Raw genomic sequence first — 136,295 nt, forward strand, 5'->3', positions numbered from 1 at the left:
GCAAGTATTAACATTTCGGTGGCCCAGTGCTATTTAACACCACGTACCCCTTAAACATCACAGTCCCATTCATTAGACAATGAAGTTTGACAGCTTTGCCAGACTAGTTGAGCCATGGAAACGAGCTGTAATTATCAAAGTGATCTATCTTGCTGTTAACGATAAAAAATTAACTTGTTGGTACAAACTCTGAATAAATAGCTGGCTGGAAGCAAGTAAGTAGCTGCGAATAAGTAGCCGACCGAATAAGGAGCAGCGAATAAGTAGCTAACTTCAATCTAGTCTATGTACAACATCTACATGTTTTCAACTGTGGCAAAACAATGCACTTAGGCAGCAACGCCAATGACTGCCCCCTATGCTGTCATACATAACGGTTTACAACTGAAAGAATAATTAGGAGGCTGACCAGAAAATTCAGCTAGCATCAGTCCATTACAAAACGCGAACACTCCGGCAAAACAACAACTTCATGTGCAAGCGGCCAGTTGTCAGGTGACAGCACGAAGAATGCCCGCGAGGGCTGCGCAGAGGATTTTGGGATGCTGTTTTGACAGGAGGCTTCAGTGAGCAAGCAGGCGAAAACATTTGTAGATAAAAACAGCGCAGCAATGGCCGTGAGTCAAGTATCGCAGAAATGGAGAAATCCCAATAACCAACTGCGCCTTCTGTTCCTTTTCTCACTGCTGCTAGTGGCGTTAGGATCACTGAATGCAACAGGGAATGAGCTGTTGGTACCAGAGCCGAGCTCGGACCCGGGAGTGATGTCAGCGGCACGTTTCGTGGAGAAACGCTACAACGTGCGTTCCAATGGCTTATATGTGAGGCGAATCAGCAGGATCGTGTCCGCCACCAAGCAGGTACTTCGCGATGGGCCCTAAAGTGATCAGGTCTGGATATGTATCATACTGGGGCACATACAGTATTCTGTTTTTCGGAACTACGTAAACATAACACGGACTGATACTCTTACACGTTAAGTGGTATTTTAAAGCAGTATCACTTAGATCGTGTTGCCTTTGGAGCTAATTTATTGATGCATCTCTTGAAAATATCGACGCATCTTGCAAAACTGTTAGTAAAAGCTATTATTTTTGGGCCAGTGATTATTTTTATTACATTTCCAGTTCGGTGTATCCAGCCAATTAAAGACACACTGCTTAGTACTGAATGTTACAGATTACACTGAATTGGTTTCTTACTTTCTGTTTTTGTCAATGAGACACATCTGGTGTTACTGTTTAAACGGATCACTGGATCACCCGTCATGCGGGCACAACATTCGAACTGGCGACTGCCAGTTAACGTCTTGTAGATGTGTGCTTATAGACTGGCGTCCCGTCCAGGGTTGATCTATGCTGTGCTGCTAGTTTAGCTCAGTCTCGCTTCACATCTACCAACGATCCATCATTAGTTTAGGCTGATTAACAAATTAATGAATATGTTATCAATAATATAATAGGTAGCAGGTATAAAATAATTAGCTGAAAGTTCAGTATCTTTTAATCTTGACATTATTTAGGGCACATGGGTAAATAGAAATTCACAAATTGGGCATAGGGCTCCTTCTCATCAATGCTTTTCCAAATAAAAGCGCTTTAGTATAAAGGAGTTGAGGATTTTTAGTAGTGTTTATTAAAATGTATTAGTGAACATTTACTAATCCGTTAATCATTCAGTAATAAATGTTTTATGTGTGGCAAGTGATTCTAAATTGGCCAAAAGAAAGTGTGTTCTGTAAAAGAGAAAGCCAATTAAGAAAGTGGATGGATGAAAATTGATTACATTTTTAAAGAAAGACAGTTCAGCAGCAACTTGTTGTTGTTACTCCTTGTATATATCAGGAAAGCTCAAGGTGTTAGTGAGTATTTCACCTAGTTCAGGGATTTAAGACACATTGGACAAGGCCATATGTGCTAAATGGCTTCAGGAATAATTTTCACTAAAGTCTTACAGAGTGACCTAGAGGAAGATATTAAAAGGTACCTTTACTCAACATGTGAAGTATTGCTTAAAGTGTTTCATATTTCATACAGTCAAAAAATATATTGTTTAACTAAATTTCACTTATTGTCATACAGGTGGTAAAAAACTGTGGGTCCCAAGTGAGCAGCAGAACAAATTGAATAAACACTTTGTACTTTCTTGTTTCAAAGAGGTTGATCCTTTAAGGTGAAGTAGGATATTACACCATTTTCTTTAGCTAATGCTACACTGGTGTCTTTAAATTGCCTATAGTTTGTTTTAAAACCTTAGGTGTGAAGTGATACCATGCTGAGTGTCCACTTATTCTGTGCAAAACTTGTTCCAACGAGGCAATTTATATGTGCTCTGTTGCACTTATATGGCCTTTCTCCAAGAGCCAAGGCCTTCTCCCACAATCAGAAAAGATCTTGTGGCTAGGAATTTCTAAACTAAGGTTGTGTGACCATGCCGGTGTTTAGGTTTTCAGTCCAGGTTATTTCCTTCTTAATGCCCATAGCTGTCAAGATAGATTTCATCACCCCCAAACTCTGAAATGAAAGGAGTAAGTTTGAATATTAATGTGTAGGTTTATGCTCCATTTGCAGAATGTCTTATTGTAAATACTGCCATTTGTTGGTGAATCTGTCCTTAGGCTTTTTACATATTTAAATGCAATCATGCTATGTCAAATGTAAGCTTATAGTCAATTTCAATCATTTCAGAATAATGCAGGCAAAAAGGAATGTTAGGTGCAGATTGTCTTCTTGCAGTTGTTGTGCTGCTCATACATGAAATAAAGGTGCACTAATCAAAGAATCAGAACATCTGTTGAGTCCAATTAAACACAACTTTGAAAACCTTTCTGTTGTATCATATATTGCCATGCTTGTTCTGATTGTTCTAGAGTTCTAGTGCTAGTCCTAAAAGGTATGCAGTATTGCAGAGTAGGTAAGACATTGGAATGTAAGAATATATTTGTAGAAATGGGTGTTCAGTCTAGGCTGGATTCAGAGTAATTAGGCTTCCAAACCAGCATATTAATATTTTATGCTTTGCATTCATTCATCCATTGACCATACTATTTTATGAACTTGCTTATCTAGTGCAGTGTTACAGGGAGTGGTTCCTTTTATGGCAGTTATGGACATATGGCAAAAGCATAAGTTGAATGAGACACTAATCTGTTTTTGGACATACAGAACAGCACACCCTCACTTGCGTGCATCAGGTCTATTTGGATTCATCAAACAACCTACCAGGATATTCCCATACTGTGGTTGAAAAGAGTACAATGAGTTCCTCTTGCATGTTTTCCAATTTATTATTATTAGCATTTTTATTTTTGTCAGATTTTACTTCATTTTCTGTCTTTAATTCAAAGTTGACAAGTATTATGTAAATCCTTAGAAAACCTCATCTGCAAATATTTTACCAGTTTGGAACATTTTTTGCTGCAGAATTAGTTAACAGACAAGTAATTTTCGATATACTGCACCTTCCCTGGGTATTGCCACAATTAAATAAGAATGTAATTTTTTTGTGGATACACAATCAGCCATTCTAATTTGAGGTGAACAGATGGGTTACAGAAAAAAAACACACAATATCACCTTTTGAATTTGGTTGTTTTTCATTTTCCTCCCACCCTATTTCAGGTGAGTGTAACTCTTGGAGACACTGATTTTCATCTGTTCATTATTAGTCAATGATTTATATCCTAACATAAAACAGATTACTGTTTGGACATTTTCTGAACTATATTGTGTTTGGAAGAAACCATGTATTTGAAATTAGGTACAGACTAATGTATTGGTCTGTATGAAAGAGTTTAGATTCAGTTAAATTGTATATAGTGTATGTAAATATATTCATATACACTCACTGGACACGTTATTAGGTACACCTGTTCAACTGCTTGTTAACAAAAATATCTAATCAGCTAATCACATGGCATCAACTCAATGCTTTTAGGCATGTAGACATTGTCAAGACGACCTGCTGAAGTTCAAACTGAGCATCAGAATGGGGAAGAAAGGTGATTTAAGTTACTTTGAACATGGCATTGTTGTTGGTGCCGTACGGGCTGGTCTGAGTATTTCAGAAACTGGTGATCTACTGGGATTCTCACGCATAACCATCTCTAGAGTTTACAGAGGATGGTCTGAAAAAGGGAAAATATATAGTAAACATTCATTCTCTGGGCGAAAATGCCAGAGGTCAGAGCAGAATGGCCAGACTGCTTTGAGCTGATAGAAAGGCAACAGTAACTCAAATAACCACTCGTTACAACCGAGGTATACAAAAGAGCATCTCTGAACACATAACATGTCAAACCTTGAAGCAGATGTAATACAGCAGCAGGAGACCACACCGGGTGCCACTCGTGTCAGCTAAGAACAAGCAACTGAGGCTATAATTCACACAAGCTCACCAAAACTGGACATTAGAAGATTGACAAAACGTTGCCTGGTATGATGAGTCTTGATTTCTTCTTTGACATTCGGATGGTAGGGTCAGAATTTGGCATCAACAACATGAAAGCATGGATCTATTTTGTCTCGTATCAATGGTTCAGCCTATTGCCTGGTGTGATGAGTCTCGATTTCTCCTGTGACATTCAAATGGTAGGGTCAGAATTTGGCGTCAACAACATGAAAGCATGGATCTATTCTGTCTCATATCAATGGTTCAGGCTGGTGGTTGAAGTGTAATTGTGTGGGGGATATCTTCTTGGCACACTTTGGACCCCTCAGTACCAGTTGACCACTGTTTAAATGCCACAGCCTACGTAAGTATTGTTGTTGACCATGTCTATCCATTTATGACAGCAGTGTACATATCTTCTATTGGCTACTTCCAGCAGGATAACACACCATGTCACAAAGTTCAAATAATCTCAAACTGGTTTCTTGAACATGACAATGAATTCACTATACTCAAATGGCCTTCACAGTCACAAGAAGCTATCCAATAGAACACCTATGTGATGTGATGGAACGGGAGATTTACACCATGGATGTGCAGCTGACAAATCTGCAGCAACTGCATGATGCTGTCATGTCAATATGGACCAAAATCCCTGAGAAATGTTTCCAGCACCTTGTTGAATCTATGCCACAAAGAATTATGACATTCCAAAGGCAAAAGGGAATCCATCCCCTACCTGCAAAGTGTACCTAATAAAGTGGCCAGTGAGTGTATAATGTGGTTAAAAAATGTGTGAAAAGAGCACAATGATGATCACAAAAACACGTATGTACACAGAAATTTAAACCTAACCTTTTACTTTATAAAATTGGCTCTTCTTTTTTCTGAACATGAAGTATTAAATTAAGGAGAGAATGTCAGTGGAAAAATATCCATCCACCATTTTCATACCCAATTAATCCAACTCAGGATTGCAGGGGTTTTCAGTCTAGCCAGTATCAAAGCAGAAAGCAAGTCTGTCTTAGGGTGTCAACCCATTGCAAGCCTAAATTCAGCTAGGATGTCAGATGAAAATTGGAGTACCATTACTTTTGGTGACTCTTCAGATCTAGCTACTAGTCATTTTACTGTCAGGATGAGTAGCAGCATACAGGCTTAGAATGCTTACACAAGCTCAAAACTGTAATATAATGACTGTAAAGTGAATACATAAGCCCACATACATTTTTAAACATAAAAATCATTCCAATGTAAAGTTCAGTTAAAATGACCTAACCATATCTAATTATTGATGACTCCAAAGGATCATCTTCAGATACATACAGTAGATGAGAAAGTCTCAATTATAGCAACAAAATAGGATTAATTACTTAAAAGGCAAAATGCTGATGGTGATGCATAAGCATTAATCAGATATTCAGCCTGTACTGGAAGCACAATTGATCAGTGCGGTATTTTTAGACTGGCTTGAATTGTTTGGACTTGTTTTGTGCAGTACTTACGTTCTATGTAAGTGGAAGCTGACTTAATAGATTTTACACTTATAATAAAAAAATGTTTGTTTTATTTATTGCAGTTTTATTATTTCAGTATAGGTAACATGTTTACATGCATTAATGCAATTGTTTCTAGGTTGACTCCTGTGGGGAAAGGCATTTTTGTTTTTGTGAATGTTGAAGCATGTGTAACTTTGCTTTATAGGTTGTTGAAGGCCTGAAGTACACTCTTGTCCTGGAATTGAGTAATACGTTATGCAAAAAGTCAGATGCTTTAGACCTGGATTCTTGCAGCTTTCCCTCAGATACCAAAGATTTAAAGGTAAGCAAATATGAATGAAATAAAAAAGTAGTTTTAACATAGAACTAAAAGTTGAATTGTGCCATATTAAATTCATATTTTTTATTAGTTGTTTGCTTATAGAGGTGTTCAGTAATCAGATACTCACTATGTACAGTTTAAAGAAGAATTCAAACGTAAGCAACAAAGCTTGGCTATATACTTTAGCTGTAAGCCCAGTCAGCATTTTGGCGTCAAGCAGGTCTCATGATATGATCCTGTCTGCTTAGTCACAAGTTCCCTTGTCATGAGAATATGATTCTCCCAATCTTTAATAGAATGATTCTGAGTGTGTTGGAGCATATCAGCTTATTTATAGTTATTTTTGTTCAGAACATGTTTAGTATAGTGCACAAATTAGAGGAAGTTTGGGAAGTGTGGAGTAAAGATCACACCTGCTGGAATTGACCTCTGTGTTTTTTTTTAAATGTACATTTTTTATTCTTGCAGAAAGAAATCTGTCTTTTTGAGGTGTGGGACATTCCATGGGAAAATAAGGTCATGCTTCTTAAACAAAAGTGCCATCTTTCAGGTATTTACTATTACGAAAAAGAAAATATGAAGTAGAATCATGGGAACATACTAACAGAGTGGTTGTCATGCATAGATTGTAATATTTGGACCAGCTGAACAAATCTAAGGTCAATGGCATTTCCGCATAGGCCCTAATCTTGTACATAATTTGTAAAACAAATGTTTTCAAGTATCCAACTAATACCTAGCTGTCTGTCTATACTGTTTACAGTACTCCCTCCTCCATCGCGGGGGTTGCGTTCCAGAGCCACCCGCGAAATAGGAAAATCCGCAAAGTAGAAACCATATGTTTATATGGTTATTTTTATATTGTCATGCTTGGGTCACAGATTTGCGCAGAAACACAGGAGGTTGTAGAGAGACAGGAACGTTATTCAAACACTGCAAACAAACATTTGTCTCTTTTTCAAAAGTTTAAACTGTGCTCCATGACAAGACAGAGATGACAGTTCTGTCTCACAATTAAAAGAATGCAAACATATCTTCCTCTTCGAAGGAGTGCGTGTCAGGAGCACAGACTGTCAGAAAGACAGAGGAAAGCAAACAAATCAATAGGGCTATTTGGCTTTTAAGTATGCGAAGCACCGCCGGTACAAAGCTGTTGAAGGCGGCAGCTCACACCCCCTCAGTCAGGAGCAGGGAGAGAGAGAGAGAGAGAGCTAGAGAGAGACAGAGAAAAACAAACAGTCAAAAATCAATACATGCCCTTCGAGCTTTTAAGTATGCAAAGCACCGTGCAGCATGTCGCTTCAGGAAGCAGCTGCACAGAAGATAGCAACGTGAAGATAATCTTTCAGCATTTTTAGACGAGCGTCTGTATCGTCTAGGTGTGCGAACAGCCCCCCTGCTCATACCCCCTACGTCAGGATCAGAGAAAGTCAGCGCAAGAGAGAGAGAGAGAAAAGTAAGTTGGGTAGCTTCTCAGCCATCTGCCAATAGCGTCCCTTGTATGAAATCAACTGGGCAAACCAACTGAGGAAGCATGTACCAGAAATTAAAAGACCCATTGTCCTCAGAAATCTGCGAACCAGCAAAAAATCCGCGATATATATTTAAATATGCTTACATATAAAATCCGCGATAGAGTGAAGCCGCGAAAGGCGAAGCGTGATATAGCGAGGGATCACTGTATTCTTAATCCATCATCCTCATTATTCACACTAGTTACTGTTAACTGAGCAATAAAGACAGACCATAGGAGTTTTTAACTCAATCAGAACTCTTTGGGTCTTTCATGCTGGTATTTTAATTTGTTGCTGCTTGCTTGTGTTTTTTACCTTATGCATATATAGTCTGATTTCATGTTATGTCTAGTCCTTTTGACTGTTGTGTTTTTTCTGCTTATCACAGATATATGCCTGTAACTTGACAAAACACTCTTATCCTACACAACTGGCAGCTTTTTGCCTGCTTTGTTGTCTGGTTTATGTCAATACAGAGAAAAGCCAAGCAAAATGACACCTTTTATTGGCTAACTAAAAAGATTACAATATCCAAGCTTTCGAGGCAACTCAGGCCCCTTCTTCAGGCAAGATGTAATGAATATATTGATAATATATAATATGACAGAATATACTGTCAATACTGAGTAACTGAGTGCTCAACCGAAGATTGAAAGTGAGGATGTAAAGCTGAAGATATTTAAGAAATTAGACATTTCAGTTACAGTTATAATGTGAAAGCAATGGCTTTGGAGTATGTGCATTTAAAAGTTTACAAAGGGTTCCTTTTCCATCCATCCATCAATTTTCTCAACCTGTCTATCCAGGACAGGATCGCAGGGAAGTTGGAGCCTATCCTAACAAGCATAGGGTGCAAAGTAGGAGCAATCCCTGGACCGGGCACCAGTTGATTTCAGGGTGGAGTCAATTTTATTATACGTAATCTTTGTTTTATATAGATTTATAAACTAATATTGAAGGCCTGCATTGCACATTGCACAATCCTCTGGTGTCATTATCTTGAGACTTAAGAAAATTTTTTAATAACAACATAGGAACATAAGAAATTTGACAAATGAGAGGAGACCATTCTCTCCATCAGGCCCATTTATTTATCTAGTAGCTAAGCTGTCCCAATATCTCAGCAAGATTTTTTTACAAATTTTGTCAAGGTTTCTGCTTCAACTACATAACTCGGTAGTTTGTTCCAGAGTCTCAGAACCCTTTGCGTAAAGAAGTGGTTAGTTTTTTTTTTTGGAAAAAAGACCATGTTACCAATGGTTCTCTGGAATGCACAGGGGACCCTGAGGGAAGTTGGAGGCACTGTCCTTCAGACATCAGAGCAACTGTCCATCTCCTTGTATGAAAGAAAAATATTTACTGTTTTGAGTTGTAACTACTGAAATGAGAGTCTCTTGGTTATTTAGACTTAAATATTTCACCCCCACTGCGTGATGATGGATGCTGTGAGGGTTCTTACATTTCTTACAATAAAAGCAGGTTTTTCATATCATAGTTATGCTTCATAATATGATTGTGTTCAACCAGAAATTAGAAATCTCTTGTGTATTTCTCCCACACTTGACATGAACATCGTCTATATGGAATTTGTATTCCTGTGTCAATGCTGATTTACATGAAGTACTTTGGTTTCTTCCCATGTCCCAAAAACATATTTGTTTAGTTGATAGCTCTCCTATAGCTCAATATATTTGAATGTGGACTGTCTTTCAGTACTCCCTACACTGAGCATACTTCCCATCCACCAGGGATGCAGGAAAATTGTAAGGTTGATTTTTTTTTCATGGAGTTGGAATACTTTTACTTACTTTTATGGCTGGTTTAGATTTCTGGCTATGATACTTTGTAAAAGCCTCTTTGTCTGTAATTATAGCTTTGAGTGTTCTTGAGTAACTCTCAATAAGCTATGCACACCTGAATATGGGCAGTTTATCCCATTCTTCCTGGCAAAATGGCTAAGCTACCATTTAAGGTCTCCCCAGAGATGTTCTATGGGTTTAAGTCTGCACTTTGGCTGGGACACTCAAGGAGAGTTACAGCCTTGTTCAGAAGCCACTCCAGCATTGTCTTGGCTGTATGGTTCGGACCACTTTCATGCTGAAAGGTGAACCGTCACCCCAGTCTGAGGTCCTTTGCTCTCTAGCAGCTTTTCTTCAAGAACCTACCTGTTATTGGCTATATTCATCCTTCCATCAATTCTGAGAAGTCTCCCTGTCCATGCTGCTGAGAAGGACACCTGTAGCAAAACATTGCCAACAGCCATGCTTCACCATGGTAGAGAAGGTATTGGAAAGGTGATGGGCAGTGCCTGGTTTTTGCCAGACATATTACTTGGAACTGTGTTCAAAGATTTCAGTTTTTGTTTCATCAGAACAGAGAGTCGTTTTCCTCATGCTCTTAGACTCCTTTAAATGCTGTTTGTCAATCCCCGAGTGGGAGTTGCCCACTCTGTCATAAATGTTTGATGGATGGATGGAGTGCTGCGGAGATGGTTGTCCTTTCGACATGTTCTATTATCACAGCAAATGACTTCTGAAGCACTGCTAGAGTCATCATTGGGTTTTTGGTCACCTCCCTTGACCAAGGCTTCTATGGCCTGGTTAGTCAGTTTGGCCGGGCGACCAACTCTAAAACGAATGCTAATGGTTCCAAACTCCATTTCACAATTATTGAGACCATTGTGCTCCTGGGAACACTCAAAGCTTTATAAATGGCTTTATAGCCTTGCCTTGATCTGTGGCCCACCACAGTTGTATTGCAGGGTTCTACAGAGAGTTTCTTGGACTTGGTTTTTGCAGTGTGAATTTCTAAACTAAATCCAGTCAATTCAGTATGCCACATGTGTACTCCAGTCACGTTCTAGACACAATTCAAAGATAATTAAAGCAAACAAGATGTACCAGACCACAATTTGGATTGTGACAGCAAATGGTTTAAAAGTTTACAGAAATCAGAGATTTCAGTTTTTGATTTAAATTAAATTTACAAACCTTTCTGAAATATGTAAATGGCAGATTTATCCATTTAAAATTAAATCTACGACACAATGAAATGTGCAGAAAATGAAGGGGTCTAAATATTTTCTGAATCCATTGTATTTACAACAGAAGGATTACAGAAATACTAGATTTGCTTAGATCCAAAACAAAATACTGGATGAGATACCACACACAGAAATATGGAAAGAATAAGCTGTTCTTAGTTGATATAGACATTTCTGTTTTTCCAGAAAAGCTTGATACTAAAAGTTTTTTAATGGAGGTGGGTATTTTGTATTTGTCTGAGACTTTTGCCTGATGTCACAGTCACCAGACTGTTAGTAACCTCACTTTTGTCTCTAATGCACCACTTTGTGAGAAGAAGAGGGAGGGAGAAATAGAGAGGGAGTAGGCCATCATGTGATAAAAAACTCTTTTTTACTTAAAGTATATGTTTTGAATTCAAAGAAGGTGGTAAAAGCCACACCTTGACTTGATACTGAGCCTGTTACATAATAACAAATATGAAAAGCAATATACAACAATTATTTTATTGCTATTTGTCTGAAATTATAATTTATCATGTCACAGATATCCAAGCTTTCAATATGATATCCAATATTCTGTCGATTTTCTCAGCCTTTGATCCTGATTTCAGTGTATGCTAATGTTGTAGTGAACTCCATCTGTTATCTGGACCCTTGCTTCTTTGTGCTTGTCTATATGGATGATGTGGTCTTTTTGTCTTTCTCAGATTGCTTTGGATGATAGCTTTGCTGTGTGCTGCAGCTTATAAGGGTGTCACTGTACCTATGGCACTTAGTTAATATGTGTTAAAGCTGTCTTCCACATTAAAGAATAATCTCCTTGAAACAAGGAATTCACTTTACCCTCTTGTCATGCTGTGTCGCTAGCACAGAGCTATATCTTGAACATGGTTGGACATGTTCATCAATACCTATAGAAGCACACAGACAAATGCATGCACGTGATTTGTGCTGCTTAAACAGTTGTGGTATACTTTATGCAGATTTATTGCATTATTGTGCCCATCATTTCTTAGCAAAAAGTCACCTTCTTATCAACACCTGGACTTCAGAACAGGTTGTCTAACTGAAGCTGACCATGTTTGGGCCTGGCCAGTAATTTGATGGGAGACCATCTAGGACAGGGATTGCTAACTCCGGTCCTGGAGGACCACTGTGGCTGCAGATTTTCATTCTAACCTTTTTCTTAATGAGTGACCTGTTGCTAATTAACTTGTCTTGAACTAATTGTAACTGACTTACTCTTGAAGACTCAGATCCCTTAATTGTTTCTTTTTCCTTCATTAGCAGCAAACAATAAAGCGATACAAAATGAGCCAAAACAACTGGTGTCCATCATACAATATCTGAAAATAAAGAAAGATGAAGGAATGTTGATCTGCTCAGGTCCCCAGTGCTCTTAGAAAAAGAAAATCAACAATTTCGGAAATGTCTGCTAATGCACCATGAGAGCAGCAACAAGCCATGGAATTAAAGAACGAGTTTAATTGACGACAAGACTCGGCGCCTAATTAAGCAACTGGTTGGAGTGAAATTGGTTGGTGTTTGAGGTCCTGACTTAGTTGATCTTCTGTTGGTTCACTCACTTCACATTTTCACTCACTTCACATTTCATTTCTGTTTGGATGCCATTTAAGGAAAGAAACGAAGCAATTCGGGGGAACGAGGAAGAAATTCAGGGGAACTTATCTTGAAAAAGCAATTCAATTAAAATGAATTCACAAAAAAGTTAATTAGCAGCACAAACAGGGCACTAATTAAAAAATGGGTTAGAATGAAAACCTGCAGCCACAGTGATCCTACAGGACCAGACTTGGCAACCCCTGATCTAGGAAAAGCTTGGATTGCAGCTAGAAGAGCTGTTGTTTTGGCCATCTCTGTGGTGGTAAGAGTACTGGTGCATAAATGGCTGCTGTTACATCATCTAGTTGGATGATACACATTGGCGGTAGATGAAATGGTTCCCCACTGCCTATGTAAAGCACTTTGAGTAGATCAGAAAAGCAATATATAGATATAATTAATTATTTCATATCTAGTGTTCCATTACTAATCTAAACTGTATGTTTTTATTGTTGTCTTTATGGATCAGAAACTTTACTTTCCTATATGGCTTATCTAAACTATGTAAGATACTGCAGTTTAGTTGGTGCAATTACTTGAACACTTTTTTTCTGTCCGTAGCAACTGTACGTGGTAGGTTAAAAAATATCTTCTTTTTAAAAATCAATGCAGTGTATTAATAAAGATTAATTTCCTTTGATCCAGTGCATCATAAAATGTCCATAAAATGCATTTTGGTTTAAGGAAATGTTATGATGGCCATCTAAATTAGAAAAGTAAAAAAAAAAGTTTAATTTGAGAGCTATATACCATGACACTGATAAATTTGTAATATACAAGAATCTATTATGCCTTATTTTTTCTTTTAGTGTTGACAAAGAATTTTTTGTTCTTTTTTGTTTTTGTAGGGTTGCTTCATTTCCTTTTTAAGGCTGCCAATACTGAAAAAAGAGAAATATGCTGCTGTTTTAAATCTCTCCCAAAGGACTAATCAGATACACTTTATAGGCACAAGTTGTGCTTTTTTTAATAATAAGCTTAGTTTAGTGTTCCAGATCCCAGCAAAGCAACATTTCAGAATTGTTAGTTTGTGAGCATACTAAGGTTCTTATTATTTTTGTACTTTTACCTTTTAGATGTTTTAAAGGAGTCTAGCAAGAAAGAAGACAGATCAAAATCACCACCATCAGTAGAAGACATTTCTCAGGTATCAGCACCTTAGCAGCACCAAAATAGGCTTTGAATGTTTCCTTTTGGGTAGCACTGCTGCCGCATAGCTCTAGGAGTCTGGGTTCAGATTGCAGCCTTATCATTGTTTGTATGAAGTTTGCATAAGCTCTTTTTGTCTGCATGATTATTTCTCTGAGTGCTCTGTTTTTTCTCCTGCATACCAATGACATAGAGATCAGAATATTTGGCTTTCAAAACTGGTTCTGTATGAACTACTGTGGGAGTGTTCATGCATGTGCCTGACAACAGACTGGTGTTTATTACCTTTCACCTAATGCTGCTTGGAAAGGCCATAGCTCCCTGCAAGCCTGTATTGGATTAAATTCATTCAAACATGGATGAATAGAATTTTACCTGCTTAATCAGTCAATCATTTATCATGTTTAGACTGGGGCTGTTCAACTTTTTAGATTTGAAATGAAATAAATACTCACCTATCTTTATGTTCCTCAGTTATTTTTTCCTTTCAAATGTATTTGCATATTTAGGATAATGATGCTAAGAAAATATTCATTTTGTTGGAATATAGACTAGATAAGTGAGCCAAAGTCACATAGTGAGTCATGAGTGTTGTTTTCACTAAACATAATTGGAAAAGAAAATAGAGTATTGACTGTGAAGTCAATGCTATGTGTTGGGATTCTTAAAATGTTTTTTTCACAGACAATCTGTATTTTAAGTTGTGCTTATCGTATTGTTCAACATGTGAAAGCCATTTTAATGAACTTCAATTTTAAAAACAGTTTATTTAATGCAAATACAGCAATAGGTCTTGTCTAGCAAGCAACAAAGTAGCAGTATTCCATAAACCTTCTTGTCAATTTTAAATTTTCATTGAATGTCAGTTTACAGCTTTATTCTTTAGATTTGATTTTTAGGATTAGTAGTGGCCATGAGTTTCTTCCTTACCAGCATAATAATAATAGTTTAAATAATAGTTTAATTCCCATCTGAACATTTGCTGTTTGATAAAGTAAAAGGAGTTTTTTTGACCCATACTGGCTTGCTCAGTGTTGAGTTGGTTGTGGTTTCTATTTAAGGTACTGCTACTGCTCTCTCCATAAGTAGTGGGAAAAAGGCTTCCATTTAACAAATATCATGTAAAGCATTTTGTGTGTGTGTGTGATTGACAGGTCATATTTTCTTCATGTTGAATTTGAGATGTGTTTAATTTTTACATTCTGAAGGTCAGTGACACAATGTATCCAACTATTCATTTTCTAAACAAATTTTTTTACTAAGGGGTTGCACTGTGCCAGTGTCTATCCTAGGAGCATCAGGTTCTAGACAGGAAACAACCCTAGATGTGATAGCAGTTCAGCACAAGTCTAACTCATACTCCTAATCAAATCATACCAATTTAGAATTCCATTTAACTTATCAAATATATATATATGTGTGTCACATGACAAGAACCAGAATACCAAGAGAAAATCCATTTAAATAAAAGGAAAAAAGAAGATTTTAATATTTAATATTTTTAATATTTAAATACAGGGAGAATTTTTAGTCTTTGCACAAACAGTAACTGTCTCTCTGCAAAAACCCCTAACACGTTATTTTTTAAATAATTTCCCTGTTGTTAATTTAAGGATTCTAACCACATTGTTCTTGTAAAATTAGTATAGTATGAAGCAGTGCATTTATGCTGTATGTTGCTGTTTAGTATTTTATACTCTAAATCATATTCATTAAATCACTACCAAGAGGTCATGATCAGAGAGGAAAAGGGGGATGTAGGATAATTAGTATGTCAAAAGCTTCATTCTAACACTCTGTTGTCACACCTTGTTAGGTTTCTTGATGACCCTCACAAGCTTCTAACAATCATGAAAAAGGCACCTCCAGAGAACATAGAACATAGAGGTTCAAATTATCTTTACAACCTTGCCACTGTTAGCTTCAAGTTGTTATTACAGTGCACATCATGTTGTGGTTTGGTTGGAAGTACAAAATTAACCAAAATTAACACAGAGGCAACTAGATACTCCACTCCATTTACCGCATCTTGATATCTTGTACATGAAAATTAGCAACAAAAAAGGAGGCAAAATGTACTCTTCACAGAATCCCACTTTTAACTTTGCAGATACAAGGACTAAATGGCACACAGGAGTAATCGCTGAGTCTCATATACTTAAAGCATCTTACTCAAGATACCATGGGATAAATTGGCATAAGCCTTTTCTAAGTAGCAAAGGACATATAGACAGTATTGGCATGACCAATAAGATATTTCTTTCTTAATGAACTATCCCATGTTAAGGACCAGATTCACATTGCCCATCATTGTTAATTTTGGATCTGTTTCAGTTATCAGAGGAAGTCCCTGCTTCACTGTCAAAGTATAGATTTTTCTAGGTTGAGTAGAGTTATATTTTATTAATAGGAGCACACCTTCTTGTCCCAGTTTTTAAAACAGAGATCAACACAATATATTTTCAGTCTAGATTAGAGGCACAACATCTAGTGTTTTTGACATTTCTGGGTAGATCTCATCAATCTCAGCAACATTGGCACTAAGTGGCTTTGTAATTATATCACAGATCTCAGCTACAGAAATGGACTTAAAGGACTAAGGACAATTGGTACTGTCTCCATTACTGGGTTCTGAAGTTTCTAAAAGGTGTCCTTCCATATTTTGAGAATATACCCAATTAAGGTCAGAGCTTCTGACCCATTCAGAACCTCCTTAAGGCTATTCAAAACACATTATCTACCACAATGCAAAGCATGGGGTCATCTCCAGTGGCAGTGGGGTGATAAGCAGGAATGAGCTAGTTCCTGGTTTTCAAAACCAGGAATAATTAACACGAGCCAACATAGGTAAGGTGACTTATATTTTATCCTGGATCTGTGTCAACTCAGATTTAGTCTGTCATTTTTGGTAATTATTTTCACATTGTCACAAGAATGAGTCTTAGACATCATGAAGGTTTGGGGCAGCCACCCGTATATTGTTCAAAAGCTGCAAAATGAGGTTAAATTGAACAGAGATGTTTACAGATTCGAGTCCAAAACAGAACTGAAGTTATTGAGGCAAGATGGTGGCTTTAAAAGCCAGTCAAGGAAATTATGTCATCTGGGCAGAACCGGAAGTGATGGTGCTCGGACCGGTCGTGACATCATCAGCGGGGGTGGAACCGGAGGTGCCATCTTTGGGGACAGAAGTGACATCATCAGTGGTGCTGCTATCCTGCGGGATTTCCCGTGTATGGTCTGCAAGAGATTGAGAGAGACAGTTAGTGCACCCTGCAATCCCCTGGTCTGGCATGGAATTAAGTTTAAACATAGATGATTTTATTATTTTGTGATGATGTTTCACTCATATACAAAGTGAAATAGTTGGTATTTATTGTTATGAATCCCTTGTATACAGTTTTATTCACACAACTTGTATACGTTTTCCCTAAATATGGTGTCTGCATACAGTATATTGAATAAGAACATGAAAAGCATTACAAGAGCTTATAATAAACAAGAATAATATTTAACATTTAAGTGCTATTCCTGTACACATTTCTTTCTAGTTAATATGGAACCTTGTCATTATTATTATGACAAGCCTGCATCATTATAACTACAGTCATAGTCAGGGCTGAATATGCAAGAATTATTCAAAACACCTGTTGGATGCAAATTTCGTCTAGTCTTTCTCCTGTGGGTATTTTCATAAATGCTGTTAAGCAGGCTCAAAACATGGATTTATTCCTAAATTCACATCAGTTTACTTTTCTTGTTTGTCCATATGTTTAAAAAGCCCATGTTGCAAGTGCTTCCCTAACAAAATGAGAACTAAAGAGTAGAACTTTGCTGACACATCAGTGGTATTTCAGGACAAACTGAAAGCCACATCATAATCACCATTATCCAGTTCAAGTCCTTCCTAACAGACTCCTTCAGTTTTCTGAATGATGTGTATTATAAGTTGTCTGTTAAAGTGAAAAGTACATGCAGGGAAGGAGAAATAACTGCAGAAAGTGCAAGCAATTATGTGAATTTTGGAGGTAAATGATTATTGAATCTGGGTCTTGTGTAGGAAGATAGTGTTTTTCAAGATCAGGAGGAAAATGTGAACTGCCCCATTCAGACAGGCATTTACTCTACTGCATTACTAGATATTTGTGATGCAATGTGTTTTCTTGAATTTGATTTTTGTATGCTGTTTTAGATCACAGTCATTGCCATTTTATGTTTTTTCTCACATTTACCTAAATGTTCTGCTCAATTTTGGACTTACCATATTTTGTAATTTGGCCATAATACTGAAATGAGTATCCAATGTTCTAGTGAAATATTCAGGTAGACATTTTAAGAACAAGACACATATACACCAAGTTAAAAGAGCGAATGAATGAGACAAAAACTATTGTCAGGATGAAATATCAAATGTTGAGGATATCCTTATTTTTATGTTGCTGGTGCTATCACTTGCCCTCAAACTAGATCCTAAATATTAAAATGTTATTCAGGAACCTCATACAATTGTGGAGCAAATACTACAGCATGACACACATTTACTAAACCTCATGTGACAGTTAGTTAAAATTAACAGGATATGTCTGCAGCTTATTTTGTAATAAGTTTGATATGTTTAGCTTGCTATTACAGCACTACAGAACAATTCCTGTCCCTTTCTTAGCAAATCCACATTTAGCCCTAAAAATATGGTTATATACTGATGTGATTTTAAAAATGTTAGTAAATTTCTTATGACAGAGAACATACCAGTAATGAGCATTCAGAATCTTTTAAAAATGTATTCAGTGACAGTGTTGTTGATTCTTCATGATTAGGCTTCACTAATTTTAGGTTCTAAGACAGGCTAAACGGAGCTCCTTGGAGGAGCCTCCCTCTGAATATCCAGTGGCAACCATCACTTTGAATCAGTGCCTATCCTGGCAGCTCTAGTCTAATTCAATTCAATTCATTTGCATTCAGGAGCCCAGTGGAGTGTATAGTAATTACATATACAATTATAAGTATGGCTTATAAACTAGACTAAATGTAATCTTTAGGGATATCTCCTTTTCTAATGCCATTAAATACCTGATTAGATAACACTACACACTAAACAAATTGAGAAAATTGAACTACTTTTGTTGAAATCTTGCTGAAAATGATGCATCTTACTATTTACATAGGAATTACTCACTGTAATAAAATTGTAAAAATCATTCCAATATTATCTACTTCCCATCCTGCTAGAAATGTTCAACTTTTTGTGTACATTAGCATTAATATTTATGCCAGCTCTTCTTTTTTTTCAGAATAGCACATTTATATTGGCTCCGATGTTTAAGAACTTCATAACTCAATTCAACAAGAAATATGACAGCCAGCAAGGTAAAAGCTAATCACTTCTCATTTCTTAATCCTAATTAACTATAAGTAAACTATTCAGCACACTTTGTTTCTGTGCATTTTATTCATTTTGTTTTTATCGCCTTGCCATGAAGCTGTAAAGAGTAAAAATTTGAAATATGAAGATTACCTTCATAGGACAAAATGAGGGAAATCTGGGCAAGCAGGGATGTATACGAAAGGCTGAGATGACTACCAAATCAAAAAGGAAAAGTGAGCTTGTAGTGGAGGACAAAACAAGAGCAACAACCTCAAAAATAAATTACCTGAGAATATAACATTTTCACACTAGAAAAATGTATTTTATTTGGTGTCACAGGAACCAATTCTATAATAGCATCTCAACAAATCAGATTGATATTGGCGAGATTAAGCTAAGGTTCCTTCCTTGCTTTTTTTTTGGTTAAATCTTCACATTTGTTTTCTTTTGTGTTAAATATTGTTGTTTTTTATTAAAGTTTGTTAATTGTTTAACTTTAGTAAACTCTTTTGTTAGCTGGTTTAATATTGTCATGTTAATTTATATTAGAGGTAGAACTTTTCAGCTTCAGGTGGTGCAGTTAAGACATCTTTTGCCACAGACCCTGCAGTATTTGTTGCTCATGCAATAATGTTCTCTGGCTCCCTTAGTACTCTTTTTTTTTTTTGCAGCTTCATTTTTTACTATTTGGTCTATGTTCTTCAGACTTTGACTTTGGTTTATGGAATTTAGCATTTCATTAATTAACTAGTCATTTAGCCCGTTACAATAACGGGTGCTAGAACAGTAGTGCATAAACATTAGTAGGAACAGTCTGTATTAAATGGCAAGGGACTTTGACCTCATTCTTTTTGTTGGTCATATTTTTCTTTCTTTCAGCCTTTCTTTTGTTGATTTTTACTTGCTGAGCTGACCGTTCTTCATGGGCTGCCACCGTGTATTGTGTGTCTTTAATTTTGTGTGACAGTAATACTGTCTTGTACGTCCGCTGGCTTGTACGTCCATAATATACCTTTAATTTTCTCTGGCGGTAATACAGGCGTGCGCATCGGTAATATGCCTTTAATCTCCTCTGACAGTAATACTGGCTTGTATGTGGCTGTAATATGCGTCACTGTATTGTGTACCTTTAATTTCCTCTCGCAGTAATACTGGTTTGTATTTCCGTAAAAGCCTCTAACTTTCTCTGACAGTAGTATCGCGCATCGCACCGTGCCCCACGCATGCACACTTCACCAGAAGCCCCACGCATGCACACTTCACCAGAAGACACACACACACGGACACATGGACGCACAATGGGATTTTATTAAAGAGGATTCTTGAATTTTTTTTTTTTCTTTTAATCGGTCTGGTATTTTTCTTGTCATTTTGAATTTGCTTTTGTTTAGAAGTAGTAATGAGGCGACGATGTGGAGCTCACTTCATCATGAGTTTCCTTGGGGTCTAGGGAAGCATCTGCCAACTGTGCTGGACCAATTATTGTGGCCAGAAATATAATCTGAGCTGTGAGACAGCAGTGCTAACCACTGCACCACTGTTCCTCAAACAACAAAAGATAGTTTTTGCAGGCTTTTTTTTAAGCATGCTAGAACAAAAACTGGCTAGAGTACTAATTTAGTTGTGACATCACACATACTGTATGTGAAGCAGCTCAGCAGGCATGCATGAACGTTCTGTGCATTGCTGTTACAGCTCTGTCATGTCAAGGTGGCCTCACAAAGCATCATGGGGCACTGGCCAAAAATGTTTGCCTAAGCCATACGCACAGTGAGTTTCCAGAAAAATATTTGGGGAACAATCTCTCCGGTGAGCACAAAATATTCATTTCAAAGAACATTTCAAAGAACACTTTCACCAATCAACACAATTTGTAACCTTGTTATTTCTCTTATTAATGATTATTGTTTGCTTTGTATGTGTTGTTTTTTGTTGAATTCATTGTAATAATTTTTTTAATATTGAAAAAATGTTAAAGTTTTTGAGTAGGGAAATTGGTTTGGGTTATTGTGGTAATTACATCTCTGGGATTAGATCATAAAAGATATAGAAAATAAACCAAAATACTACTACTAGTAGTAATACAGAATTTTTTTTCTTAAAATTGCTATATTTTAGCTTATCTGTCTTAACAGCAAGGCAATTCTTCCTGCACTCTACTGTTTGGAAAAGTGAAAACTGAAGTATACACCATAAATCAATGTCGTATGAAGTCTTAGAGGTGAGCCTTGAATTATAGGCCTTTTACCCTAACTTAAAAAGTCAAATTGCGAATCATCAGTGTCAAGAAAACAGAGGCAAATAAAGACACATTTTTTTCTTCTTAGGAACTGCTAAACCTTTCTGCAAAAAAGAAGCTGGTCTACATGTTCTGGTGTGAGGCAACTCCTTTCTGCTGTAATAATGTCACCAGACGTTGAAAACACGCTTTCAGCTAGAATGCTTGTTGCAGAAATGCAAAGATGTCGCTTTGCCTAGTGGGTCAAAAGGGGACACTCCTCAGCATGCACATACCACCAGGTCAATAGATTTTGAGAAAAAGGAATAGGTGTAACTTCCCTATATCTCAGTGGTCGGCGAACCAGGGTAAATTACCCCAAATGGGGTAAAAACAAAAATCTCGGGGGTAACGGAGACTCATTTAACCTAAATAAAAATTATATACATTATAAAAAATTAAATGAAATGTGAAAACATAATTTTAGTAATTTAAACTTCTACACGACTGCTGAAACTAGCTTAGTACAGTCATCCCTCACAGCGCGGCACCAGCATACACGTATGCTACATTTGCGTATTCTGGCATCTGATTTTGTAACTGCATGAACAGCGTACGGGAGCATAGCGAGGTGTTCGAGTACTGATATGGTCACACGTGTTGCTGATATATGTACGCCATTCTAACCTAGTCGTTTTGCACACCTATGTAATATTTGTGGTTAAAATTTTGATGAGCAAGGTAACATAATGTTTTATTAACAAAAGTTAAACTATTAATAAATGAAAAGGCCTTCATTTAACCGACGTATGCTCAACAAATAACCACAGATGATTTTTACCTTTCAGATGGCTTCATATAGGAAGAGAGTATACCATGAAAAGTTCCTCAATTATGGGTTCACACAAATAGAAGACAAGGGAATAATGAAACCACAGTGTGTTGTATGTTTGAAAGTACTCACTGCAGAATCTTTCAAAAAGAGTCAGTTAAAGAAGCACTTGGATAATTTACATTCACATCTGTCTTCCAAGCTGTGTTGAATTTTGTCAAACAACATGCACTTAACACGCGCCTATTTCGTGAATAATGTGAAGATGGTGAGGCTGAATATACAGACCTACTCTACCACACAGAAGTAAGATGGCTTTCTCGTGGGAATGTTTTGAATTGAGTGTGGGCTTTGAAAACTGAACTTGAAATTTTCCTCACTGATCAAAAGCATATTCTTGTAGACAAGTTCACAAACACCTCGTGGGTTGCACATGTTGCATATTTAACAGATGTTTTTGAGCATGTGAATCCACTGAACAAAGAATTGCAAGGAAAAATACCAACATCATTTCAGCCAGTGAAAAGATATCAGCGTTTGGATCAAAGCTTCTATATTGGAGACAGAAAATACAAGGGAACAAGATAGCTGCATTTCCAAAATGAGCTTTGTTTTTGGAAGATTCTGAAAATATTACTTTTGATGACATCAAAGATACAGTTATAAGACATCTTACAAAACTCAGAAAGTGGTTCTCAAATTATTTTCCTGATTTTGATTTAAGTACTATGAGTTGGGTTGTTGATCCCTTTAAATGTGAAATAGCTGAAATAGGATTGGCAGAGGCAATTCTTGAACTTCCTGCGGTGGGTTGGCACCCTGCCCAGGATTGTTTCCTGCCTTGTGCCCTGTGTTGGCTGGGATTGGCTCCGGCAGACCCCCGTGACCCTGTATTCGGATTCAGCGGGTTGGCAAATGGAAATTCTTGAACTTCGATCCAATAATGAAGCGCATATTGAATTTGAGAAGAAAACCAGTCTGTCAACTTTTTGGATGACAACTGCTGCAAAAGCTTTCAATATCGCACATGAAGAGGCGGTCAAAAGGCTGTTGCCTTTCGCAACAACTTCTCTTTGCGAACAAGGGTTTTCCACATTAATGAATATTAAAACAAAGCAAAGAAGTCATCTGAATTGCGAAAACAATATTCAAATCGCGCATACCTTCAAAACTCCCAATTTTGATCTCATTGTTTCAGAAATGAAACAATATCATTTCTCAAAATGTGTGTGAATTGCATTTTTTTGTTCACTACCTTGTTTTGTTTATTTTGTTACTTATTAAATATTTTGTTTATTTTCACTTTAGCAGAGAGTTCATTTTTTGATAATTTATTTACATTATTTATTCTTTAATATTTCATATTGGTACAATAAAATATTTTAATTTTGAACAGAGTTTGCTTTTTTCCCTTTCAAATCCCAGGGGTAATGTTAGAGAAACCAAATAAATTTTGGGGTAACAGCTAAAAAGGTTTGCTGACCCCTGCTATAACTTATAATGTCTTCCTGGGCTCGGTGAGCTGCTGTTTTGGTTGAAACCAGGTCTGTTGGTATGTAGGCTGTCCCTAGAAGCTCCATCAATGAAGAGGACCCCTTTGCCATTTTAGGTGGTGTAGGGCTATCATCTGTGAGACCAGGGGAGGTTTCTTACTGCTGTTCTGAAGCAGTTTGCCGACACAGCCACATTCCTGTTGCAACTGAAAATATTCAGAATTAAACATAAACCTGCAAGCCTACTAGGAAAGTTTTTGGTTAGTATTAAGTTTAATATTGCCATCATAAAGAAAATACTATTTACCTATTGACGAAAAACAGAATGTTTTTTTGAGCTCACCTTCTCCAGCTTGCCAGTCTTGAGAAAGTGGAATCACAGTCATACTCAGCTAAGAAAGGGTGGGCCTTAAAGTGAGGATCTAATGCTAAGTAGAGCTTGTCCTTTATCGTCACATACCACAAAAAGAATGTACACATATAAAATACCTTAATTTACATTGGACATGCATATACACACATAAATTAATGGCCATATTCAAGTGAATTTATTGATGTCTTTATTTAATTTATGAAATGGATTTGTATTGTAACCAATAGTTACTTATGCCACTGTATTTTAGTCTCTATTTTAACAATATTACAGTAAGAACTAAACAGGGCAAGTTAAGTAAACTTAGCTCAACTTCAAGTTGTCATGCAGAGCAGATTTGATCTCTTTAATACTGGTGGACTTGTTGGGTTCAGTGCTGCTCATCTCCTCCAACAGCTGTAGAGGCCCAATGACAGACAACGTTGGGGAGCCCTCCTCTGATATGACCAATGTAGTTGTTTTCATGTGTCTCATTGCCTTTACAACAACATCTGCCATGGTTATATGCTTCTTGGTCAGGGTGTAATTATCCTTTTCTTGGTAGCTGCTACAAAAACCTGTCTAGCATGTCCAGCGTACTGTTCCATCACATCGCTAACTGAACACTAGCTCTTGTCTAGATACTGTAGGTTCCAAAACATTTGCTTCCTTTTAAGAACATGACTAGTGCCATGGTGAAGAAACCTTGCAACACGTCAGACTCACCCAAGCAATCATGGGACAGATGGAATTGGGACAGATGGAATTTTTGAGGGCAGCTTGTGAGGCAAAATTCAAGGTGTGTGCAAAACACCCGATGTGAAACATTTCCAACAAATCCACAATGTGTGTCATGTATGCTGTGTTATCTGTGATGATGGCTAGATCTATAAGTCCCACTCGTATAATGACTCAGTGAGAACAACAGCAAGATTACTTCTGGTGTGGCTAGTGTACATAGCACCAGTCTGCAAAGCATGCAAAATGATTTGCCTGGAATCAATTATGTAATGGCAAGGAACTGTCACATTTCAATCGGTTGCTCTGGATGTCCAACTACTGTATTGAAGGTTTAGGCCACTCTCTTAACTGACTTAAGTGAAGTGACAATGGTGCCTTTCACAGGTTCATAAAGCTTTGGGACAGCAATTTCACTGAAATATTTACATGTTGGTAACACTTAACATGGTTCTAACTCATGCAGTAGGTTTCTGAATCCGTCATTTTAAACAACATTATATGACCATATACCTTTACAGATTAAATTCAAGAAAGACTGTTATTTTTTGGGCATGCAGCAAATTTGATGGCAGCTTGCATGCGAATGCATTCTCCGGGTGAAACTGCATGTACTCAGTTTTTTCAGCAGATAGCAGTGCTGGGTGATGTTTCATCAAATGATTTCTGATATTTGTAGTGTTCCCGATGTATTATACCTCCACATTACATAGCTTATACACAGCTTAAGGTTTGTCCAACTCATCCCTGTCCTTAAGTTTTTTTTTAATCCAAAATGTTTCCTTATGTCAGCCTTTAGGGTCAGTGTATTATGTTGCTAGATTCGGCTATTTTGGTAGACTAGCATCAATGTAGATACATTTATTTCTGACAGATGAGTTTGGCAGTTTGAGTGTCACCTGCAGGTGCGGATTTTCTTTGCACTTTCGTGTTTGTACGTTTGCGTGAAGTTGTTGAATCGACCTCAGAATTTTGTGAGTCGATATCACATTGTTAAAGTAATACAATGTAATGCAGTGTAATACAGTATTAATTAGTTTGTGCAGTGTGACTTCATTTTATGTGTGCATATGTCTTTCATATGAACCTGATATTTTAAAGCACAGAAGGTTTTCCATTAAAAAGGCACTGTTGTTTTCAAAGAAGTGTAAGTAACAATAATAAAATAATGTATTCAACCTCAGCCTACTCTCTCTATTATTGCATTTCAGAATATGAGAAGAGATTCAAGATATTTGTAGCCAATCTGAAAACTGCACAAATAATCCAACAACTAGACCAAGGATCAGCAGAGTATGGTGTGACAAAGTTCAGTGATCTAACAGGTAAATAACAGGAAACAGAATGTGGTTCTGTACTGCCTACAATGCAGGCTAATTGGCTTTACATTGTAGCTAACACTGTATAAATAAATGTTGTGATGGTTTCACTAGATTCCGGTATAATGTACTTGTACATACTTTTGAGGGTGAAATGTATTTTTGAACAAAAAACAAATGTCTTATCTGTTGAATAGTTTGTTAACCCTTTACTGGTGAAATTTGAAAGTGCGTATTCACCTCTCTTGATATGATTAAACTAATGATTCATTCTTATTCATTCTGTTCTGCTTGATTTAAAATTGGCAGTAAGGAGAAAGATTCCAAGGACTAAGAAATAAGAAGAAAATAAGTCTTTAATCATTTCAAAAGTTAAAAACCAGAACATTAAACCAAGAACTGAAAATACATAACAAGAATATTTACCAGAAGTCATAGACAAAAATAACTTGCCGGGAATTTATAATCCTGAAATCCTATGAATCCAACACACCGCAGGAATTGTTTTGTATTACCTACAACCTTGGAAAACCTGGAAATGCACAACACTGAGGTTCATACTGTGACAGTGACAAAATTACTAATAATCCACACCCTGTTGTTGCATGATAGCAACTGAGGAGGTAACCACAAAAAATAGCTCACAAGATGGTGGCACCCATGGAAAAACAAAACGTCATTGTAGTACATTTTGAACATAATTTAGGAATAATGTAATAACTTATCATAGAAAGTTAACAGTTAATGTTAAAGTTTTTTGAATAGAAAACAAGTTTCATGTAATTAAATAGATAATAGTACAAGGGACATTCAAAAAGTTTCTGCACTTTTATATTTTCGTTGGAATTAAAAAGTTGGTACGACGCTGGGAAAATTGCATCGTGAACAAAGGTGACAGTGTAGAAAAGTGATGCAATTTGTTTTTGAAATTCTTAATAAATAGACTTAAAAAAAAAAAAGTGCAGAAACTTTTTGAACATCCCTCATATAATCTTTTCCCCCTGTAAGTTAACATGCAATATAACTTTCTCAGCTATTTCTGTACTAACAGAATGTTAATTAGTCAGTTAGGAACATAGTCTGTCTGATAGAACTGTGGACTGTTAGATTATCTTACAGATAGAGCAGTGGCATACAGTTTTCTGAATGTATGAATGTATATCCATAATAATGTATGCCCTAATCTATGTCTTACAAATATAGGATAGCAACTTAAAGAGGTGTAACAAGATATCTAAGTCTTAAGCAGAAACATCTTATACAAGAGCTATCCTTTCTGTAGTATCAAATTTTCTCTTTATTTTTTTGTAAACTCTTTTGCTTTCAATTTTACTAAAACATTTAAAATGAAGAATTATGGAATTATTTCCATACACGTCACATTTATTGTCTGAATCATTCTATAAAGTAAGCTGATGCTGCAGAATTTTGGAAACTTTGGATAAATCCAGCTACAAATAAAGTAAGTCCAAAAAGAAAACAAACATTTGTTGTTCAAAACTCACAAAAAAATGTATTAAGTCTGAAAAGAAATGTAAATGTTACAGACTCACAGACTCATATTACTTGCATGGAAACATAACACAAGACATAGATTTTTCCTATTCTCTTTTCCTGTTTGCAGTAACTTATCAAACAGGTTGGACTGCAGATCACTTTGGGCAATATTCTTAAAGGCATAGGATAATTTATTAATCACACTGCTCACTTACAGCACACAAAGACATTACCTTTAGGACTCTAGTACAGTGTCATAAAATCACATTTCCTGTTTCCTTGTGCATGGTCAGATTTTTCACATTTTGTGACAGAACATGTTTTACACTTAAATGTGTTTGAAAAATTTTAAGCTGATTTTTAGCTTGCCTGTTTAGAAAACCTGTAAAACAAACTGAATAATGGGATTTTTTTAATTGATTTGCAGAGGAAGAATTTCAGACATTGTATTTAAATCCACTGCTAAGCAAAATGCAAACCAGGGAGATGAAGAAGGCAGTGATTCCCCAAGATCCTCCTCCAACTGAGTGGGACTGGCGAAATTATGGTGCTGTTACCACAGTTAAGGACCAGGTATTTTTTGTTTATTTTATTTCCCTTCACAAGGAAAAGTGCAGTAGCTAACAGTAAATGTACAGCCATCATTCCTCAATCATTTTCCATTCACTTGCCTAGTTTCCTCAGTTGTTTATGACCTTAACTATATTGTTAAACCATGGTGTAAAAGACGTTTTTGACCCAGCAAATTCTGTGGTGTCTCATTTTTGATATTGTGCCATTTCCAGAGAGGGCACACAAATCAGTCCTGAAAGGAGTGTCTCAAGTGGCCTTCTGAAACATCATGTGTTTTAATCCATTTCATTTTTACTTTGAACTGTCATATTTTAACACTTTTGAAAACTACTTTCAGATTCTTCTTCTGGTAACGTGAACAGTATTAAAATGATTGATTTTATCAAAAATAGCCCAGTTTTAAGAAATAAATGTCACCCCAAGTTAAAGATGTAACTGAATGCTAATTTAAGTGTGTACATTTATAGAACTAGTATTATGTACAGTACAGATTTATTATAATCTTCTTAAATTTATGTTTTAGGGCATGTGTGGGTCTTGTTGGGCTTTCTCTGTGACGGGTAATATTGAGGGCCAGTGGTTTATACATAAAGGCAAACTGTTGTCTCTGTCGGAGCAGGGTAAGTCTTTTCCAGAGCTTATACAGTATATAATCAAGTAAGCAAAAAACATTGATGTGTATATGGTGTACATAATATTAAAAAACACATTATTATGAATGTACAGTTCTAATGTATTTCTGGATTTGTTTATTTTTACATATACTTATATTTTTTAATATCTTTTTCTGATCCTTTGTCAATCCGCTGCACAAAATAAATTAATGTTTTTCAGCTCTCTGAGTAACATTTATTTGAAATATACCCACTTTCTGTTTCTTCTCAGTTCCTTTGTGTAAGCATACTGTACATCACAATTTAGCCTAGTGTGTTACTATGCATGACAGAACACTGACAGCAGACTGAGGTTGATGCCTGGTCTTCCCATGAGGAGTCTTCACAGGTTTTTCTCCATATACTAAAAGTTTCCTTTCACATTTTAAAGAAGTATATTTTATAATAACTAGCAACTTAAAATTTTTCTAGTGTGTGTTAGTGTGGATTGTGTGCATGAGCGTGCTGTGCAGTAGAATGGTGACTAGTGCTGCTCAGGAAGACTTTGGTTCCCTGCAACCCTTAACTGGACAAACTGTACACAAAAGATAGATGGATGGGTAATCAATGTAGAAAATTGCATAAAGTTGCAAGCAGAGTGTATTAGCTATCAATTATTATTTATTACACTATTAATAAATGAAGACCAAAGACATTTATGTGTAGTTTTTTGCTACTTTTGTATACTGGTGGCAAAGAGAAATTAAGCAAAATGATAACTTTTATTTATTAACTGAACAGATTACAATATGCAAGCATTCGAGGCAGCTAAGGCCCTTTCTTCAGGTAAGATGGCCCTTAGCTGCCTCAAAAGCTTGTATATTGTAATCTGTTCAGTTAGCCAATTAAAGGTGTCATTTTGCTTGACTTCTCATTGCATCCATAATGGCTAACATGGTACAACACCCAACTACTACATGTATACTAGTAGGCAACACTGTTTAAATGCAATGGAATAAACTGTTAAAATGATACAGCTATTGTGCTTCACTGCTATTTGCTTATTTAGCGTGTTTTAATTCCAGAGCTGGTGGACTGTGATAAACTGGACTCTGCTTGTGGCGGAGGACTGCCTTCTAATGCTTATGAAGCCATAGAAAAACTAGGTAAAAGACAAATAATAGAAACATTTTATTTTATATTTGTTGATAAATATATAACAAATTACAGTGAAAGTGAAAGTAAATCAAAGTAAATGAAAATGTAAAATGTAAATGTAATTACACTTATGTGTCTATTGTGCATTAGCAGTTAATATAAAAGTTAACAAACTGAAAAAAATCAAAAAGCCTTTTATTCCTGAAAATTAGTTTATAGAAAATTTGTAATTTATTTAGTGTTTATTATTTTGTAGGAGGCTTGGAGGCAGAGACAGATTATAGCTACACTGGGCACAAGCAATCATGTGGATTCACAACAAATAAAGTGGTGGCTTATATTAACAGTTCTGTAGAAATCTCCAAAGATGAGAAGGGTGAGTGAGTACATAAATATAATGAGTTTCCTTAACTTACTTTTATCAGTTTTGTTATTACAAATCCCTCATGTGCACTTAAGAGATGGATGCCAAGAAGTGTTAGGTCGGTCTTATGGTTGTTCTATACGTATGAAAGCTGTATTTCCAAATTATTGCACCATAGCACTTTTAATAAAGAAAACATTCAGAAAACACAATAATTTTAAGGAAGATACCAGTCTAATAAAATATTGTTGGACATTAATACATACCGCTATACTGTCTCATGAACTGAAATTCTTTTTCATCTTCAATAAGCATTTTGGTCTATTTATATAAAGCATTTCAGTCCAAATACTGTGTCCCTAACACTATTATTGTCTGTCAGTTGGTGCATAAATTAGCTTTTTAAACTTTTTTGATAATTTGTTTTTTTCTTCTAGTGGTTTTGTTGGTTCTAATATTTTACACAAGCTTACATATGTACTGTAACCACTACAGATACACTTGACTCTTGGCAATACAAGATACAAAGTCATTGATGAAGTTTTAAAAACTAGACATGCTCAATCCGTTTGTCAATTGGCAACCTCAAATGAAATGTGTGCTCTCTCTGTTTCTCTTTCTCACTCCCTCCATCACTGAAACCCTTCATATAATTAGCAGAGCAGAGCTTTTCTTTAACTGTTAGCTGCATTGCAGGCTAGCAAATTTCACAATATCCTGTTTCAATTAAAAGAGATGAGTGACTATCTGTCCTACTTTATACTTCTCTTGGACCTGGAGGGGCAGTCCATACAATTCTTCCTCCAATGTGACTTCCAGTCATCCTTTGGGTTATTAACTTTCTGACACACCTCGTTTTTCTTCCTACAAAGGAAGCAGATCAGGCTTTGATTCCTTCTTAAGTGTTTTCTAATGTGGAGGCAGTGCAAGCATTAACAATGCATTATACAGTATAATACATATTTTTAATGTTTATTACATTTCTTCTCATATTACATTATTACAGTTATTGATCAAATATTGAATATCAACTGAACTATAGCACATATTTAAAATATGGTTTTGTTACATAATACTAGTTAAGTCACTAGCATACATAAAGTGTGCTGATTCTAGTAACATATATTGTAGAGTTGAGGACATGGACCCGAGGTAGTGGAAGTGTTATTGTGAAAAATCTATTGCTTCTTACAGAATTTGTTGTTGTGTTATGAGTACTACTGACTACTAAATGGCTGTTATCAGTTTTGCTCACTGTTGGCAGCTGCTAAGTTAATTTATTACAAATTAATATATATCTGGGCTGAGGTTCACTTCAGTGCATGCACATATATAATGAAGTCGCTCATACAGAACTTACTCTGCATTAATACATATGCTAAAAGGAATAGATTTTTTACAGTTATTTTTACCTCACAGTCAACATTTCAGTTTGGCTCAATCCAAATTGCTAATCACTTAATTTTTGCCAATTATTGCAAAGCCAAGATTTGAAGGTCTAAAAGTACTTCCTCTCTGCCACACTTCTTGATAATATATTCCATTTGTCAATTGATTTCTGCATAAAAAAAAAAAACATTTTAACATTTATGTGAAATTTAGTCTTAATCAGCTTCTATATGTGTCTCCATAATCTTGCTGACGGGTTCATTTAAAAATAAGCACTACTGTAGTGTGCACTGTTCTTCATAACTGTAACACTTTTGTTATGTTACCTATTAACCTCCACTTGCTTAAACTTCCTCAGATTTTCCTTATAGCTTGCACATCACAGTCCTGCGATGAGTCTAGATGGCCTTCTCTGGACTTTCTTCAGTTATGTCTCTTCATCACTGGGATTCATTTTACTGTTTTTTTGTTTGTTTGTTTTTTCTAATAAAGAGACATGTCTAGATCCGGGCTTGGAGAAATACCCAGGTTATTTGTCTCTCTTTCTCAGGCTAAGGAGTGAGAGATATGGAGGCAGTGATGATCTTAGTGCCCTTAACGTTCACCCTGCAGTCCCAGATCTCTGGTCCTAGCACCTGTTGTTGAGACTTTACCAGGTCTGGTTACCTGTTGCTGGCCATTATCTCACAGACTTGTATGTAACTTCCCTAACTCTTCTCAGCCCTTTAATGAATCCCCTAAATTGATATCCCTGCACTTGAACCTATGAGATCACAAAAATATAAGAATTTAGACTAAATTTAATATTAAAAGCGTGTAGCATAAAATACATAATTAAAAAGATTAAATGCAAAATATAAGTAATAGAAAAAAATGATATTCTTACAGCAATTTAGCAGTAATGACACAGGTTCGGATCTTCCTCTCAATCTTCAAGATGATCTATCTCTATTATAGATATAACAATATAACAAATATTTTGAGCTATAATGCCCAGATCCTCCCATTTATTGATTAATTTTGCCCCACCCAGGGCTTTTCCTTCTAAGATGGTGTAATACTTTATACATTTTTTCTTATATCCTTAATACATAATTACAATGTACTTTTCTTTACATAAGTAATGTTTCCATATTTCTAATTTCTCCATGTTTAGTGTTATTTAAACATATTGTTGAAAGTAAAAATTCAGTTAGTTATTTCATAATGTAGCAAGGTCAGCTGCATTTCTCAGAGGAAAAATGACAGAAAGGTCAGTTCCCTGTGCTGTACTAGCGTGGTCTTCGACTGACATTAACACCCTCATGTTCAGATGAATTGCTGAATTCTTCGTCACAAGCTGATTTTAACATTTTGTTATCTGAGTCTCTCCAGTCCATCTCTGGCCCAATTCAGTTTTTAGGCCTAGCTTTCACTAGTGGGCCAGGGTGGTCTGGTTTAATGACAGACAAAACTCATAATTCTAGCATACATGTATTTATGACGTATTATATGTGTTGCTCAGTATTTTCTTTAATAATTGCTTTGTTAATTTACCAGTAATCCACATTACTTTAATGGCCTTTAGTTACTGATATCAGGCAGATCACTTCTTTATATAGTGAACTATTTTTACTAACTTTTCCTATTGTGCGGCATTTTTGGGTAAATGGTATCCAGTCCTTGCATTTTACTTGATTTCAGACTTTTTAGTTCTAGTAGCACTTTTCTCTCTGTTGTCTCAAAATTACTGAGTACCTCTGTTATTGCCCTTGCATATACTAAGAGGCTACTGACTTCTTTTCATTTGAAATCTTTATAAAAAATTTTGTTCCCTTTCAAAGTGTGTCTACACAAGAAAATTATAATTCTACCCCACACTGAGTATTATAAGTTAAGGAATTAGATTAGTGGCCAGTCAGTCACTGAACCTTAAGACTGTGTGTGTGTTTACTGACAAGGTGATTTAGTGTGATCATTTACTTTTGGTAAAAAAAATAAAGAAAACACTTTATTGTTAAAGCTCTATAGTTTTGAAAGAACAAATAATATTGAAAAAATCAGCAGCAGTGATTTTGTATAAAGTAATAAATGTTATGACTGTCAAAATATCTAAATAAACGTGAAGTAGATGTAATATGAAGACATTAATAATAACTTTTTTTAATTTTATGAATACTAGAAATTGCTGCTTGGCTGGCCAAAAATGGACCCATTTCTGTTGCACTGAATGCCTTTGCAATGCAAGTGAGTGGAAAAAAAACTTTGAACTAAATTAGTATGTTTACCATATTTTATGTTATTCCACTACATTATTTTTGTTTGGTATTTTATATAAATGTAGACTTTGAAGCTTTTATACAATAATCTAAATATATATATATATTATTTTGAACATGTTATAGTTCTATAGAAGAGGTGTTTCCCATCCTCTGAAGATATTCTGTAATCCTTGGATGATTGATCATGCAGTACTGCTAGTGGGATATGGGCAGCGTAAGTAGGATTTTTAATTTGTACTATATATTAACTGTGGCACATATTATTTGTCTGTTTTACGGCCTCATTTTTAACAGTGTTAAAAGATATGTAAAAAGAAAGAAAGAACTAAAAATGCATACTTTAAAAAAAAAACTGTATTAAGTATTGTATTAAGTTACTGGTTCCAATTCAAAGTAATAGCCAGGGAGATTCAAAGCAAATAACTGTTCTTTAAAAAAATAAACAATTCAGTCTTGTGTTACTTAAAAATTTCTAGAACTGATTTAAGGAGTTAATAACTGCTACCTCTTACTGGTCATTCAGTGTAATTTCATGCAGTTCATTTTACACAGCTGCATGTCTGATGATTTAACACAATTTTAAATTTCAGCATCATCTGATAAGACATGTAATGTTTGTAACATGTATTTAACTACTGTTAAAACTCCAGTTGATCTTTTTTACACTGGGTTTTAAAGTAAATGCATGGGATTTAGTCAAACTGATTATTCTGTGGTCATAAGATCCAGCTTCTTCAACAGAGAAAGCTAACCAAATCATATATATAGTGAAAGGTATTATCCAGAAAAAAATGCATCTAAAATATGTATTTTAATCACAATTTAGAACAGAAACACAATAAAATGGTAGGTTATTAATGTTGCACCAAAGGCAAAATGCTTACCAGTATCCCATCAGAGTAATGGAGTTTTCCAGTGTACAGAATTGTTTGATTTAAGTGAAACTTAAATGAAAAGAGGCTAATTACAAATTATGCAATTTCGACAGGTAATGGTATTCCATTCTGGGCAATAAAGAATAGCTGGGGAGAAGACTATGGAGAGCAGGTCAGTGTCTTGTCGGTTTATTTTGTTAATGAATGCAATTGCTCTAACTGGTTCTTAAAACCTGAAGCAGAAAACTATGTGTTATGATCTTTGTATTTTTTGTGAGTATTAAGACACCTAAATTCCTAATTAGATAACAACACTGAGCTCAGAATCATTTTGGCAGAGATTTTATTAAGGACATTATAGTATATGCTGCATTTTATTTTTGGTTTGATTGCTTTATTATTATCAAGTTTTATTTAAAAAAATAATTATCCTAAAATTATCATAATAGACAAATTTTTATTTTGCCCTAGAATCATTTTTCAAAATACTGCAGGAGTTAGGATAATAACAACTAATATGTTCTTTGCAGAAACAGTTTTATTTATTTGGTAGATATCTTTACCCAAGAAAGCTTACAAAAAATGTATATATATTATAACAGAATACAATGAACAAATTTAACGGAGTGCACAACAACCTTCAAACTACAGCTAATTCTAGGACTAGATGATGAAGTAACAACATACAGTAACAAAAATATAATTAGTTATCACTTTGTATAGAACAGACAAAAAAACAACAAGAGTTAGAAAAATTAGGAAATCAAGTGTAGTATATTTAAGAGGAATTTTAATTTCAGTACATTGGAAGTACTTCAGATCAATGGTTCTTAACCTTTTTGGTACCGCAACCCACTTTTTCACATGTAAATAACAGAATGCAATTGTCAGTGGGGTTCGGGAACCCCCCCTTGTCGAGAGTGTTAGTCAGAGTGTCAACACGGCACAAGACACTGTGGCCCACTATTAATATAAACAATAGCAACTCACAGCCTCCTGGCAGGAGCCCACAGCCCACAAGTAGGATTGTGTACCAGTGGTTGAGAAACACTGATTGAAATGGTTATGGGAGACTCATTATACAGTTTATAAGGAGGTACAAATAGAAGGCAGAATAAAAAAGAAAAGATCTAACTCAGTAAACAATAATTATATAAATGCATTAAAGTGATAATTTAAGTGTTCCATAATATAAAAACAGCACAGAATATAAATAAAGTCCTAATATTTAGCCTAGAAAAAGTATATTTTCTTGATTTCTTTAGGCACGGAATACAGCATTTGCATGTAATGTGCACTCCCAGGTTGTATTGGATGAATCTTTACTTCTGTACATATTTATATTAGGTGTGTAAATGAAGTCAGGTACAGTATAATGTAGGTGAAACTGATAGCAAGCAGTATATCTTGCACAGCGGCATGAATCTAACTAAAAATTTTATGAGTGAGTCAATGAAGAAATTACTTGTTTGTTAAAAATAAATTGTGCTTATATTGTATTGTTCTAAAAATGATCTGTAGCTTTTTGCATGAAAGTAATTTTATTTCCTTTAAACTCTTCAGGGATATTACTATCTTTATCGAGGATCTGGACTTTGTGGAGTCAACAGGATGTGTTCTTCTGCAGTAGTCAATTAGGACTATTAGCATTCCGTTACCAATTTGCCAACAGCTGCAGCACTATATATACTGTAAAATACATTCCTATGTACTGGTCTGCATTACCATTCCTAATATCATTGCTGAATAACTCGTGGAATGCATCTTCAAGCACGGTATTGTCATATGTTCTAAAGCAGACATGTATGCACTAGATATTGCAATAACTTAACCCTAAGAAATTTTTATCTTGGGCACAATGACAATTATTGCTAGGTGATCAAGGATACAGTGGATATTTTTGCAGGCAATCTCATTGACAGTGGATTGATTTTTGTTTTACTAAGCCCTTGCTTTACTGAAATTATATAACTGCTGTTCTTTTTTCACTCAGCGTCTGGAACAAAAATATGAACATTGATTAAACATAGGTTTGTGCCATTCAGTCTATAAAAATGATTCTAATTTTTGTGTTGTAAAATCTAGTGAGTTATAGCTTCTATTTTTGTAAAGCAAAATCCATTTTTGATAAGCCTACTCATAAGTGCGTTGAAAATATTTCAGCTGCTTTCCAATAGAATATATTTCAAAAGTTACTCTCTTTAACTTTAGAGCACAACTTCACTTTGATGATTTGTTTGTTCTTTATGAAAATGCTTGTTTTTCAAGCCGCTTGAAATTAAGAACACAGGAACTTCTCACCATAAGTCAGGTTTTTAGCACTCGCTTCAATTTCAGATGGCTGCAGGTCCCTGTGAGTCTACATCCTGCAGCCATTTATTTCTAGTATAACTGCTTCTGTCATTCTCAGACAAATATAAAATAAAATTATTAGCAAAGTTTTGAAATGAGGCCTCTGCAACAGTGGGAAGCACAACTATATAGGTATCTACAGTATATATAAATATAGCTAATTTGGAGCTTGTTCTCTGTATGTGTTTATGTATGTCTCTACATATTTTCATGAAATTACAAGGTAACTCACATTGCATATAAACAGGTTTCTATCATTCACCATTAACTAACATCTGCATGATGTCAATGGAAAAGGGTAAAGCAGTTTGGTTGAAGGTGAATGACAGTCCACTTGGTGCAGCTTGAAGGCACAACAAGTGGCTTAGATCTTAACAGGGTGTGATAAAAGAGTCGGTTTAAAATAGTCTCTCCATTCCAAACCGCTGCAGTGCCCTGTGAGTCTTTGATTTGAAGTAAGACATCTCCAGTCAAAGTGCTTCTGTTACAGGCAACTACATACAGTACTGCTTACTTAGATATGTAAAGTAAATGTTTTTGTGAAATTATACATAGAAAACACAGGTATTATCTCTTTATATATATCCATCCATCCATTATCCAACCTGCTATATCCTAACTACAGGGTCATGGGGGTCTGCTGGAGCCAATCCCAGCCAACACAGGGCACAAGGCAGGAAACAAACCCTGGGCAGGGCGCGCACACACACAGACACACACACACACCTACAGCACACACTAGGGGCAATTTAGAATCGCCAATGCACCTAACCTGCATGTCTTTGGACTGTGGGAGGAAACCCACGCAGACACGGGGAGAACATGCAAACTCCACGCAGGGTGGACGCGGGAAGCGAACCCAGGTCTCCTTACTGCAAGACAGCAGCGCTACCCACTGTGCCACTGTAACGCCTCTTTATATACAGATCAAGCTGAATTATCTTTATTTTAACTGCATAAAACAATCTTAGAATATAAAGACATACCATATCTTTATATGCAAACAAAGTTTTAATAAATTTGTCCTGTCCATTTTATTTTTCATTTACATTTCGTTTCAAGGCCCATAACATGCAATTGCTCCATCCTGGGTATTAACTGCATCCAGCCCTGCAAGCAGGTCCTCCAACTTGCAGGGAAAAACTCAGGGGTTGGTGGCAGGATTGGCACTCCAACGACTGTTAAATATCCTCACACTGTTCCATTCCATTCAAAGTAGTGTGGTGCTGAGGTGTCACCCGTTTCCCGGATGCACTTGGGTCCTAATTTGGGATCCTGAGGTGGTTTGTTCTGTGGTGGGTGCGCAACACAGTGTGTCAGTGCATGCTCCCAACCTCCTCACTCCTCCTCCTCCTCTCTTTCTATGGTATCTTTCTGCATCAGATGTATTAAAGAAACAAATATGTACAGTATGATATGTAGATGAAACCATACTTAAGCATTGGAGCAGTGCTGCTTGAACTGTAAAAATGTCCCTCCATAAGCCTAGAAAGGAAAATTATTCACACATCATGCTAAAAATGACAAATTCTATTTTTGATCAAAAGATATTTTAACTGTTTTAGTTAATCAAAAATGTGTCACTCATAGCCATATAAACAGTGATCAGCAATACTGAGCCATAGTATGTCTCCTCCCAATGTGACAGAGATCTGTAGATCACTGAAAATACATTTAAATATCACAAACCAGGCTAAATATTGCATTAGAAATTATTTTGAAATATAAAGACTTAATATTTTTTCAAACATATATAGTTGTATAGTGCATATTTTTCTGCTTTACTTAGTGTACTATATTTTCAACAATAAAATGGTAAAAAATCAATGCTGCACTCACTTTATTGTGAGCATTAACGCAATAGCAAAAAGTGTATGTTTAAACTAAAATAATGGCTAAATAATGAAAAATATATTATCCACGTGAAGCACTTTTTGGGAGTCACTCCACAGCCGAGGATCTACTTGGATTAATTTATTAATTTATTTAATTTATTAATCCATTGGGATTAATAAAGTATCTATCTATCTATCTATCTGAAATATCAAGATAAGATCACTTGGCTCTTCGCTGACTTGCATCATGTTTTATTTTTAGTCTTTTTCCGACTTCTTTCCAGTATTTACATTAATATTTACCAACTGATGGAAATTAGCAGTAGCAATGGGTGTTGTGCGAGCAAAAACTCTAGATCATATGCCGCTCCATTGGAAGACACACTCAGACTCTCTCTCATACTGGGACAATCAAATTACAGTGCAATTCATTTGAATGTAAATTGAAATTATAAACAATATAATTATATTTATATGTAATATTCAGGTGTAATATATAAAATGTGTACTTTTTGAGGTACAGTGTATATCACTGTGTACTGCTCTTCTTCTCTACTACATAGCATAATATTCTAATTCTAAAACCCACTGAGTCCCATTCATGATTATGGCCGGAGCAGAGCCTGGCAGAACAGAGTGCAAGGCATGAACCAGCTAACGTTGCCAAGTCCACTAACATGCACAACCACACTCAACATGGTGACAATAAACAGTCATCGGTTAACCTAAAACACATTTTTAGGGTATGGCTTAAAAACCTATGAGGACAGGGACAGTCTTTCAATACTCTTTAATTTAACTGACATCTAGCCTGTCTGTTGAAATTTGTCAATAATTATACTCAATGTAAAAACTTGAGTTTGTGTTCACTGTACAAAAAACTGAACTGTTAATTGTCCATTTTATATCTTAAAGATAATTTTTCTTTTATGAGGGTTAGAATCTTTTGCGGATTTAGGAGTTTATGAAGCAGGAAGTCATTGACCCTCAGTCTGTAACAGGCATACTGGTCAGCAAGTGCAGTAGTCTAGTAGTTTTCTCCTAGTATTTATAATTTCTCTATGTTAAACTGTAAATTTGGGTGATTGTATTTGATGTTTTAGAACAGACAGGATAGTAGAAAGCATGTTAATTTTGGCACACTTAATATGCTTGTGGTGACAGTTCCCCAAAAAATGAAATCTAAGCAAGTGAAAAGATTTTATATCAAGCCACTACATCTTGCTTTCCTTATTGTAATATATACTGTGCCGCCTGCTGGTAAGCCTAGTAGTTTTTTTTTTTTTTTTTGTTCTTTATTTCGCTTATACAATTTCTTGTATTAGGAATGTGTTCGTTTTCACATACCCCTTGGAGTCAGAGCGCAGGGTCAGCCATTGTACAGCGCCCCTGGAGCAATTACAGGTTAAGAGTCTTGCTCAAGGGCCCAGCAGAGTAGGATCTCATTTTTGGCAGTGACTTGGGATTCAAACCAGCAACCTTCTGGATACCAGCGCAGATCCTTAGCCTCAGAGCCACCACTCCACTTCCCTTGACTGTCATTAATGTGGATGGATCAGCAGTAATATTTTACAGAATCTTTGTTGTCAAACTTAAATACAGGAAATTGTACCTAACTGCTTAAAAGCTTTTTTTCTTTTTGAGTGATCTCTAGTTGATTCATTGTGAAATTAAAATAATTCATATGTAATAAAAACAAATGTAGGTGTCTCTGTTTTCCTGAGTATTATTATTTAGATTGAAGTGTATGGAAGCTTATTTGTGCCAAAATTAAATGTAGTCCAACGTGTTAAATACATTGAAATACAATGCATATGCACTGTGCATTTAATTTAGCAATAATTTTATTATATCATACTTAAAAACGTATCAACCTAAAGTGGTTCCACTTTTTCTTGAAATTACTTTTTCCTACAGAACTGGTCTTTCTTGGATTATTAAGGTGTATTTGTGATATAGTGTTACAGAATAATTTCTTAAACGAATATATTTATTTGATAATACTGGATACATTTGTCACTATAAAATACAGTATTAAAATTGAAAGCATAGTCTTAGTAAGAAAAAATTAGTGTGTGGAAAATCAAGGTGGTGTGAAATAAATAGCCTTGACACAAAGAAAAAAGGTTTGGGGCAGCCACCCTTATACTAGGGTGCACAGAATTGAGTCCAACATAGAACTGAGGAAATATAGGAAGTGGTCTGGGTTTTAAAGCAGGGAACTGGAACTGATGTCAGGGTGGCCAGAACCGGAAGTGACCTCTTCATGCCCAGAACCAGAAGTGACATAGTCATGGCCGGAATCGAGATAATGCACCCTGTCACTGCCTGGCCTGGTGTGAAATTATGAATGTATTATATATGTGAATTTCCCCTTTGGATTAATAAAGTATCTATCTATCTATCTATCTATCTATCTATCTATCTATCTATCTATCTATCTATCTATCTATCTATCTATCTATCTATCTATCTATCTATCTATCTATCTGTCTGTCTGTCTGTCTGTCTGTCTGTCTATCTATCTTAATTACCTTCATTTGGTCCTTTTAGCTGCCTCCCATGCACACTTATGTGACAGTGGATTGATTTATTCAAAGGTTTTTTTTTTGAATGTTGTGAGTCAAGGAGATTTTACAGTATGCTAATTACAACTTGTAATATTTCATTTATGTGTTTTATTTTAGTGTGTTTTGATTTTAGAGTTATTTAGATAATGTCTGTTAAATTGTGTGTCCAAGACTATGTCTTACAGCTCATAAACTGACATTCTGTAATCCAAATAACTAATAGCAAGCAGGTACAAATGATACAAAGTAGATCATTAATATTTTGAGGTAGTTTTCCGAGATTTTGGAACTAGATAAAATTCTGGGGTGTATACAAAATACACATAGACAGGAATTCTGGGAAAATAAGTATAAATTGTTAAAGAGTGTCATTGTTTAATAGAACTTACATGTTTAAGATTAAATAAAGTACACAGTGTGCATATGCTTGTAAGAATATGTGAAATGGAGGCTTGAACATGTTTCGTGTCAAGCCAAAAGTAACTTAATTAACACTCAACCAGATTATGCTGGTGGTCTCACATTTTTGACTGAAGCAATATCTTACATAAGATAGTGTGTTATTATCAAAGGGGCAGTCAGCAAGACACTCTAAATTCAAAAGATTTTAAAAGGCACTACCAGAGAGAAATAGTAACAGCAGAGACAAGGGGAAGGAGAGAGACAGAGAAGAGAAGACAGCAGGCTTTGCCACCTACAGACCGGCCCTCCACTCCCAAACATCAAAGACTGCAACAACCAAGGCTGTAGCCACCTCATACGAAGCTTGCTGTGTGACCCTGATTTGAATCATTCAGGTTGTATGTTTTCATATCTAACATTTACACCTGGTTTCTCCTTCAAACAAACATAATAAACATGATTGAAATAGTTTTGAGTATTGCTTTGCTGAAGTATTCTGTTGTTAATGAAAGAAATGTGTCTATTTAAGTTTTCTTACTATCATGGGCAGTGATTAGCTCTTGGCTTCTGTTAGTTTGTGTAGCCCTTTCAAGGGTAGCCATCAGGATACGATAGTCCATCAGGAGTATCCGTTCCTGGCTTTTGCTAAGGTATTCTGAAGTGTAGCTCTTTCATGATAATCTGAAAATGGACCCACATGTAAGTGAATCCTGGCAGGGACGCCTTGTGAACAGAGTGGCTTCTAGCCCCTGGTAGCCCCTTGTAAGGTATTGAAGTTGAGGTAGCTAGGCCCACCCAGTGTTCAGATATTCTTGCTTTGTATTTGAGCTTATCTGTGCTTTGTGAACATTGAATAGGTCAGTTTTTCAGGATGTATGTGCAAATCACTGCTAACAGTTTAGCCATTTCCAGTTTTAACTTGTCCACCAATATAAAAAAGAACCTCAGAAGTTAAAGTGCCTTCACTGGACACTTTTACACCACAAAACAAAAGCTGTCTTTAAAAATTATGCATAGGTACACAAATGTTATGGAATAGCATGAACATGTTAATAACACAGTTTACATTTAAAGTAATTGAAAGTACTTTGTAGGTTCGGAAGCTTTACTCAATTATTGGGTTTCAAAATATTTGAAAGTCAGTTTGATTCATCAACTATACACAGTAGAGCCTGTTTACATCTGAGCACTCTCTGCTTCATTCCCTGCTAAGCCTCCTGGACTCACAAGGTGGGGATCAGATAGCCATTCCACCCGCTGTTAGGACACCATGGTACATCCAGTGGGCTTACAACTTTGTAAAGTTACAATAAATCTTCACTGAAGCTACAAGTTCTAGGTAAATAACTGCTAGTATTTAACATTTGTTGTGTTTACTTGTTTAAAGCATGTTTATATTAAAACCATAAGTATGATATGTTGTTTTTTAAGTCTTTGACAGCATGTGAAAGGTTTGCCTTATTTTTTATAAAAGACTAGGGGGCTTTGCCCCCTGCTCGCTACGCTCGTGATCCCCCCGGTCTGCGCTACACGCTATCCTCTTTGCGGTTCTGCCGCTCGCATACGGAGATGCGGATGTACAATTTAAACAAGATTTTTATTTTCATGGGAATTGTTACATATGCATCAACGCAACATATAACTGCCCGTGATTGAATTTCATTTCTTTCTCTCTATTAAATAAAACAACTTTTTTTGAATGTTTGGCTCTGAGATTTGTTAATTGTCTTTTTTGTTAATTCTAACCAGAAACTATTAACATTTTATTACGAATGGCATACCAAGATCTCCTTTGTTGTCTAATGTTATCCGCAGAAGATGTACTACATTACCTTTCTTGGATACATCCTTCTTTCTACAGTAGCAGTAGCCAAACACAAAACTAAATGAGAACATAGGATATTTCAAAAGTGAAAGCCTTTTTTTCATTTTATTCATGGCCTTTTGTAATGAGAATGATTCTCTTTTGGTGGTCTTTTTGTATGTCCTTTCTTCAAGTCTTCAATCTTCCTGTTCTTTTTTATTTTGCCTAAATTTGTTGGAATTGCTTCCTCATTTCTGCCTTTAAAATGTTTCATTCCATAGTCTTTTTCTTCTTCTTTCGGCTGCTCCTGTTAGGGGTTGCCACAGTGGATCATCTGTCCGCATATTGATTTAGCAAAATTTTACAACACATGCCCTTCCAGACGTAACCCTCCCCATTTATCCAGGCTTGGGACCGGCACGAAGAAACACACTGGTTTGTGCATCCCCTGTGGCTGGGTTTTTCATTCCATAGTAATGCACCATATTGATTGCTTCCTACCTAGCATAATAAGGTTATTATCATATTTCTCTTCTGTTCCTTTCCCTTATTCTTATTAGTCTCCCTTTTATTTTAAATTGCCAAAATACTTTGTAACAGCCTGCCAATAAATGTCATAGATTGTTAAAATGTTTTCAATAAATTTGTAAAAATAGGCCACTACACCTGTAGTATATCATTGTGACACTTATATATCAGCAATATGTAACAGCATCATGTAAAGAAAAAGAATACTTTATTCTACAATATATTTTGGTTCATTAATTGTGCTTAAGAATCATATTTTTAAAGAATTACTGTCTTTCTTTGTGTAGAAAGTTTGCCAGGATGCATTCTGGTCTTCCATTAGGATAGGATGGATTTATGGTATAAAATAAAAAAAGTTAACTAGAAGAGCCAATATCGACAAGAAAACTTGCCTCCCCTGTCCGTGTACATTTTTTCAAGTATTCCTTAGTTACGTGACACTGTAAGTTAATGAATCTACCTTTTTTTGGAGAATTTAATATAGATTAGAAAGCATTCCACTTTAGGTTGGTGCAGACGTGCAAAGTGCAGTGCAGTCAATAAATAAGTTCCTTCATATAAATATACTCAAAAAATCAAATAATAAACTAAGAAATACAGTACAGATGTCAGACGTTTACATGAATTCTTTAAAACTCACTTTATAACCCCTCCATGAATTTTATACTAACAAGCTATAAATTTGGTATATCATTTAAGACATATGCTTAAATGCAGGGCAAAAGTAACTTTTTCCAACAATGTTCACAGATGGATTATTTCACTTTTTATTGAGTATATCACAATTCCAGTAGGTCACAAGTTTACATACACTGTGTCAAGCTGTTAGGCAATTAGATAATTAGCTTCTGATGGCCAATTAACCTAACTGGAGTAATCATGAGGATGTACTGTATGTTAAGGCCTACCATCAAACTCACTGACTCTTTGTTTGACATAATGGGAAAGTCAAAAGATATCAGTCAAAATCTCAGAAAAAACATTGTGGACCTCTACAGATCTGCTTCATCCTTAGGAACAATTTCCAAAGGTCTGAAGGTTCCACGTTAATCTGTACAAACAATAATTTGCAAGTATAAACACCATAGGACCACACAGCCATTATACCAATCAAGAAGGATGCATTGTCTCCTAGAGAAAAATGGACTTAGACAAAAAGTGCAAATCAATCCCAGAACAACGGCATAGGATCTTTTGAAGATGCTATATTGATAGTAAAACAAGTCCTATATCAACATAACCTGAAAGGCTACTCAGCAGCGAAGAAGCCACTGCTGCAAAGTCAAGTCAAGTCAAGCTGGGGAGCATGCACTGGTACAGTGCATTGCCACACCCACTACACAACGAAACAACTCGGGATCCTGGTTTGCAACCCCCCAGGCAGACACGCAGTCCAGTCCCGACCTCATGAAATGGTCCAGCCACTTGGGTCCCCAACAATGAGGATCTTACGATCTGGATCACCCTCGGGGAAACACGCCACATGGCCATAGTGCCGTAACCGACGCTCCCTAACAATGCAGGTAATGTGCCTCATTCAGGACTCCATGAGCAACTGCTCATTCGACACAAACTCAAACCAACGTACCCAAGGATTTTCCGGAGAGACACAGTACCAAAGGAGTCCAGTCTTCATCTCAGGTCTCTGGATAGCGTCCATGTCTCGCAACCATATAGCAAGACAGGAAGCACCAGGACTCTAAAGATTTGGACCTTCGTCCTTTTGCACAGATATCAGGAGTGCCACACACCCCTTTTCAGAGACCTCATGACCCCCCATGCTCTCCCAATCCATCTACTGACTTCATAGGAAGAGTCACCAGAGACATGAATGTCACTGCCAAGGTAAGTAAACCTCTCGACAGGGTCGACACTCTCCGCAAACAGACACACTGCTGATGGCTGTGCCCAAGAGGTCATTAAAGGCCTGGATCTTGGTTTTTATCCAGGACACTCGCAAGCCCAGACATTCAGACTCCTCGCTCAGTCTCTCGAACGCCCTGATCAGAGCCTCCATTGACTCCGTGAAGATCACAGCATCGTCAGCAAAGTCAAGATCCGTGAACCTTTCTTCATCAACAGATGCCCCACAGCTACTGGACCCCACGACCTTGCCCAACACCCAGTCCATACAAGCATTGAACAGAGTAGGTGCAAGAACACACCCCTGACGGACCCCAGAATCAACTGGGAAAAACACAGAGGTCCTGCCTCCACTCTGCACAGCACTCACAGTACCAGTGTACAGGCCAGCCATGATATCCAGCAACCTCGAGGGGATCCTGCGAATCCTCAGGATGTCCCACAGGGCAGCACAATCAACTGAGTTGAACGCTTTGCGAAAATCGACAAAGGCTACAAAGAAACTCTGCCAATATTCGCGTTTGCAAGGACCTTACCCGGCACCGAGAGCAGTTTTATCCCCCTGTAGTTCCTGCAATCCAGGCAATCACCCTTCCCTTTCCAGATAGGGATGACAAGTCCCATTTTCCAGTCAGTTGGGATGATGCCAGCCTACCAAATGGAAGCAAAGATTGCTTGCAATGCCAGGAGGACAGCCTGCATGGAGAAGTTCACCCAGGATACCACAGATCCCTGCAGCCTTTCCTCTCCTCAGCTGGTTCACCACCTGTGCAATCTCAGTGAGATTGGGTGGTTCACAGCTAATTGGAGGATCAACCCCAAGAATGGGGGATGACACTGCAGTTGTGACTGGGCTGGCTACTCTGCTCCAAAGCTTCCATAAAAAAACCACACTGCAGTTTGCAGTGGCACATGGGGACAAAGATCTTGCTTTCTGGAGAAATATCCTCTGGTCTGATGAATCCAAGATCGAATTGTTTGGCCATAATGACCATTGTTATGTTTGGAGGAAAAATGGTGAGGCTTGCAAGCCTAAAAACACCACGTCATGCATGGGAGTGGGTGCTGTGGGGGTGCTTTTGCTTCGGGAGAGACAGGTGCACTTCACAAAATAGATGACATCCTGAGGAAGGAAAACTGTGTAGATATACTACAGTGATATCTCAAGAGCTCAGCAAAGAAGTTGCAAATAGGTCTTCCAAAAGGACAATGGCCCTAAACATACCTCCAAAGTTGTAGCAAAATGGCTTAAGGACAACAAGGAGGTATTGGAGTGGCCATCTCACAAAGCCCTGACCTCAGTCTGATTGAAAATTTGTTAGCAGAACTGAAAAGCGTGTGCAAGCTACAAACCTGTCCCAGTTACACCAGTTCTGTCTGGAGGAATGGGCGAAAATTCCAGCAACTTATTGTAAGAAGCTTATGGGAGGCTACCCAAACTGTTTGGCTCAAGTTAAACAATTTAAAGGCAATGCTGCCAAATATTAACAAAGTGTATACAAACTTGTGACCCACTGTTGTGATATAGTCAATAAAAAGTGAAATAATCTGAGGTCTGTGAACATTGTTGGAAAAAATAAATTTTGCCCTGCAAAAAGCAGATGGTTTCAATGATATGCCAAATTTGTAGTTTGTTAGTATGAAATCTGTAGAGGGCTTATAAAGTGAGTTTTAAAGAATTCACCACAAGTCTATGTAAACTTCTGATTTCAACTGTATGTTCCATCATAAAATTATAACTAAGAACACGATTGGATTCCTTTGCTTCTCTATTCATTTACCTCAGTGTGTTTCTCTTTCCTGTCCCCCCGCTCATCCATTGGGTCTTCTCAGCTTGCAGGCGAGGGTGATCAACCTTTAATCAGCTTTCATGCAGGTACCTCTGCAAGCATCCCAGGGATGCTCAAAGCCTGGTTCCATCATCCCACCACCATCCCTTGGTTGTCCATGAGATGACCTCAGAGTCATTGGCCACTCCTGCTCCTCACAATTGTTCAACAGGAGCGACACGCCACTGAAGCACCATTCCTCTTGCTCGTCGTGAGGCCTCCCGTCCACTGGCTCACACTCCCATTCCTTCCTTTCTCCCATAGTCTGTTTGTTTGTTTATCTGTTTACCTGTCCCACGCAGAACCTTTTATACTTATATGAATAAAATGTATTATTATTATTATTTATTATATGTGGTTGTAGCTGCTTTATCTTCATGGCCCACAGAGTATCAATGGGGAATGGCCAAGCCGATGCTTGTACATTAACAAGCATTCCGCCAATTTCCAAAGCGTACACCCTGTGGCCACACAGCTTTTCATCAGTACGCATGCACACTCACAAGTCTGAGCCGCATGACTTTTTATCACAAAATCACGCACTGCCACATACCCCTAACTCGTTGTACCACACAAATGCACACAGCTAGAAGGCTAGCCTCCTGACTGTGGGGCTAGTTTTGTTTACTGCAAATACATTTTAACTATTACAAAATATGCAGCATGTAGCATAACAAAACATATAATAGAAGCATTATATTAAGCGTTAATAACATTTTAATATGCACGAGATCTGTCATTTCTGGAAGTGTCCACTAACTTAAATTCCTCTGGTTTGACAGTTCAAGCAGTAGAACATCTAAAGATAAAAACATTTCTGCTTACGAAGAGGCCATTCAGGTACACGCAGCTAACCAAAGTTCCGTGAAATGTTTGCTGTTCCATTGTATACTGTACAGTATGAGAGTACAAGCAGCAGGTGGAAGCAGAACAACTGCCATTACTTTTTATTTTGTAAAACAGACTTCCACCTGCTTAACTTGTGTACTCTGTCAGTGGTCAGACAACCACACTAGAAAGTAATTCACTTAACAAAAGTGAAAAGATAGCGCAGTGTTAAGCCATGTGATGGACAGCACCAATACGCAGACATCCCTTCCAGGATAGGTACTGGTCCACTACCATGGTGGGAGACCAGGAAGAATTAAAGACAGAACAATTAATGTCTTTGTTAGAAAGATGGCAGAAGATGCCATGAGTGTGAATGGCTGAGCTGGAGCAATGGAAGGACAGAGGAAAACATCTGGATGTGGCTACACTCTTCCCCAGTACATTAGACGGCAGCATCCCTGGGCTTTAATACCCATACGAACACCCACTGGGCATGCTGGGAACTGTAGTCCCATGGAGCAGCTCTGTTGAATGGGTGATGCCAGGGGGTGCAGTGAGGATTCATGATTCCTACTTTCAGGGACTTCCACTTGACTCAGAAGTACTCTGAGGTCCAGGTTAGAAAGAGCTGCTCTGCTTTACTCAGTTGAGTGGAAGATGGAGAAAGCTCGCCCGGGAGGTGTGGAGGAAGGAAGAGAATTGTGATTGTGTTGGGGTGATTATTAAAGAGAAGTCTTAGTAAAGGCAATTTACTGTATTAATTCTTTTATTTGAACCCTGAACTTATGTTACTGTGGTTGTGTCTGAGCTTTGGGGTGCTGCAAAATTGATTTTAAAATTGTTTTTAAACATTGGAATGGAACTGCCTGATCTTACCTCTTGGAACTTCTTCACGTGTATGTGCCAACAAGAGCACTGCAGTCAGTTAGCCAGATGCTCTTAGTTGTGCCGAGATCGAGGCTGAAGCAAAGGGGAAATCAGGCTTTTGTGGTGGCTGCTCCTTTTCTCTGAAACGGCTTGCCTTATTATATTAGGGCTACCCCAACATTAGCCATTTTTAAGCCATAATTAAAGACTTAACTCTCCTTGCTGGAATTTGACCCTGCCAGAGGTTGACATTATGTTTGTATAGTTTTGTGATATGTGTGTATAAATATAAATAAATAAATATATATACACACCTGTATATATAAGCACTTTGGTTAAGTTCTGGCCATTGTAAATGTGCTTTATAAATAAAGTTTGCCTTGCCTTAGCCTTGCTACAACACCCCCTACAGGTCAACGCCTCCATTCGTCCATTTCATGTGGTCTCCAGTCTGTAGTGAAGCACTACAAGCAGAAATAAAAACAGCAGCCTTCATAATTTTCTTTTGAGTGAATTATTCAATATTTGTGTATCAGTGATAGGGTAAGCTACATTAACATGTAAGCTGCATTATTATCAATCTTTAATTTAATATTATTTTTTGCATCAGTAAGGTGCTGCTGGAGTATGTGAATTTCCCCTTGGGATTAATAAAGTATCTATCTATCTATCTATCTATCTATCTAACAGCCATTTTATTTTCATTTTGTGTTTGTATTTTTTGCTTAGCTCAAAATATAGCACATTCATTTTGGTTAATAATTTAAAAATACTTTCCCCTGGTAATCTTTGAATCTGTTAAGATTATTGAAGGAAGACAAAAATACGACCATACTGATCTGTTAGCAGTGGTTATATAATTAATGAAATAAAATTCAGCATGATTTTATAATGCCAAATTTTAATATGGAGATGTTTCATCCCTCTTCCTGTTCGTTAGGACTGAACGTGAAAATAAAGTTTTATGAAGCAGTGGTTCCGTTTCCTGTTAAGAACACTGGATGCAAACTACGAGTTGTCTGACCGCAAACACAGTACAAGTATTTACTATGCTGGTAATTGTTATAAAAGAAATACCTGCACACATCATACAGACATCAACAGGTAAGGAACAGTGTGTACTGTATATGCAAATACTTCATTTAGAGCCTTTACAAATTTTGTAAATCGTAACACAATACAGTACATGTATAATATACAGTACATATGCACATGTAATATCTGAATATGGCACAGTAATAAATCAAGAGCTTTGTCTTTCCTTATATGAAAAAATTAAACCAAGAAAGTGAAAGAGTTATGTGTACTGACTGGCAGACACATTACATACAATGGAAACATTAAAATAATTCTGCATTCGACTGAAACTCAGAACTCATTATTTCCAACCTCTGACTTCAACCTCCTAGTCGTAAACTCAGACTTGGTCACTCATGTCCAAGTTTCTCCAACTTCAAATTAGAGCATCAATCCAGAATGGCGACGTACACTGCAAACAGTTAAGTACAGTTAACACTTTTTAGGTTTCATTTGTTTACTAGAATCGACTTTAAATACGTCACCTCAAGCCATAATACTGAATTCTGAGAAGGTAAACTTTAACATTACTAGAACGAACTGCAACAGATTAACCGATGTTAGCTTGATATGTGTTACTGTTGATATTTTGGTTGCTTTGAGAAGTTTTTAAATTGCTGCTTCCAAGCAGAAATATGGCTACTTATCATGGCCATCTTTTTTAACATGACAACATTACTTTTGCACATTTCTTGCTCATCAGTTTCTTCTTCAATCTGGACTATAGAACTACTTTGAGGCTGAAACACCAGCTTTCACAGGGGCATCCATGTTTACTTTCCCAATTGGGTAACTCAAACACTTCAAGCTCCACTCTATGAGGAATGCAGCAATAAGCAGAGGCAGGATTGGGTCTGCCATCATGGCATTTTGGGTGCACAACCTCCATGAACCAAGCAGATGTTTGAATGAAGAAATCACCATGTGGGGAAATCCCCCCCTTCCCGTCAATGAAATGGAGAAAGAAAATGTGGGAATTACACCGCATCGTTAAGGTATGACTGACTCTATGTTAAGCAGCTCTGTCCATGACGTCACCCAGGGGTCTGTGGGGGTCTTAATTCTTGCTTAAGTAGAGGAGATATAAAACAAAAATAGCTGGGAAAATGCAATTTGAGCAGTTTCTTTGCAGCATAGCTGTTTATGAAATTGTTAAAATTTGAAAATAACTTGTTACAGCATTATTATCGATGAATAAAAAAACATGGGTGAGCTAATTTTCTTTTTTCTGTAACATCACCAAATTTCATTCAAATCAGTCAACACATTTTTGAGATTTTTCTATGGACCATGTCACCTGGTCTCTTTTTGCTGCGAAGGACACTTTTCTTTCTTCACTCATCCATCCATCCTATTGGGCAGTGACGGCCGCTGTTCATAAATCGTCAACCGCATTTCTCTGTTGCTTGTCAGCACTGAGGTGACTGAAGGACATGGTGCATCAAAACAGGCCACTTGCTACAGCATTATTATTGAAAAATATCAACAAAAAAAAAAAAAGAACACACTTGGATTGACTAATTTTCTCTTTTTCTGTAACGCCACCAATTTACAATTAAAACAGTCAAAGCATTTTGAGATTTTGGGGTATTTAGTTTTACTATTGTGGTTGAAAGATTACTCCTAAATATTGACAAATACTGAAATGTCCTTCTAAGGGGATGCTTACTACCCTTGATGTATAATCCTGCCAAATTTCAGCTTTATAACATCATATGCGTCTGTTTGATGTCTTCTTCAAACACACTGGACTATACATGATGTTAATGTCAACAACAGCAGCAGAAGCATTCAGCAGTGAGCTAGTCCACATAGCAAGCATCATTACACACCTCATCCAAATCATCCATCCATCCATCCATTTTCCAACCCACTGAATCCGAACACAGGGTCACGGGGGTCTGCTGGAGCCAATCCCAGCCAACACAGGGCACAAGGCAGGAACTAATCCCGGGCAGGGTGCCAACCCACCGCAGGACACACACAAACACACCCACACACCAAGCACACACTAGGGCCAATTTAGAATCGCCAATCCACCTAACCTGCATGTCTTTGGACTGTGGGAGGAAACCGGAGCACCCGGAGGAAACCCACGCAGACACGGGGAGAACATGCAAACTCCACGCAGGGAGGACCCGGGAAGCGAACCCAGGTCCCCAGGTCTCCCAACTGCGAGGCAGCAGCGCTACCCACTGCGCCACCGTGCCCATCCAAATCATTATCAGAAATATTTGCAAATTTATTTAAAAATCAAAAAGTAAAATCTTTCATTTGTAGACGTTTTCAGACCTTTTGCTTGAGTCACTCCAAATTGGGGTCAAGTGCATCAAGTTTACTTTAATTCTTGTTTACATGTGTCTAGAACTTGATTGGAGACCACCTGTGACAAACCAAGTTGACTGGATATCATTTAAACAGGCACACATCTGTCCATATAAGGTCCCTCAATTAACACATGCAGTGTTAACACAAAAAACCAAGCTATGATGTGCAAGGAAATCATTAGAGAACTCTGATCAAATTGTGATGAGGCATAGATCAGAGCAAGAGGATAAAACCATTTCTAAAGTTTTGAGTGTTCCCAGGAGTACCGTGACCTCAATAATTGTGAAATGGAAGAAGTCCAGGACTCTTCCTAGAATTGGCTGTCTGGCCAAATTCAGTAACTGGACGAGAAGGGCCTTGGTTAGGAAGATGATCATGAACCTAATGGTCTCTCTAACAGAACATCAGAAGTCTTTTTCTAAAATGGAAAAACCTGTCAGAAGAATGACCATCTCAGCAGCATTTCCATCAAGCAGGCATTTATGGTACAGTTGCTAGAGAGAAGCCACTCTTGAGTAAAATACATATGTCAGTCTAAAGGACTCTGGAAACATTGGGGGAAAAAAGATCCTCTCATATGATGAGACAGAAATTGAACTCTTTGGGCAGAACTCCAAGCAATTATATCTGGTGAAGACCAGGCACTGCCCTTCAACTGCCTAATACCATCCCTACAGTCACCTACATAAGACTGAGTTGGCAAAAAAAAAAAGCCTCTAGTCTTAGAGTCAGAGCTTGCTTGTGAATCGCTATGTAGCATTTGTTTCATTCTCTCCCTGTTACTACAAATAATCAGGGTGGAGCAATACTATTTTTGTCTCTGTGTCAGTTGAATCATGATAGGCGTTGCTTTGTTGTACTGAATTGATGGACACGTGGCTTCCAGTATTACAATTAACATCAGAAAGATGTCAGCTGTAGCAAACAATGACAGCAGAAACAAACTGGTATTACAGTATTCACTTTACTGCATGTAACACAGCAGAACTATTTTGTCTTAGGTTGGCTTTCATAAGCAATCTTTTATCATCCTTAAAATAATAACTGAAATTTCAATTCAGTTTCACTTTATTAAAAAAAAGAATTACACATTTTATTTAAATGAATAAAACCAATAAACATTTTTTAACATAGAATGCCAGTTACAAGCATAACAAAAGTCTAGACTTTTCACAGTTTGACAAATGAGTGGCCAGTGTTAATAAAACTATTATCAATGTTTTCAATTTCTAGTTGAATAAAGAGCAGTCACAGATATCCATACATGCAATTTGAATAAATATCTTGGGCAAAAAAACACAAGAGTATTGATCACAAATAAATTTCACTTTTCATTTCTCTGCTGCTTTAGGTCTCCCTTAGGTATAAACTAGTGATCACAAACAATGGAGGCAGCACCTAATAAATATACTCTTAACGTTTCTAAAATGGGTGATTATTTTAATTAATTTTTCAAGTCAGGAATATTATACTAATTAAACTTAATCTGATAAAATGTTATAAAAACTTCAAGGCACTGTGAAAAGGTACATATGCTAACCACTTAAAGTATTACTTTAAAACCCTGATGTGACAAAGTGGATTCTCTGTGGGTAAATAACATTTCGAAAGTAAAACATTAATAACTTGAATTGAATAGTTGCATTGAACAACATAAGATTACCAATTGCTTTTTCAGTTTAATGAAGGAATTGTAACTTTGTGCAATTAAAGTAATTAGGCTGCTGAACAGGATACTTTTATGTTTCAACTTTCATTGCATAAACTTTCTAATCTCTTTCAAAAATGATTAACCACTTAAAAACAGACTTTCAAATTGTATACTAGCTTTAAAACAGCAGAAAAACAATCAGTGGTCTTATAAAACCAACAGCAACTATTTGGAATTTTTTTAAAGCATCACAAAAAGAACCATCTCAGTTAAAATAAAAGATCCCATTCTCTTTAACCACTAAAAGACTGATGATGAAAGATGAAAGCTCAGAAATCTAATTAAATTATCATAATGAAATGAAAAATTCTCATCCAGGGTGGGACACCTAAGGGAGCTTATCAGTGTACATAACATAAGGAAAAAGAGGAACATTTTCCTTCATCATTTTCCTTGCTTTCATTTTACAAGAATGAGTCGCACCATTCTTTTAGGCAACTATAGCAGTCAAACTGCTGTTTGGCATTAGCACCACATGTGTCCTTCAGCCATTCTCTGAAGAAGTCTTCATCTTTTTTTAGTACCAGAAACTGCCCAAGCACCACGTAAGCCTGAAATAACACAAATAGAGATTACATTTACTTCAACTAAAAACCCTACACATTAGTATATAATCTGTACAAAAGTAACCTCCAAAAATAATTAATCCACAAATCTGTATATGCTATTTAGAAGTATTTGTAATGAAAGATGTAATTACGTAAAAAAGTCTTAGAAATATAGGATTAATGAAACTACATGTTGTTCTAATGTCCTTACAATTCAAGATAACCTGATTAAACTTTATTAAAAAAAAAAAATTCCACCCATAAGTAATACACCAAGGCAGTGGCTAAAACACTAATATAGCAGAATGACAGTATAACTGGTCTCTGCAGAACACTGCCAAAAGCTGTTGGCTCCTTTGTGGTGTACACGTACACGACTACATTCACTGCTACACAATATGTCAAAAACGGCAGTATTCAACATGGACTGAAAAGAGAAACATTCAGGTGTTGCTGGAGCAGCAAATCCTTTCATTGAAAAAGCATGTCCATGGGCATGCATATTCACTGTTGCATCTCAACTTTTGACAAAAGAAGAATAGCACTTTTTTCACTGATAATGTCTGTCACATGGTATAAGGAACTGTGTAACCTTCTGTACTCATTTTTTTCACTTAACTACATTACAAATCAAATTAATCAACAATCAAATAATTTACTCTTCATTAACTGTCTTGTGAATCATATTTTAAATGTTACACAAAAGTCTAGTCATTAAGTTTAACCTTTAAGAGCAGGAAAGACAACATTTTAGGTTCATTACACTAACGGTGACCTCTGAAGTTATTGTCTCAAACAGTCATATTAAGAGCAAAACTGTCAACCTGAAAACTTGAACTGAATATCACAACCTCCAATTAGCAGATAATTTCAGAAATATATTACTGAAAGTCATTGAATTGATATAGCTGGTTTTCTTACACAGCATGGTGGTGCAATGGACAAAATTGCTTCTTCACAGCTCTAGGGAAAAGGAGTGGATTCCCAGTACAAACACTTTTCAGAGATTGCACTTTCTTCCTTTGGGTTTTCTACTGTTTCCCTCCACACTCCAAATGTGTGCTTGACTGCTTAATTCATGACTTTATGATTGCTCAATGTGAGTGAGAGTGTGTGGATGTCTGTACCCTATGATGGACCAGCACCACATGTAGAAGCGGTTCTTGCCTTTCATCTCATACTGTGCAACAGGGCTAACCCTCTGCAACTCTGTGCTGTTTTTCTCAATGGACTGTTATGAAATAACCTACTGAATAGTGAAGTAACTGCATTTTTTTTATAAAACATACTTTATTAATTAAATAAGGTCAAAGAATGCAAAAAAACACCATAATGCAATGCTATGGACACTCTCATTTACAAGTTTAATTCTGCCATTTGACTCCATTAATAATTTATCATTTTTGTAAGTGATGTCTTTCGGAATTAACCCTTATGTAAAATCTATTTTTTTTAGCATTTCTTAACCATATTTTGTGTGTTGTATTTTGCCTTTTGTATCTGTTAAAGATATACAAACAATCAATCTACACTATGTTTTTTATTTTGAAACAGTAATTATTAATTGTTTCAAGAGAAGAGTAATCTGAACATTTTATAGGAAACAAATGGAAAACATAACTAAAAATTCTATCTGAAATTAACATTCTATAAAAACTGATATTTTTACAATAAAGGTCAGCAACTGAAAAGTAAAAAAAATAAATATGTAGTACTTTTTCCTAAGGAAAAAGTGGCAGGCAGAATATGTTGAAAGAGAATCTGAAGAATCTCAACTAAAACAGAATGGGAAGGTCTGCAATGAGCTGAAGTTCATTAAAAATAAAAGTGAAAATTATATAAAGAACTGATTTTAGAAATACATGACACAAATATGTTAGAAAATGTTCATGTAAATCATATCTAACATCCATCCATCCATTATCCAACCCGCTATATCCTAACTACTAGGGATGCACCGATACCACTTTTTTGGAAAACGAGTACGAGTACGAGTACGAGTACTTGCATTTCAGTACTCGCCGATACCGAGTACTTAATAAAAACATGATTTAAATTTACAGGTAACAGCTTTAGTCATATAATTTAACAAAAAAAACAAGAAACTCTCATCTATCCACTTGGAGGTTAGGCTAATTACGACACGGGGCTAACACTGCTTGTCCAAATATCCGTGGTGAAACTAAACGCAGAGGAGGCTTGCAGTAGGCTGTGGATATGTTTTTTCACGGAGTCGTGTAGTTTAGGCAGCTCCGTGTCAGTCATGTAGCGGCGGCTTGGGACATCATATCTGGGCTCCAGAACATGGAGGAGACGCAGGAATCCCACATTTTCTACCTCCGAGAGTGGCTGGTCACTCAATGCAATGTACTCGATAATTGCCTGTGTTATTTTCACAGCACGTGGATTGTCTCTGGACATTTTCTCTCGTCTTGCAAGAGTTTGCTGCAGCGTGGGTTGTGTTGGTTTAGAAGCGTGGGTAAACTCTTTGTACTCGTTGTCGTGTTGGGATTTTAGGTGCTTGATTAAATTACTTGTGTTAAATGCGCTACCTTTTGAGCCTCCTCTGGACAATTTCGCTGAGCACAATTTGCAGTCCGCCTTTGTTTTGTCGTCTTCATTCACTTTGAAATAGTTCCACACGGCTGACATGTCTCGCCTCGCCTTCTCCCCACTCTGAGCTGCAGCCGGGGCCTGGGGGCGGGCACTCGGCGCCTGTGATTAACCCCTTACACGCCGCTCAAACATAGACATTTCTCAGACCGTGGTATCGGTCCCCGGTATCGGGGGACTTTTAACGAGTACAAGTACTTTAGAAAATGTGGTATCGAGGCCGATACCAGATACCCGTTTCGGTATCGGTGCATCCCTACTAACTACAGGGTCACGGGGGATTGCTGGAGCCAATCTCAGCCAACACAGGGTGCAAAGCAGGAAACAAACCCTGGGCAGGGTGCCAGCCCACCGCAGGGCGCGCACACACACACGCACACCCCAAGCACACACTAGGGACAATTTAGAATCGCCAATGCACCTAACCTGCATGTCTTTGGACTGTGGGAGGAAACCGGAGCACCCGGGGAGAACATGCAAACTCCACACAGGGAGGATCTGGGAAGCGAACCCAGGTCTCCTAACTGAGAGGCAGCAGCGCTACCCACTGCGCCACCCTCATATTTAGCATTTTATTTAAAATGTATCAGTTTATGTTAAGTGCATAATCAAGAAAAGAAATCATCCCAAACATACACTGAATAAATGATTACTCTGTCTTTATAGAACAAATTTCATAATATCCACTAATTTAGAGTTCCCCATGAAGAACAGTGCCATACAGCATGTGAAGAGTAATGCAGTAGTACAATCCCCATATTAAAATGACTGACCTTATCAAAGCCTTTCTCTTCTAGCCTCTTTCCCAGAACTTCTCCAATTCCTGCCAGAGCCATTACAGCCTTTTCTCCCATTGGCTCTGCCACAAATTCCTTGTGTTTTTGAGAGGTTGATGACATTTTTGCAAACTAAACTGGAGGTAAGACAAAAGACAAACAAATTGTTTGTGTTGTACATATAAACTAACTGCTTTTCGTGTCCCAATGAAACAGTAATCTGTAACAGAAGTAACATTGTATATAGTGTCTTGCACTGTTTTACACTGTAGATAAGTAATTTTAAGACTACACAATTAATCACCCACTATCCTCTCATTCAATCCTTAAGCAATGTAAAAAAAAAACTGTTATCATATTTGGTAAGAGAAAAATAATGATTTCCTACAGAATGTGAACCTAACAGCAGAAACAGAAACTAAAGAAATATTTCTTTGAAAAAAAAAAACAAAAAAAAAAAACTGTTTTTAACTACCCTATTTGATGGGTAAAAATGTAAAGTGGACAGGCAATTACTTCACAAAAATAACATTTTATTAATATTATGTACATAATATACTTAAAAACGAATATTGTACTGTTAACTTTTCAAATTCTTAAAAGGAAACCCAGTTTAAAAGAAATCTTTTTAAGGTGTATTTTTGGATAATGCCATTTCAATACTAATTGTAACTTTCCATATCCACAGAGCAGCAAACAGAAGTAATCCCTAAAATCATTTGTTAATTTTCAAACTCACTTTTCCCAATCACACTTCCTGGCCACTGGAGTCTATCCCAGTACATTTAGCACAAGGTAAGAAACAATCCAAGATGGGCTGTCTGTCCAATGCAGGTCACATTCACTCAATTTAGAATCAGGAGTTATACTGTCTTGCACATGGAAGGAAATCTAACACCCAGAAAGGATGACCACACAGATGGCACAGATTTGAATATTATCACAGGGATCTGTGAGGCAGCTGACTGCACTACTCAAGGCTTTTTACTATATTTTTTGAAACACTTCTCCTGGTGTATTCTACTCAAACAAACTATGGGATAAAAAAATGGATGAACTTGTACAATAAAACGTCATGTTTAGGAAGCTATCCTACATCTACTTACTCAATGCAATATGTTTTTCCTTTAATAGTCTAGACCAGGGGTTCCCAAATTCAGTCCTGGTGTAGCACTGTTGCTACAGTATTTCGTTCTAACCAGCTTCACAAATCAGCGGGTTACTCTTGTGTCTCATTAATCCAGTTGTTTAGCTGGTCTTTTTTCTTCTCTTATTCTGCATTCAAAGAAGTCTACTAGTATGATATTTGTATTTAGAAGAAATTCAGAAATGTGTTTTCTTTGTTATAGTTGTAAACACGTATCTTTCTTTTATTTCTATTCACCTTATTTCTATGGGGCTTGCTCCTTAAATTATATCTAAATACTGACAATTAGTGATGAGCAGTGCAGGTATGGGTGCAAATGACACTAAATCTTAATACAGAGCCACTGTTTCAGTGTTACATTCATCTATGTGGTGATTAGTAATAAAAAGCGTAACTACGTGGTCCTCAAGTTCAGTCCCGTGGAACACCTTAACTGCACATGTTCATCCCAACTACCTTCTGCTTTTAACTGGACTCGCGCCTTTATTAAACAAGCTGCCATTTTTTCAATTTCTATCCTTTTTTGTATTAATCCAGAAATTACAAAATGGGTTTGCTACATTTTTAAGAGAATGCAAGAAGCATGTTTGTGACATTTTATTCTTCTTCATTTTTTCAAAATTTTGCTTGTTTTTATGTTCTGGTCATTTAAAACTTTTCTTATTACTCACCTCACAAGTGAATTTTCTATTGAAGTAGCTGCTTCCCTTTAGCACTGTGTCATTTGCACGTGTGTCTGTACTGCTCCTCACTAGTTGCCAGTATATGGATACAATTAGATACAGATTGTATACAATCAGTAAAAGTGAATTAAAAAGATTACAGTAAAGGAAAGTTAACATTTAAAGATATGGTAAAAAAATAATTTCTGAATTTTGTAAATATATTAGCAGATATTACTGATTCCAAAATAACAGAAAAAGGCTGGTTAAACTTCTTTTTTTTTTGGCTGCTCCCGTTAAACAATTGGATCATTTAGAAGTAGGATTGAACCATATATGCACAGCCACAGTAGGACTCCAGAACAATAAACTGGGAACCCATGTATAAGTTAAAAAACCTCAAGAGTATCTAATTTAATTTAAACCTTCCACATGAAACCCAAATTTTTATGTTTGGCTCCTAAAACGTAAGCATTTGAAAAGTACTCTGCTCATATTTTGAAAAAGCATCCAGTTATGTCAAAGTGCACAAGGACAGCATGTATTCCATCGGAGAACATACTAGCACACAAAGGACCTATTTAGTTTTTCAGGAAATGGATGAAGCTAGACAGATAGGCACATATGATAGGAAATCCAGCTTCACTATCAAATTTAGCACAGCTGTTTAAAGAAAAATAGTTGTCACATTCACTACACTGGGGGTGGTGCAGTTGTGTAGTGATAGTTCTGCTACCTGGCAGTACGTAGACCTGGGTTTATGTTCAGGATCCTTCCTGCGTGGATTTTGCATGTTCTTCTATGTGGGTTTCCTCTGGTATCCTGCCACAGTCCAAAGACATGCAGATTAGGTCCAATGGCAAAACGAAATTGACCCTAGTGGATGTGTTTCTTGCTTCTCTTTGAGCAAACGTTTATTTGAATGTTTTTAAAACATGTAATAGTGTACTTTTGAGTTAGTTTTTAGTGCTAAATATTTAGGTATTTGATTGGCACAAAGAGACTCAAACTCAACAGAAACATGCTTGTCCAAGTTAATATTAATTTTTATGTAAGTCAGAGCATTTAACAGACTGAAGAGGGTAAATTTGGCACTGTTTTGTGTGTTGACCTAATATATAACCTATTATGTAATTATAAACACTGAAATACATTTTTTAATACAATGATCATAGCAATCTTGTAAATAAGCAAGTTATCTGTGATTGCTATAATTGTGATTTAACAAGACTATTGTGTATCTTTATAGCACAATTTTCAATAAGAATGCTACAGTACTTCGTTGTATGATAAATAATTATAATTTAGAGATCTCATACACAAGGATACTTTCTATAAAGAAATTGAGGACATAGCACTTCGGTACTTATAGCCATTAGTTCCAGCACTAATTCTTGCAGAAATCTTCGGTGTTTTTTTTTTTTTTCAAAAAATAACCCAGAATTCTGTATTTTTATATCAGTACTGAATTTAAGAATTAGATGGTTATTCTTAAAAAAAAAAATTATTAAAGATATGCATATGTGGCACGTGGGAAACATATATAAATGACCATTACATATTTTATGTATGTTTCAAAAGGCACACACATATTAAACACTGAGCATATCCATCCATCTTCTAAGCCTGCTTCATCCTGAGCAGGGTCCCAGGAAAACTGGAGCCTAACCCAGCAAGATTTGGGCGAAAGGCTGGAACAATTCTACGACGCACAACATATTCGTCATATGTAAAAACTACGCAATAACATTTTACAGTACTTCAAATTTTAAGAGCCAAACACACATACAGTATCAAGCTTGTCTTCCAGTTATGAAGCAGGTTCTCTTTTTGTGAGCCCCACTGTCGCTAATTAAGCTAATACGCATGTCTGTCTACTGGATATCGAAGATTGTACATTCATCAAACTGATGTGTGCCAGGACTCAAGATTGTAACTGAATATTCCGGCCAAAAAAGTAGTGGTATCCTCCCTGCCCCGGATATTATTCGGTTACGTTTTCTGTCATAATTTTGATTGAAATGCACAGATTTCAAGAAAATACGAGGAAGCTTAACTACACGTACCTGGTGTATACTTAATCAAATCACATGTAGTTTCGAAAATTGCTGTGCACTAGAAAACAACATCTAGCACAATATTTATAACACAGTCTGATCCAAACACTTATAACCATCCACACAACTTTTAAGTCGATCAAGAGCATTAACATGTACTCTTTTATAATGGGTTTGTGCAAATATCTTTCTACGACCCCTTATCATTTGACGTAATGCTACATTTATTTGTAGGCCTTCTATGTGATACAGGCGTGTGGTCGAGAAACCAGATGATCGCCTTTTCACCAACGTATCTGCCCTCTTCAGACCATAAAGCATTCTTAAAGGGTGTGATCGTATGCTTGATATTTATGACATCCAGTTAGGACTGTCTGTCTATCTAGATTAGCCAATTTTTAGCAACGTTCGCTGCACCGGCGATAGGGTCGTAAAAGCGAAACGTTCGCTCTTCACGCAAAAGCGCGTACACATGTCCAGCCAAGCCATCCACCGGCAGACTTTTAAACCTGTTCGCCCTTTCAATTAAAACAATCGAACATTTTCTAATCATCTTACTGATTTATAGAAGCCTTATTACTACTGTGAGTGCGCGAATCCACACAAGTTAAGTTGTTGCCTGTTACAAATAATCAATATCTGGAACTGTACTGTACTGTACAATTTATACAATTTCAATTTGTGTTTCCAGTTTGAAAATAAGATAAATGTTTCCTTACATGTGAAGTCTTCAGCGAACCAACTTGTCAGTTAGTCAATCGCACTCAACAGCCGCTCTCTGGAATTCAACAGCCAACTTCCTGATCCCGCCAACACACCCCCAGACAAACTTCCGCTTGCGCAGGTAATGTGAGCCGACGTGAAAACAAGCGCGCGTCACAGAACAAGAGCGGGGCTATAGGCGAGTACAGTGCAGGAGTGTAGTTGTACCTCCGAAGAGTGGGCAAAAGCAAACCTCCAAAAATCAGTGGTAAACGTATGAATATATGCTGGAAAAATGTTTTATTCTGGTTAGAAACCTTGATGAAAAATTTTAAACAGTTGATTTTGTACATCCACATAATAATGAATTTATTAATTTAAATACACGCATAAATATCATCAAAGGTGCTTTAAAATATTAAACAACAATATTTATATAGCACATTTTCATACAAATAATGTAGCTGAAAGTGCTTTACATGATGAAGAAAAGAAAAAAGGGCAAAGTAAGAATTAAAATAAGACAACACTAATTAACATAGAATAAAAGTAAGGTCCGATGGCCAGGGAGGACAGAAAAAACAAAAAAAACTCCAGAAGGCTGGAGAAAAAAAACATAAAATCTGCAGGGGTTCCAGACCATGAGACTGCCCAGCCACCTCTGGGCATTCTACCTAACATAAATGATCAGTCCTCTTTGTATTTGGGGTTCTCATGGAAGGACTTGATGATGATGACTTCTGGCTTTTAATCCATCAATGTAGGAACATCATGGTGCTTTGATTAGAAAACCAGGGTAAAAAAAAAACAGAAGAGAGAGTAGGGGTTAGTACGGATTTTGGAGCCACCATGAATAGTTAAGATAATTAATTGAATATACAGAGCATCAGGATTAAACTAAAATTAAGTTATGAGAAAGCCATGTTAAAGTAATGTGTTTTTAGCAGTTTTTTAAAGTGCTCCACTGTATTAGCCTGGCGAATTCCTATTGGCAGGCTATTCTAGATTTTAGGTGCATAATAGCAGAAGGCCGCCTCACCACTTCTTTTGAGTTTAGCTCTTGGAATTCTAAGCAGACACTCATTTGAAGATCTAAGGTTACGATTTGGAATATAAGATGTCAGACATTCCGATATATAAGATGGAGCGAGATTATTTAAGGCTTTGTAAACCATAAGCAGTATTTTAAAGTCAATTCTGAATGACACAGGTAACCAGTGTAGTGACATGAAAACTGGAGAAATGTGCTTGGATTTTCTTTTCCTAGTTAGGATTCTAGCAGCTGCATTCTGCACTAGTTGCAAACGATTTATGTCATTTTTGGGTAGTCCTGAGAGGAGTGCGTTACAGTAATCTAGTCGACTGAAAACAAACGCGTGAACTAATTTCTCAGCATCTTTCAATGATATAAGAGGTCTAACTTTTGCTATATTTCTTAAGTGAAAAAATGTTGTCCTAGTGATTTGATTAATATGCGATTTAAAATTTAGGTCACAGTCAACAGTTACCCCTAAATTCTTTACCTCCGTCTTGACTTTTAATCCTAATGCATCAAGTTTATTTCTAATAACCTCGTTATATCCATTATTGCCAATCACTAAAATTTCTGTTTTCTCTTTATTTAGCTTGAGAAAATTACTATTCATCCACTTAGAAACACAAGTAAGACATTGTGTTAGTAAAACAACAGAATCAGGGTCATCAGGTGCTATTGATAAATACAGCTGTGTGTCATCAGCATAGCTGTGGTAACTCATGTTATGCCCCGAGATAATCTGACCTAATGGAAGCATGTAGATTGAAAAGAGCAGCGGACCCAGGATAGAGCCTTGTGGAACACCATATAGGATATCATGTGTCTTTCAGTTATAATTACCACAACTAACAAAGAATTTTTTACCTGCCAGGTAGGATTCAAACCAATTTAAGACACTGCCAGAGAGGCCCACCCATTGACTAAGGCGATTTCTAAGAATATTATGATCAATGGTGTCAAAAGCGGCACTCAGATCTAAGAGGATGAGAACAGATAAATGGCCTCTGTCTGCATTTACCCGCAAGTCATTTACTACTTTAACGAGTGGAGTTTCTGTGCTGTGATTTGTTCTGAAACCTGACTGAAATTTATCAAGAAAAGCATGTTTATTGAGGTGGTCATTTAGCTGCATAATGACTGCCTTCTCTAGAATTTTACTTAACAAAGGCAGGTTAGAAATGGGTCTAAAATTTTCAAAAGTAGAGGGGTCAAGATTATTTTTCTGAGTAGGGGTTTAACTACAGCAGTCTTAAGACAGTCTGGGAAGACCCCCGTATCTAATGACGAGTTTACTATGTCAAGAATACTATCAATTAGCACTCCCGATACGTCTTTGAAAAAACTTGTTGGTATTGGGTCAAGGACGCAGGTGAAGGGTCTCAGTTGAGAAATTATTTTATGTAAATCAAGTAAATCTATCCTGGTGAAAGAGTTTAATTTGTTTAGAATGGAGTACTGGGGCTTAAGAGGATCCGCAGTGTTGGGGAGATATACTATATTATTTCTAATATCATTAATTTTTTGATAGAAAAATATAGCAATAGCCTCACAAGTTTCACTGGAAGTATTTTGGAGGCATTCCTTTGAGTTACCTGGGTTTAGCATTAAAGACTGCATTCTAGCTTAGGGTTGCTAGATTAGAAAATTAGAAATACAGGACACTCTTAAAATCTCTCTCTATATTACTATATATAAAAATTTATACATGCCCCCTACACACCCAGACCAGTATATTATATAAAAGTAGAGACATAAGTTAAAAACATAAAGCAAGGATTTTAATGGGTTATGAAGAAAACATAAGTAAAATCATTTGAAAATTATTTAATACAAGCTAAAAAAAATGATGTAAAAGTGAAATCATTTGAAAATATTTATTTAGATAGATAGATAGATAGATAGATAGATAGATAGATAGATAGATAGATAGATAGATAGATACTTTTTAATACAGGTAACAGAGAAATATTATTATTTAATATATGCAGTTAGAAAAAAAGTGGGCCATGGCAAGTAGTAACAACACCTCTTTGTGGACACTGTATGTTGCAATGCTGATACAGAACTGCACAGCAGTGCGGCTGGAGAGCAAAACAGTAAGAGTGTCGCTGTCCTCAGCCAACCATAGCAACTGAACAAGTTGCAAACAGGCAGCAAAGACTAGTTTCCTTGTTACATTTGGGTTATTTTCATCAAGAGAATCTGAAAAAAGAAAGTATAATTACTTATAAAGTTACAACTAAGAAAATACAGGTATTTTTACAACCGTAAGAAGGTAGTAAAAATATATTTTTTATTACGAAATTTGAAAATGAACTAATTACGGGACATTTGGGTGTCCCTGCAAGGTCAGTACGGGACAGGGGACAAAATTTTTCACCCACTGACAGAGATCCCTAATCAAAGATCAAAAATCAAAAATAACATTAGACATATATAAACCAAAGACCTGTGTGTGTATGGATCAGTCCTCTCTGCTCATGCTCAACCACAGCCACTAGATGGCACATGCATGCATCTCAATTCTTAATACAAAAGACCTGGGTGCAGCAAATGCTGACACACAACAACAGCGTAGTGGTAATAACACAGATGAGAAGACCCAATGTCGAAATGAAGCCAACGTCGCGGCTCAACAACGTGCAAGTGAAATACCTCAGCAACAGAGGGCAAGGATTGAAGTTTTCACTAAAAACACTGTCTATCTGGAGGTATTTTCTCTAAACAAAGATTAATAGGACTCATATGCCAACTATATGGCTAAGAGATGGTATTGCCAGTGGGGTATCAACCACATCTACGTCCACATCCTCTTCCCTGGGTAATTCTTAAGAGTTAGCTGACGCCTCTCCAAGTTCATGAATTTACTAACACTGCTAGGGAGTCTTTGGGTTGTTTTTGTTATATTCATAATCACTGACCTTGAAATAGTTGAAAGTGATACCCCTCATGCTTAGGTTTGAATTTTATTATTTTTAACCTTCTGGGAGTGGCTCTTAGAGGGCTTGGGCTACCAGCAAAGAATCAAGTGTCAAAAATATTGTAATATTTATAATCAGCAACCTTGAAATACCATAAAATGACACTTTGCATGCCTATATTACTAATCCCTATTTTTTCGGATTTTTGTGAAAAGCAGTAAATTTGACCTCTCATATCCCATTAAGGGGTGAACCCCTGCAGTCGGTTGATGTAATGCACAGCTTCAAGCCCTTCCGATCATTTTTGCTGAAGACCCCTATTGGTTTACTCATTGTCATAACAGTGAAATTTTCTGCATAGAATGTGGTCCAATAATGGCCTAAAAAGTGAGAGAATCCAAAAAAGCTAAGGTATTACAGTTAACAAATCTCATATATATATATATATATATATATATATATATATATATATATATATATATATATATATATATATATATATATAAATACTGGGACGAGACAAGACTTTTTAGCCTGGGATGAGACATGACTTTTTCAGAGAGATACTTTCAAGTCCCGCGAGACGAGACTTTGTGCCAAGAGATTTAACCACGCCCGGGGCCGGAAATAAAAGACAAAGAGTAGATGACAAAGTAGAATGTTGTAAAGAATTCAAAAATGTTGGTGTGATACACATTCAGAGCAGGTTAGAAATAATGAAAGTATTAAAATGTGAAACTCCCAAAAAAATGATAGTAAAGATTGCATTAGGGCAAACAAACGGAAATTATTACTCGGTGAAATAACGGAACCGCGAAAAGAGATTGAATATATTGTTTGGATTCAAACTTTAAGTCGGAGACTTGTAAATCGTCTAATTCGTGTTGCCATCAGAGAAAAGTAGTGTTTCATCCCAATGAAGAGGCATATCCACAAGAATTAATTTGTTGTTTGGTGAAAGTGAAATTCACATACGAGATCGGCAGAGATGCAAGCGAAGCGAGCAGGGGGTGAAGCCCCCTAATATATATTGTGGAAATAACAAAAAAAAGAAGCTCCACAAAAATAAAGTTCTGGGGACCGTCCCCATATATTGTCCAATGGACAAAATAAAGCAATGAAAAACGGTGTAAATGATCAAAAGCACTGGAATCGGTAACATTTTACAAAGTTCATGAAACAAGATGGCGTTTAAATACAGATGGGAAATGAGTACAGGAAATGACATTGAATTCAGGAGCTGGAAGTGAAGTCATCTATGGTGGCCGGACGTGATGTCAATGGCGGGTGCCGGAAGTGGCATCATGGCGGCCAATTTGGAACCCGGAAATGGATGGAGTTATTTTTCTTCGGTTTTTCTGTTGGGAGATCAAGAGATTCAGGTAAGTACCACGTGACAACCCCTCGTCTTGCAATGTTTCACTCAACTTTAGGCTTTTTGACTGCCTCTTAAATGCACGTGTGTGACAATATATATATATTGTGGGGAACAGGCCAGACACAGACAGGCAGACATCATTTTGTCACCCAACACATGTTTATTTACAATACTATGTACAGCAGTGAAGCACACAACCCAGTGCCGCAGCACCAATCACCCTCAGTCCAGGCCCTTTACACAATGCCTTTCTCTTCTCTTGACCGCCTCCACTCCTCTCCTCCGAGCTTCGTCCTCTTCCACCCGACTCCAGCCCTGAGTGGTGGTTGCTGGTTCCTTTTATGGCCCTCCCGGAAGTGCTGCCGATGATTGCTCACCTGTTTCCAATTGCACTTCCGGGTGGGGCCAAAGATTAGACCAGCTGGGCTCAGCGATCCATGCCATGCCCCCTGGCGGCCACCCCAGATCCCCATAGGGTTGTGAAGAACTCCATCTCCCATGGAACCCTGCGGGAAACTGAGGAACCATCGTCAACCAGGGAGACAGCCACCAAGCGTCCCGGGGGAGGTACTGAGGAGCCCATGGCTGCTCCCCCGGAACATAAGCAGAAGGGGCGTCCCGGCCGGGCAGGGGACCTGGTGGCCTGCCACAATATATATACAATATATATATATATATATATATAGAGAGAGAGAGAGAGAGAGAGAGAGAGAGAGAGAGAGAGAGAGAGAGAGAGAGAGAGTCCCATTTGTGTCAGTAATACACTTTCATCCCCAGTGGTTTGCCATGGCTCTGAAGAAGAGGATATTTCCAGAAATGCGTCAGATACCCCCGTTCAAGTGGTAGCCATCCATAACTGGGCATTATAACCCTAACTCCGGGATATTCTGTTGGGACTCCATGAACATGGACTTTGCCTTATTTAGCTTTTTCAATCCAGAGATTATGAGATTGTATATTAGATCCTGCCCTGGATATCTGTATTGGGAAAACGGATGGATTCTGTTTATGTTAACACAGTATTGTATTTTTTGTTTGCTTTGTGAAGTACCTTGCATATGTTGGAAAAGGTGCTATTTAAAATAATTGATGACTGATTATGTGTTGAGTGAAAGTATTTATTGCAGCATCATTTACAATGTCTGTGGCAGTTAACTGGCGAGAACATTTCCTTAGAAGTTTACTATGTATTGCTAAGTCTGTCCATTAATGAAGAATAGTATAGCTAGAAAGAAAACAGTTAATCGATTGCTAGGACACTGTTTAAAGGATTAGTCTGCCAAACTGAGGGCTGTTTAAGACCAGTTCTAAAGACAAATAACAGCAGCTACTGTGTAGACCTGATAATGATAAAGAAGGCCATGGGATGGGGACACACTAAGGAGGCTGAACATGATGTTTTGAACAAGTATAGACTTCCATTTCAGGCCTTTATTGATAACGGTTGCATTTCACCTTCTGTTCATTTGAGGATTAGCAATCTTTCTTTCTTTCTTTCTTTCTTTCTTTCTTTCTTTCTTTCTTTCTTCAATTTAAAGTAACAAATTATATAATCTTCATCAGCATTGTATACTTTATTAATATTATAGTTAATAATATGGTTGATATTATTAACAGTTTTAATATTAAATAGGTCTAATGTTGATACTCTTAGTAATTTTTTATATGGATATTTACTGCATCATACCATTGTCAAACTCGCTTAGTCCAATTCAGGGTCATGAAGGGCTTGGACCTACCCTGGCACCACTCACCGAGGCAGAGTGGCAGTCCTTCACAAGGGCCTCACTTTCACATACATCCATCATTCATGCAAGGCCAGTTTGGAGTTGTCAAATAACCTGCATTTTTTGAGGATATGGGAAGAAAAGTAAACTGGGGAAACCTGACACAGACATGGAGTAGAAGTGCAGACTCTAATAATACCCAGGCACATGAGTGAAACTTAGGACCTGGCATCTGTAAAGTAGCAACACTAACCACTGTACTGCCATTCCACCTGCTGATGCTTAAGTATCTCCAATATACATGAACTGCTAAAGGTTATAATAGTATAAGACTTTTATTCATTAATAACTTTACTAGTGTTTTTTTACTATTTTTTATGTTGACTATGACCTATATTCATACTGTTATTGTTATTAATCTATAGGCACTTTTTCTTTTCAAAAATTGCACAATATTAACTAAGGTTGTAGATTTCAGTAATATAATAACTAATAATCTGGTTGATAGTATTATTAACAATAATATTATTATTACATGGTTTTGATATTATTACTTTTAGTCCTATTCTGTATTAATGCTTAAGTATTACTAAATACTGCACATGAACTGATAAAAGTATTCATAGTATTTGTAATACTGAATGGCCATTATATTAATTCTTTCCAGCTTCTTCATGTTTCTTGTTTATCAAGATATTGTAAATGTGTTATTGCTTTTCTTTTAGTTTTCACCATTTTTGATTTTGGTTTTGATTGCAAGAGATGGAGTTTTACGTAGTTAATCACTGGTGCTGCCATCTTATTTACTTATGGTATGGCCACATGTCAAGTATTGTGATGTCAGATCCTTTTTTCTTTATACTGTATAAGATGTTTATTATCAATAAAAAATCACTTCAGGGCATATGCTTCGGTTCAGGTAAATATATTATGATTTCTTCATTTTTCATTGCAAAACCAGATAGCGGTGTCCTTTATCACCATTTTTATTTGCCATTGCAATTGAACAGCTCACCGTCTATTTGTAAAAACAATCAGGGATTTGGTGGATAATAAGGGAATAACTTGAATAAGAGTATCTCTTTTTACAGATGACATGATTTATGTATATTACTGATCACTTCTTCTGGCCAATGTACTGGAGGATATCTACAAACTCTCAGGGTTCAAGAGTAATTTAAATAAAATTGTATAATTTCCTGTGAACAGCCTTGCATGTTATCTTAAATTTGATCTTTTTTTAAACTGAACAAATTCAACTTTAGTAACCTGACAGAATGTGTTAAGAAGGGCTTTATAACCTGGTTCCTTGTTCCATGTTCTTATGTTACATTAACTGGTAGCATTAACATTGTGAATATCCTCTGTAAAAATAAATAAAGCTTCTTCAGTGCATTACAGTGTACTGTATATCAACAAATTCATCTCTGAAAAATGTAAACTTTGCCCGTTTAGAACATGAAGAAGCCATGGATAAAAAGATATCTAAAGTGAAGGAAGACTTAATATAATAGTTAATACTCAATATGAAATATGCTTGGTTTTAGGTCATGTAGGGATATACTGTATATGTTGACAATATACTTGTATCTTTTGAATGAATATGGCTCAAATATAATCTTTCATCAGAGGCTTTGTTAAAAGAAATACCTACTATTCTAAAAAAAAATAAAAATTAGTATAGAACTTAAACTTTCTAGCCACAACAAAAATATAGTTAGTATCTACTAACTATACCAGCAAAAAAAGAGCATGTCCAAATAATCTGAGAAAGTCCTTTCAGCTAGATTTTAACATAATGAATGGAAGTCAATCCTAGATAAAATTAATCTTTTCCTCAATTTGTGCTAAATACAGACTGACTGAAGGTAAAATTGTGACTCACATATATCTCTCCTAACTTTGAATATCCACAAATTATTCCAGTCAAGATGCTAGTCATGATAGATGTTTTTAGGGACCTGTTCCACTAGCTCACATATTTTGGCAATATCTTCTTATGGTAAGAAAACTCTGCTTATCAAACACTCTTGGGTTCAGTTCAGAATAATCCCTGTTTATTTAACAGCTCTCTGGATGGAATTTCAGTGACATCTTTAATCATTTGTTGACAGAATCTGTGGCCTAGTCTACAATTTGTATATCATCACAACCAGTACATAAAGAATGCCATAACCATTGTACTTCACATCATCCTGGCACAACTGCATAAAAAAAGCTGATATGTCAGAGTCCTCTTAACTCCTCAATTTGAAACATAGTACCACCATTTGCAGCTGGATTTTGGACTTCCTAACTTGCAGACCTCAGTATGTGTGGTTAGGCAGCATCACATTCTCCATGCTATCTCTCAACACAAGCACTCCACGGGTAGTGTGCTCAGCATTCTTCTTTACCCTTTGTTCACCTATGACCATGTGGCCAAATATCTCTAAATTTGATGAGGATACCACCTGATTACTAACAATTATGAGACAGCGTACTGAGTAGAACGTAGGATTAACCAACGATTTAGTGCAGGGAGTTGTGGTACAGAGAACTGCACGGTACATTACAGAAAGTTACACGGAATGAAAAGTTCATTAGTCTGTCAGGGATCATGCCACAAGTCATAACTAGTTTTTAACGATTTTTTTCCAGGATTAAACATGTTCTTTCAAATAATGTAAAACTACAATGAACACGTTACAGTATTAATTGCATGCTATTAAGAACATGTGAAAATAAATAAGTAAATGCATGGCTACACTATAGTTACTCTTAAAGCGGTTGACACGAATAGAAAAGTGTAAAATAAAATACGGAACCAAAACACTGGAGTACCAGAGGCCATTCCCTGCTTTTATTATTTGTGGACAGGAAGTGTTACTTGTAATTCTGGCCAATTGTGTGAAGCCTGTCGCTGCAATTTGTCCCACCCACTTGAGCTCAGTTTGAAATTCAAAAGAGTAAAAGCCCCAGGCTTCTGATTGTAATATCAAGGCAGCCAGCCTGTTCAGAGACAACGAGAAAAGAAAATCTATTAGACTTTTTAAATCAGTTTTAATAGCACAAAGCTTGAAAATATTACGAATGGTAAGAAAATTTTTCCTTTGTGCAATTAAAACTTATTGAAATATATATGAGAAAGAAAAAAGAGAAATGAATTTAAGTATACTTCTAGTTTATCATTCATTAGTTTGTTTTGATTTTTCCTTGTGATAGAGACATTTACATATTACAAATATCATATAGTGAACATGGCCATAATTTTTATATGCTTTTTCATATATTTGCTAAAAAATTTTATGTATATTTTATATAAATTATTTAGAAATAATTACCGGCTTTTCTGATCATTCTTTATGTGTTATTTATTATTAATGTATGGTTTGCAACAGTCTTGCTTTAGATATGAATAAAGATAATTCGTGTTATATTTATTCTTGTATCATTCTTGTTACACTTCTGCTACTTAATTAAAAAAAAAATAATTCCCATTCTTAGAATTATTTTATAGATACTTAGCTCCTGATACAGCAACATTAACCTTTATGCCTACATAACAAGGGGTGTTTCAGGATTAGTGTTGATGAAGTGTGGTGACGTAAATCCCAAATATCTGACCCATGTTCTCCAACAAGTGGAGTTTTTATTTACCTGTTCTCCCTGGCTATCTGACCATAGTTTGTAATTAAACAACATTAAGATTTTCTAGTATTATAAATAAATGTTTTTTTAGAGTTTAGTTTCTTTTTTTAAATATGTCTAGCTATTATTATTGTTAAGCACATAGTGCTACTTTTTTGTATGAAAATGTGCTCTACAAATAAACGTGTGCCTGTAGATCTGAATCAATCTGTTTTTATGCTTCCACAATTCTTATTTAAACATTTAAATTAGAAAATTGTCTATGCAGGCCCTTTTACCAACGTTGAGAATAGGCATTTTGGCGGGGGATTAGTGTTGCTGGCACAGCAATGTAATTTTTTATGTGACAGACTTCTATTCCCATTACAGGAGCATAGATTACAGTTCACCCTGATCATATGTCGCCACAATCCCTAGTTTTGAGATATTCAAATTAGTAGAATGCCTAATCAAGCGTTTACACCTATATTTTGTGGTTAGTGTTGCTAATACAGCAATTAAAATCGTAAAGGTCTGACCCTTGCTTCTATTTGCAGAGTGAGTTTAGATGACCTTTTACAGGTTTGGTGCCATCACATTCCCTATCTTTTGTGATAGTGCCAATGCCGGCCCTAATGACAATGTTGAGAATAGGTATGTTAGGGTTAGTGTTGCTGAAGAAGTGATGTAAACTTGAATAGCTGACCCCTGCAGTTCCTATCAAGGGAGTGTCTGAAGATTGCACCCCACTCTGGATTTACGCTGCCACAATCCTTACGTTTTGAAACTAGAGAGGTATCTTTGCAGGTTCTTATTATGCCTTTTGGGTTTAGTGTTGCTGATCTAGTGACACAGATCTTGAATGATTGACGTCAATTCTTAATATGACGCGTGTTTGTTGATTACAGTCCACTCTTTGTGTTATCCTGCCACAATTCTTATTGTTTGAGGTATTCATATTGGAAAAGTGCCATTCTGACCCACCTACATCCATGTAGAGAACAGTCCGGTTTCGTTCAGTCTTGATGTGATGTATATCTTCATGTTCGACCCCTTGTTCTATTGGATATTTTTGTACATTATAATCCTTCTCTTTTCCTTATACCTTTTGTTTACATTTTGAGATATTTAATTTGAAAAGACGACACTGCTCAAAAATAAGCAAAAATGTTCATTCTTTGATTCATTTACAGGAAAGTGTACAAAGTCTGCATTATATTATAACGTTTTTCTTTTTTGTTTTACTTTGTTAAAAAAAGAAATCCACAGTTTTTAGAGTGGTGAGCTAAGAAATACAACTTCAGGAAGACGATGATTACCACGCGCAACAGGACTTTTACTTTGATACAGTTCTTTCAGGGCAGGAAGTGCTTTTTTTTGCAGGTTTTACACAGCACGCTTCATTTTTCTCGTTGCGTTGGTAGCGGTTGTGTGTATAAATTCGGTCTTCTTTCGCTTATTTTATTCACGGAAGGACTTTATTCGTCTTACTGATCTTAATTACAGAAGTACATGTGTTGCGACGTAAAACCTGGTAAAGATACATTTTTAGTAAATGTAATTACTTTCTAGAATATTCCGGAAGAGCAGATCGGACGTGAAATATGAAAACTTGTCAAGCTGCTGTTTTCTAGTTTAACGGCGTAACCAAAAGCACGTAAAATTAAGTACCTTTGTAACTGTGCCGACATGTCACAGAGATTACAGCAGGGGTTGTTTTTGCATTGTGATATCTGAAAAAGCGAATGAATGGCTGTTTTATTAGTATATAGTTACTACTTATGAACTCATGTACAGTATGTGATTTATTGGAATTTAGAAGAAAAGAAATCTCGAATGTTTCTTTGGTTGAATGTTGCTGTGACCAGTAATGGCAGTCCTTACCTAAGGGATTACTAGTTAGGTTTAGGTTTCAGTTTTAGTTTTAACTATTCTGGATTGGTTTATGCTGGGTTACGAAAATGTTATTTTACTAAAACCATTTAATAACGGTTTTGGTGTCGCGGAGGTTCCTTGCCACATCCTAGTAACAAAGAGAATCCTAAAGATTGATCAATCGACCCCACTGGCTATAAAGAGGACTCGGCGGCAAGAGACAGAAGTTGGAACTGAGAGAGGAGGTGAAGTTTTAGTTATTTACGGTAGCTGGGATAAATCCAAGTAGGGTACACCCACTGGAGCAGATACATTTACATCTGGAAGCGTGTAATTTGTGTTCCCTCTTTACCTATTTGTTCTTGGGAGTGTAGATTATGGGTTTGCCAGTGGATAGTTTTGTTGCCTTATTTTCTAAACATGCGACCAGAACTGGATTGGCTTTCAGTTATTTGTCTTCCAAGCAGTAAAAACAGCGGTACATTGGTTAGAGCTTACAACTGCCTTAGAGATCCATAGTCTGGAGTTTAGATTCCATGTGCAACTGTTGCATGTGAAGAGTTTGCATGATCTTCCTGTGTATGGACAGATATTGGTATTGGACTTTCTTTCACATCCGCAAAGTCAGCCAATATAGGTTAACTGATGACTCAAATTCGCCCAGTATGGATAGGTGTGTGAGTGGCCCTGCAGTAGACTGGAACAGTTTTTGCTGTGCTGCTTGGATAGTCAGTGACCCTCACAACACTGAAATATACTAAGTGGCTAGGAGATTTTAGTTATATAATATAAAATAATGTAATTGTGAGGAAAAATTTTACTCATTACCTTTTCTTCATTTTAGTCACATTATGATTTATTTTCCATAACGTAGGTAGGAACATTAAGAAAGGATAAAGACTTGAAAAAAAAATAAATTGTGTGTTTGATATTTTTGCGCATATGTGGGTGGCCAGGAGTATATACATAAATATCTATGTGACAATAGTTACTATTATGAAGCATGCTTTATTTTGAATGCGAGTTCTGTAAATGTTTGTACAAACCAATACAAGCAAAGGCTCTGTCAAGGCAGTATAAACAAAAAGTACAGTCTAAGTAATAATGATCATATTCTCCAATCATTTTAAGTAAGCGTCTGGGAAAATAATTCTGTTATTTAAATATTTATGTATTTTCATATTTCAAGGTTTTGTACTAAAGCTGATCGTAGACACTCAAAAACCTTTATTCCATTGAAGATAACAACGCAAGTACTATGTCTCAGGCCACCAAAAGAAAGCATGTTGTGAAGGAGGTCATGGGTGATTATGTTATTCCTACACAGCAGCAACAGATTGTAAGGGTGAGAAGCAAATTTATTGTTTTTAAAGTGAGTTTAACTTGTATATTTTCAGTTAGGATATATAGTGTGGGAAATAAGTATTTGATCCCCTGCTGAATTTGTAAGTTTTGCTCACTTACAAAGAAATGAACAGTCTCTAATTTTTATGGTAGTTTCCTTTTAATGGAGAGAGACAGAATATCAACCAAAATCCATCAAATCCATTACATAAAACTTATAAATTGATTTGCATATCATTGAGAGAAATAAGTATTTTGATCCCCTACAACTCTGGCTCCCATAGGTTGGATATTTGCCCATGTGGCACACAGATTACAATCATTCAATCAATTACAGACACTACTGATCTCAACTCGTTATGTTTGCAAAACATACCTGTCCACAGAATCAATTTCTTCCATTCCAATCTCTCCTCCACCATGGACAAGACCAAAGAGCTGTCGAAGGACGTCAAGGACAAGAATGTAGAACTGCACAAGGCTGGAATGGGCTACAAGACCATCAGCAAGAAGCTTGGTGAGAAGATGACAACTGTTGGTGCGATTATTCGGAAATGGAAGAAATATAAAATGACCATTACTTGCCTCAGTCTGGAGCTCCATGCAAGATCTTGCCTCATTGGGTGAGGATGTTCATGAGAATGGTGAGGGATCAACCCAAAACTACACGGGAGTAGCTTGTTAATGATCTGAAGGCAGTTGGGACCACAGTCGCCAAGAACATCATTGGTAACACACTGTTCCATAATGGATTGACATCTTGTAGTGCCCGCAAGGTCCCCCTGCTCAAGAAGGCATATGTACAGGTCCATCTTAAGTTTGACAGTGAACATCCAGGCCTGTACATGTGCCATCTTGCGCCCTCACTATTTAACAGTCCACGTCAACAGGTGTAAATTGTTTGTTTCCATCCTTGGACCCTTACAGTTAACCTATACAAATATTTGCATTGTAATAACTAGCTAGTCTTTTTTTTTCCCAGGTAGAGATTTTGTGGTTATAAAAATTGTGTTTTTCCAAAGCAATGTAGGAAAGAAACCTTTTGACACTTGATTGGTTGCAATTACATTTCATGGTTATAAACATCCATTTTTACATTATACAAAGTGTAAATGTGTGGATCTTGCACTTTGCCATTACCTGCTGCACTAAATTGTAGCTGCTCTCTACTGCTAAAAACTGGTTGAGCTGTCCAGCAGTTGTCCACTTTCTGACACAAAACAGCAGCTTGCTTTTAAGCAGATGCTGCTTGACAGCCAGCGTAATTCACGTTGTGAGGAGGTTCAATTCCAGGGGTGTGTAAGTGATTTCCTGTGCATTACGTTTTATTAACTACCTCATGAACACAACTTGCATTTCTTGCATTTTTGTCTTTCTTTGACCACATATTGCACATTTTGCATGTTCTTGCTGTGACATTTGCTTGGTAGTTTTAATCTCCTGCTAAACTGAAACAAGCTATATGTGGGCAATACAATTCCTGCTTGAAGCCATATAACTTTAGACAAAAAACATGCAATATCTTGAAGAATATTGAGTCTAAGATATCCAAGGTCTTTTATGTCATGTACAATTACTTAAGCTTTTGTACATAGTTATGTGTTCCTTGTATTGATTTTTTTAAGGTATTGGGCACACCTGGAAATAATCTTCATGAAGTTGAAACTGCAAAGGGGGAGCGTTTTTTGGTGAGCATGCCAACAAAGTTCCGAAAAAACATTTGGATCAAGAGAGGTAATATCAAAAATTGAGTGCACATGCTTGTTTATTTAAACAAATGACTTGGGTGAATGTCACAGAGGCATGGTTGGATAATGGCACTTTAGGCAGGATTTCGTAGGTATCTTCATGGGGTAGAATGAGACAGGAATACATCCTTCCTATAGCTGTCTGTTTTGGTTCATTCAACTTTGGTTACTGGCGTTTTTTTTTGTTTTGTTTTTTTTAAAGAAAAATAATTGAACTTCAAGATGACATGATACATAACTTGTATTTTAATGTATGTTAGAATGCCATTCACTAGCTAATGTCTCCAATTCTAGAGCTGTGGATTGCTGAGGGGGGCAAGTCACATTTTTTGGATTGAGTTTCAGTACTTTACAATGCTTTTACAGACATTTTATCTGTTGCAGATTTATTGTCTGTCTTTTCCTTCTTTGGTATTATTTCTGTGTGTTTGGGCCCTCTTATGATGCTCCAAACCATAGTAGGTTTAGTTTTGTGCTTGCTGTGTCTGGAGCTTAGCTTTGTCAGTGCACTATTTACACTTGATTGGGTTTATTTTTTGTTCTGATATTATTAGTATTTTTATAGCCCTTTCTTTCTGTGCATAGTACACCCACTGTTTTGTTCTAGACATTACAGACAAACAAGGTATTTTTTTTTAGCTAACTGTCTGTACTGTTCAATTAAAGCCATGGATTTCATCATTAGTTAATCATTATATCTGAGAGAGTGAAACATTACATTCATTATTCATGTGTCTGTATTCTACAGATATGAAGTCTGTGTGGGACAAAGTAGCTACATTATTTTTTTTTTCTTTCTTCTATGGAACAAGATAATACAATAAAATTATGTTTTAATAAAATTATTTTAGGTGATTTCCTCATTGTGGATCCAATTGAGGAGGGAGATAAAGTAAAGGCAGAAATAAGCTTTATTTTGTATAAAGACCACATCCGCCACTTGATAAAAGAGGGAGCTTGGTAAGTAATAAGTTGATTGCCATTTATTTGAAGAACAGAAACTTTGGAATGTTGTAAAGTAATAAGGGATCTTAAATATGTGCTTGGTGGTTAGAATATGTTGACTAGCACCTTCTAAATGGCAATTTTGTGTGTGTTTTTTGTAGCACTTAATTGGTACAAATACATTACTTTCTATTCACGGTAAAGCTTAATCAGGTGTAACACAAACTAGGCAATGAATACGAATAATTGATAAATTGACTCCCTGGTGTTTATTGCATTTGTTAGGTGCTAATTTAAAAAGAATAGGATGTAGGAAGTGTCTTTTTTGAAAATATTCACTTGCCAAAGAGGTGGTTAATGTTTTAAACGGTGGTGGTTTGATACCTGGCACATGTTTTTTGGCATAATTGTGGTTATTAATGCTGGCTATTAAGTTATGTACTGTATTAGTCTGTGTCTGAACTACAAGCATTGGGTACTAAAGATATTTTGTCTTCGTCTCACCTTAAGAGCTAAAATTGATCCTTTGTACTGATATTCTTAAGACCCCCTTAAAAGACCTTATGGTACATCTGGAAGTAGTATATATTGAATTTCTTATATATATGTTTCTAGTGTCCATACATACAGTCCTTTGGAGGTCTCAAACAATGATCTTCTGTTGCAAGCATAAACGGAGGATTACTGAGCAAATTATTTACTCCTTTGTGTGAGCCTGCAGTGTTGATCTTTGTCCTTGACAGAAACTTAGTGTTTCAGTTGCTTGCAGTTTTTTTAAACTGTAGCATTTATCATTTATATAAAATTAGCTGTGTGACCTGTCAAAGTTAGGCAATAAAATATACAGTACTTCAAAAACATTTGCTATTTCTTGCCCTATGTGTACCTTCAGTGCCTTTCTTTGGTATCCTTTTGTGTCTGAGCCTCTTGATCAGCGTCATTCTCTCAAACGTTCTTATAAAGACTGCTTCACAGATTGTCATTTCTAGGTGCCTTGCCTGCCTCCTGTCTGCTTTTATACTCTTAAGGCTACTCAGGGTGTACCTCCTACACCTTTAATCCTTTATGTGTGTCTCATTCTCACACTCACACTTCCTCTTGCATCACCAAAACCAAACTGACCAGTCAGATTGCTTGTAGGGACTGGAAACACACACAGACCTTAGTGTTTTATTATACAATACAGGGGGCTCCAACTCCAGTCCAGGAGCGCTACTGTGGCTGCAGATTTTCATTCTAACCTTGCTACTAATTCATTATTTTGCGTTAATTTTAACTTACTTACTATTTATGACTTGGCAGCCAAACAATAATGATATACAAAACAAACTATGGAACTAAATTATGGATGTAATTAACAAGAATCGGCCTTTAATTAAGAAACTGGTTGGAGTGAAATTTGTCAGACTTAGCTGGACATCTGATGGCTTACTTCACTTCATTTCTGTTTGGGTGCAGTTCAGAGGACGGAGTCTTAAAGAACAAAGCAGTTAAAATGAAGGGGAAGAAAGTAATTTAGGTCACTAATTATGAAAACAAAAACCTGTAGCCACAATAGCACTCTAGGACTAGAGTTGGAGACCCCCGGTATAGTAGATATAGTAGATTTATTAGTCTGTGGTGAAAACATAGATATGAGATTGTCAAGGCTTGCAAAGGTGAGTTTTCAGTCGGTCTCATTGCTACCTGGTTTGACACCTCAGTGTCTGCTAGTTCCCAGAGTGTAGTCAACAATTCCGTTGATTTACAGTGCGCTTATCAGATGGGAAGGCCATACTAATGGAAGTTCATGATACAAGGTCCATCTATAGAAGCTCAAATTTTATTTATTTTTTTTAAGTAATTTTGCATGGCTGTGGATAGTCTGGTTTTGTTTTGCATTTTTTTAATTGCAGGCTTATGGCTTAAATTGTCTATATTATCAAGTTTAAGAAACTGGCAAATTTCTACAAACTTTGGTGCTGATGTAAGCAGGCATTTGTAGTTGATTAGTGAAGAAACATATCATTGTTAAGAGGAAAGTAAATCTTTGTCAGAACTAGTCTGACAAAAACAAAACACTAAGGTCATTAATTACGGTGGAGGAAATAAGCATTGAATGCATCAACATTTTTTTCAGTAAATATTTTACCATTGAGACTATTTACATGAAATTCTCATCAGACATTGGTATTAACTCAAGAATTCCACAACTATAAACAACTCATACCTTTTATTAATGGCCTTTAATGATAAGTGTAATAAGTGACAAGTGGAATGACAGAGGGAAAAATGATTGAATACACTAAGAAAAGGCAGTACACTAAGGCAAGGAACCAGTTGAAATCTATAAGTAGTTAGGAAGTAATTCTACCTCGTATTTGTGCAAAATGATATCAGCTGTCACGGTGTCACACAAGAAACATCACATGATGGATAAAAGCAAAGAGCTCCCCTAAGAACTTTGCAACCTGATTGCTGCAAACCATATCAATGGAACTGGTTATAGATGTATTTCAAAAAATTCAACATCTTCCAGTTAGCACCATTGGGGCCAGTATCTGCAAGTGGAAGGAACATCACTTCGCCATCAACTGGCCAGGCACAGGAGTTCCTTGCAAGATTTCTGACCAGAGAGCTCCAGAAACACTTGGAGGCAGCAAGTACAATTGTTGCAGAGAAAACAATAGGCAGTAGGGTCCCCTGGCATGGCCTCTATGCACACTCGCCCCACAAGACTCCATTACTGAAGTACAGGCATGTTGAAGCTTGTTTAAAACTTGCTACACAACATTTAGACAAGCCTATGAAATGCTGGGATAATGTAGTCTGGTCAGATGAGAGCAAAGTTGAATTTTTTGGCTGTCATATTACACATTATTTTTGGTGGAGAAATAGCAATGCACATCACCCAAAAAAAACCCTACCAACAGTGAAGTTTGGAGGCGGAAGCATCATGATGTGGGACTGTTTCTCAACTCATGGTACTGGCAGAGTTCATGTAATTGAAGTAACAATGAATGGAGCCATGAAAGTCTTGAAATGAAATGAATCTGCTGCCATCCACCAGAATGATGAGGATAAGACGTGGGTGGATTTCCCTCAGGACAATGATCCAAAACAGAGCAAAGGAAACTTTCAATTGGTTTCAGTGAAAGAAAATCAAGTTATTAGTATGGCTTTGTCAGTCTGTCCCGATTGAAATCCAATTGAACATTTGTGGAAGGAACTAAAGATCAGGGTTCACAAGGTGGCTGCCCGGAATCACCCAAGATTTAAAGGCAATCACTTCAGAAGAAGGATCTTGAAGCTGTCATTGCAAAGTCTTCTCCACTAACTATTACATTTGCATGTTCAATACTTTTTCCCTGTGTCATTCCACTTTTGTTATACATACATTTTGTTTATGGCATTTAATGTAGTGAATTCTTTATAATACCAATTTCTTGTGAGAATTTCATATAAATAGCCTCAATGGAAATATTTTTACTGAAAAAAATGTTGATGTCTTCAACACTTACTTCCCCCACTGTATATAGTGCTTTGTAATAGCATGCATGAATAAAAAGTCTTTTTTTAACAACTAAACTATAGCAGAATAGTAGTAATTGGTTGAATATAAGCTTTGCAGGACAGTAATTTAATGAGTTTACAAGAAACATGAGAAGGCAAGACATTCTTAGAACACAGTATATGTTATTGAACCATTAAAATGTTTTATTGATATTCACTTTTATTGATATCACTTAGAATGAGAAATTACAATGGCACGCAATTCCTGTGCTAATCTGTTAAGTAAATAATGAATTTCATACGATCAGCAAGCTACACTTGGTTCATTCCATGTGCCTGATGCTTTTGAGCAGTCAGATTTATTGTCCTAAACCTGGTTTTATATTTTATAGGTTACCCTTGTTTAATAAATTAGTGACACTGGCATTCAGTTTCGTTTAGTGAGCACACATTTTGTTATATTCCATAGTGTTTGTGTTACCGTGCTCTACGTTTGTTTTTTCTCCTAGATACTTATTTTATGTCTATTCTATTTACATTTAATACTAATTTTACTTCATTACATTCAGGCCTGAAGGATTTTCAGAGAATTTGCAGAATGGAACCTCTCAAAATGGGTAAATATTTTTAATTTTGATTATCATTTTCAGATTTTATATGACATTTGTAAACCACGGGTCATGGTAATTTTTCTGGGAGGCACTTGTGGAGGCTGCTATACTGCAGTTTGAACAGCACAAAAACTGTAATAACAGTATACTTATGAATTAACACTTTAAGTAGATGAATATAAAATGTGTAGCCAAGAATGTTTATTGGGAACATACCTGTTATGTCTGTGGAAGACTGGTGCCCTATCCAGATGTTGTTCCTGCCTAGCACCCATTGCTTGCTGGGATAGGCTCCAGCTCCCCTGGAGAAGCAGGTTTAGAAGGTGCGTGGATAGTGTGTTACAGAGGTAAAGGTCTGCATATGCAATGACTAGAAACTATGATGCATAACTTAATAACTGCTGTGTGTCACCAACCAATCACAGAAACAGCATGGTCAGAGACCCCCTTTTTTTTTTTTAAAAAACCGGATTAATTAATATCCGTTGTCTAGTCATCTGTAGGTGCCTTACACAGATATCCTAGACACTACAGATTAAATCATTTTGACAAATGCACACTGAAAAGATAAATGCCAGAGCCTATGAAGAATCCTGTTTCTTGGGCACTCGAATAGTGTTCTCTAGCACTCTTGGCACTTCCAGTGTCTTTGCCTTTTCTGCTTGGTGCACTCTTGCTGTTACACCCTAGTTGAACTTTGTTGATTATGCATAGTTGCAACCATCTTTGTTTATAGGGACATTTAATAAATGGAACAGCCATGGTCTCCCATTATGCAGCTGGAGATGGGGAGCTGATCCTAGAGTGTGCAAGAGTTCTTTTGGCAGTGCTTGTAAATGGCATGTCTCATAAGGTCTTTCTTTGTGATATTGTGAAACATAAAATTAAACCAAAAACTTGGCTTAAATGTGGACATTTGGTATAGGAGTATCTGTAGCAATACAGATGTAATGCATTCTCCAGGTACCAAAAAACCCTCATTTCCACATATTACTTATCACAAACATTAGCCTGGGTGCAGTGATTTTTATACATATAAATTGTGTAAAACAAAAAAGTTTCCTCATTGTAATCGATGATATCGACATTTAAAAAAAAAAAAAAAACCTGTAGAGTATAGCAATCAAAGTAGGTCTAGCGTACCAACGTTATCTGTTGTGATTTAGACTGGTATTTGGTATTGAAGTGAGTTCTTTACATGCATTAGTCTTATTGCTTACTGAGCTGAGGTACTAGTGCAAAATTCTGGCAACGTTTGTGGTGCACAACTAGCAGTACACAGCTGGCACACTAATGTTTCTTGTTTTCTGATTATAAAGACATAAACAAGTGGATAACGCCAGAGCAAGTTCTGAAGATGATGTCCAGACTGATGATGCAGAGTCCGAGCCGGATGACAGTGACCTTTTTGTTAACACAAATAGAATCAATTATGAGTACTCTGACAGTGAAGAAGACTCAAATGAAGAGGATACTGAAGATGAGGAAGAAAGGCAAGAAGAGGAGGCAAAATAAGTAAATTGTATAGATTAGGCCCTGCAATATGACTGTGGGTATCGGAGCCTCTCATTTTACTTTATCCAGGACTCACAAGAACTTCAGGCTTGCCCAAGACTTAGTGATGATGTCCATTATATTATCATTGAAACCATTCACAAATAATCATTTCTGTATGCAAATTATTTCAGTTTTATCTCAATCTGATGGCCAGATAACCGTCTTGTTAATTTCTCGAAGAGAAAAGTGTGTATATTCTGTATATAAATATATTTCAAAGTAAATGTACTTTCTGTCTGTAACAGACAAAATGTTAATGAATTAAAATATACTTTATAATAAAAATGCATTTTTTTTTAGTATTTCAAGCAATTATTTTTGTTGCAGGTTATTTTCTGAAATCACTCCGTTGGTCATATTTACCTCTTGTTGTTTATTTAGAGTTGATAAAACAAAAAAAACTTGCACCAGAAAGAAAATACGATAAAAGCACTTTAATGAGGATGTCACCGCGTTGTAGGGATAAAGGATTCCACATTATGATGTCTATGATTTGAGAATATGTACAAAATGGCGTTATGCAGCACAGAAACGAGCAAACCTTTAGGCTACACTTCCATACTAATGCAGAGTCCTCCGAGCCTAATGCAGTGTTTGGGGCTTTCCTCATAATTGGCAAAACGCAAAATTTGTTGTTTTAAGAAAAGAATCTTAATGATCCCTCTCTGATCAGGTGGCATGTGGACAGATTATTAAACTTTTAATTTGTATGTATATATTGTTTAAAAAATGTTTTGTAAGTGATCTAAAATATTTTAACAACACCGTATGCAATGTCAGTGCCCCACTTTGTCATTATTAGTCTTTCATACTTGTGGGAAGTAGAAAATAATGTGGCATTTACTTTTTGGTCTCCCTTATCCAAAGTGCAAAATTAATTCACTCCCTACTAAATTTCCTGTTTAGTTAAAAAGCTGAAATTTGGCAGGATGGGACATCTATGACACTTAAGTATCTACAAAGAAAGGTCTTTCCAATATATCACTATTTAGGGGTAAAAACTCCCTACAACAGAAATACGAAATACTGCAAAATCTCAAATGCATTGACAGATTTGATTGGAATGTGGTAATGTAACAAATTAGCGAACGTGCATTTGTCAGATTTGTATTCATCAGTATTAATATTATGCTAAGGTACATGGGCTATACTAATGGGGCGCTTTATGCAAACAAGCAATTGATGGGCCACGGCAATAGCACCACTAACCAGTAGGATGGATGGATGACTGAAGATGGGGTTGTGTCCTGGACAGCAAAAAAAAAAAAAAAAAGGACATAATCACGTTATAAAATGGAAAAAGAAACTTCAGCAAAGATCAAAGGTAGCAAACATCATACCACCACCCGTATATGTGTACCAGCTCTCACTGTGGTTATTTGTTCCACTCTGCCAACCTCCAGCCCCTGGTCTTGGTACTGAAAGCTACAAGGGGGGGAATGACACACATCACCCACCCACTCTTAAATCAGAGCACTTCAACAGCCCAAGACCCCAGCATCGGTCTTTGACTGTGACCCTCGACTTTCTAATGTGGAAGCCCCAGAAATCGTGTCATGATGCTCAAAGCCTGATGGCAACACAAATTAGACGATATGCAAGTCTGACTTAAACTTTAAAGCCAACCAACATCTTCATACTTCTGTCTTATCACCCATGTCCATATATTCAATCTCTTCTCGCTGTTCCGTTATTTCATAATTTCCATTTGTTAGCGCTAATGTGATCTTTACTATCAGTTTTTTGAGACTCTTGAATTTTAGTACTTTCATAATCTCTAACCTGCTCTGCATGTGTATTGCGCCAATGTTTTTGAACCGCTTTACGACGTTCTACTTTGTCTTCTACTCTTTTGTCTTTTATTTCCGCCCCCGCTTGGACCTGTTAGGTTTTCAGTTCATCTCTTGGCACAAAGTCTCATCTCGCGGGACATGACATTATCTCTGGAAAAAGTCTCATCTCGTCCCAAGATTTTTTTTTATATAATAGATTTATTTATTGGGACAAGGCTATATAATGCACCAATTGCACTTTCTGTACAATTTTAATAAAAGCACTGACACTTTTTGCACCAACCCCTTACTGAATGTGTGTGTCCTCATTTGCCCGCCTCATCTCAGTACAGGACTATCGATGGTTTTGTGTTGAAGAGGCTCCTGGAAGTGATAAGGGGGAGTGGAGCCAACCTGGACAGTCATACGGTTTAGCTTAACAATTGGCCTGATTTGTGTGTGCAACAGCCCACCCAGTGATGGAGTGACAGCTTTCCATAACCCATTCCTATCTTGCACCCTGTACTCTAGGAGAGGCTCTGGTCACCGAGACCCTGACTTGGATTCAGAAATACAAAAAATAGATGGTGAAATGCAACATGAACAAGAACATACCAACACTACTGAGCAGAAATCAAGGCCAGGATCTGAGAGGCAGGAGTAGGCCAACTGCTTTAAGATGTTATAAGAAAAACGCTACAATTCTCAATTATAATGACCTTAATTTATTTCACTCTAGAGCTGTACAATATACATTAAAATGTGATCATTTTAGCCAGGAATGAAAGCAGAACCTTGTTACTCTCACACAACGCCATCACAGAGTTTAGTTTTATGTGGGTTTACTCAATTGAAAATTAAGTCCAACAGAGAAACTTTGGTTTTACGTCAATCCAATACAAAGCTGTCCACACGCAAACTTACAAGACTCCTGGACACCTGGAGCCGTTTTGCGTAACGTTCACCATCAGCTACAGATCAGCCTGCCTACCTGCGGTGCCTTCACAAGCCTTACTCGTGTGTTCTGCTTTCCAAAGCAGCTAAGAAATCAAAGCACTGTCACCCCCCCATTGAAAAGGGAACTTTAAGTGGAACTCTTCCAAGAATGGCCCCTCAAAAAAATAAAAAAGCAAAACTATTTAACACTTAAAGTAGACCATTGGTGGGTATATTATTTACTCCAACATCTATACAGTGGAAATTGCTTTAATTTTTATTTACAGTCTTGCTTTCAAAATTTTGGAGAAATCCAACACATTGTCACGATAGCAGGCAAAGTAGGGCAATATGCCTTCCGAAGCCCTTAACATCACAAGTTCAATCTCACTTTGTAATTGTATTCCTATTGGTGGGGGGGGGGGAGAGAAAAGAAAAATGTAACATTAGAGCCGTCCAATTAAAACCAATCACTTATTTGTGGACTTTACAAGAAAAACACACTTACGCATTCATACTCTTGCCGCTGCCACTGAGGACAATGTAGGGAGTCTTCTGGGATTTCTGCTTCTCCTGCAGAAGTGCGACCGTACCCAGCGGAGTATCACTAGAGCTCATCTTCTTCAGCAGCTGCATGCAAATAATCAAAAACCATTACAGTTTAGATGAGCACTGGCAACGACAGCATGAAAAACAACAAAAAAAAAAAACACAATACTTGTCGTGTTTTTCATTAACATTATGGCAAAGGACTAAGAAAAAACCGAGTGAAAGCCGACAACTTCTATGCTCTTTTTTCTTTCCGGAGGATTAGTCATATTTTTGAAGAGTTTAAATCAACAATCTGGAGAACTATTTTCAGCAGCATATGCTGTACGATGTCTTGAACTTGATTGCCAAGCAAAACAGTTGCTAGGAATTTCTCTTGGGTGTTACAGCCATACGTAGAAGTACAGTGACATCTTTTGTTAATTTGGAAATACTCTTACAACAATGGAGGGGAGGCCGTTATTTCGAAGCTTGATGTCTGTACAAAGACTGTCTGGTCAGGGCTTAACAATTTACAAGACGTGTGTATGGGCACTTCACTCGACCTTTACATTACAAGGTGACACGGTAAACATCAAAGTGATAACACGTGGATATGTTATTCCTCCAAAATAAATATCAAGAATTCAACAGTAAAGTTAAATGGAACAGGCATTTGTGCTTTAATACACCCAGCATGTTACATTTGTGGCTATACTCCTTTCATGTCAAGTTCTAGTTACGAAAACCTGCTAGTGTGTGCACATTAAATCCGTTTGTTATTACGGTTCTTACTTTCAGTGAAGGCCAATCTTAATGCGTCACCACACTAAGACTTTTTGGGCAACTTTATGGAAACAGTTTGGAGGCCCTTTTCTATTCTAGCATGGCTGTGCTCCAGTGCACAAAGCAAGGTCCACAAAGAGTTCAGTGTGGAAGAACTTGACTGGCCTGCACAGAGCTCTGACCTCAACCCCATCCAACACCTTTGGGATGAACTGAAATGGAGATTGCGAGTTCGGCCTCCTCGTCCAACATCAGTGTCTGATCACACAAATGCTCTACAGAATGAATGGACAGAGTCCCACAGAAACACTTCAAGACTTTGAGGAAAGCCTTCTAAGAAGAGTGGAAGCTGTTATAGCTGCAAAGGGGGGGACCGACTTCATATTACAGTCTGCGTATTTTAAAGTCCCCGTTGGTGTAACGGTCTGGTGTCCATATAGTGTACATTGGCCATAACACAAACCCTGTGCGAGTCGAACTGCCCATATCTAACTATTTATGTTATCTGAACCATGAAATGGATCAGACTGCGTTTAATCTGTAAGTGATCCTCAAGTAATGAGCAACTGAATATTTTGTATCACATTTGCAGCAGAAATTATTATATTTAGTCCTGGCAATAAAATAAAGCCATTATAAATACAAATTTTCAAGGCCACAGAAGTTTTCATTAACATATAGTTTAAATTGGGTGATAGGGAAAATGGGTGGCACTGTGTATATCGAAAAAAAATCTGAAAGATGGATGGCTCCATTTATCAAAGAGCATACACTGCAGGACAAATCAAAAAGCAATAAAGTATGGAGGACGACGTCAGAACTCACCGCCTCTTCTTCTAGCTTCTTCATTCTCCTTTCTGTCTTCATTTTACCTGATCCTTTACCATGGAATCTGTGTGAAAGCTGCCGGAATGCCTGAAAATCCGAACATTAATGTAGCACGTTACAGTTGTTGTGCAGTTATCACTTTTTTCTATAAAAAAAATGATTAACACATCACACCAATGCCAACTTCTATGAGTGATCATTGCTAAAACTCTGCAAATCCGTCAGGTTTTTCTAGTAAATGCTCTTCGTTTTCACAACTGGTAGCAAAAATTAAATAATTTTAATATCTGTACTGTTGAAAGAGTTTTTAATATAATGTAAGCTATTTATTTAATCACAACAAATTAAAAAAATGCAGCACTAAAAAAAACAAAAATAAATACATGCAAACAGAGTTGCATTCAAGCCTTCATAATATAACAGCAATGAGAACAAATGTGTAGTAAATATATAATCTCATTTACGCAGGCCAGGATAAAGTACAACATAAGAAATTCAATATATACGTAGATGTAGTGCTGGGAGGTATACCATTTCATACCGAAAACCATTTTTTATTTCTGTTATGATATGGATTTTTCTTATACCGCAATACCGGTTTAAATAGCCTAAACAATGTTCGGAATGTGGCGCAGCGGGAAACTGTTTAAGGAGTACATGTGTCAGTGGAGGTATTGCACGGAGAAAATGGACAGAGAACATTCTGAAACTGAAGCTGTAGCAGACAATAAAGTTGAACATGATGACACAGAAGAACTTTTGCTGAAAAAAGGAGCAGTGTCTGTTGTCTGGAGATATTTTGGTTTTAAAAGGTCGGATGTGGACCAAACAACTATTTACTGCAAATGCTGTCGAGCTAAAGTTGTCACAGAGGCGGCATCACAAGCAATTTGCTGCACCACCTTACCCACAAGCATGCTTTAGAATACCATGAATATATGGAAGTAAGATGGCACCCTCCACGTCCTCAGGTAAAACTGAAAAAGCGATAAGACACTCAAGTCAGACGTCACTTGTAGACACATTTGCTAGAGGTACTGCCTACGACAAAAAAAGCAAGCGGTGGATTGAAATAACCAACGCCATTACAATCCATATAGCTAACGTGTCAGTGGACAGAGATTGTTAACATTAACAGAAAGCGTAGCTGGTTTACAAAAAATATTTACTATTTATTCCTTTTCTAAGACATGTTCAGTGCAATACAACTTTTGACAAACACCTCTGGATATTTTACTAAGTCTAAATGCTTCTTTGGATGGTTGAAAATATGTTGTCAAAATTTTAGTTTAAGTTGTTTGCAAACATTGTTCAATAAAATGGTTCTATATTTTGACTATAACTGTCATGCAATGTGATTCCTTCTCTTCATTAGTGCCACCCCCTTGAAACACTTTATGGGGCCATGCAAACCTGGATTAATACTTGTGTGCACATTAAAATGTTTTTTTGTACAATGTACAATTCTCATGACAGTGGAATAGGTTATTCTTAGCCAGTCTACTGCAGTAATTGCAGTGGAAAATGTGGTTAACATCCACTGATGCATGGGAAAAAAATACCGTCGAATACCATGAAACTGGTATAATTTTGAAAAATACCGTGACATACAATTTTGATCATACCGCCCAGCACTACTACGTCCATGAAGTAACTGTCTGTCTCTGGTGATTAAGTGAGGGGAGAGCTAGGGACACTCTTCACAAACAAGGCTTGAGGGCCGAATGAAAACATGTACCAGCCAGCTCTGTGGGGTCCTTCAGCACATGTTCTGCCTTTCCAAGTCGGCAGAAGGTTCCCCAGCTGTGGAAAACATCTTATGTGGTCCCAATACCAAAGAAAGAGCATTTCAGAGGCCCCAAGTACTACGTGAAGACGACCTTTGAACATATGACCCTCTATAGCAGGCCTACAGGTCACATGCGGCCCAGAAGCAACCTCCAAGTGGCCCAGTCCATGGTCTCGTCAGGGCTCCAGGCTACAACTAAAATGGACTCATATGCAACCAAAAATAGGTTTTGCCGATTACCATTTCTACTTAGTTCACCAGTTGTGAATGAAACCATTGAGACTTAAAACTAATTATACTTTAACAGATGCAAAAGGTCTTTTTTTTATTAAGCAGATGTGCCGTTAACATGCGTCAGTAATGGCTCCCCTTGCAGATCTCTGAGCTGCATAAAGGCTGGTTTATATCCCATGCTGAGTGCAAGGGAGTCGCAGCGAAAATGATGTCAGACTTGGGAGACGTAGATGTACACGGCACTGTTGATGGCATAGCCATATATTTCAAATGGTGAATTTCAATGAGAGGTTGGTTATGCTTGTGCCAGAATAATGAACAAAGGGCTGACTATGATACAACTGGTCACCAAAACAAAACATCTGAAGTCCCCTGTGCCCAGTGGAATTTAGTTGTCCCTTGTGATTTGGCGCGGCACACTAAGGTGCAATTGTCACCGATCTCTTTGTGTTCACGCATCATTGTGCACTGTGTCTCTTGATTTAATGCACACTCCTTGGAATATCAGTAAACACGTATAAGCAGTCACCAGCCCGCTGTTTCGTCATGGACAGCGATGTGATGAAGTCTGCGTTTTAAGATTGTAGGTGCATTACAGTGGGGCGGCACGGTGGCGCAGTGGGTAGACCTTCTACACAACAGACTCCCAGTATAATATTAGCACTTTCAATTTAATAAATTCTCCAATAACTTCTCGGAGACCAGTGACCTGCGGCCTGCTAAAAAGTACCTTGGGGGTTCACATAAACAGCAAAGTGGATTAGTCTGACAACACAGTGGCACTATACCAGAAGGAGAGAGCAGATTGTACTTCCTGAGGATGCTCTGGTCTATTGATGTATGCAGCAAGCTGCTGGAAATATTCTAGCCGTCCATAATAGCCAGTGTACTGTTCTACGCTAGGGAAGCAACATGAGATCAAAAGACGCACGATGAGTAAACAAACTTGTCAGATAAGCTTGGTCCATCACAGGGCTAACCCCTGGACACAATGGAAGCTGTTGTGGAATGGTAGTAAAAATGGATGCCATCATAAAAAATCTCATCCATCTCCTCCAGTAGTCTTCTCCTGGAGCATTTTTAGTTGCAGTCTCACTCCAGTATGGTGTGCTAAGAAATGTCTTGGAGATCTTATTCTGCCTGCTGCTATCAGGTAATTCAATGCTTCCTCTCTACATCCCAGACTTAATTCTTACTCTCTTTATGTTCATGTACTAATTTCTGCACAAACTACATTTATGTATCCATCTACTGGTTGTATTGTTTGTCTTGTGAGTCTGAATCATGTTTTTTTATGTTTCTGCTGCTATATGCATCTAAATTTCCCCTTGGAATTAATGTTTATCTAATCTAACGTAATCTAATGAACTGGATTTTTTGGATTTATATTATGCATTTATTCTGGTCCATAACTTTCTCTTGGTCACAGCAGTATTTTCTTTAGTTTAACTCTTTCAGGGCTGATGTTGACTTTTGTCAAAAGGAGGAGTTGACGATCGTAATCAACTGTAAACTGTGACAAAACCAACCATTACGTTTAGTTAGAAGAAAAGTTTGATTCATTGGTTTGACCGAGATTCCCTGCACTCTCCTGAGTAGCAAGGTACACACAATGGCAAAAATGGCACTGACATAATGGCGAGAGAGCAAAGCGAATGCGTAAAGCAAAATACTCCGTGGACGATGTCTTGCCTATTATCTCTGAACTGGACTATTACTTGTCGGACTCAGTTTTTGATACAAGTGATCGAAGACGAATGTGAGGTTCCAGCTTCAGCTGATCGGTCCCCAGCTAGTCGTGGTACTAACAATGTTTGCCAGGAAGGATTGCCACTTAACAATGATAAGAGGTAGAAACCAGATTGTAATGCACTGCGACTGTGACTGAAGCTGCTGTCCCAGCCACGTGAAGAGAGCCTGGCAGCAAGCCTGCCGCACAGTCTTGGCAAACTGGCAGCCACAGCACGCAGCAACATATGTATTAAGTTGATTTCTGAGTGGAACCATTGATTTTTGGAAAAAATATTCAGCCCTCAAAGAGTTAATCTTATATCTCTAGCTGGTAGTACCTATTAAAATCCCTTTAACTATGTCTGTTTCATAATGCTTTAAATTACAATGAAGTGTTTGCATTACATCTGTAAATAATAAACTGCTAAAAATAAAGATCAATGAGCTGGACTAATCAAATAATTTTCAATAATCATTCAGGATAAGTTATGTAGGACTAGGCTATTTTTATTCATATAGAGATAATATTGCAGTATAAGTACAGACCTAGGTTACAAAGTGATATCAAAAGTATTGTTAATAAAAAGTGAGCCAGGTTTTGGGTCAGTTTTGTTTTTGTTCTGTATTATTAATGCTTTCCCCAACAGCATTTTTCCCATTCCAAATCTGTTTCTCCAAGTATATAGGCCAGCTGCAGTTGCCATTTCTGACATCTCACTTTTCCACCTTTATTGTTCATATGAATTTCCAATCTGCGATTTAGGAGGATGCTATTGATTTGATACATGAACTGCTTAAAAAGCAATTAAGAACTTTTGTAATATTCTTCATAAAAATAAAATGCTAATATACTAATATACCGAGTGTGTACTGCAGTGATCCAAATACAGTGCAACCACTGACACACTTCTTTATTAATTTTAGATTATTAAATGAGGTGAAAGGTCAACAGCTAAACATAACTCCGCTAATTAGATTTTTCCTACTTAATGGGCATTAATGTGAAATTCCCACAGGGGACCTCTCATTTCCCATCTGTACTATAAGCACGTGAACATAGGATTAATTCTGGGCACTACTCTTGACTGGACAATAACAAATTAGGTACAAACTGTAGCTCTCACACTCACCTCTTTTGGGGTCAGTTTGCGTCCTGTATCATCGACATATTCAATCTTCACATCTGGTTTATAGCTTTCCTTCTCTTTGAATTCCTGAGTGAAGCCACGGTACTCTTCACGACGACTATACTTATCATCAAAAGCCCTACAGAGAACCAGTGTTAAAATTATTCTTTTGTCAAAGACACAAAATAATATATGGTGGCAGGTAGCTCAAATAAAGCATTTTCTGTTTGGTTTGTGAAGTCTACAGTACGGAGCACACCCACTGGAAAGCAGCAGAATTCATTGCTTACTTGAACTTTAAGGAAAGTCACGAAGACACAACTGAGGCACAAACATTACTGAAAAAGGAAACATGATAGCATGGGCATATAAAATATGCCAGGGTTCAAAAGGCATATATTCCTGGATTATTACTGTTCCCAAAATGTCTACCAACATTACATTTTTCACAAGACAAGCATCACACACCTGTTTTTACTGCAAATTCAATGCAATTTTAATGGATTACCTGATCAATTTACTGGCTGAAAAGAACATCAGTAAAGTGGACTGTGAATGGCCTTGGTGGAAATTTGTCAAAGGGTTTGTTAAGAGAGTATTTAAGTCTCCTTATTTGAGAAACTGTCCAATTAACAGACACTTTGCAGACTTGTAAACTTAAAAAAGAAACAAGACATCCCTGTACACATCATTGTCCACATGTTACTCTTATGAGGCTTACAGGATGATCTTGTGATATTTTATGGCTTTACATGCCTTCTGTACATCTTTATTCACACATATGCAAAGCTGGGAAATTTTCATCAACTATGCTATTCTAGTTCTTGAGCCGAGAAATTTCAGGGTCTAGTTTTTCAGAATACTCGATGTCTTTTGTTCAAGAAAACATACGATTAGCAACAAAGCTTAGTCATTATGTGTTTTGCTATCATGCAGAAAAGACCAGTCACACTTAAAACTTGTTTTTTGAAAATCATTAAAAATGGCAATTGATAAATAAATGTGAATTTCCCCTTGGGATTAATAAAGTATCTATCTATCTAAATAGGCCTAGATGTGACTAGCCCACCTGAGGGGGTGGGTTGGCGAACACAAATATACTTGCCATCAAAGTCTGTTGATGAAAAATGTATTTCTGTCTTACTTAGTTGGAAAAACAACTTTTGACAGTTTAAAAGAACAAAATACAGTTTTATGACTTAAAACTTTTACGCATTAATATTCAAAACAGCTTTAAATGGGGGGGAAAAAATGCACATTTTTAGTTTAGAGAATAACTACATGACAGGGTAAACAGTAGAAAACAGCAAACACTTTTAATTCAAGATAAATAAAATAGAATAACTGAGTCTCTACACTTACATTTTATCCTCAATGCAATACAGTGCATTTGGCAGTGCTCCCTTAGGTGCTTTCACTCGAGCCACTTTCTGCATTTGGGTATCCAAAAGACCTGGTGAAACAGTAATTCTGCACATTAGTTTCAATAAATACAGTATCAACATACTCAGCTTCTAATATCTAAAATAAAAACAAACCCACCAAGAATGACATTTGGCAATATTACAAGCAAAAGAACATACTAAAATATCTCACTGTTTTAGGCATTAAGATTAGAGTTGCTAGTGAAGGTCAATCATTTTCTTGTAAAAAGAAAAATTTTCTTCACATTTTCATATTCCTTTTGTGCTAAATATTTTTTTTTCTCCTTTTATAACAGAGTACATCCTACCCTCCTCCATATACATCTACCCTTAAGATATCACCCACAAATGTTCTTCAAAGGTCCAAAAAGGCCCATTTGAAAATCTCTGAAAAGTTACCCAACATGGTTACAGAAAAGGATAGGCTTTGGATGACACATGAAGCAGCATTAAGGGTAGTCAGAACATGAAGTCTGGGATAGTAGAGAGTTTAAGGTGATGTACAGCTACATCAGAGATCTATTTTAAGCCCACTGCTATTAGTGATAAGCATGGGATGGAGATCAGATAGGTATACCAAGGACTGTAGTAAGAGATACTGAGTTCTAAAGGACGAACAACAAAATGTAAAGATAATCACATAGAAAACTGTTATGGGAAGCAAATGACCTGGAGAAGAAAACAAGAAAGACTAAGGTTAATGCTGGAAGCCATGACCAAGAGGCATAAAAGAGGTGAGTGCATGTGTCTAGGAGAAATGTTAGGTGTAACTATGTTCAGTGCCCAGGTAGGGTAGATGGAGGCTCAAACATGCTGTAATGTGAGGAATTGTCTGCACATATCAAGATATAAATTTGCTTAAAAGTGTGTGAATCCAGTGTTTGCTTAATGTGTAACATCCAAGTGCATGGCAACTTGGACCCAGCAAAGAAGGTGTCTTGGAAAAAAAAGGGAAGAAATATGAGGTGATGTAGGCAGGATGACTAGGCGATTGACACAATTGCAAGTACAGTGGTGTGAAAAACTATTTGCCCCCTTCCTGATTTCTTATTCTTTTGCATGTTTGTCACACAAAATATTTCTGATCATCAAACACATTTAACCATTAGTCAAATATAACACAAGTAAACACAAAATGCAGTTTGTAAATGGTGGTTTTTATTATTTAGGGAGAAACAAAAATCCAAACCTACATGGCCCTGTGTGAAAAAGTAATTGCCCCCTGAACCTAATAACTGGTTGGGCCACCCTTAGCAGCAATAACTGCAATCAAGCGTTTGCGATAACTTGCAATGAGTCTTTTACAGCGCTCTGGAGGAATTTTGGCCCACTCATCTTTGCAAAATTGTTGTAATTCAGCTTTATTTGAGGGTTTTCTAGCATGAACCGCCTTTTTAAGGTCATGCCATAGCATCTCAATTGGATTCAGGTCAGGACTTTGACTAGGCCACTCCAAAGTCTTCATTTTGTTTTTCTTCAGCCATTCAGAGGTGGATTTGCTGGAGTGTTTTGGGTCATTGTCCTGATGCAGCACCCAAGATCGCTTCAGCTTGAGTTGACGAACAGATGGCCGGACATTCTCCTTCAGGATTTTTTGGTAGACAGTAGAATTCATGGTTCCATCTATCACAGCAAGCCTTCCAGGTCCTGAAGCAGCAAAACAACCCCAGACCATCACACTACCACCACCATATTTTACTGTTGGTATGATGTTCTTTTTCTGAAATGCTGTGTTCCTTTTACGCCAGATGTAACGGGACATTTGCCTTCCAAAAAGTTCAACTTTTGACTCATCAGTCCACAAGGTATTTTCCCAAAAGTCTTGGCAATCGTTGAGATGTTTCTTAGCAAAATTGAGACGAGCCCTAATGTTCTTTTTGCTTAACAGTGGTTTGCGTCTTGGAAATCTGCCATGCAGGCCATTTTTGCCCAGTCTGTTTCTTATGGTGGAGTCGTGAACACTGACCTTAATTGAGGCAAGTGAGGCCTGCAGTTCTTTAGACGTTGTCCTGGGGTCTTTTGTGACCTCTCGGATGAGTCGTCTCTGCGCTCTTGGGGTAATTTTGGTCGGCCGGCCACTCCTGGGAAGGTTCACCACTGTTCCATGTTTTTGCCATTTGTGGATAATGGCTCTCACTGTGGTTCGCTGGAGTCCCAAAGCTTTAGAAATGGCTTTATAACCTTTACCAGACTGATAGATCTCAATTACTTCTGTTCTCATTTGTTCCTGAATTTCTTTGGATCTTGGCATGATGCCTAGCGTTTGAGGTGCTTTTGGTCTACTTCTCTGTGTCAGGCAGCTCCTATTTAAGTGATTTCTTGATTGAAACAGGTGTGGCAGTAATCAGGCCTGGGGGTGGCTACGGAAATTGAACTCAGGTGTGATACACCACAGTTAGGTTATTTTTTAACAAGGGGGCAATTACTTTTTCACACAGGGCCATGTAGGTTTGGATTTTTTTTCTCCCTAAATAATAAAAACCATCATTTAAAAACTGCATTTTGTGTTTACTTGTGTTATATTTGACTAATGGTTAAATGTGTTTGATGATCAGAAACATTTTGTGTGACAAACATCCAAAAGAATAAGAAATCAGGAAGGGGGCAAATAGTTTTTCACACCACTGTATAAGACCAAAAGACCAACACAGAGGCAAATAGAAATTGGTGGATAAGAAAAGAAGCATAGACCTCACAAATTAAAATTACTCAACGTTTCTGGGGTGGGAAGTAGGATTCTTTAAGGACAGCTGAATAAATGACTGATTATCGTAAAAGGACTAAAACAGAACATCAAAAGCACTCCCACCTTTGTTTTTACACAATAACAGGGCAGCCGCAAGTCCAGAGTTCACAATGGGTTCCTCGTCCAGAATTGTTGTGGATGCAGTGGAAAACTTAAAAAGAAAAGTGGAAGACATAAGCCATTTACATAGGAACATTTTCGGAACAGAAAGAAATGAATAATTATTTTTTACATCTGGCTGCTTCTGCTCTTCATCCAGGTTGACCATACTCCATCCTATATTTTCATCCATGTCCTCATCAGAGCCACCACCTTGAGACTTATCATCATCTCGTTCAAAATCCTGAAAGATGCCAGTAGTAAAAAATGTGATTATTTTATTAAAGATATTAAAAAATTAAAGAACAACATGAACTCATCTGTGATGAATCTAACAGCTGATGAAGCAATGAATAAAATAAAAATCATATACAATATTTATAATAAAGATGCTATTTTAAAAATGAGTCAAGAGGCAGAGAAGAAAAATGATGGTCATTTTTTGGTGACATGGCATCCTAATTTTTGCTATAAAGGCAATCAATAATACTATCAAATGGATTCAGAGACACGGACACAGATGCATCTTCTCTTGTACTCAGTCAAGCTAAATAATTTAAAAATTACTAAAAGACAGGCTTAACATAACACACACAACAACTCAAAAAATTCAAAAAAGGTTTACCATAAGATCTTCCTGATCTTCCCTATTCCCAGACAGGCCATATGTTGGTATGTCTCCAAGTGCACGGCAGAATTCAGATGTTGCATTGAACACAATATTATTCTTTTTCTCTAGGTCTTGAGAGGTACTTGATTGAAATTGTTTTACAACTGCTACAACCTGATGAAAATTGATAAAAGGTTTACACCAATTATTTAACGAATTAGTAATTACAATAATAATTACTAATATAAAACAATTGATATAAAATGAGAAAGCAGAAACAGGCAAATATTCAAATCTAACATTTACAAAGCTCTGAGTGTTTGTTTGTCTGATTGAGCTCACTGGGACATCCAAGCACTTTTGATATTTTTTGTTCCCTGTTCCCAAATTATACATTTACATCACTTTGTCTCTTACTTATGTTGCAAGTGCTGTTAATCTTCATTTTCACAGAGGGTTAACAGTGTGACTAATAATCTCTATATAAGAATGATTTTTATGTGATCTTTACTATAATTGCTCACTGGTAGAAACAAACGAGGGGCAAATGAGAGTCAACTATACTTTATTTGGAAACACTCTAGCACTTAGGTTGCCAAAAAACACCCTAAGGTGCAGGAATATATGTATGTATCTTTTGAAATCCAAAGACTGGTGATGTCTCACATGGATTGAATATTTTAGCAAGGCATTGTATGTAATTATGCCTATAAAATTTTAATGCAGCACATGTATGGAGAAATTCACAAAGAAGTATCATTGCTTATGCAGCCTGCTTAGATGGTACCATCATGGTTTGCACCAGTTAACATTACTTGCTGAAAGACATCAAAATGATTCATTTCCTCCATTTTCTATCCATAAAGTCAATTTTCATGACTCTTTCATCCACAATTGGTTGCTGCACTGGTGAAACAATAACGGAAATATCTTCTGCAGTTTATTAGTAAGTATACAAAAATGATAAAGGAAAAGTACATGTTGAGTTATTTAAAAAACATAATCTCACATGTACCCCCCCATCCATAACTCTTAAAACTGGTATTACATGGATCTTTAACAGAAACACTAGTTTAGTATTGTGTATCTGAATAAAAACAGGAGATTAATATCACAAAGTACTTTTAAACATGACCCTTTAAATTAATTTTCTAAAGCTGTACATGGTAACTATGGGGCTCAAATAAAATAAACTTTTATGAAGTAAACAAATATGGCTACTGAACAACACCTAACAGAAATGAACAGCACAAAAACATCACTTTTAATGTTCAACATCAAAAGGCAATTTATTAATGTGTCCCCTATACTATTGGCAGTTAACATACAATGCACAGGGGGAAAAGGCAGGAAAACATGAAACACACCTTCTCTCCAGAGTCTTTCAACATCCGCTTCTGCTGGAGCTTTCTTTGTTTCTCAAGCTGTTTTTCTAGCTCAGCCTCAGCTTCATCTTCCTCAGTAATGACAAATGTTTCAGGAACTTCAAAAGTCTCTGCAATGGACAACCAAAAGGAGAAAAACTAAATATGATGTAAAACTTTTAAACTCTCATTAATTCAAATAGCAAACCGTAAAAAAAAAGTCACAGTGAAATTTATTTTTGCAGACCATCCACATTCTTGATCAATTGTACATAACACAATCAATTCTAAGACGGTGTATTGTACATATGAATTTAAACAAATTGCTACAGGTTTTCAGGACATATATTAGTCCTAAAACAAAATTAAATACTTAAAATTAATTAATAAATCAATTTAGAAATATTTAAATTCCTGTAAACGTCTTATACTTTTGTGTTATTATTCCATCAAACTAACAGGACATAGTGATGCTCAGGATTAAAACCAAAAACTGACCGTCATCACTTATGTCCATGTTCTCAACTCTAGTATCATCAGATTTCTGTAGGACATCTTCTGAGTCATCTTCCTCTAGTTTCTCATCTTCAGAGTCCCGTCGTCGTCGTCCACGACCTCGAGATCTTTTTAAAATATTAAACAGTAATTTTGTTACATACAGTACTCTCTTCAAAGCTCTTTTATTCCTTAACTGTTTAAAGGAGGTTTTCAGTGTCAACAATCTTCCTTTAGCCAACTTCATTGATCACATTTTAAATTAAATGCTTCATGCACTTGTCTGTACACTTATCATTGTATTCATGACATTAGTTTTCTGTATCCTACTAATATCGAAAAAAATCTGAAAAAAATTTTGTTTTGCTAAACTGAGTGCATGCAAAAAAACATCTTAGCAAGTCTTTTGTGGATAAAGCAAATGCTGACTATAGCCCTAATTTAATTATGTAAAGGAGATGACTAGTTTACTGCTGAATGTAACTAGTATATTGGTGACTAGAAATCTGAATAATTTTAATGCAGACTAGCATGTCCTCTCATCAGAGACTCCATTTTATCTTCAAAGTATGTGTTCAGTTTGTCTGTAAACATGGCAAGCATTTAATGAGTTAATGAGACACTGACACGCACAAATGCATTATTTCCCTATTTATTTGATTTAGACATTTTGAAGGTGAAAATTACCACTGAAAGTGAAGCATAAGCAGTAAGCAGATAAAAGATAACTTATCAAAATATATTCTAATGCCCATCACTAAGTGACTGAAACTCTAAAAAAAGGCAGTGAACATACTTGTAAATCGTAGACATGCACTTTTAATCTAAAAAGCTCAACAGATGATGCCGGAGAAAAGACAACCAGTGTAGCATATGACCAAATACTTGAAGTATGTGTTGCATTAGCTAAATTCCAAGCCCACCCCCCTCAGATGTGAACCAATCAGATCCATCCAATAAAAAAAAACAAACAAAAAAAAAAAAAAACCTAACAATCTAAACTGTTAATTGATTTTACCCAAAACAGTAGAGTTCTGGCAACTGTTATTTAAATACTTTACAATACACTTGCAGCACAGGGACACCTGCTAAGTGCTACAAGACCCAAGTAACACTGTCATAAGAAAACAATGACTTGAAAAAAAACTAACAATAAAGTAGTGAAGTGCAGTGCCAACACGTGTGACTTACAAGGGTTAAAGATACTTTTTGTGGCTGCTTCAATGACTCACTGCCTTGACATGGATCATGAGGAATATGCATCAGTTAATAAGACTGCAACAGGGTGAGAATAGCAAGTGAAGTAAACGCAGACAAAAGGCAGGCATGTTGAAAGCGGACTTGTTTTATATTTTGGAGATGTCAAATGGGCAACTGCAGGGTATATGGCATTCAGCATAAAAAAAAAAAAGTAGGCACTGGTGGACTCACTCAGAAAAGCAGGACCTATGTGGCTTATGGAAACATCATGGTGCCAAATTAGGGTTCGTTTTTTTTTTCTCCGTTACATAAGCAGCAATATTTTAATACAGATGGCCCGAATATTTTTAATTACACCTCACTGCTTTAGGCATATGTTAACTGGCAACCACATAAGACACAAACTTAATGGGAAGTCCAGTTTAAAAGTGAAAAGGACAGAATCAGATGAAAAATGATGCCTTCAGCGTACACGTAAAGTGTTTAGAAAAACAGCTCCAGGTACAATTGTGAGATTGAAAAAAAAAAAAAAGAAATACACTATGTTGTGAGGGGATCTAGCAGTACGTTTTACTAATAAATTTCAACAGGCTAACCATTCCTGGGAATGTGAGTGAGACCTAACCTTCACCTTTAACTGCTGGGACTGGTTCCTCTGTAGAGAGTGTAGATTATATACTGTATTTACAGATTTATTTTTTTATGTAACTGCATTTATGCATATATGGTTACAACATATGTTCTTTGAACAATAAATAAATAATATTGTTATGCCTAAATATAGCTTTGATAAGGTTTGCATCAGTAGAGTATATGGAATGTGTACTGTGAATGTATGATGTTTACTCCAGAATTTTGAGATTCACTTCTACGAAAACCTTTTGAATCCTTTTACCAGTGCGCTTACTAAGGAAATCAGGACTGGAACTGGACGTTGGTCGGAGTGGGTATTATTTGACAGTTTTCACGTCCTTGCATTGGCCTAAATGACCTTACTAAGGATCCTTCTGTTGAGTTAACAGTACAAACTGAAGAGGGTGAGCAGCCAGCTGTCACAGATTACTGCAATGTGAATTTTTGACTTCAATCTTTGTGGCAGAAGTCTGGCACCTTTACCCTGCTGGGATGCTTTCGTAGTGGAAGACCTGGGGGAAAAAAGCATGCACAGGACATTATCTTCCCCGGATGGCTAGATGGCAGCCCACCTGGGTGACTCCGGTGCCACAGATTCCCACAAGGCTTCATGTGAGATGGAGTTCTGTTACTCATGGGTGCTGCGGGGACTCCTGAGCCCTACTATCTTAGGCTGCCAGGGGGTGCTGCAGGGACTCCTGAGCCCTACTATATTGGGCTTCCACTTTACCCAGAAGTACTTCCGGACCATGCTAACGGGGCACCAGAAGTACTCCCGTGTGCAGCATAAAAGGAGCAGCCTCACTTCATTCCAGGAACCAAACATGGGAGAAAGAAGATGAAGCTTGCCAGGAGGAGCAGAGGAGGCAAAGTGAGAGAAAGACAAAGAAAGAAGAAAAGGCATTGCTGTGTGATGCTTATTTGTACTTGTGCTTGTTCTGTGGGAAATGATTGGGAAGAGTTTCCCACCTAATAAACCTTTGTGTGTTGCTGGACTTGTGCCTGTGTCAGGGTTGGGGAGCTGGAGCACCCCCTTTAAGCCACACCATGAATCTGTTACATCTGACCACATATTTCTCAAAGGTATACTGTACTTTTCCCCAGTAATGATGTTGACTAGAGTTTTGCGTTCCACTAAGTTTTTAAATCTATCCAACAGGACATGCCATTCAGTGTCATTGGAACTTCATTTTTAGCTTTTTTTTTCCCCCAAAGAATCATATGTATTTTAAGTTTACCTCCTTGATGTTACCAAAACCTACCTGAATTCAGCCAGATGTATTGTGCCTCCATTTATTTATTCTATTCTGCTGTGGTGTGACAAAGTTGTCACAGAAAAGTAATGTAAAATAGAATAACAATTGTTTTCCGAGGTTATCAGGTAAGGAAGACAAAAGTTGAGGTAAGATAGTTCTACTCACTAATCAATAATGACCTATAAACATATGAGCCTATGCTTGGCATCTGAAATATAATGTTAATGGATTTTTAACAGATATTACAATCAAACTGAGATTGAATTTTGCTGTGCATTCAACCTAATTTTTGTGTCCATGTATGTAAATAATTTATGGTTTTAAGCATTTGTATAGTTTATAGTAGTAAAGCTGTGCAAGTATTATGAGCATGAATACTACTACACAAAAATAAATTAAAACAGAATACAGTACTGCAAATGGCATTAAAAACTAATACCTAAGTACATTATATCTGATCTTCATATTACTCCATACAGACAACCTGGACTGGAGTTTTGTGCAGCAAAAGATTAATTGCATTATTTAAACAAATGACAAGCTCAAAAAAACAGAACTGTTTGCTACATTCTGCTAAATTATTGCTCTAATATCTAAATGGCGAGTGAATTTTTAGTTGAATTCTTTGCACCTTGATAGTGTAAATATTCTAGATGAAAAATAATTAATTGACTATTCAGCTTTTCCAGGACATTGTAGTCATTAGTGCTGCTGCTTCACAATGACAGCGACTTGAATTAAAATACTAAGCAGGTCATAATTTGTGCAGAGACTGTACTTAGCTTAAGGCAAATAATGAAAATCTAATGTACAAGATTGTGGGAATGGGGTAGATATATATACCTATTTGACATTCCAGAAGTTGCTGGAATGTGATTGAACTGCAAATCAAGTTAACATCTACTGTGATATTAGCATTAAAGCATTGTGGCAATGTGACATTTGAGCTCTGAATACAAGGTTTCAGTGCCTCTCCTTCAGTGGTGGAATCTAATGGGTATAAAGGGAGTCACCATTAGTGCTCTCAGCAAAAGGCTTCAAGTAAGCACCATACAAGTCCAAGTAACTACATGGCTGGCTTTCTACCTAAAGTACAAACTATAACAGTCATCCACAAAAAAAACACAATTTATGCATATATATTTAAAAAATCTGTATGCAAACAAATAAAGCTTATCCTCGAATTTTGACCTACTCTTTACTAAACAATCCATCTGCTGGAAATATAAATTCAAGTGATTTCATTTAACACTCAACTATGAGATGGTAAAATTATTATATGTATCTACTTTACAGGGGTGACAGAGAGTGGAGTGGATAAAAGTAACAGCAATAGGCTGCTGCCATCTGTTGGACATAGCATTGCTGGAATATCTGGGTCTGCCTGAGATTCCAGTCAGCCCCAGAGGGGCATTAGCCTTTGTTGTTTACTTATACCCTGGTGTTATTGCTTTAAGTTTTTGTACTTGTTACCTATACCTTTGTTAACTACCAATGATAATTTAATAATCTTTTTTTCTGTTACCTGGACCTTGTTTTGGACTATAACGGGCATGGTCTGATCTGTAGTGCCCCATGATGCCACACTGACATATAGGAATATATGGCAATTTCCTGTAACAATGTATTTCTTTGGCAAGAAAACATCATAATATTGTTAAAAACACAGTTCCAAAACTACTGTACTAACCTGGAGCCAAAGTCATGTTGTTGTTCTTCTCCAAGAGGAAGGAGATCTTCAGCTTTTAATGGCTTTTCTTTCTTGCGTATTTTCTTAACTCGCCGTTTGGTCTTTTTAAATGAAACCTAATTTGAAAAAGCAATACAACAGCAGTTTGTTTTATTCTTATAAACTGAATTCAAACATAAGAAAAATGTAACACTAGCATGTAAGGAACCTTTCATCTCCACATAATTTGTAAACCAGGAATCATTAGGAGATCAACTAGCAAACATAGAATATGAATTTTAAACAAAACCCAGAAAACCTAAAAAATGCTTTTGCACACAGGGAACCCACTAGATAAGCAAGCCATGTACAAAAATGTGAATAACTGTACAGTAATCCCTCCTCCATCGCGGGGGTTGCGTTCCAGAGCCACCCGCGAAATAAGAAAATCCGCGAAGTAGAAACCATATGTTTATATGGTTATTTTTATATTGTCATGCTTGGGTCACAGATTTGCGCAGAAACACAGGAGGTTGTTGAGAGACAGGAACGTTATTCAAACACTGCAAACAAACATTTGTCTCTTTTTCAAAAGTTTAAACTGTGCTCCATGACAAGACAGAGATGACAGTTCCGTCTCACAATTAAAAGAATGCAAACATATTTTCCTCTTCAAAGAAGTGCGTGTCAGGAGCAGATCATGTCACAGAGATAGAGAGAGACAAAAGCAAACAAATCAATAGGGCTGTTTGGCTTAAGTATGCGAAGCACCGCAGCACAAAGCTGTTGAAGGCGGCAGCTCACACCCCCTCCGTCAGGAGCAGACAAAAAGAGAGAGAGAGTTTGTTTTTCAAGCAAAAATCAATATGTGCCCTTCGAGCTTTTAAGTATGCGAAGCACCGTGAAGCATGTCCTTCAGAAAGCAGCTGCACACAGAAGGTAGCAACGTCCCTATCGTCTAGGTGTGCGAACAGCCCCCCTGCTCACACCCCCCTACGTCAGCGCAAGAGAGAGAGAGAGAGAGAGAGAGAGAAAGTTGGGTAGCTTCTCAGCCATCTGCTAATAGCGTCCCTTGTATGAAATCAACTGGGCAAACCAACTGAGGAAGCATGTACCAGAAATTAAAAGACCCATTGTCCGCAGAAACCCGCGAAGCAGCGAAAAATCCGCGATATATATTTAAATATGCTTACATATAAAATCCGCGATGGAGTGAAGCCGCGAAAGGCGAAGCACGATATAGCGAGGGATCACTGTATTCATAAAAAAATAACAAAATCAATAACAACTGTTTTTGAAAAAAATAAAAATAAAACAAAATATTTAATATTATATTAATAAACTAATGGCACTTAAATGAAACTCAAAGAAATGCAGCATTTACTTATAGAAAATAAGTAAAATCATCCATCCAATGATGAGAATAGCATTAAACAATTTATCAAATTTCATAACCTACTTGATCTACTCAGGGATACAGGACTGGATCCACTATCAATGTATAAGGTTCAATTCTACAAGGATAGGATGGTCTACTACACAGTCAACAATGCATTAAACAGTTAAATACCACACAGTTTATTCCTTTACCAGTTTGGAGCGGCTTACTTCTGTGAACCCAACATAGATGTGAAAATGACAATATTGTCAGAACTCACCATCTCATCAGGTGTGTAGTACTCAGATGCCAATGTCAAACTAGGCATTTCCAGGGTCTGCGCTTGGTTACGGAGAGTATCTTTGATATGCTGCAGCTCCCTTTCCCAGGAAGCATCTGCATGCCCACCAGCTTCTAGTCTGAAAGACTTCTTTTTCTCTCCATTAATCTCCTCATCATACTTTGCTAACACAGACTTTGGCTTAAACTAAAAACAGAAAAAAAAGGTAATTAAAATATACATCTTCATGATAAATACTATAATTGCATAATATTAAAGAGGATTTCTACTTCCCATTTTATATTTAATTTATACAGAAGACCGACTATACTAACAGGTTAAAAAATATATATATCATCTTAAGACAGATTAATTAACACACTAGCACATACATCAGACACGAAGGATTAGATCACCCAAACAAGATGCTAAAGAATACATGCCCATTTATACTTTACACATTCAAGTCACTGCAATGGTCGACTAGGATGCATGTGGCAAAAAATTCATCCCAAGTAATAGCACTTGGACCCTTGCATCAATGACTGTACACCCTCAAAATTTTGTTGCCATCTACTACACAAGAAGTAACTCATTGATACCTGTACCTATACATTTAAAGCACACAGAAATAGCCAAATGTGCATAAATTCATTGGGGATACTGTCAAGACCCTGGGCAAAGTTCAAAGTTTGTACAGGCAGAAATGGAAATATCTGTGGAATCAATATGTAAAGGTGGGGGGGGTCACATGCTAGAGTTGTGTGGTATACTGGTACTGAAAAAGTTCTGAAAACCCCAATTTTTAAACCAGTACGGTACCAGCATTTTGTTAACTTCAGTACAGGAAGTAAATGGTACATGTATCACGCGCTCAGTCACTTCTAAGTGCAATCAGAACTTCAATGGATACCATGAAATTGTTTATTCAAACAAACATATCTAGCTCGAATCACCAGGGGGCCCAAGCCACTCTTCAAATGAGCACCTCAGCCTTTGTTGTACATAAATGTGATCAGAACTCCAAATACTCCCAATTCAGACTCCTGACCCCTGCCACCCAAATCCCCACTTCAAACATATATGAAGGTAACCTTGTTGGATAGTCCAAAGAAGACACTCCTCTTATCACTTTACAGAGTGCGGCAGGCAAGGAAGTCGCAAGATTGTGTGGCAGAACAGTGAGGTATACGTCCATGCAGGCTCAGGGAACAAAGCAACTGCGAAATGGGTGTAGGTTGGTGAATTACACATTATTTGGTTCAGAACCATTTCAGTACTGCTGTTGAGGCCGACCAGCTGGTATTAATATCAAAGTAAAAATTGTATTTCCAACCCAACACAGTTGTACACTAAACACTTTTACTATAAACAGACCAAGGTGTATATTATCTGTATGTAACGGTGACCACAGGTGCCTGCACCAGAGTATAAATGGGCCTTAAAGAGAAAGAATTCCTCAGTTTTCATCATCTCTAAATAGTACGATGAGCGGTTCCAAGAAAAGTAGGCAAGATGAAACAGCAGATGCCCACAATCATATACCACCTCCCACTTGGCAAGTCTTCTTATATGCCCTTTACCTATTATCCAACAGCTTTTCTCCCCTCATGTCCCTGCTGCCTGCTTCTGCCGATCTTTCTGAAATCCTTTAATTTAACCTCTCTTCAGTTAATCTAAATTTTAATGTTATTCCAATAAACATCTAGAGTTGTATGTATTGCACCTTAATGAAAATAAAATACAGTACATGCTGCCAGTCACTGTCCTTTTAAATTATTTGTGATTCGGGTGAATTTGATACAGATGTCAAGCATGCAAGCGTCTGGTATGTTACACGGATTTGAGTCTGTCAGAAATATTTATGAGAACAGATCGGGGTGTCACACAACCTTTAATTCAGTTTCCATTTTCCTAGAAATGAGGAAAACTCTCTGGAGGACTACTGATGTCACTTCCTGTCCCGATTCAGCCAACCACCTTTTTCACTTCCTCTGGTACACAGTTTCATAGGAAGACTTGTCACACTTGACGAGAGCTCACATTGTAAGAAATTATTTTTTCTTAAATGGCTGTTAAGAACCATTACCTAGCTAGGAACGGTTTTTCTGAGATTTTACTTTTTTTGACCTTCGTTTAACCACTGAACATTAAATGGGGTTACCTGTAGTACCCTAAAACCTTATGTTTCTGTCCCTCTCATTTTACACCGGGTTCAATTTTATTACTAGCCCAGGTGAGAAACTTTATTAAAGTGATATGTAGCCAGTATCCCTACAATGAAAGCATGGCTCAAAACTTGCCCTACTAAAGTTAATCTTAACAATTTTAGTTTATGAATATGTGCTCTGCCAAAGTACCATGAAATGTACTACTGTATATAGCATCCTCAAGTGACCAACACAGTTAATTAGAAATACAACTGTACAGGTCTCCTATTCATGTAAAAACTAAGCACTCTGGGATGGCAGACCACAAGCAGAGTTCAAACACCAATCTGTTTATTTGTATAAACAAATCTTTCAGTTTATAAATATCTTCAAATTTGGCTGCAGTTATGCCAGAAACATCTTAAAGAGGCTATTATATAATGTTTTCTGTGTCATAACTTAAAAAAAAAAGAAAACCACTGTTACTTACAACAGCTAGATCATCTACACTTTCTTCCTCATCATATGCTTTATAAGTTGGGTTCTTCTTCTTCAATTCAACATTTTTCTCTGCCTTCTCTTTGTCCAAGAGGTTCACATTAACAAGAACATCATCATCTTCTTCTAGGACTCCTGGGAGGATTATAAAAACTACAAATAAGTTTTGAAGTAGAAAGGCAATAGTGCATACTTTGACATACTATATAATGTATATTTGGCCCTAGGGAGTTTTCAATAAATTCCACATTTAGATAACCATTAAAAAAGTAAACATATGTAGAAGACCAACAAATGATTCCAATGTAATCATGGACAGTTACATGGACATTATATAATGACCATGAAGGCCATGCACTGACTTTTCCAGAGGACTGTGCACTTTTCACTATATATACATACAATAATTTCAGTTTTTGTACTCCCTACTTACTAACTAACTTAATCTTTACTGGCCATGCCCCAGGGCTCCACTCACGTATTACTGAAAAAGGACAGTGAGGAGGGCCCTGCCAAGCTCCCCACTCCTGACATCACGCTTCCCCCTCCCCTTGGCCCACAGCCTCTGTCTCAGATTAGCACGAATATATTGCTCCTGTAAGCAAACTATGATTCTTATCGCAATGACAGAAGTCGCAAAATCAATCAGAATGTCCAAAGTCTATGCAGAGACTTCATCCTTCCCATCTCCGTGGGAGATTTCTGAGTTCTCTGGTTTCCTTCCATATAACCAAGTCAAATAAGTTATGTTAAATGGTGTCTAAGTTGGCCAAGTATAGCTTATCGAGGGTGGGTGTAAAGTGTGTCCAGTGATGAAATGGTACCCCATCGAAGGTTGATTCCTGACTGATGCTACATGAAAAAATTTTCACTCATCATAAGCATGAAATGCACAAATTAAATGGATTAAAAAGAAGAATGAATAGATAGATAGATACTTTATTAATCCCAAGGGGAAATTCACAAATACATAACTATCGTAGCTTTCAAATCGTAGTATATTATGCATAATTGAGAAAATGTGAAGATTATTTCCACAAACATCAAACTACAGTTAAATATCATGAACATGGCAAAATCAAGCTTAAATTACAGAGTACCCTCCAAGAATTTGCTACAAGCAGTAAATAAGCCTGGCATATAATGATATAATGTAAATGCAAAGTTAGACTTTGGAAGGGAGACATAGTCAATACCTGAAGACTAGTTACCGTGCAGGTTCTGCCCCTTCGAGATTGATACTACATTCCATTATGAAATGTGTTGTTCAGAAATGGAAGAAAGAAACATAGGAAGTGGGTCTATGGACAAGTCCAAACAGATTTGTTTCAAAAGATAAATGGGAAATATGTTTTTATGAATTGATAATTGAGAGAAAAGAAAAGCCATTATGAAATAAAATTTCAAGTTACAGTATCCACTATATATTACATAAATTATATATAAATGGGTTTTTACCAATATATTAATTTGTGGGCACTAAGGCTCTGTAAGTGATACTCCAATTTATTGAGATAATTTATACGATTTTCCAATAAACAGATAAATACATCTATAAAGAAATGTGGTAGTTTACCTTGGTCTTTAAGTGTCAAAATCATAGTTTGCCCTTCTTGAAAAGAGTCAATTTTATGTTGGACAGTCAAACCCTTCAAATCTTTTGATGTGTAATCATCCTTCGAGTAAAAAAGAAATAAAAAGCAGCAACAGGTTTAGTTTAGAAAATACTTTTTTTTCTAAAATCATAAAATAAAATTTTAAATTATAAAATACAAGTACTAAGCATTCAGGCTTTATTTTAGTTTTAATTACTACAAACTCATAAAGAGGTCTACGAGGCTTTTCACACAAATGCCTCACCTTTTCTTTCTGGCCAAACTCCTCTGCAACCAAATTACTGATTCCAAATTCCTCATCCATTTCCTCCAGCATTTTGGCCTAAAACAAAAACAAAACTCCTATTAGGTAAACTTATTCTTTTCTTGATAAAATATAATGTTAGATGACATTCAAATGTTACCCGTTTTTCTGCAAGCTCTCTTTCTTTGGTCAGCTTACGACTCCTTTCCACCCAGGCTGCAGTGTCATCGAGCCATGAATCTTCCTCTGCCAGCGTCTTCACTTTTCTGTTAAAAATACACAATGTTACCATGGCACCTGACACAGAATTCTTTTAAAAGCAAAGTGTTTATAGTAAAACTATACTTCAGAAAATATACCCAAGTTTTTGGTTAAGAAGACGTTTCTCCTTCAGGGCGGCCAACTTTTCACGCAGTTCTTCTTGCTGCTTGAGGTAAACTGGGTTAATCAGCTCTGCCATAACAGGCTCCTCCTTGGTACCAGTCTCTGTAGCAAATAAATAAATATGTTGGACATGAGCATCAGTAGGTATTTAGCCCTAGAAACCAAGTTACCCGAACTATTCTATAACAATAATATATATAGTAATTATATATATTAAATAAAATATAAATAATAATAAACAAAATAAATAATAATATAGTAATTATGTACGGCTCTAATGCTGATCTTTATGATCATAAAATAAGTAATTACAACAGCAATTGACGAGAAGAATTCATAATTAATTGCAGAATTACAGTATTTGAGGGTTCCTCCAGAGTGCTTCTTTCTCGTGCACAATTTGGCTCAAAATCTAATTAGCACATCGTCACCTCATAACAGGCTTAATTTTCGAGTTTGGTATTTTTCCGTTCAGCTATTTTAGCTCTAGACCGTCCTCAAGAAACTGTGACACACACCCATCATTGAGATGTTGACAATTTCAGTATCAGGAGGCTTTAAAATGTCAAGACCGGATCAAAAACTGGAGATCGAAATTTTTTGACAAATCTACACCTTTCAGTTACAGTGGGGGAGAGCACAAAGCAACAAGCTACTCAATCCAAATTATAATTTAAGTAATACTGTACTATTTTAGTGAAGTTTGAGATACAAAATATAACTAAGTGACATAAAAAAAAACTTTATTGATGATTAACTGTAAAATTACATTGAAACCTGGAGTTTGTTTTCTTTTCTGTCACATTTTTGAAATCATGAATAAATATTTTACTGCTGTATTTTCGATCCTCTCCACATAAAAATGGAATGACACAGAGTATGCGATACCTCCTCCAACTTCAACAATGATCTGTTTAATTTCTTCACCTCACAATCACTTACATACAGTATATAGTTAGAACATTTACTTAAACAGCCATTCATCTGATTTTAATAAAAATGATTTAATTCACTTTGTAACCCTTTCTTTATCTAAACTTTTTATTCCTCAGATGACAGCACATCGTGACCCTCTAGTAATTAAACAACACTATGATTTCACATTCAAAAATTTAATGTTTACTGCTGCAAAACCAAACATATTTAACAGTTTGTCTTACCCTTTTTGGACTCATTTAATTCCAGTGGTTTTAATCCCAGCTTTGCCCTTAACTTACTGAAAAAAAGAATGATAATAAATATACAGATAGACTTGAGTGATTTAAATGTATAACTTGAATGTAAATTAAAAAAATAAATAAATTACCCCGAATACTCACTTTGTTTCTTCAATACTGAGTGATGCATCTCCAGATGCCGACTTGGGGGCAGAGGCTAAATGAACAGAAAAAGAAACAACGTTTTTATGTTCACACTGTCTGCCAGTTAATCGTTTTTTACTTGGAGAATAAAAAGTAAACATACCACCTCGTGTGTATAATATTATATATATATATATATATATATATATATATATATATATATATATATATCGCCTGCCAAGTAGTTAAATATTTACAAAAATATGCATGTAATTTCATTTTTCCCCAAAGGGTGAACAGGTGACTGGGGCATGGTCACATAGTGAGTCGAACACATTTAATTTAACTGATTCCAACACATTTAATGTCAATGTCGAATGCTTTAGCCGTAGCCTATTCTGCCGACTACTAGTCAGAAATAATCAATAATCTTTACGTATTACGCCAACCAAAAAATGTAACATGAAACAAAATATATACATATACACATGGAACTAAAGCATCACGTTTTAATAATATGACTTATACTTAATTCTGTTCTCACTCTGGCCGTAGAAACTGAAATTGCATTTTTAGGCGAATGCTGTATGCATAAAATAATATACCAACCCGAAGGCCGACTTACCCGCTTCATAAGATTCATCCACCTTTTCCTTTTTGATTTTAGGCTCTGCCCCACGTTCTGTTCGGCTCTTGCCATCCTTCTCGCCTCCCCTGGTTCGCTCTCTGGATCGAGATCTTTTTTTTCTTTCCCTTTCCTTGCCGTCCTTCTCCTTATCCTTTTCTCGCTCTTTCTCCTTGTGTTTATGCTTCTTGTGCTCCCTGTCTCGTTCCCGATCCCGTTCGCGGTCCTTTTCCTTGTGTTTTTTAGAGGACCCCATCGCCTTTTCCCGAAAGTGTACACACAAGGTACACTCCCTCTACGTTTACACGAGGACAAACGCCAGATTGATTAAAGAATGCTCGGCACAGTAGATGGAAATACCCGAAAACTTCACAATTGTCACCTCAACTCTAGTAAATACTATAATCAGTCTGCACAAGCGTAACACTAACAACCGTTTCCGGGGCGCATATGAAGTCCGTCAAAATAAGAGTCTCACCCTCCAATGGGTTTAGGATTCCTGTATATCTATATACGCCCAACAGAGGCCGTAGGTAGTGCGGGCTGCAGTTGCGCCCTCCTCATATAATCTGCTTTAAGGAAAAAACAAACCCTGATTATTGTTGCGGATTAACTGTTCATTGCATCTCTATTTATTGGTCACCTGTACAAAAATATAAGTAATTTATATTAATTATAAAGGGTTACTAGCCTTTCTCTACTTTGTTTCTCTTCTTGGTATTCTGATTTGACATTTAGTGCTACTGCTATACTGCCAAGCCGTTCTTCTGTCCATGGAAAAGTAATCTCAGATACTAGAAGCCTTGGAATTGTTCCATTGAAAGGTTGTTTCATCAGATTGGATGGCGCAGCACAGACTCTGTTATAGAATGTCCAGGGTGGTGTGCACTATGACAGGACCGTGACTGTGTCTGACTTTTTATTTATCTTTGTTATGTTAGGTGGTGGGTTATTTTCTCCAGGGATATTGCTGACTGAAGTCGTTGTTTTCCTCTCCTCCATTGTCAACCGGCGATATTTGGACAATTAATTGATGGACAGATATTGTTATCTTCCATCTATGTTAATCAGTTTCTACTTTGTTTTTAGTGTATTAAAAAAACTTTCTTTATATGTACTTATTATATCAGTAGTAAGTTCTAAAGTTTGTATTCGTATCAACTTGTGAACTTGTAACAGCGCCATGTGACCACACTCACTAGAGAGTATTGTGCAAAAGTAAACTGAATACAGTATTCTGAATTCCTGTTACAGCAAAAAAAAAAATCACAGTTTCATGATAGGAAGATGCCATTGTCATAGGAGCCATTCCTGATGGTACTGAGTTGGGAAATTAGCTCAGAGGTAGAGTGTGCATTTACCATCTGTGAGGTCTTGGGTTTGATCCCCAGCTTCTCCACTGTCAGTTTTACTGTAGCTGCTGTTTGGTGCCTTGTGCTTTTTAGGAGAAGTGAGTTTAGGACTGAAGCCAGGAACCACTTCTTTAAGCAAAGACTTGTGAGAATATGGAAGAAACTGCCGAGACATGGAAATGAAGCAGAAACCTTGACAACCTTTAAGAAGTAACTGGATGAGATGCTGGGGCAGCTTAGTTATTAGCTAAACAAATGAGCTTGATTGAATGAATGGTCTCCTCTTGTTTGTCAAATTTCTTATGTTCTTATGGTATACACTACAGTACATACCCTTATAAAATATACATGTTTCAAAAATACTCATTTAATACTTGAAAGTCTTGGAATAATATATTTCAATTAGATAAGCATAGTAATAAATTTAAAAGTTTATTAAGGATCTAATTATTCAAGAACCTCTTCTGCCATGCAGTTTAAGTGACCATCAAAATACATGGCTGAAAAATGTTATGGGCACTTCAATAAAGTAAAAGAAATATTTTATGAAATTGTTCATAAATGTGATTAATACAACAGTTTAACATCTAAATTTATCCTAAATATGCTAAATATACAAGGTGTGGAAATTTAATTCCTAAAATGAACCTGTAGAAATAAAGTATCAGTGCACTAGTGCCTACTGTCACCTTCAAAGTAATCTCCTTCCGCAGCTTTCCATTCATTTAGTTAGATGATATTGCCATAACTCTGTTACTGGAATTCCCTTAAACTTCTTTGTCACATTACACTGAATGTCAGATATGTCTGAAAAGCTTAGTCCTTTAATGGTAGTTTTTATTTTTGCGAAGAGCCAGAAATCACAAGGAACTATTCGCAAGTGAGGTGAATAGGGTTGATGATCCAATATGGTAATTGATTTCTTAGCCAGGAAGTCACAAACACTGACTTCATCATGCCTTGGAACATTGTCATGATGGATGACCCACTTCCAGTGTTGTTTTTCACATCTTCTTGCCCCTCCTTGAACCTCTTATGCCATTCAAAGACACTTGATCATTTTTATAGCAACCTCACCACACACCACTTTCAGCAGCTCCAACATTTCAGTAGCACTTTGCAACACTGGAGATATTATGCCGCCATTCTGAGAATTAATTTTTTACACATCAGCATTTGTGCTGAAAATAATAAATGTATTGAACAAATTTTCATAATTATACAATTGAAAAACAATTGGGCTTGCTTTAATAAAGGATTTAATCAAAAAATGAATAGTACAATAAAAATAAAGAATGCTAATATCCAACACTGTTATAAAAAAGGTAATGAAGAATGTAACTATGTAGCAAGTATCTTCATATTCTGTGCAAAATTCTTTATTCACAAAATAAAATTTAGTAACAGAATTTCAAGTTGTAGTTTACTTGATGACTTCAACTTATTTGTATTATCTACAAAAATTATGAAACATAACAAGGCAGCCAAAACACAAAATTTGTTACCAAATATATATTTTAAAATCTGTGCAAATACAGTTTGTTCCTGTATTATAAAATTTAATATTGCCCAAGTATTCTGCAGTTATTTGTATTTGTTATCTGCTATTTTTATTATTTGTAGTATATTGTTATAATGTAGCATTAACATTATTTTTATAAAGAAAAAACATATTTGACGTAACAAAAAAGAAAGAATGATAGCCTGCTTATCCAGTTCGGGGTCTTGAAAGTTTTAAAGTGTTCAATGAAGGTTGATGCTTAAGGTGTGGGAGGAAAACTGGAGCACCCAGACAAAACCTACTGAGGCACAGGGAGAGCATGCAAATGTCACACAGGCTGACGGTCTGCTGCCACAGCACGTGCTTTTTGCAGTCTTACTCAGGGACATCATTAAGGATTTGCAGCAATGACGATCTTAGCCCTGTCTGTGATTTTCACAAGCAGCCTTTCTCTGAATTAAAAAAAAATACTAACGAGCATCCCCCCTTTGACGTTTTGCAATCGTCTATGCCATATGTAGAATCAAAGGGTTAGCACTGAAGAGAGTGGTCCCCCCTTGGCCTTTCGAGCAATGATCGGGGGCCGAATCAAACAGGGTAGACAAAAGGACCACGGGCTTACGGATATTATACTTAAAGATAAAAAATGATAAGGGGCTGGGTGCAATAGATCAGGGCCTTAGCTTCTGATAACCCCCCCAAAACAATGACTGGCCTTACTATCGGCACAGTTTCTAAATTTGAATTGCATTAATAGCAGCTATATCATTAACCTTTAAAAGAACAGCTCTATTTAGAAATACTATTTATTTTTCTTATTTGTTTGTCTTTGGAATAATTCACATTTATACTAGCTTTATTTTTCCTTTATATCTTGAGTTAACTTGGAACACTGGTGCCCCAGCCGGGTGTTGTTCCTGCCTTAGTTGCTGGGATCGGCTACAGCTTTCCCATGACTCTGCCCTGGATAAACTGGCTCGGAAGATGGATGGATGGATATACCTACTTGTTTATTTATTTATTACTCTTACTTGTTTTGTCTTTGGGATATTTTATATTTATAGTGACTGTGCGTTTACATTGTCCTGTGGGATAACTGGTTTATCTGTAAATAACAATGTGCCATTCTTAAGCACTGTTAGTCGCCTTCTACCATAACATTTTCCAAAGGATAAATATGAAAGTAACTGCTTAAAAACATTTAACGCGTTACACAAATGCTAACGTTTCCTACGTTTACATTTAAACGTGCGACTGTTTTGACTTTTATTTTGAAAGTCCGTTCTGTTTCCTTTCCGTCCGCGTCCGTATTTCCTCTCATACGTTCTGCGAGCGTCATGAGCATGCGCGCTGCTCGGGTTGTCTTTGTGCGCATGCTTGCGCAGATCAGGCGGGCACCGCAGATCGGGTAGTGACATCATCCACATTACATCGGGCTTGTTTTCACGTCGCAGTAATGCCACGTGATGAGACTGGACGCAGCTTGTCGTGTAGCAGGAAAGGTTTGAACTGCGATTAGAAAATGAACTGCAAGGAGCGAGTCAGAACAAACCTGGAAGTATCGTTCATTTAGATGAAAAAAATAACAACAGAAACATATCTAAATATAGTATTTGGTATCGCAGTCGTTAAAAATGAAATTAGCGCTCAAGTTATGATTCCAAAATCCCTTTGCCGCATAATTATTCTAAATAATAGTGATAGGTTTTCTTCGTTCGTGAAGAAAGGACAAAACACATCCATCCATTTTCAGCTCCCACATTGTCCATTTTTGACGTGTGGTGGCCTGACCTCATTTATTTCTTGATTTCTAGTTTTATTGCTAGGCAACTCTGCCCATTAAATTCCTAATTTAACACAATATACTTACAATCTTTACTGGAATACAGCAATCCATCCATTTTCAAAACCCGATTTATCCTGAGTAGGGTCATAGGAGAACTGGCTAGGATGCAAGGGAGGAACAATCCCCGGACAGGACACTAGATCATTGAAGGCTTAAAACACACACACACATATTACACTCTTAAAAATACTGGTTCTTAAATGGTACTTAAAGGTTCTTTACTGGGTTGTATGGCTTCTCATAGACCTATTGCTTGACAAAGCACCATTTCATTCTGGGAAGAGTTCTTTGCATATGAAGTTGTTTTTATGCTTTGAAAAACTTACTAATGTGTAAAAAAACCCAAATCTTTAATGTATTACAGGTTACTTATCAGGACACTAACTGATTAAGAAATCCTGAACTTTGCAATAGACATGGTGTTAGTTTGCAAGGTAATTATTGGGTTATTTTGCAAAGATACAGCCTGCTGATGTCAGTATCACTGGGCACATGCATGCTCCAGTCGTCTAATGACAGCTGTTGTGAAAGGGGTTAAGCATTTGTGTAGCATGCAATCAAGAGACAAGAACTGAACAGACATTATAGGCATATACTGGACGTGTCTACATGCGCTGAGTGTTACATTTCATGTGTCTGGTTTAGTGTCATAGGGAGCCAGTGATTATCACAGCAGTACTAGGTGTAAGGCAAGAAGCAAACATGGTGGATGGTATGCTGTTTATTTGCCGTGCACAATCAAAACAGTCAGTGAGAAGAAGAGTGTGCCATGTTTAATCCAGTAACAGAAATCTATAAATAAAGTATCTGTTTAGTTTAAACCCACATATTTGCTAACAATATTGTGAAACAGTGTGATCTAGTGGTACAGCAGCCAGTGTTCATACCTTGAATTTTCAGGGGCTTGCTTTAGGGATGTAAAAAGAGGATAATTGTTATTTGTTTTACAGCACATGAAAGGTTAATGTTTTTTGCTAACTGAGAAGGCTTCCAGTATTCAGTGTTAAAATAGGCAATCCTATGCAGTTAAACATACTCACTGATATCAATCAATCTGTACATATATGGGGAGAACATGCAAGCCCCACACAGGCTGTGAGACATGAATAACATCTCTATATTACTACTCCACCTATATTAAACCATCTGTACTAACCTTACTAAACTTTAGCCTAATTAAACTACTGGTAATTGTATACCTGCAATGTCTATTAATTTCTTGTCCCTTGATTACACACTATGTGTGAGCTTAATCTCTCTGTCAATAGCTGTCACTAGATGACCAAAGCATGCACGTGCACAATGTTACTAGCAACAACAGGCATTATCTTTACAAAATAATGTAATACTTTTGTAAACTAAAACAATACTGCAATCATAACAATAATGCAATCTTTTTTTGAATGGTGGCAATAAGCTTTGGTACAAGAGAGTAATTTATATAGCATACATTCATAAATTTGCAAGTTTTATGTATGGTAGTAATTTATTTTTGTCCAGGTCAGAATTATATGTTGAACTTCTTTTAAATTTCAATGGAACAAATATGAAGATAATCAAGTCAACGTACTTGTACAAGAAGCAGCAGCCAGAATAAAATGCAAAGGACTGGGTGATGGACTTTTGTGCCATCTGCTGATAACTTCTGTATTGGGCCCATTGTTGCTGGGACTGCGAACTGCTCCTGCAATCTTGAAGAGGAAAAATCAGATATCATTACTTAAAGAAGAAAAAATAATATACCTGTAGAAACAATGGAAGTATCAGATGAATTTACTAAAGTGAATTTATGAACTTTGGAAAAAAATATAGGGAGTATGCCAGAACAATTACAAGGAGCCTACTTTTACATTAACTAGTGAAGCTGTAGTCATAAACAGAAAAATGTGTCCTTTCCCCTTCTTTTTGGAGTCAGAAGAGGATGAAATTTCAGCCATTTGCCTGGATAATTGCCCAGAACTGTAAGCAGTATACTCTACAGATATAATAACAAAAACCTTCTTTTTTACATTTAAGCCTTCCTCAACATTTAAACACATCGTAATCACCTAGCTCAAGAGAAGACTTAGCAAAGAATAACTTGAGAATAACTTGAGAAATAAGCTGCTTACACAATGAACAAAAAAAGTGCCAGTTGATGCATCTGAACTGTAAAAGCACATTCAGAGATGGTGACAGGCTCAGTGTAATCAATGAATATGCCTTTCATAAAAATATGAAGTTCTGGCTATTGCATTTACATATAATGGGGGTTGTTATTGTTAAAGCAAAACCAAGGTGGTCCAAGGTCTTACTTTGCTTTTTTTGTGATCAACTATTAATATTACAAACCATTTAAATACAGCTAAAACAATGCCTATGAAACTATATAGAAAGGAAAAATAAAATAGAGTCATACCTTTGTTTTTATTTAAACTAGATAGGTTGCATCTGTGTTTTTAAAATGACGACAGGAACATCACCAGCTGGCGTATGGGCAGAAGCAACACTGTATCAGGAAGAGCAGTGTTGCATTAGTTCTCAGATTGTCATGTGTATGCAGTAGGGCTGTCAAATTAGCCCAAAAAATTCAAACTAAAAATATTTGAATTTATTCAAATAATAATGAACTATTTTAGACCTTACACGTACGTACTTTTTATACTTTATTATTATGGTAGCGACCACACTGGAGAGCACAACAACAACAGATGGCAAAAAATGTAAAATAACCCTAGCGGTACTTGGCCAATTGTTATTTAAATATAAGAGCCGTCAAAAACCAGTGCATCAAACCACCGTATTTGTTTCAGTCTAGTACTGACTGCAGGTTGCGAAAGTTCTTCTTGGGACAACTTGCCATAAAAGCAGCCACGAAAAGGAGAAGAAGTCCACATGAGTTGCCACTCAGGCTTCACTGCATTATTATTATTATCACTAGGGGCTTTGCCCCCTGCTCGCTTTGCTCGCCAACCCCCCCAGCCTGCGCTATGCTCCAGCCACTTCGCATCTCTGCCGCTCACGTATGTGGATTTCACTTTCACCAAACAACAACTCTTTTTAATTCTCACAGATACGCCTCTTCATTGGGAAGAAACACTACTTTTCCCTGTTGGCAACACAAATTAGACGATGTACAAGTCTTCCGACTTAAAGCTTAAATCCGAACAATATATTCAATCTCTTTTCACTGTTCCATTATTTCACTGAGTAATAATTTCGGTTTGTTAGCGCTAATGCGATCTTTACTATAATTTTTTTGAGACTTTAGAATTTTAGTACTTTCATAATCTCTAATCTGCTCTGCATGTGTATTGCGCCAATGTTTTTGAATTCTTTACGATGTGCTGCTTTGTCATTTACTCTTTGTCTTTTATTTCCGGCCCCGGGTGTGGTTAAATCTCATGGCACAAACTCTCATCTCGTGAAAGTATCTCTCTGAAAAAGTCACGTCCTGTCCCAGGCTAAAAAGTCTCGTCTCGTCCCAGGATTTTTTTATTATAATAGAGAGATTATTCACAGGCCAATTAAGATCACCCCAATAAAAATCTTCTGGAGGCACCTCTGGCCAGAACTTGTAGACTTACCCAGACTTCATTTTTTTTCTCCTTTAGAGACATAGCAATATTTTAATAAAGGTGGCCTGAATATTTTAATTAAACCATAATTGTTTTAGGCATTATGTGTCAAACCAGCAGTCACATAAGATGGAATCTAACTGTAGGACACAATGTGTTGGGTGACAAGGCTTTTTAAAATTGGGATTTTAATGCATTATAATAAAAAGAAAATCAGTATTATGACAGCTAATTACCATTTGCTTAAATAAGAAGATCCTAACGTTATATAGCAGTCAGAGATCTCAAGTGTACAAATGAAAGAGACAGAATCAGTAGCAAAAAGATACTTTTAGAGCACAGGAGAAACGTTTAGAAAAACTGATCCAAGCATACTTGTAGATCAAAGTGCAGTGTAATGGAATAGAAGAAAAAACACTATGTTGTGAAGGGGACTAGCCCTAAACTTTACTAATGAAGATAACAAGTTAACCACTTAAAATTGTGAAAAGGCCGATTGTGGAAGTGAAGCACAAAAGCACATCTGTAAAATGCAGCAGCTTTGCAAAGCACTCCTGGAGTAACACAATGCCAAAATTAGTGTGGGTGAAACAAACAACCATTCTTTGACAAATAGATTCTTTGCCAGCTTTTGCCTTTGAACAGCCAAACACAAATTAGCTTACCTGAGGTTCACTTATGCTCTCAGTTCATGAAATTTTGCATACAAATCTATGAGAAGACTTCCAGCATAGTACATTTGACGTTATCCAATGTGCAACCACAATTAAAATATATTAAAATAGACAAAAATTAAGTAAATGTCCAAACCTTGCCAAAAAACAGTCTGACAAAGATGTGCTTGCTTAAGCTTAATATGCTCAAGGTACAGAGGGAAGCTCTCAGTTGGTTTGGTTTATCTGAAGAGTGAAGCCCAGTCTGTTATCAGGAGCATTTATAGCCTGCTCTCCTAGTCAGCGATTCTTTTCAATACCCCCCAGTCCAAACCCCTCCACAAAATAGAAATACATCTTTATCTTTCATTTTTTTTTACTAATGATTCCCTATCCTTCCAAGCAATTCAGTCTTTTCTTGACAAAAATACAACAAAACAGAGGAAAAAACACAGTTGAAGGAAAAAAATGACTACTCAAAAACACAGTCTGGTCCATTAAGTAACAACTTGTGTACTTCTCTCCGTGGGGTCTTCTGGACTCAAGTGTCAGAACACTGAGTGGACTGAGGTAGAGGAAAAGGCAAAACGACAACTGTCTCTTTTGACCTTGGTGGAGATTTAAGGTTGGTGAGAAAACCAATAAAACAGGCTGCGTCTTCAGTAACCAAAACGATTATGACAGGACATCATAATGCTTGTGATGATTACATAGTTTGGGATATATGCTAAGATGTCATAAAAGTTATAACCACACCTAATCTGCCCAAGCATGATATGAGGTACAGAGGTCCAGCTTTGTCATGATGTCACAATGGGTCTCTCCAACCCCCTGACAAGTAAAATAAGTCCAATGACACTTTAGTTGCTTCTTTTCTATTAACATTCAGGAGGGTATGCTCCTAGAGGAACATAAAAAGACTAAAACATGTACAGTATATCATCCATATCATACCTGTATGCTGTGCGTTTGGAAGCTGATTCCATTTGTCATTTAAATGTGTATGTCTCATTTCTTAGTATGTTTTAGGACTCTCTCCTAGTTTTGGCTAAAAAAGGTGACAAACTAAAAGGCATATCTTTTATTGTCTTTTATCACCCCCTTTCTGCCACACCTATTTCTTCTACTGGACCTCTCTGCTCTTTCCTTCACATTTATCCAGGAGAGGTTGTTTTCCTCTGGAATAATTGCTTCCAAATTACTCGTAGCTTCTTGCTGAAAATTTCCCTATTATCTATCATTACATTTCTGCAAATCCTTATTCTTTAACCTCATTTGATCTTTTGTGTGATTCTTCTGGCTACAATGTAGAGAAACAGTATTTTGGTATGCGCTTGGTCAGTAGGTGGCTGGCTGGCTGATGGTCAGCTTTACATGTTGTGATATGGACGCTATATAGCGCCCGACCCAACACAGACTCACACTTAGGCATGTGTAAGATAAAAGAAATACTTTTTATTTTCTTCGTCTGTGTGCTATGCCTTCCTCGTACCCACAGACACAACACAATCCCAAATAAAGCACACCTCTAATCCACTGCACTTTCTCTTCTTTGGCATCATCATCACCACCACCACTCCTCCTCCTCCTCCTCCTCCTCCTCCTCCTCCTCCCGTCTAGCTTCATCCTCCACCTCCTGACTCTGGCCCTTGAGTAGTGGCTGCAGGCTGTTTTTGTAGCCCTCCCGGAAGTGCTCCAGGTGGCAGTTGGCCTAATTAGGCTGCACTTCTGGGTGTGGCTGCATTCCAGCCCACAGAGGCTCATTAAACCGTGCAGCTCCTCCAGGTGGTGGCCACGGAGCCCAACAGGTCTGTCATGAAGTCCCACACCTGTGGCCGCAATGTAACCCAGGAGGGTTGCCACCACGCGTTCCGGGGGACGTAGAGTGCATCCCATGGCTGCTCCCCCAGATCCAATGTTGAAGGGGCGTCCCAGCCGCCCGTCACAATGTCTGATCCGTGTTTATCTTCCTTGTCTTTTGGAGGGATGAATGCCATAGGGAGAGAATATTTTTTTTTGTTCTCATACTATTTTTTCATGTTTACAGTGTTTCATTTCTATTGATGCTGGTTGTTAAAGACTGATAAAAAAATTTGGTCAATAAAAAGAAAATCATACTGTACAAAATGTCAGAAAGTCCTGTAAGTGCTAGTTTAGCCTGTCACACATGGGCCAGAAAGTAGATGTGAGCATATGTGTTGCAAGTGGAAGGTGGTCACTCAACTTATTGCCTTAGTCAAATAAGACTTCTGCTAGGTCAGCTTTAAAGGTGTGATTGACATGTGCAACTGTACCATTATGTGGGAAAGACAGGTAAATATGAGTGTAAAATGAGTTACTTCAGTCTCGGGGCTGGGTGTGTGTGATATGTATTGTCTACAATAATAATTGTTGTTTTAACGATGTGTGAGCAGAAATTATAGAGTATGCCATTCACTTTGCAAAAAAACCTTGAGAGTCCACACACTCACTGTCTTATGTAATCAAACAGGATAGACTACTGTGTGTGCACAAAGCAAGTGCATAGACGGAGAGGGTCATCGCCTGTGGGTTGCTGGATGGGGCGCAGATGGAGCTCAGGGCAGCGAGGTGCAGAGCCCAGAGTGGCATGCACATACATGGGTGGGGTTAGGATTTCAAAGTTTGTCGTCCCAATCCTGTTTGCTGTTGGTAGATTTACTCAATCTACCAAAGCACTTCCTTATTATCCTCCAGAAATGATTGATTCATAAAATGCTGCGTACGGCTCTAAAATTTTAAGTTATTATACATTTAAGAATGAGTTTCTTTCTGCTGGCTTTTGTTTAACACTTAGGCGTTAACCTGGTGTAAAGCCCATGAACTGTAATGATGTAACAACACGTTAACAGTTCATTTAAATAAAAACCACTACAATAATGACAACAGGATCAAAGCCATTACAACAGCATCTGCGACAGAACTCATGGCTATGGCAACAGAGGAATAGCCCTACCCCAGGCCCCTCAATTGCTTCAGCTCACCCTATGGCTGCAGAATTTGGACCAGTTAGTAACTGTTATAATATGTTTTATTATTACGTTTAAATGTCACTGTTCTCTGTGCCCACTGTTATGGACTCATTCATACAGGCAGACCAAGTATGGTACACAGGGGCACAGCATCAGCATTTCGAATTGCCGAGCCAAGCACAGGACTAGAGAGCCAAAGACAACTGGAGAATTGAATAGTCAGCCTAAAGACAGACTAGTATATTTCTGTCTTTTGTCAGCACACCATCTTCTTTCCTTGTTGGGAGAATGAGAACTGTACGTAGGCATTGTGCTATTCCTGTATTTTTGAAGGTGGGGTTTGAGTCCTTTCCTGTCCTTGTTTGGATCCAAGAGAAGGAGCCTGCACATGGAGCAACCAGAATATAAGGATGGACCTACGGCCAACACTTTGAAGCTGCCGGGCGGAAGATTATGTCTTCCGTCCGGTGAAAATCCTTTCAGCGTGGCAAACGAAAGATGGCAGACTGCGTAGGTCAAGACACCCACATGCTTGAGAGGCTGTCATAAGCTTCCCGTTTGTGATATCGGCGTGAAACCGTCAGTAAAGAGCTAAATTATCCTCTGTACTTCTCGTGTAATCTTTTAACCGTCATATTGCATGCTGGGGGGGATAATACCTTTTTAATTTATAATTATTTAAATTCAGGTTAATTAAAATGCCACAATTGAAAAGAACACATTTCCAGAGAGCTAATGCCTCTTAAGGAAACAGTAACACAACAGAAGAAGCAAAAAAGGAAATAAAACTCTTTAGGCAGCTATTTCAAAAAAGTACAGGAATTCAGAGAAGGCAAGTCTCTGCACACTACCATTGAAAAAGAGATCATGAGGTATTTGATGATACCGGAGGTGGACAGTGATGTAAATCCACTTGAGTGGTGGAAAACACAAGAGGTATATTTCCCCAAATTGGGGACACTTGCAAAAAAGTACCCATGTATCCCTGCCTCAAGCAGTCCTTCTGGTGGGCTTTCAGTACCAGAGGAAATGTTGTAACATGTAACCGTGCTGCTCTGAAACCAGATGTTGTGGGAAGACTAGTGTTTCTGTCAAACAACTTGAAGTTTCCTCAGTAGGATTTTAAAATTGTTTTATTTTTCTACTATCTTTGTACAATATTGGGCAGAGCTTGAAATTAGTAATTTAAAAAAAATATATAGGTTTGATTTTTTGTATATTCTTGCATTATGTGAGAGAACATGTTTAGAAATGGCTATAGTTTTTTTTTATCCTGTGCAGTATTTGACAGACCTTTGGATTTTTACACAATAATACAGTAAGTTAGATTTTTAGTCTTGTTTGTATGCTGCACAATTCACCTTACATCAGAGCAGTTTATGTTTATCCAGACTGTAATGTTCATGCCCTGTAGTTTAGTTCTGATTAGCATTTTATTCTATTTGGATTGATATCTTGTTTATGTTAAGGGTTAGTGTTTAAAATGTTCTCAGTATAAAATAGTTATGTTGATCTTAGTGCAATTTTTTGTGTAAATCCTGTAAGCCACTTTGAAATGGTTTACTCATACTTGCACTGTTTGATCTCAGTAATACTTTGACTTGTAATAATGTTGTTGTGTTATTTTACTTCAGTTTTAAGTAAGTAAATGTTTTCCTTAACTGTTGTTTCCATTAATCTCATTAGTAAGCTACAATTAATATCCTATTAACAAGACCAAGTTTGATCGATAAGACTTTTACAAACACGTTTTTAAAGGGTGCAAAATATTGTCTAATTATTGTTATCGTCAAAGTCACAGAAAATATTGAGATATAATTTTTTGCCAATGGGGGCTGTTTTGAACCAAAGTGATATAGGACAAGATTACAACATTGACCATCACAAGTGAAGCGCTTTAAACTAAACAGAACACCACAAAATTAGTTACTCTTTTACATTTACTAAGAACCTCAGGTCAAAACCATTATCAATTAGAAAAATATTAGTAGAACAAGAAAATCTTAAAACACTTCTTAAAAACAGAGGCAGTCAACAGTTCAGATTTAGATGGGCAGCTCATTCTACCAGCTAGGAGCTACACATGAAGTGTCTGGATTGGGATTTGTTGTCATGTAGAGGTGCTGTCACCAAACATTTGTGAATCCATGGGTATGAACAAAGTGATATGATCAGTTGTGATTTCGATTATCTGCTCTCACCACAACATAAGGGCTCAAGAAATCCATTGCTAAATATACTGTAAAACCATTCAAAAAGTAGCAAAAGTTAAGATGGGTGGTGGAGGTGTCACAAATTTCAAAAAAAGGTTCATAATACCTAAAAATAAACCCTGGAAGTGGGCAGACCTGTCCCATCTGTAGAAAACATTTTGAAAACTCTCCAACCCCCAGGTATAAGAGAACCTCTCAATTGGCAGAGAGAGAGCACTGTTGATTTTGTGGCTAAAAAAAGATCTAAGAGAGCAGGGTTGTTTGTTTAGGAGAATCTATAACGTCCCAATATTTGGTGACCACAAATGTATTGCAGAACTTGTGGAAGTGCAGCTTGAAGTTGGGAACAGTGTAATGAAGGATGGTGAGTATGATGGCAAAGCAGGGCATCATACATTAGCAGACAGGCCAAATTAATCCATTTACACAAAGACAGAGAAGCACTACTGTATATTGATTCCAGTAAGGAGTTTTCCACCCATCTTCTAACTTCTGATTAAGCAGCTTCAACTCGCCATCGCCACTCAAGAATTGTTTTCTTTCTCCTTGCGGTCCCAGTCATTGTTCTGGAGGTTAATAAAATTTCAGAAGGTCTTTGTATTCTATTGCATGGCAGAAGAGTCACACATGGAAGCCATTAAAAACATTATAGGAAAAAAGGTCCTTCACAGGAAGAGGATCTGTGGAGTTGTGACAAATTCAAATGAGACATTTGGCAACTAACATCCATGTTTTGGATGTAATGCCACTACTTCAATTGTCCACTGAGCATGACTGTCAGGTATCACCATTTAGGTACATCCTTTTCAAGTAAACTCATTTGTGCTAGGCGTGATGTTTTATGTAATCGATCAAACATTTTCAAAATCTAGTCGAGAGTAAACTATTCCTGTAATGCCATCATCATGTGACTAAAGAGCAGTGGAGATGTGCATCCTGGAGCACACGAACAGCTTATATGCCAATAACAGTTGAGTCAATGTAGTCACTTGTTTGGGTCAGCAGCATTCTGAATTATTAAAAAGAGGCTTGTGGGTGTACACCCAAAATGGTGAGAGGACTGCAGAGTTCTTCAGTGTTTCATTAAGTATGGTGGGGATGGACAATGGCAATGTTTCCTGGATGAAAATACATCAATTTCTGAATGTACCAGATACTGTATATAGAATTAAAAAGTAAGTGAGCTGTCATGCAAAATTCCAAAGCAAATCATAGTAGAAGTTTGGATAATGGAAGTGCAAAACTGGAATAATAAAGTGTCAAGATACTGAAGTTATCTGGGTGATCCTACAAGAACTGATTTTATTTTGAGGGTGTTGGTTTATGGAAGGTCCTGGCACTGAGGCCATTGAGCTTTTCAACAGCATATGTGGCTGTAGGAGAGAGATTTTCAAGTAGAGTTGGGTGCTGGTAGAATAAGTGTGGAACCTGAGATCAATCATGTAAGCCAAAGGAACTTAGAAAGAAATGTAATAACCAGGGAATCCTGAGAGAGGTTGAATGGATGGAAGTGGAGTTATCACTGACAGTAACAGATTCCTTGTGGCCGAAGAGCTGACACAGCATTTAGTTTGAGTCATTAGCAGGATGTTGTTGGTCAGCAGGCTCAAAAATGGTGGTGAAATCATTGAGGAGGAGCCGATTGCACTTGGTAATCCAGTTTGGAAGAGTAGCAAAGATAATTTTTTTAAACCCAAGCTCAATTAATCAAACTTTTTTTTTCGATTTAATATTGCTGGAATCCTGATTTGCAAAGAATGTGTTTTAGGAAATTATTCATTATCACCTTAGATATGAAATGATCCAGTTTTGAATAACAACCTGGGCACCACTGGAATTGAGTTTACTTGTTCTCTTTTCTATGTGGACTTGTGTTTGATGTGCATTTTAGGTTAACAGAAATTCTTTACTCTAATACCTGTGTCCACAGTTTAGACCTACTGAGGAAAGCTAAAACTGTAGTTAACACTGGCTATAGAACTGTTTAGGTACTGACACCGGGCAGCTAGCCTCTTCATTAAAGTTGTGACGGTAAGGAAGAAATGCTGACTGGTGCCATACAAGAGGCAGCACGGTGAACCTGTGGAGCAGAGATGTCACTTGGAAAGCAAGAAATGTGTCAAACTAAAATTGTCAACTCTGTGTGTGTGTGTGAACATGCCCGGTAGTGTACTGGCATCTTACCCAGGACTGGCCTCTACCTTGCCCACAATGTTTCCAGGAAAGGAGGTGGCCCCTTCATAACACTTAACTTGAAGAAAAGGGGTTTCAAGTGGATGGCTGGATAAAGGATGGATAGTTCACAGCTGCACAAACTGGGCTAAGAGCTGACCTCCTGCAAGCGTTGTATTTGTCTCCAAGGTGGCGCTCAGATAGGTTTTTGACTGACCCGTCATTACTGAACGTATCAATGATGGTGCATGCTTTTAACTGGCTTTTCAGTCTTGAAATAAGGTGGATGGATGAAAGGAAGAAAGCTGCTGAAGGCCCAGCACAATAAGGTAAACCAGAGAGGTAAGTCACTTATTTTGTTAATGTACTGAATTTATTACTTCATTTAAATTTAACTTTGGGAGGGAGTCAAATATCAGTTAGGAGAATAATTTAATTATTTCTTGTTCACAGGCAGAAAAAAAAAAAAAAAAAGTCGTGGACATAGCAGTAGTCCATTCTTCAAATGAAATGAACGCCACATCTGAACGAGCAGGAACTGCAGAAACAGAACTGAGAAATGGGAATTCATAGGCAGAAGTAAAACCCAGAGATCGTAATGGATGCAAAAAGTATGCATGCTAAGAAGGCTCTTAAAGTAAGTCACACTTCCTAAATATTTAAAACTAATCTAAAAATAGACACATTAAAAAAGTTATTATGACTATTAATACAGTAAGCTTAGGTTTTTTGGTTAAAATAAAACCATCTATAATTCCATTTCAGGATCACAGGGCAATCATGGTCCTATCAAGCTATCTTTTTTAGACCCTAACCTAGCAGCACTGGGCATGAGGCAGGAGCCAACCCTGGCTAGGGTGCCAGTTCCTCACTGAGCACGTTTACACCACACATAATGTCAGCTTAGAGTCTCTGGTTAAGTTCACCTTCACATCTGTATAAACTATGCAAGGAAATCAGATGACATGGAAAAAGACAATTTAGACGTGGGGAGGATGTGCACACTCCAAAGATTTAGTGACAGGCCACTGCAGTCCAAATTTTAAATTATAATCACTTGACAAAATCTAATCAGTTGGTGATTCCTAAGTGACATAAGCGTGCCTGAGCAAATCTGACAAGAACGACGGGCAATGCTTATGTCTCCCAACACTGAATTAATATCTGTATCCTTTTAAATTTAAATTTTTTTTACAATCATTGAATTTGCTGAACTAACAAATAAAAACAGATATATACATTTAAGTGTACATAGATTGAAACCTCACAAATTGTGAATGACAGCTCATGTTTTATGAAGAATAATATTCAAGACAATACTGGCACCAAAGAGATAAGCACAAACTCTAATGACAGGGTATTACTTATAGGTGGAAAGGTTAATAGGTGATCATCACTATGAATTTTAGTCTAAGGCACAACCTGTCACTTTCATCAGGGTCAGCCTGTACTGTTCACAAACCATGGTTAGCATTAACACACCATACCTTTGGATACATCACAGGTAATGGATTGGTATAGTGGGGGATGTAATATTGTTGGTAGAATCATTGTTCACCACGTTCTTCACAAGCAACAAGATTTTGACATGCATTGAAAAACAATCAAAAATCCTAACAATCAAGGTTTTCATCAATCCACCGAACAATCAAGATTTTCTTAAGGCTGGTGATTGTACTTTTCTGACTTCGCTTGGATGAACTCCTTCTTCGGCAAAGAAAAACGAATGGTACGTCCTACTTAATATTTTTATATGATGACTTGCTGTAGATCTGACATTATGGCATTTCTTTCTTGGTAGGTATTGCCCTTTTTAAAATTAATGTGCTTGTATCTACAGTCAAATTGTATCACACTCTAGTTTTATGACCATAACATTATCCACATAAGAAAAAAAGAAATTTGACAAACAAGATGAGACCATGCATTCCATTGTGCTAATTTTTTTAGCTAATAGTTAAGCAGCTCAGATACAGTATCTTACCCAGATACATACCATGACCTTCTCTGTTCCCTAATATAAAAGCACTGGAATTATCTGGCAAAGTCCTGGAATGGCATGCAAAACGGCTTTTTCTACCTCCACCTGCAAGCCATGAATACTCTTTGTCAGATTCCCACTGAACAACAGAAGTGTTGTTACACTCTATGAAATACAATATACAAAGTTACCTAGTGACTTATCAACTGGCTTCATATTAATGTTTTAATCATTTAAATACAACATTTTAAAAAGGCAAGTGCCTCCTTGACATCTCCCTACAATCATAATAATACCACAAAAAACATGATAAATACATATAAGAAAGGTACATTTATTCCACTTACACACAAGGTATAGATAGTACTTTTGGTACTTTTCTGCTAATGCCAAAGTGCCCAAAGCTCTGGTCTTCCCCACATAACCATCTCATGATTCTGTATCAACATTCTCTTCTTCTGTTTCCACACTTAACCCTCCATCCCTACCAGTCAGCCTTTGCTCCAGTCTCTTCTACTAACACATTTCAAGGATTATACATTTTGCAGGGTCAAGTTTGGATGATAGTTTCCGGTCGCTGCTCTGTAGCAGACCTCTCAGTGCATCTCTCCGTGTTTTGTACCTGTTTTTTTGTTCTTAAATCGTGTAAAATTGTTTTCTTTTTCTTTTCTTTTTACTAGTCTGCAAGTAGTTATATATATCCTGTTACCTTTTTTTTTTTGGTATAAATATGTTTTATCTAACTGCCTTACCTTAACCTTTCTTATTTCTATTTGTCTGTTTTATTTCATTCTGTCTGTTACCTGTTATTAGATGCAACTGAGAAGGCAAATTTCATGTTTTCCTGTGTAAACATGACTAAATAAAGAAACCTAACCTAACCTAACCTATCTTGCTCTTGAATATCCAGACTAGGATTTCTTGTAGTGGCCCCAGTACCCCTAAATAGCTCTTAAAAGGACAGCTGTCCACCTTAGCTTCTAAGCTGTCTTACACTGGCACTTAATCTGCAAACTGGGTGCTGCCTCCTTACAGGCTGAGTTATTGTCACCTCCTTGAGCAGACTGTCAGATGTCCAGAACACTGATGGCGTTCCCTTTTAAAAGAGTTCTAGTGGAATACTGATGTCATCTTGCTTGGATACACCAGTCTGTGGTGCCCCTGGTTTTTTCCCTTTCAAACTCCTTCCTATGAGGGTCCGTCATCCTCTGGCCTGCTATGCTGCCATGATCAGATATGCAATTCAGGTCTACTTCTTTCAGATGGTTTCTCTACAAACAGTCGCTCCCCAGTGCCACTCTGGTCATGTTCCTGCCTCGGCAGTTGTAGCTCATCTTGGATATCTCCCCTTATTTCTTCTTAATCAGATAATTCATCTATCCATTAACAGTTAATTTCTCCATAATGGTTGTTAGATAGATAGATAGATAGATAGATAGATAGATAGATAGATAGATAGATAGATAGATAGATAGATAGATAGATAGATAGATAGATAGATACTTTATTAATCCCAAGGGGAAATTCACAAAGAAGAGGTTAAGAAGAGGTGTTGGTTAGACTGCATCTTGAAATTAGCGCACATATTCCAAAAGGAGATGTTGGGGAAAAATAATCCTGATATTTCAAAAGAAAACTGAAAATTGTGATATTTGTATTATATATTACTAAAGGTGCAGGGGGAATTTGAGGGAACAAAACCAGATACTTTAAAGAATTTGGCTTCTGATGTTTGTGACAGGTAATCCTCATTGGTGTGTTTCTCTGATAACCCTCTTAAAAAAAGACTGAGAAACTGACAACATTTTATATGTACATATTGCATACATTTTATTTTATTACAAATGGCAGCTTTGTGTACAACAGTGAAATACACTGCAAAGACAGTTTTAGTTAATGAATGAGAGCAGAGCACTAAATCCTGTGAAAGAATAAAAAATATCTATATATACACAAATGCACAAACTGAATAGATTTTTTAAATAAGTTAAAAATATTCAAATATATGGATATGAATATAAATATTTCATATACTATACACAACTCTGAAGCCACAAAGTTATTAACAGATTTGTTGCATGCAGCCACATAAGGTGGTAAACCTGTATAGTTAACCAGCAAAGAGCCAAAAGAAAATGCAGATTTGATGAAAAGTAACCTCTTTAAAGTTAACTACAACCTTAAGAAAGGAAACATATTTTCATATACAACATATATACAACAGTGGGTTTTTTTTCTTGATTGGAGTTCTACCATAAAAACACTTCCAGTCCACAAAACCCAAGCAGGATAAAACAGAAGATGTACCGATGGTTAACCGACACATTCTAATGATGTGGGGACCAGCAGACTCCCTTTCACTTTCCTTTTTGGCAAACTGAGATTTTGAACAAACAGCCAACTCTTATAGGAAACACAGAATTTCTAATTCCAGAAGTCACCTGTCACACTTAGCCACCAAGGGGGAAGTGAGGGGGCATGACACAAGATTGGTGCTTCTTTGGCAACTTCAACCCATACATAGTTACTTTTCTTTCATTTCTTCCTTTCTGACATTATAGGAATGCATAGGTGGGGCACCCAGTTTCAGAAGACATGTCTCTCCATGCAGGCAGTAAGCAGCATTGCTGCAAATTTCACGTCATGTCATTACTTGAAGTACATTTAAGTGTTCTTTATATGTGGGATATCAACCTGACTTTTTAATTAAATGATTGAGAAATATAGAAAATGGATGGAGGCATGCCAATCAAAATCAAGGAGTAAAAAGGCTAACCTAGCAGGAATGATAGTTTCTAAAATAAAAAAAATGTACCTGATGCTTTCTGGAGTCCCTATAATCCACACATTGATAAATTAGCTTTAAAAATGGAGGGAGATTTATTTTTTCATTAGCTATGTTGAAAAACTATAATGTCAAAAATAAAAAATAAAATGTAGGTGACTTGATAGTTCAGGGCCTGTTCAATTTAGCAATGTGCTTTCTGCCTCAGGAGCTCCCATTACCAAGGACACTACAGGCAAACTTCTAATT

General features: G+C 36.9%; 4 protein-coding genes across 7 annotated transcripts; 2 read left to right on the forward strand and 2 right to left on the reverse strand.

Moving 5' to 3' along the window:
* The first annotated feature begins 391 nt into the window (after window positions 1–391).
* Window positions 392–40,443, forward strand: ctsf (cathepsin F). The gene is made up of 15 exons (XM_028802466.2): window positions 392–860; window positions 6,094–6,210; window positions 6,679–6,760; window positions 13,449–13,519; window positions 18,813–18,888; window positions 25,731–25,844; window positions 27,763–27,908; window positions 28,432–28,528; window positions 29,587–29,667; window positions 29,916–30,035; window positions 33,574–33,638; window positions 33,797–33,887; window positions 34,662–34,720; window positions 36,112–40,004; window positions 40,250–40,443. Exons 1-14 carry the CDS (start codon window positions 612–614, stop codon window positions 36,184–36,186), a joined length of 1,443 nt encoding a protein of 480 aa, XP_028658299.2. The 5' UTR covers window positions 392–611; the 3' UTR covers window positions 36,187–40,004; window positions 40,250–40,443.
* Window positions 40,444–53,884: 13,441 nt separating this feature from the next.
* LOC114652230 (BAF nuclear assembly factor 1) lies at window positions 53,885–107,982 on the reverse strand. 4 transcript variants are annotated; one of them, XM_051932418.1, is made up of 3 exons: window positions 107,956–107,982; window positions 58,480–58,619; window positions 53,885–55,096 (listed from the first exon to the last, which is right to left on the reverse strand). In XM_051932418.1, exons 2-3 carry the CDS (start codon window positions 58,603–58,605, stop codon window positions 54,950–54,952), a joined length of 273 nt encoding a protein of 90 aa, XP_051788378.1. In that variant the 5' UTR covers window positions 58,606–58,619; window positions 107,956–107,982; the 3' UTR covers window positions 53,885–54,949. The 4 variants fall into 4 exon arrangements, with proteins under 4 accessions (XP_051788378.1, XP_028658325.1, XP_051788374.1 ...); XM_028802492.2 differs by lacking the exon at window positions 107,956–107,982 and adding an exon at window positions 63,068–63,186; XM_051932414.1 differs by lacking the exon at window positions 107,956–107,982 and adding an exon at window positions 63,092–63,115.
* Window positions 75,086–85,589, forward strand: eif1ad (eukaryotic translation initiation factor 1A domain containing). The gene is made up of 6 exons (XM_028802529.2): window positions 75,086–75,255; window positions 76,786–76,941; window positions 78,566–78,674; window positions 79,540–79,648; window positions 83,695–83,742; window positions 85,056–85,589. The coding sequence occupies exons 2-6, from the start codon at window positions 76,855–76,857 to the stop codon at window positions 85,249–85,251; spliced, it is 549 nt and encodes a 182-aa protein (XP_028658362.1). The 5' UTR covers window positions 75,086–75,255; window positions 76,786–76,854; the 3' UTR covers window positions 85,252–85,589.
* Window positions 87,775–115,438, reverse strand: sart1 (spliceosome associated factor 1, recruiter of U4/U6.U5 tri-snRNP). Its single transcript, XM_028802515.2, has 20 exons — window positions 114,997–115,438; window positions 114,390–114,444; window positions 114,231–114,286; window positions 113,046–113,172; window positions 112,847–112,952; window positions 112,687–112,764; window positions 112,403–112,502; window positions 110,819–110,961; window positions 108,179–108,385; window positions 106,542–106,657; window positions 101,766–101,890; window positions 101,271–101,398; window positions 99,919–100,077; window positions 99,427–99,537; window positions 99,258–99,345; window positions 96,387–96,477; window positions 95,028–95,163; window positions 90,141–90,230; window positions 88,510–88,631; window positions 87,775–88,407 (listed from the first exon to the last, which is right to left on the reverse strand). Exons 1-20 carry the CDS (start codon window positions 115,250–115,252, stop codon window positions 88,389–88,391), a joined length of 2,313 nt encoding a protein of 770 aa, XP_028658348.1. The 5' UTR covers window positions 115,253–115,438; the 3' UTR covers window positions 87,775–88,388.
* Window positions 115,439–136,295: the final 20,857 nt, after the last annotated feature.

This window comes from Erpetoichthys calabaricus, chromosome 1 (genome assembly GCF_900747795.2).
Source record: "Erpetoichthys calabaricus chromosome 1, fErpCal1.3, whole genome shotgun sequence".
NCBI classification, from domain to species: domain Eukaryota; kingdom Metazoa; phylum Chordata; class Cladistia; order Polypteriformes; family Polypteridae; genus Erpetoichthys; species Erpetoichthys calabaricus.

Bases quoted from the DNA above. Each gene is read 5' to 3' on its own strand.
- LOC114652230 (XM_051932418.1), bottom strand. From the start codon at position 58,605: ATGTCATCAACCTCTCAAAAACACAAGGAATTTGTGGCAGAGCCAATG. The intron at 55,097-58,479 runs GTCAGTCATTTT...GTGTTATTTCAG, and splicing joins AAGAGAAAGGCTTTGATAAG to GCTTACGTGGTGCTTGGGCA.
- ctsf (XM_028802466.2), top strand. From the start codon at position 612: ATGGCCGTGAGTCAAGTATCGCAGAAATGGAGAAATCCCAATAACCAA. The intron at 13,520-18,812 runs GTATCAGCACCT...CTTTTTTTTCAG, and splicing joins CAGTAGAAGACATTTCTCAG to AATAGCACATTTATATTGGC. The intron at 33,888-34,661 runs GTAAGTAGGATT...CAATTTCGACAG, and splicing joins GCTAGTGGGATATGGGCAGC to GTAATGGTATTCCATTCTGG.
- eif1ad (XM_028802529.2), top strand. From the start codon at position 76,855: ATGTCTCAGGCCACCAAAAGAAAGCATGTTGTGAAGGAGGTCATGGGT. The intron at 76,942-78,565 runs GTGAGAAGCAAA...GATTTTTTTAAG, and splicing joins AGCAGCAACAGATTGTAAGG to GTATTGGGCACACCTGGAAA. The intron at 79,649-83,694 runs GTAAGTAATAAG...CATTACATTCAG, and splicing joins TTGATAAAAGAGGGAGCTTG to GCCTGAAGGATTTTCAGAGA.
- sart1 (XM_028802515.2), bottom strand. From the start codon at position 115,252: ATGGGGTCCTCTAAAAAACACAAGGAAAAGGACCGCGAACGGGATCGG. The intron at 114,287-114,389 runs GTGAGTATTCGG...TCTTTTTTTCAG, and splicing joins CTCAGTATTGAAGAAACAAA to TAAGTTAAGGGCAAAGCTGG. The intron at 112,765-112,846 runs GTAACATTTGAA...TTTTTGTTTTAG, and splicing joins GAGAGCTTGCAGAAAAACGG to GCCAAAATGCTGGAGGAAAT.